General features: G+C 44.5%; 11 protein-coding genes across 12 annotated transcripts; 7 read left to right on the plus strand and 4 right to left on the minus strand.

The window, feature by feature from the left end:
* The first annotated feature begins 4,281 nt into the window (after positions 1-4,281).
* On the plus strand, positions 4,282-5,262 carry LOC148817769 (odorant receptor 131-2-like). Its single transcript, XM_088937102.1, has one exon. The coding sequence runs from the start codon at positions 4,282-4,284 to the stop codon at positions 5,260-5,262; it is 981 nt and encodes a 326-aa protein (XP_088793228.1).
* A 3,976-nt stretch (positions 5,263-9,238) lies between these two features.
* Positions 9,239-10,219, plus strand: LOC148817770 (odorant receptor 131-2-like). Its single transcript, XM_088937772.1, has one exon. It carries the CDS (start codon positions 9,239-9,241, stop codon positions 10,217-10,219), a length of 981 nt encoding a protein of 326 aa, XP_088793898.1.
* Positions 10,220-15,383: 5,164 nt separating this feature from the next.
* Positions 15,384-16,232, plus strand: LOC148817771 (odorant receptor 131-2-like). Its single transcript, XM_088937148.1, has one exon. It carries the CDS (start codon positions 15,405-15,407, stop codon positions 16,230-16,232), a length of 828 nt encoding a protein of 275 aa, XP_088793274.1. The 5' UTR covers positions 15,384-15,404.
* A 2,572-nt stretch (positions 16,233-18,804) lies between these two features.
* LOC148817772 (odorant receptor 131-2-like) lies at positions 18,805-19,653 on the plus strand. Its single transcript, XM_088937150.1, has one exon. The coding sequence runs from the start codon at positions 18,817-18,819 to the stop codon at positions 19,651-19,653; it is 837 nt and encodes a 278-aa protein (XP_088793276.1). The 5' UTR covers positions 18,805-18,816.
* A 3,374-nt stretch (positions 19,654-23,027) lies between these two features.
* LOC148817773 (odorant receptor 131-2-like) lies at positions 23,028-32,314 on the plus strand. The gene is made up of 3 exons (XM_088937790.1): positions 23,028-23,973; positions 31,035-31,173; positions 32,233-32,314. The coding sequence occupies exons 1-3, from the start codon at positions 23,028-23,030 to the stop codon at positions 32,312-32,314; spliced, it is 1,167 nt and encodes a 388-aa protein (XP_088793916.1).
* A 10,339-nt stretch (positions 32,315-42,653) lies between these two features.
* LOC148817774 (delayed-rectifier potassium channel regulatory subunit KCNS2) lies at positions 42,654-46,194 on the plus strand. The gene is made up of 2 exons (XM_088937570.1): positions 42,654-43,619; positions 45,664-46,194. Exons 1-2 carry the CDS (start codon positions 42,654-42,656, stop codon positions 46,192-46,194), a joined length of 1,497 nt encoding a protein of 498 aa, XP_088793696.1.
* A 5,233-nt stretch (positions 46,195-51,427) lies between these two features.
* LOC148817775 (serine/threonine-protein kinase 4-like) lies at positions 51,428-80,131 on the minus strand. Its single transcript, XM_088937360.1, has 12 exons — positions 80,065-80,131; positions 79,747-79,936; positions 74,843-74,923; positions 73,241-73,369; positions 72,694-72,808; positions 72,395-72,559; positions 71,680-71,847; positions 70,957-71,094; positions 70,421-70,549; positions 69,803-69,992; positions 62,269-62,411; positions 51,428-53,473 (listed from the first exon to the last, which is right to left on the minus strand). Exons 2-12 carry the CDS (start codon positions 79,779-79,781, stop codon positions 53,315-53,317), a joined length of 1,452 nt encoding a protein of 483 aa, XP_088793486.1. The 5' UTR covers positions 79,782-79,936; positions 80,065-80,131; the 3' UTR covers positions 51,428-53,314.
* A 1,068-nt stretch (positions 80,132-81,199) lies between these two features.
* cox6c (cytochrome c oxidase subunit 6C) lies at positions 81,200-83,979 on the minus strand. Its single transcript, XM_088937319.1, has 4 exons — positions 83,883-83,979; positions 82,727-82,850; positions 81,558-81,689; positions 81,200-81,346 (listed from the first exon to the last, which is right to left on the minus strand). The coding sequence occupies exons 2-3, from the start codon at positions 82,838-82,840 to the stop codon at positions 81,564-81,566; spliced, it is 240 nt and encodes a 79-aa protein (XP_088793445.1). The 5' UTR covers positions 82,841-82,850; positions 83,883-83,979; the 3' UTR covers positions 81,200-81,346; positions 81,558-81,563.
* A 423-nt stretch (positions 83,980-84,402) lies between these two features.
* On the plus strand, positions 84,403-88,287 carry tomm34 (translocase of outer mitochondrial membrane 34). Its single transcript, XM_088937774.1, has 8 exons — positions 84,403-84,729; positions 84,814-84,978; positions 85,773-85,872; positions 86,310-86,462; positions 86,591-86,739; positions 87,011-87,152; positions 87,246-87,372; positions 87,717-88,287. Exons 2-8 carry the CDS (start codon positions 84,846-84,848, stop codon positions 87,816-87,818), a joined length of 906 nt encoding a protein of 301 aa, XP_088793900.1. The 5' UTR covers positions 84,403-84,729; positions 84,814-84,845; the 3' UTR covers positions 87,819-88,287.
* A 1,234-nt stretch (positions 88,288-89,521) lies between these two features.
* pabpc1l (poly(A) binding protein, cytoplasmic 1-like) lies at positions 89,522-98,816 on the minus strand. Its single transcript, XM_088937775.1, has 16 exons — positions 98,775-98,816; positions 97,847-98,049; positions 96,481-96,674; positions 96,103-96,218; positions 95,657-95,796; positions 95,074-95,168; positions 94,335-94,472; positions 93,942-94,037; positions 93,458-93,724; positions 93,078-93,165; positions 92,165-92,290; positions 91,143-91,285; positions 90,966-91,062; positions 90,749-90,879; positions 90,127-90,203; positions 89,522-89,651 (listed from the first exon to the last, which is right to left on the minus strand). Exons 2-15 carry the CDS (start codon positions 98,037-98,039, stop codon positions 90,141-90,143), a joined length of 1,887 nt encoding a protein of 628 aa, XP_088793901.1. The 5' UTR covers positions 98,040-98,049; positions 98,775-98,816; the 3' UTR covers positions 89,522-89,651; positions 90,127-90,140.
* A 2,740-nt stretch (positions 98,817-101,556) lies between these two features.
* Positions 101,557-109,853, minus strand: ywhaba (tyrosine 3-monooxygenase/tryptophan 5-monooxygenase activation protein, beta polypeptide a). 2 transcript variants are annotated; one of them, XM_088937778.1, is made up of 6 exons: positions 109,670-109,853; positions 106,509-106,812; positions 105,885-106,008; positions 105,286-105,449; positions 104,322-104,417; positions 101,557-103,441 (listed from the first exon to the last, which is right to left on the minus strand). In XM_088937778.1, exons 2-6 carry the CDS (start codon positions 106,800-106,802, stop codon positions 103,385-103,387), a joined length of 735 nt encoding a protein of 244 aa, XP_088793904.1. In that variant the 5' UTR covers positions 106,803-106,812; positions 109,670-109,853; the 3' UTR covers positions 101,557-103,384. The 2 variants fall into 2 exon arrangements, with proteins under 2 accessions (XP_088793904.1, XP_088793902.1); XM_088937776.1 differs by having other exon boundaries at positions 105,286-105,452; positions 109,670-109,825.
* Between the last annotated feature and the right edge of the window lie 28,591 nt (positions 109,854-138,444).

A 138,444-nucleotide genomic window follows, 5' to 3' on the forward strand; every position in this document is an offset into this window, starting at 1 on the left:
TGTCCGTAGGAAGTAAAAGTGGTCTGTTTTAGCATGTGCTCTCAGAATGGGATACAAACAAACCTCTTTTGCCCTTCAGGAGGTTTTCAATCAACAATGGAAACTGGAAACCCTCCTACATTTAACTAGTATTGCAGCTATTGAAGAAAACACATTTTTCTTCACATTTTTCAGAGGCACAGATTCCTGTACCTACAACCACATACTTTACAAAAGCAATTACTTTTTTTTTTCCTTCAGCAAGCGAGGATGTACTAAGCAGTTACCAGGTTCTGGGATTTGTGAATTTCACACCAGTGTCTTAAACAGACTGTGACAGAAAGCCAGTCAGTGGTCAGTGCAGATGTGCTGTTTGCAGTTCTTTAACGTTCTGTGTATCTTCTGTCACCTCCTGTTCCTCTTGCTTGCTTAGCGACCTGCCCTGTTCTGGCTGTTAATCCATAACTCATCATTCTCTGTTTTTCCTTCCATTTGTATTAATTAAAACATCAAAATAAAAAAGAAAGTAGGACATGACAGAAATGAACCAAAATTCAATGTAGTAATTCATTTTAAAAAATGGTTAATTGTAAATAGTATCACATGTCTGTAAAGCCTTTAAATAAAAAAACTGTAAATATAAGAAGTAATCCTTAGTAACATCTATCATTACATTTATTTTTTTCTATTTAATTTTATTATACAATATATTATATAATAGATACAAATAATATACTTTATTTATACTGAATATTAATGTAATATTGGAAAATATTTGTTTTTTTATTTATTTAAAATATTTTAATTTATTGGAAAATATATATTTTTCAGTACATTAGCATATCGCTACATCACTCAATCCTCCTGTCACCTCTCACCCTTAATCAACAAAACCAACTGATATTAACTGAATTTAAAACATTGGAAAAATACAGAACAGGGGCTCCCCAAAAACCCTACACTGCAACCATACTGTATTCACCACGTCTCCACACACAACAGAACCAGATAAACTCCAGCCTCTACTGGACCCGGAGCCTGGCAGGAGGACGTTCAGCTCTTCCAGTCCAATACCTTCATTCGTGTTATGCTTGTCATTTGTCATTTACCTCCTTTCACTCTCTTTCCCCGTTCCCTTTCTCTCTTCCTTTCCTCCCTTCTTCTTTTATTCTTACCCTCTCTCTCCCTCCTTTCCTACCCGTCTGTAGAGAAAACTGCAATTATAAACACATTCTTATTGAAGTGCTCCTTTTAAATGACAAAAGAGGAGCCAAATTTGACCAAATATTTCTTTTGTTGTCACAAAAAATAAAAGCGAGGGAAAACCAGAAGCCAGGGCAGCCAGAAAAACAAAAGCCAGGAAAGAAGGAAAGGGAGACAAGGACCAGAAGTCAGGGTGGCCAGGAGACCGCTCACGGGATCCAGTACAGACTCGTCATTCTGTCACGGAAGCTGGGGGCTAGCCGGGGAGAGAGATAAGCGAGACGGGAGGACCCTATGTGTAGCGGCAGGAACGGAGCAAACGAGAGGGTTCAGTCAGGGCTGATGGTATCGGGTGGAGTCGGGGATGAGACACAAGCCCTCAGGTAGAAGACATGGGGCGACCTGGTGAGGCGAGCCCCTCGACAACCGATCCCAATGCCGAGCGAGGAGGAGAGGGAGACCCGGAAATATAAAGCCCCAGACAACAAGACACATCGGAAGAACAAGTAAAGCACAGGGAAACTAGGAACAGGGCAGAGCAGGAGCGCCCTCTAGATGTGGAGGGCGTGACAGAACCCCTCCCACCCCCCCCCCCTTCAAGGGCGGCTTCTGACATCCAAAAAATAAATGAGCTGCACAGCACTAGGGGGAGGAAAAACCTCATTTAACTGAAAGGAAACCTCTGGGAGTCCACAGCTGAGAGCTACCCCCTCCTCCGGGGTAAAAACCTTTACTGAGTAGAGGAAGGGGGGGCTGGGTAGGGCTCTGGGGGAGCGAGACAAAAAAACAGACAAAACACGTAAAAAAGCATGCACAACAAAAAATAAGCCCTGACGGAACAGGAGAACAAACAACATAAAAATGACTCACAAAAAATAGGGAGATCAGGGGGCATGGAAGCCCAGACCAAAGAGACCAGCGGGGGTGGGAGCCCGGGACGGGGAGACAGTGGGCATGGGAGCCTGGGACAGGGAGACAGTGGACGTGGGAGCCTGGGACAGGGAGACAGTGGACGTGGGAGCCTGGGACAGGGAGACAGTGGACGTGGGAGCCTGGGACGGGGAGACAGTGGGCGTGGGAGCCTGGGACAGGGAGACAGTGGACGTGGGAGCCTGGGACAGGGAGACAGTGGGTGTGGGAGCCCCGGACGACAAAACACATAAAATAAAAAATCACAGTCAAAAATAAACCCTGCCGGAACAGGGGGACAAGCAACAAGAACAAAACCAGGGAGACCAGGAACCAGAAGACGGGTAGGCCAGGGAACCAAAAGCCAGAAAGGCGGGAAAACCAGAAACCAGGAAAAAGGAAAGAAGGAAAGGGAGACAAGGAACAGAAGCCAGGGTGGCCAGGATCACCGATCCCAATGCTGAGCGAGGAGGAGAGGGAGACCCGGAAATATAAAGCCCCAGACAACAAGACACACCGGAAGAACAAGGAAAGCACAGAGAAACTAGGAACAGGACCGAGCAGATATGGAGGGTGTGACAGTTATTAAGAACGACAACAGAAATGGCCAAATCTCCTATAGCCCTAAAATTATTTATATAATTAATAGTAAACAAGTGCGAATGGTAATAAATAAAGCCTCCGTTTTCATCCACCAGGATTCCTGTGTATCCTGGGTATCCAAAGTCAGCAGTTTATAAAATTGAATAGACTAGTAATATAAGTGGAAGTTAGGGGGAACCACACTCCAATTCTCCTGGTTTCAGCAAGATTGAATTTTTAATTATTTGTTTCTTTACACCACTTGGAACTTAGAAATCAATCTATCTAAAATTCAGAAGATGAAGAACAATAGAAAGGAAGCTGCTGATAAAGATAAATCAGTTTTAGAAGGACATTCATAGGAAAGATGGTGAAGTGGACAGTGGTGAAGAGTTCAATTCCTCAAGATTAGCTTTGATTTTATTAATCATTCATAAATAAATATCTTTAAAAAGTGAACATTTAAATCCAGCTGGAGTATTTGTCAAGGATGATTTTACGAAAGAAGCATTTGATTTATCAGAATTAATAGTGATTTCAGTGTTGTTGTGTTTCTCCAACTGGTGGTGTGGAGAGGAGCGCTGATCCTGAGCAGCTGTTCCTGTCAGGTCAGCTCTCTCCTCTTTAAACAGTACCATCACTCTCCTAACGTGCAGCTTTGGAAATCTGAATAACAGGATTCCAGTCCTGAAAAGTATTTTTGGACATAAGAAAGGAAAATCAACCATTAGACATTTATTTAGGTTAAGCAGAGAGGCGTGTGTAACAACAAAACTGTCAATGACAGTTCACCAGCTTGTCTCCACAGACGTGTAGAAAATGTCATAGTGCCTGGTCTCTGTGTGCCCATCTGATTGTGCAACTAATTATTAGCGACAACCACATTCACTGGTACCAAAATCTGTTTGAAAGTCTTAAGGGCGCCGAATACTCAGATTGCCATTCCAGCCTGATCAATTATCTGTCTCATGATCCGCTCTGGCCTCATTAACCTTTTGCTCATCCCAGAGCTCCCCTGTGACCTTCTGGTCATAGATGACATCACAGCGCAAGGGAGCAGCAGCAGAGAAACCCTTGATATAATCCGGCTCCCCTGCCCGTCTGTCAGAGCAGCCTGCGGAAGGTAAGGACCAGGAGTGAGTGTGAGTCTGGCAATGGCTGGGAAATGGGCTTAAGACAGGCAGCAGCGCTGTAAGAGCATGATTTGTGCAATTTCTCAAATGTTCTGATTATATACAATGACACTGTCTCCTGTCCTCTGTAGCTTGTCAGGGAAAATCGTAGTCTTTTCACACACTAAAGTAGTCTTCCTTCAGACAGGAGACATGAAAAGCAAAGTTTCACAACTCTGCTTTCTAAGTTCACACCACATGAATTGTGTGCTGTGTGTGGTTTTATGTCTGTGCAGTAATTGTAGTTACACATGAATAGTATTTGGTGAATAATCTTGTTGCTCCTCTGGCCTTTCAGTGTTGTGTCAGGAACTCCAAGGCAAAAGTAAAAAGACATTTTTTGTACATTGCAACTCAATAAAGCTTTTATGACATGAATCATTCAATATTACACTAATTCTTTTTATTTTTGTACAGATCCAGCAAAGCTGACAAAATGAATACTTCTGGAGACGTTGGGGGCATTGATGTAGCTTATTTTAAAAATTACATTCCTATGCAGCCAAGTGCCATTGCTAAAGCTACTGTCACTATTGCAATGTATATAGTCACAAACATCATGAATGGAATGCTGATATTTACATATTTTAGGCATTCTATATTTTATGAGAATTCCCGTTATGTGCTCTTTGTTCATTTGGTTATTAACGATGTGTTTGAGCTGAGCGTAGCATTGACTTTGCACATTTGGAATGAGGTGAAGACCTTCATGCTTGTTCCTGTTTGCTATGCCTTGGTCATTTTCGCATGCAACACCACTCTGAACACTCCTTTAAACCTGGCTGTGATGTGTCTGGAGCGATACATCGCTATCTGCTACCCCCTGCGCCACTCCCAGATCTGCAGTCTGCAGAGGACCTACATCGCCATTGGAGTTATTTGGTTTGTGGGCATCATCCCTTCAATCACAGACCTCTTTATAGTCCTGGCAGTAGAGCAGACCAGTTTCTTCAGCACATCTATTTACTGCCTCCGTGAGACTTTATTTAGGGTTTCCTATCAATTTGACAAAAGACTGTATCTAAAGATCTTGTATTTTTCAGTGGTGTGGCTGGTCATAGTGTGCACCTATCTGCGGATCATGTTCGCAGCCAGGTCGGCCAGCTCCTCTGAGAAGACCTCCGCTAAAAAGGCCCGAAACACCATCCTGCTCCACGGTCTCCAGGTCCTGCTGGCCATGCTGACCTTCATCGCTCCCTTCACTGATAATTTCTTCTTAAGTCTGCCTCCAGAAATGCTCCTGGATCTTCACTATACTCGATATTTCTTAGTTTACATCATTCCCAGAACATTAAGCCCTGTTATCTATGGGCTGAGAGATGAGAACTTCAGGAAGTACCTGAAAGGCCATTTACCTTGCTTTCAAAACCCAGTAGCACCCAGTAAAGAGTCACGTAATCACAGCTCGGGAAAATGAACATTTTTTTGAGGCTTTGGGTCTTCGAGTTGCTGGTTGTAGGTAGATAATCCAAAACAAATGAGAACTGAAATTAGTAACATTAGTTGATTTTTTAAAATTTCTCAGAATGAATTTGAACTTGAACTTGAACTTTATTGCCATATGTAACCGGTACTGGTACAATGGAATTCTTACTTACAGAAAGTCTCTCGATTGTAAAACAAGTGTAAAAAACAAGACAAAGTGCAAACAGTGCATCAAGACAATGTACAAACAAACAATAGACAATGTGCAAGTAAACATGTAGACAGTTTGAATGTAAACAATACAGACGTGTAAACAATGACTGGAGATGTGCAATAGATAAGAAATCATAAAGAGGTAGATGGTGATGGTGTAGGTGTGGTCCGAGGGGGATGGCTAAATGTGTTCGACAGTCTCACTGCTTGTGGATAGAAGCTATTGAAGAATCTAGTGGTAAGTGTCCGTATGCTCTTATATCTCTAACCTGAGGGCAGTGGGGTGAAGAGCTCATGCCCAGGGTGGTGACTGTCCTCTGTGATGGCCAGAACTCTACCACGGCAGCGGTCCTCATAGAGCTGTTTAATCTCGGTTAGACCGCAGCCGATGATCTTCTGGGCCATATTGACCATTCTCTGCAGTGCCTTTCTTTCTCGCGAAGAGGTGTTGCCATGCCACACGGTGATCCCGTTGGTGAGGATGCTCTCAAAGGTGCAGCGGTAGAAGTTCACCAACACATGTATTGGCATCCCCCATCGCTTGAGGCACCTCAAGAAATAAAGGCGCTGCTGAGCCTTCTTCATGTTTGAGTCAGTGTTCACAGTCCAGGTTAGATCTTTAGAGATGTGAATTCCCAAAAACCTAAAGCTGGTGACTGTTTCCACTTCCGTTCCATCAATACTGAGTGGGCTGTGAGTGTGTGGCCTGTGTCTCCGAAAGTCCACTATTAGCTCTTTCGTTTTCTTTACGTTCAAGTTCAAGTCAATCCAGAATATGAATTAATATAATTAATAAACATTGATTTCCAACACTTGGTTTATTTACAGTAAAAATGAAAAGGGAATTATTGTAATTTTGAATTCCAATATGTTTTGTAAAAAATAAATTCCAGTATGTATGTACTTATCTGACTTTATTGTGCCGAAAAGTGGACAGATTGGAATAAATGTAGTGCTTTCTGATCAGATTTAATTCCAGCAGACATTACCTCATAATTATGGGTACAGTATGTAGCCATTTGAAAATAAAATGTCACAGATATAAAATTGAGTTATTTGAATATGTTAGAGAACGGCTCTTTTATTTTTGACAGACTTTAATAAACTGGTATCACACTCTTTTGGTATGAGGTTTACGATTTTGGATTCCAAAAACATTTATACACAATTACATCAATACGTGATTGAATCATTAGTGATCATCTCCATCCTGGTAATTTCTAATATGCTATATTAAATATATATACTTTATATAGAAAGTTTATTTAATTAAGAATTTCCAAATTCATCATCATGTATTATTATCTAGAAATACTTTTATTTGCTAGAAAATTTTTCTGCTACTTCATGTGACATAAAAAGAAATGAAATGACACAAATAAAGGAATAATAAATAATAAGCTTTAGCCTTAAATGGCTAAATTAAGTGATATAAAATATTGTATGAAAAACCTTATTTTGTTCATGCACAGAGGATGCACAAATTTTGAAATAAAATGTACACTATTCGAGTAGAATATATAATTTATAATAATTTGTACACATAAAACCTTTATAAATCTTTATATGTTGTCATCATACACTCTCAGAGCTACCTAGCGCTAGGTTATTGGTTTATTAGCCAACATAGCAAAACAAATACATATATCTACGTTTTTCAAAAAGCCGCATGTAGCCCCGAAACAAATAAGACACATGAGATGCTACGGGCATCTTGGGTTTTAAGGAGTACAGCCTGGCTTCCAGAATACAAGGGTTTTTTGGAACGCAAGGGGCAGTGCACTCGTTTGCTTATAGCAACTAGAGCAAACTAGAGATCGTCTTTGTCTTGTCTGTTTATATGTTATTATTTCCAGCTAAGTTTAAAAACAAATCACATTCTGTCACAATTAATATGGTTGGTAAGAACTGTGGTACTGTTTTTGTGGTCGGGTCATTTTGTGGTCATTCTGCACACAGTGTTAAGTTTGTAGTTAAAAAGTTGTTGTGTAGTATTTTGGATACAGTGTTATGGCCTTATTACCATTTTTATGGAAGCTCTGTGAATAAACGGTTGACACGTGCCAAACATGTCCACTACCATCTCTGCCTTTTTGCCACAGAGCACAGGATTTAAATCCTAAAAAGACTGAAAAGTTGCAGGATTGAACAATTGACATTTTTTATTGTTAAAGAGAGAGGCCCGTGTAGCACAGACACAAAACTGTCAATAACAGTTCCTCTGTGCATCTCTGCTCTAACTCATTATGAAGAGCTCAGCGACACCTCTTGTCTTCCTATTTCTCAGGCTGCACTGCACCAGCTTGTCTTCACAGACATGTAGAAAATGTCATAGTGCCTGGTCTCTGTGTGCCCGTCTGATTGTGCAACTAATTATTAGCGACAACCACATTCACTGGTACCAAAATCTGTTTGAAAGTCTTAAGGGTGTCGAATACTCAGATTGCCATTCCAGCCTGATCAATTATCTGTCTCATGATCCACTCCGGCCTCATTAACCTTTTGCTCATCCCAGAGCTTCCTTGTGACCTTCTGGTCATAGATGACATCACAGCGCAGGGGAGCAGCAGCAGAGAAACCCTTGATATAATCCGGCTCCCCTGCCCCTCCGTCAGATCAGCCTGCGGAAGGTAAGGACCAGGAGTGAGTGTGAGTCTGGCAATGGCTGGGAAATGGGCTTAAGACAGGGAGCTGAACTATAATGCATGAGCAACAATACCTCACAGAAAACAGCAAGTACACGTTTCTAGTGTAGTGTAATAGTACAATTTGTGCAATTTATCAGTATGTCTCACCTGTTCTGATAATATACAGTGGGTCTGCTCCCTGTCCTCTGTAGTTTGTCATAAAAAATCATTGAAATTTCTTGTTTTAAAGTTTACTGCACAATGCATTTGGTATAGCAACTTTGTCTGTTAATTTCAGCACATTAATTGTACACAGTGTGTGTTTTTCATGTGTGTTCAGTAATTGTATCTTTGTTTAACACAGGTGTCCTGGGCTCCATTACAAATCCCTTTCTCTATATAAGGTACTGTATGTAGCAATGCTGGATACTGTGGGAAGATGAATAAGGTCCTTCAACCCTAAACCACCCTAATAAAACTGTTTTATATAATTTGGTATTAGAGGTACTATTATTAGAAATACAATCAGAATGAGAAAAAAATCATTTCTTTTGCTTTGCCATTCACTTTAATAATATTTAGTGAATAATTGCCTTAGGAGTAATGTAATGCCTATGACAGTGAAAAGGAAAGGAATGTGTGAGGAGGCTATAGCTGGGCCTGGAGTCTCACGCTGCTATGATATGTAAAGGAGAGCAATGAATCCAAAAATTAAAAGAATATAAGAAATTTCATTTTTTGTGTCTCATTGTATATTCTAATAAGAATATTTTTAACTGCATTTTCAGTGAGAATACTCACACCAAATCTGGGGAAAACTCCTCACTACTATCTTGTGCACGGAACAGCCAGGTTCTTTTCTCCTACAGAAGGTACAGAATTGTACCTGCTAGCAGGAAAGGCCTGAAGGCACAAGAACTGCAATGCTGCCCACCTACTAAACATGTACTGCATTTGCAAGCCTCTCTGTTTTCTAGTGATGTGTTCTGCGCTGGCTTTTCAGTGTTCTACCAGCTGCTGCAAAACAAAATATATTTTTACAGGAATCCAGTAAAAGTTTTACAAACTGTATGTTTCAATTTAACATTAATGTTTATGTTTTTGAGCAGATCCAGCAGACCTGACTAAATGAATACTTCTGAAGACATCTCAGGCAATGATGTCGCCTTTTTTAAGAATTACATTCCTATGCAGCCAAGTGCCATTGCTAAAGCTACTGTCACTATTGCTTTGTATATAGTCACAAACATCATGAATGGGATGCTGATATTTACATATTTTAAGCACCCTATATTTTATGAGAATTCCCGTTATGTGCTCTTTGTTCATTTGGTAATTAATGATGTGTTTGAGCTGAGTGTAGCATTGACTTTGCACATTTGGAGTGAGGTGAAGCCCTTCATCTTTGTGCCTGTCTGCTATTTCTACCTGATTCTTGCTGTCAACACCACTCTGAACACTCCTTTAAACCTGGCTGTGATGTGTCTGGAGCGATACATCGCTATCTGCTACCCCCTGCGCCACTCCCAGATCTGCAGTCTGCAGAGGACCTACATCGCCATCGGAGTTATCTGGTTCATCGGTTTCATTCCCCCGATCACAGACCTCTTTATAGTCCTGGCAGTAGAGCAGACCAGTTTCTTCAGCACATCTATTTACTGCCTCCGTGAGAATTTTTTTAGGGTTTCCTATCAATATGATAAAAGAGTCTTTATAAAGACCTTGTATTTTTCAGTGGTGTGGCTGGTCATAGTGTGCACCTATCTGCGGATCATGTTCGCAGCCAGGTCGGCCAGCTCCTCTGAGAAGACCTCCGCTAAAAAGGCCCGAAACACCATCCTGCTCCACGGGCTCCAGCTCCTGCTGGCCATGCTGACCTTCATCGCTCCCTTCACTGAAAATTTCTTCTGGAGTTTTCCTTCAGGAATGCTGCTGGATCTCCACTATGTCCGATATTTCTTAGTTTACATCATTCCCAGAACATTAAGCCCTGTTATCTATGGGCTGAGAGATGAGAACTTCAGGAAGCACCTGAAAGGCTACTTACCTTGCTTTCAAAACCCAGTAGCACCCAGTAAAGCGTCAGGTAATCACAGCTCGGGAAAATAAACGCTTAATGGGTGTCTAGGTATTCAAGGATCACTGATTGTAGGTACAGAATGTAAAATAAATGAGTATTGAAATTAGTAGCATTAGTTGCTTTTAAAGCTTCTCAGAATATAAATCAATATAATTAACACATGTTTCCACTGCTTGGTTTATTCCTATAATTTCCTATAATTTACAATCCCAATATGTTCTTTAAAACATTGAAAATAATATATTCATTTTCTGATATGGCTTTTTTTGCTGAAATGTTGACAGTCAGGAATAAATGATAATGGAGTCAAAAGTATGTACCTGATCTTTCTGATCAATACCTCATTAAGTATGCATGCGCAGCCTTCTTTTTTGAAAATAAAATATCACAGATATACAATTTAGTTATTTAAATATGTTCTATAAGGGTTCTATTAAAATAAGCGTTTTTATTTTTGACAGTGTTCTCTCATTCTCTCCGTATGAGGTTTAAGAAAACATATTGTTGCACAATTACATCAATAGACTGAATCATAAGTGATCATCTCAAGATATCCTGGTAATATTAACATGCTATCTTAAAAATATATCATTATTTCTAGATTTCAGAATTTAAAGTTCATTATCACATTTTCATTACCTAAAACTGATTGAAAATTGTGCTTATTTGCAGTAAAATGTTGCAGAAACATTGTGTGATAAAGAAACAAAAGAAAGGAGACAAATAAGAGGCCTGGAATGCTGAGTATTGTGTTTCTCACACTGGTTGTTGTATCTGTTAGTTACATGTTTTAGAAAGAAGCTTTAGCCTAAGTGATATAAAATATCATATGAAAAACAATTTTTCATGCACAGGGGTACACAAATATTGTACATAAAACATACACGATTCAAGTAGAGTATAAAACTAGTAACTAGTAATTTGTACTACTAAAAATGTGTTACATCTTTGATATTCATTCATGACTCATAAAAGTATTATATATATAATATATATATTATATATAAAGTATAAATATTTCTCAATTTAACCCATTTAAAAATAAGTATTTTGAATATTTCCTAGGAAATAAATTTAATACTATATAACAAAATCCAAAATCAATTATTGTTTCAAAAGCTAAGTATAAAATGATTAAATAAAAGTGTTATTTTTAAAACATTAAACCCGAGAATACTTTAATCAATTGTGCTCTAAAAATAAGAATACTGTATGTTCATTTATCTGCAAAGGAACAAGTAAAGGTTTATTCCGTGCTGAAAAGAGAAGAAAAGAAAGACAGAGTTTCGGCTGTGGAGCCTCCTTCGGGTCCAAAACGTTGTGTTTCTTTTCTTCTCTTTTTAGCAGGGAATAAACCTTTACTTGTTTCTTTACAGCCTGCGCATGCTGACGCAGCTCCTACTTGAACTACTTCCATGTATCTGGTTGTTTGTGTACCATGTTAACATGAATATTCCTGCATGCCTGTCATTTACAGCAAGTTTTCCAGAAACAACATAACCTGCTACTGCACTCTGTCTCCACCCCACCACACTGGGCACGCAGCCCACTTGCTCAAATAACACCATGCTGTGTGGAATCGGCGCAAGCCCGATTCTGCAGAGAGGGTGGCGACAGAGAGCAGGTGGGAGGCAGGTTTGCAGATTCCCATGCAGGGGGTTTCCTTTACAGAGGAAGGGACAGCAGGGAGAGATAAGAGGAGAGACAGCAGGTAGAGACAGAGGGGGGGTACAGTTTCCCAGAGCTCGCCGTGCAGTGCGAAGTGGGCGAGCGCTAAGGGGGACCCCCTTATACAGGGCGTAGTGGGGGAGGTGTGGTTCAAGGTCATGGGGCAGCAGCTCAGTCCATAACTCTGGGAGGGAGCAGTGCTCTACAATATCTACCATGCAGGATGAGCAGAACAGCAGAACATCATCTGAAAAAATAAAAGACAAACTGAACTCTGATACCAGTCTTTCAGCCTGTACTGTTGCAGTGAAATATGTGTATTTTGATCACAGTAGGGAGCGCTCTGTCCATGACACGTCTCGTCTGCAGCTGTAGGTTGAAATGACTTGCCAGAGCGGTCGGTGGCGTCTGGGCTCGGAGGCCTGCGCTGAGCCCCAGGGTTGGGGTCTCCACAGGCCCCAGCACGCTCGCTCATGCAGAGAGGAAGTGCTGGCAGTATTCCTATCAGGGTGTAATTGTTGTCACTCAGGCAACGGCAAAATTCACAGGTGCCTTAATCACTGGAGATAAATAAGAACAGAACAAATGTCAATCACTTATCATGATATCAAACCCACATTAATTAACTTGTAAGATAATTAGTACTCATGATCCCCTGTATCACAGAATGCACTTCACTCCCCTGTTTCTGCTCGTCCCTGGACTCCCTGACAACCTGTTCTGGACTCCAAGCTTATTTTCGAAGCCAATACTAAGGAAGCTTAAGTGGTTGATAATTCATTGTTGATTTTGTTCTACCAGTCCTTCCTTGAGTTTGTTCTTTTTCCCTGATCTGCAACCTGAATATGAGAAGCAAGAACAAACTGGGCACCCTTGTGACAACATGCCAGAAGGTCATTGGCACTGACCTTCCAGCCCTCCCCTCCATCTATCATTCACATGCTTTGCGTAAAGCAAAATCAATCTGCGATGATCCTTCACACCCCTTGTATATTAACTTCCAGTTACTCCCATCAGAACGCAGATATCGACTCCCCAACTCCAAAACCAACAGATTTAAGTTCTCATTCATGCTGTAGCCATATCGTTACTTAACACTTGACCTTCTATGTAAATATGTATGTGTATTGTTGTTCCTGTCATTTTTTTTTCTTTTGTCCATTTGTACACCAACACTGCTGCTGTAAAAGGACTTGCCCACCTCCGGGGACAATTCTCTCTCTCTCTAAAGGTCACAGGATACATCACAGCTCAGACGAGCAGCGGAACAGAAAGACTCAAGATAAACCAGCCCTCCTGCCCCACTGTGAGAGCGTCCTGCAGACAGTGGCTCCACAGGGCTGATCGAGACCTACTGCAGGTAAGCTCTGCTTAAAGAATTATTCAGGCATAACTTTAATGTCACGGGGGGTTAATGCAAAGCAGGAGTTCTCCACCATTAACCATTATCACACTACCACACGTACTAGAATAACAACAGACAGGTGCAACGAGGTCAGAGCTCTGTGTTTTGTGTAATAACGGCGGTTGTGTTTTCCATGGGTGTTCTAGATCGTACATGTGTAACAAAGTCAGTTTTGATTTGTCCTAATGAACTAAATTAGAAGCTTGCAGTAGTCCTTCTGCATGCCAACAGTCAGTAGTTCAAGTGATTCCTCACCGCAGGCCGAGCAGAGGTGTGTTTCATACTTTCACACTTATCGGCAAGACTCACCTGGCTGAGGGGACAACAGCCTCAAAGTCTGTGAGATCCAGGCTGGGTTAGAGGGTAGAGCCAGGGAGCTGCTGAAGTCATTAACGCATTTTAAATAATGTGCAATTAATTGAGGGATGACAAACAACAAAAGATATGATTCTATAGTCTACACAGCCAGATCAATTTACTTTTAACGTAATTAGTTCTCATGATGCCCTGTATCCCAGAACGCACCTCAATCCCATGTTTCTGCTCATCTCTGGACTCCCTGACTACCGAAAGGTCACAGGATACATCACAGCTCAGACGAGCAGCAGAACAGAAAGACTCCAGATAAACCAGCCCTCCTGCCCCACTGTGAGAGCATCCTGCAGACGGTAAGGACCTGCTGCCTGCGGCTCCACAGGGCTCAACACACACTGCAGTGCTTGACGCTGATCGGCCTGAAACAGGGAAGTGTTGTTAAAACTCCTGCCGTCTGATGTATAGACACATACAGCATTATATTGCTTTTGCCTACTGCAATGGAAGAATACTCTTCCATGACCAGCCTCAGTATAAACTGACAGGAGAAGATAGGCACATGCAGCACAGTGTAGCAGGAATATAAGAACACAATAACCTAAGAGCTCATTGGTTTTTTATAAGCAGTAAATTGATCTGAAGATCTCAGCCAGCTGTTCCCTGACAGCAGCCAGGCTATGGGCTCCAGCAGTGTGGCTGGGCAGCTTGTTCTGTACTTCCACATTCCATTGTGTAAAGAACTGCCTCCTGCTATCTCTTTTCAATTTGCCTTCTTGCAGGAAAGTTGCAACATAACATTTTTACTTACTATACTTAATATAACATACAACTTACTATAAATGCACTTGAGTACCATCTGTGTGATTTGGCTGAATCAGCAGTTTCTGTAAATAATGTAAATCTCTTAAGAAGTATTTAATTACAACACTATACAGTAACTATATTTATTGTAAATCCATAGTCATTTATGCTCTGTTGTTAAGCATTACTTTGTAACTGAATTTTCAGTTACTCTCTGTAGTCGTTTAGTTTAGATATCTTTTTAGCTTCTATCTTTTTAATTTTTGCTCTTTTTTATTTTGAAAGCCATATGACCAATGCAAGCTAATAATGAATTTATGATAGGTGTGCCATAAAACACAGCCACAGAGATCTAATGTACTTATTCTGGTCTGCGAGTGCTTCAGTTTATGCTAGTGAATTGCTTCCTGCTTAATGACTTTGAGGGAAAGTTTTAGTACTGTCTCAGCACCTGTAACACCCAGCCATATTACATGTCTGCAATGAAATCATTCTTGTGTAAACGAATACAAACTACTGTATGATCTAGCCACCCATTAAGCATGTTTAATACAGTTTAAAGCAGAGAAAAGTGAGGCAGTTTTCATACTTCTCAGAAACATTCCTTATGTCTACATAATATGTTTGTCAAAACACACAAGTCTTGCTAGTACTTTTGAGACGTATATTTAAGCTGTATAGCTGTATATTTAAGAATGTTAGGAAATTGGGACTCTACAGACAGCGAAGCTGTAATCTGCCTTCTTTTTCTATTTCTGTGACAGTATATAATTCCAGAAGACTGTAACATTTCTGTTTACTGGAGAAAATATAAGTATACCCTAAGCACCTCCATTGATGATGTGCATTACTCAACATGCTTTTTCTGTTGCAGGTGCTTCAACATTAATGATATGAATTCTTCAGGAGTTACATCAGGGAACATTCTCACTGTTAAGGACGACTATTTGCCTATTCTGCCTCTCACCATTGTTAAAATTTCTTTTATTGTTTTTACATATATAGGAACCAATTTCGTGAATGGGATGCTCATATTTACATATTTTCACCACCCTATATTTTATGAAAATTCCCGTTATGTGCTGTTTGTTCATTTGGTTATTAACGATGTGTTTGAGCTGAGTGTATCAATGACTATGCACATTTGGAATGTGGTGAAGTCCTTCATGCTTGTCCCAGTCTGCTATGCCATGTTCATTCTCGCATCCAACACCACCCTGAACACTCCTTTAAACCTGGCTCTGATGTCTCTGGAGAGATACATCGCTATCTGCTACCCCCTGCGCCACTCCCAGGTCTGCAGTCTTCAGAGGACCTACATCGCCATCGGTGTTATCTGGATTGTGGGGATCATCCCTTCAATCACAGACCTCTTTATAGTCCTGGCAGTGGAGCAGCTCAGTTTCTTCAGCACCTCTGTGTACTGTATTCGTGAGAGTTTTTACAGGACTTCCTATCAAACTAAAATAAAGACAGCAATCATGTCAGTGTATTTAACAGTGGTGTGGCTGGTCATAGTGTGCACCTATCTGCGGATCATGTTCGCAGCCAGGTCGGCCAGCTCCTCTGAGAAGACCTCCGCTAAAAAGGCCCGAAACACCATCCTGCTCCACGGGCTCCAGCTCCTGCTGGCCATGCTGACCTACATTCCTCCCTTCACAGATCTTTTCCTTGTGGGAATACCTAGAGAGATGTTCTTGGACCTGGACTTTGTCCGGTATTACTTAGTTTACATTGTACCCAGAGTGCTGAGCCCTGTGATCTATGGCTTGAGGGAAGAGAATTTCAGAAAGCACCTGAAGAGCCACATGCCTTGCTTTCAGAAGAGAGTCACGACAATGATTAAACTGTAAGTTTTACAACACAGATTCTGAAATGAGGTGGAATTGTTCAGGGGACAAATTCGTCTTGAAAACAAACTTCAATGCTTATATTTTTCCTTTTCCATTCGATTATAATGACGGACATACCTTGTCATGATCTTTACGAATCATTTTAAAATACAGCAACACTTCAATTTTTGTGTCTTTGACCCACAGCTGCAGAATGAAAACCACTGGACAGACTAATCAAAGTGTATTAACAGGGAATTAACAGACTTGATGCTCCAAATATTGTTCTATTTTAAATGTTGTTTAATAAGTAAAACTACGTTTATATTTACTGAATTTTTACTGTAATTATGTAATCATGATAATAATATTAAATTGTTGGTTTACTAATCTATCATTTGCAGTGATAAATTCCATGCAGTTTTACATGACATTTAATAAATATACCTCAAATTACATTTACATATTAGTCAGTCCATCATTATCAGCCAACCTGAACAAAGTTACATTATCTCCTTTTCCTGTGTTACATTACTTTGAAGAGGTTGTGGAAGTGACTATAGAGAATACAATGAATTGTACACAAACCCATTCATTATCTTGAGTCTCTTTAAAAATAGCCTTTGTGTCACAATAAAAATACTACGTCTTCGTCTTGCCCTCGTCTTGGATTTGTCACACTCTCTTCCTGCCTCTTGGATATGACCATGCCTGCTAACCCGGCTTCGTCTTCGTCCTACTGGACTCGTTCGCTGCCCGACCAGAGTAGGGCTCTTCACACCGCTTGTGACACTTTGAAGCCAATCATTAGCATGCTTCTCCTGTTTTCTTTTGTCTGTAAAATATATTTTCTGTTCTTTGAGTTTAAATGTGTCAGGCTGTGAAGCGCTGCAGAGAAGGATAAAATCCTTCATTTGACACACAGAGTGATTTTTCAAATTTGGACTCTTCTGTCCACCTTTGTCAAGAGTACAGTTTACTCTATAGAGTCTTGTATTACTCAAGGAAATAAACTGCATACATTTTACACAAATCTGTAAATGCAGACAGAAGTAATTTTACAGCCTCTGAATTAGACCCTGAACATTAGTGTATCTGGTTGTCAACGACTGATTGAGGGATGACAAACAACAAAAGAGATGATTCTATAGTCTACACAGCAGGATCAATTTACTTTTAACATAATTAGTTCTCATGATCCCCTGTATCCCAGAACGCACTTCAATCCCATGTCTCTGCTCGTCCCTGGACTCCCTGACTACCGAAATGTCACAGGATACATCACAGCTCAGACGAGCAGCAGAACAGAAAGACTCCAGATAAACCAGCCCTCCTGCCCCACTGTGAGAGCATCCTGCAGACGGTAAGGACCTGCTGCCTGCGGCTCCACAGGGCTCAACACACACTGCAGTGCTTGACGCTGATCGGCCTGAAACAGGGAAGTGTTGTTAAAACTCCTGCCGTCTGATGTATAGACACATACAGCATTATATTGCTTTTGCCTACTGCAATGGAAGAATACTCTTCCATGACCAGCCTCAGTATAAACTGACAGGAGAAGATAGGCACATGCAGCACAGTGTAGCAGGAATATAAGAACACAATAACCTAAGAGCTACAGTAGGTGCCTATTTAGCCTGTCTACTGTAGCTCATTGGTTTCCTCAGCAGTCAATTGATCTGAGGATCTCAGCCAGCTGCAGCAGTGTGGCTGAGCAGCTTGTTCCGTACTTCCACATCAAGTCCTGTAAAAACTGCCTCCTGCTGCCTCTTGCCTTCAAGCAGGAAATTTACAACAATAAAACAATGGAATTTCTCTATTTTTACAGGGTTTTTATTAAATGCAACAGTATCTCTGGCTTTAATAGTTAGCAGAAGATCTCCTCTCTTATTTTATTGATAGGTGATAGGTGTGCCATAAAACACAGCCACAGAAATCTTGTACTTATTCTGGCCTGTGAGTGCTTCAGTTTATGCTAGTGAATTGCTTCCTGCTTAATGACTTTGAGGGAAAGTTATAGTACTGTCTCAGCACCTGTAACACCCAGCCATATCACATGTCTGCAATGATATCATTCTTGTGTAGACGTGCACCAGCTTTGATCTCACCACCCATTAAGCATGTTTAACAGAGCTAAAAGCAGAGAAAAGTGAGGCAGTTTTTATATTGCTGAGAAAGGTTCCTTACTTCTACATAATGCATTTGTTAAACCCCACTCAAGTAATGTCTTGCTGTTACTTGTACTGTTAAAAGCTGTACAGTATATCTAGGAATGTCTTTTGGGTCTTTGGGTCTCTGCAGACAACGAAGATGTAATCTGACCTGGTCTTCTATTTCTATGACAGCTTCTAATGCCAGATGACTCCCAGTGCTCTCCCACACTGTTTACTGTACAAAATGTAAATATGTACAAAGTACCTCCATTGTTACTGTGCATTACTGAACATGCTTTTTCTGTTGCAGGTGCTACAAAACTAATTAAATGAATTCTTCAGGAGTTACATCAGGGAACATTCTCACTGTTAAGGACGACTATTTGCCTATTCTGCCTCTCACCATTGTCAAACTTTTTATTCTTGTTTTCACATATATAGGAACCAATTTCATGAACGGGTTGCTGATATTTACGTATTTTAGCCATCCAGTATTTTATGAGAATTCCCGTTATGTGCTGTTTGTTCATTTGGTTATTAATGATGTGTTTGAGCTGAGTGTAGCAATGACTTTGCACATTTGGCTTAGGGTGAAACCCTCTGTATTTGTCCCTGTCTGCTATGCCTTGGTCATTCTTGCATCCAACACCACTCTGAACACTCCTTTAAACCTGGCTCTGATGTCTCTGGAGAGATACATCGCTATCTGCTACCCCCTGCGCCACTCCCAGATCTGTAGTCTGCAGAGGACCTACATCGCCATCGGTGTTATCTGGATTGTGGGGATCATCCCTTCAATCACAGACCTCTTTATAGTCCTGGCAGTGGAGCAGCTCAGTTTCTTCAGCACCTCTGTGTACTGTATTCGTGAGAGTTTTTACAGGACTTCCTATCAAGATAAAATAAAGACAGCCTTCATGTCAGTGTATTTAACAGTGGTGTGGCTGGTCATAGTGTGCACCTATCTGCGGATCATGTTCGCAGCCAGGTCGGCCAGCTCCTCTGAGAAGACCTCCGCTAAAAAGGCCCGAAACACCATCCTGCTCCACGGGCTCCAGCTCCTGCTGGCCATGCTGACCTACATTCCTCCCTTCACTGACCCTTTCCTTGTGGGAATATCTACAGAAATGTTCCTGGACCTGAGCTTTTCCCGGTATTACTTAGTTTACATTGTACCCAGAGTGCTGAGCCCTGTGATCTATGGCTTGAGGGAAGAGAATTTCAGAAAGCACCTGAAGAGCCACATGCCTTGCTTTCAGAAGAGAGTCACGACAATGATTAAACTGTAAGATTTACAACAGATTCTGAAATGAGGTGGAATTGTTCAGGGGACAAAGGCAGTGATTACAGAAAAAAACTCCAATGCTTAAATTTTTCCTTTTCCATTAGATTATAATGACAGACATACCTTGTCATGATCTGTCCCAATCATTTTAAAATGCAGCAAAACCTCAATTTCTGCGTCCTTGACCAACATCTGCAGAATGAAAACCACTGGACAGACTAATCAAAGTGTATTAGAAGGGAATTAACAGAGATGAAATATGTTTATATATTTTTTTCTATGTTATCAATTTCATATGATTAAAATATTAAATTGTTCTCCCAATCTGTCATTTGCAGTGATAAATTCCTTGCGACCTTACATAATATACCTTTTACTGGCGAAGACCCTTTTAGCCAATGTCTGCCTGGAATTTCCTCCCTCCCCTTAAATATTTTGTTATATCTCTGCAGCAGAACATAGCAGGAGCCTGGTTCAGGTCTTAAATTGAAGCTAACCCCCTTGTATTTCTTAATGTGTCCACTCCGCAGACAAATGTGAAAAAAAAACCCCAAAAAACAGCATGCGGAAATTTGGTTTTGGTCTTCAGAGGTCAGAATTTTAAAGGAAAATTTTTCTAGGAAATGCTTTGAAAACCTTGTTGTAGGTGTCTACTAGCTTGGATAAAAATCTGGGTCAAATTGATCAATTTGAAAAAAATCGACATAATGTTTTGTGAAGACTGGACCTGGAATGAAATTTCTCGCATATAATAAATAAATCATAATAAATATTGAAAGCAATAACAATAAAAAAACATTGCAATTGCTATAAAAACCTTTAGACACTGCTAGAGAGCCTTTTTCTGCTGTTAGGCATTGAAAAAAAAACCTCAGAGTTGCCTTCTGGTGTGAAAAAAAGGAGCACTGATAAGAAACTGATGGCACCCTGAGGCTTCTAGAGGAAGTCTCACCCCTAAGGGCTCTGAATGGCTGAAAATACAATGAATGACAGCGTATTTTACCAATCAGATCACCTTATTTCTGGCGGTCATGCTTCAAATATCTATTCCTAAGTCAATAATGTTCAGTTTCCTCCAGGTCTGGAGGTGGGTTAGTCTAGCCTTTTGTGGATATATTTTGTGCTTCAGAATAAGGTAAAAGCATTGGATATACTGTATATATTTTTTGCTGGTTTTTGCTTTTGCGGTCTTGTTTTGCTGGCTTATTGATTACCGTATCGATGCATTTTGGAAGTTTTGAAGTGCATCATCAGATAAAAAGTGACTTTGTGATCAAATGTCTGTTTTAAAAAAAAACATTTTTTAAAGCTCAGGTTGTCTTTTTTCGATTGATAACATGTTTTTGTGGTTTTGTTGGTAAAAAATGATTAAATATGATGCAGGACTCAAAAGTAAATATTAATATACACCACGGACACTTGCGACTACGCCAAGCACGGGACACGTTTGATTAAATGAACGTTTTTTTTTCGGTTCTGAAAACAGTTTTGTGAAGCTCTAGTTGAACCTTTTTCAATTGATAAAAGGTTTTCTGTAAAGGTTTTGTGGTTTTGGTGATGTAAAACGATGAAGTGAGATGCTCTTTTTAAGTCGTTTCTTAGACAGTAGCCGCATGCGGCCACATTTGCACTAAAAGGTTAACCTTTTATGACATACAGTAATTTAAATACAGTTAGCGGCTGCTCCTGATGTGGGATTATGAATTGAGGTATAGGCTACTTACTATGTTTAAATTTTTAGTACTTAACTTTATACAGGCAGCAATGGATGTTTCATGGTTATCACATTATAGCAAAAGTACTTTTTGCAAAATTATTTTTATGAAAAGGGAGAGGGAAGTTACTGTCGATGATGAAATTGGACACTTTAACAAGCTTCTAAAATCATTGTTTTAAAATTCCCATCTGCAGACATGAGGCAAAGCATTAGAAATTTATGAAGAACTTGTTCCTTGCTGTCTTTGCGCACTAAGTCTATAATTATAAATTATACAATTATAAAGCTGCTCAGTTAAGACCTTACTTATTGATGTGTCATATATCCACAGTTCTGTGGCACATAACTCCTGTCCTCTGGAAATTGCACTGGAAAACTGAGATCTACGGAGGACTTTGAGGTTCTCCTGCTCATTTGTATGACCGTAAATAATGCAGCTCCAGATGATCGCATGCATGTATTTTATGAGTAGAGCCCAGACCTCTCTCTGTTGAAGACCAGGCAGCACACGGGGGACCAGCCACACTACTGCTAGACACAGAGCGAGCCAGCCTCCACCTAGTTCTGTCTGAGCCCATATTGGGCAGTCCCGCCTAGCTGGACTGAGCTGTACGGGAGGTGGGTGGGTGAATCTTGTTCCCATGTGGGCCCCAGGAGCTGCAGCAGGGACAGGAGTGTGTCTCATGTGTGCAGGATCCCTGAAGGCCACCGCAGGGGGAAAACCCTCTGTGCAGAATGAATCAGACAGGTGAGACGATGGAACCCCATTCTGGAAGCAGATCTGGCGACCTTATAGATCAAGACATTCAGCTCAGCTCTGGCCTTGCTAGGGCTCTTCGGTGAAGCGTATCCTCGCCCTGATTGCCCTCCAGGCGTTGTGTCCTTTAGTTCAACTGGCAGCTCCAATCTCTACCCCGGATGAAGACAGTCACTGGACATCAATCCAGACTGGATTTAAAGACTGTGCTTCACCCTAGCAGCAGACACACCAGATGCCGATCAGTTATGAGCTCAGAAACTTAATAGTGGATATTGTTAATTTCTGAAACAATCAAAATAAACAACCTTTATGATTTCAATATCCCATTTTTCAGCACTTTACCTTAAGAATTATACCATAATTAACAAGAAAATAATAGAGATCTATAACAGACAAAGGAGATAATGTAACTTTGTCCAAGTTGATTGATAATGTGGGTCTGACCAAAATAAATTTTAGGTATTTTTATTTCTGGGATTTTCCACATGCAGGATATGGGTGTATATTAAAAGTGTCTTCCCCAAGTGCAAACCAGTGGAACCTTCCATGAGCTCAGCTTCTAGACAGGCCCTGAGAGGAAAGAGCACCAGTGGGATCCTGCCTGATAGTTGCTCTTACGTGGTGCTGTACTCTGTGGGGAGGAAGGAACAGGTACACCGCATGGTGGAGGATGAGAGACAGCAGCGCTTTCGTGTGCGGCCTGGGCACTTTTAAAAGAGTGGGAATATTCAGGCTTTCCTCCTGCACTTGGCTCACTGGATTCCTACACTGAAGGTCATCAAGGTAACAGGACCAGAAAGCTTGAAGAGTGGTTAAGTGACATACGATTGAATTCACAAATGTAAATAACATGCACATTTATGTTTCACAGGTAGATGTGACTACATACTGTGTACCAGCTATGAATTCGACTACAGCTGCATTTCTGAACCAAGATGTTTTTTACTTTGCTTTCCTAAAAAACTTCACAGTGGTTCTCCTTGGTGTTGTCATCAACTACATGAACACAATCCTTGTCTTCACCTTCTTTAAGAACCAGGTTTTCTCAGATAACCCACGGTACATTCTGTACATTCACATGGTAATCAATGACATCCTCCTGCTTACTTTGTCTGTGAGCTTGCATGTTTTGTCTTACATATTACAGGCATTAAATGTTTCTCTCTGCTGCTTTATACTTCTAATCGCTGCCAGTGCCACTATGAACACCCCTCTGAACCTGGCAGGCATGGCCATCGAGCGCTACATCGCCATCTGCCACCCCCTGCGACACTCCCAGATCTGCACTGTGCGCCACACCTACATCCTCATTGCCTTCATCTGGTGCGCAGGAGCCATTCCCAGACTGACAGACCTCTTCATTGTGTTTGCAACAAAGCCTCTAAGCCTTTTCTCCTCGAATATTTTATGTTACAGTTATGACGTGTTCCAATTGCCCTATAAAGAAGAGAAGAACTTCGCCACCCATGCAGTGTACCTGTTCTCCGTGTGGCTGACACTGATAATCACTTACTTCATGGTCCTGTTTGCAGCAAAGGCCGCCTCTACAGACGCAGCTTCAGCTAAAGAGGCTCGAAACACCATCCTGCTGCACGGAGCCCAGCTGCTGCTCTGCATGCTGTCCTACATCACTCCTGTGATCGACACCATTCTGCTTTCAGACTTCCCTCAGTACCGCACACACATACTGTTCCTTACTTACCTGGTATCACACATTGTACCAAGGATTCTGAGTCCTCTGATCTACGGGATAAGAGATGAGCAACTTAAAAAACACATGAAAAGGTACATTTTGTGTAAGCAGATTGTAAAGATCAGACCTACTAAAGAGCCTTTTGCCAAGGCCTGTAACCCATAAAAATTAACTAAGTTTTTGTGCTACTTTTGCTGCAGGACCATGTGGTGGAACATGAATTTTAACTGCATGTGCTCTGTATATTACTAGTAAATATTATTGATAATTATAAATATTCAAAATCAAAGCATCACCTACTGCGCAAACTTGAATCATACTATTACAATTAAAGTAAAATCCACAAAAATATTTTGCATTCAATTATGTATTATATTGTACTCATCTAATAAGATGGAAAATGTCTGCAGTAGTGTGTGACACTGACAGAGGTGAGTTCAATTGTTAAACTGTGTTGATCTGACGCGGAAGCATTAACTGTATTGGAAGTGAGATCAGCACGTTATATTCAGTCACCCGGACTTGTCAGAAACGGAAATTAAGAGGAGGGGAAAAGAAATCAATTGATAAATACATAATAACGATCTGTTACGTTTAATTTTAATAGACCTAATAGAAATTCTGATTTATTTACTCACTCATGAATTAAATCACCTTTTAATCTCCAGTTCAACATAGTGCATTTTGTTAATGCCCGTGATTGACATAGTTGTGCATAATGTCAACAATGTTGTTCACGACTGATACATTCACTTTTCAAACGACCATTTTAGCTTGACCAACGGGAGGGTTGAGGTGCGAGACTGGACTCAAATCGCAGGCGGAACGTACTGTACCTGAGTGAAGGTACAGTATCTCACTCAAAGTGCATGAAATGTAAGTCTCTTTTGAATTAAAAGCATTTTAAAATTAAATTATTAAATATCTAAATATGTACTAAATAAATAGCTAAATACTTATTTAATGTACTTTATTAAATATGTTATTAAATAAGGAAATGGTTATGAATAACAATAGCAATACAGCTGCTGTTGAATCCAGCAATGATACAGCAGGAGCAGGGATAACAGAGCACTGCATGAGTAATTGCAGTCTGAGCTACACTCAGAGCTGTTTTTTTTTATTGAGTCAAAGCTTCTGTCGCTTTGAACAGAAATGTACTGCAGGTGCTCCAAAACCGCGGAGCTCGGAACCAGATGACAGGAAGAGGATTTTATAAATGAGACGAATACCGTGTGTCTTCATCATCAGGTTTAATTTTGTAACATCATATTTTTGTGAATAGTTTTTTTTAAAGCCATTTTAAAATGCCTCCCCCGGCTGTTTGTGTCGGTTTAAGCCGCTAGAGATCTGCAGGACAATTTGAGAGCAAGCAGATGAAGGCATTCAACGCAGCCCTGGTGCAGCCTGAGCCAATTAGGTTTGACTTTGAAAAGGGAGACGAGCTCTCTCTCGGTTACAAGGTCTCAATCAGAGAGCGTCTGCGCGAGTGTGGGTTCAGTGTCACCTTGTCGAAGATAATGACAACAAACAAACAAACAAACAAACAAACAACAAGGGTTTATTATAATGGTGTGCGAGAGATGGATTGATTGCAAGGAGAACCGCGATTCGCTCTCTGAGCGATTAAAATTATTTTCCGCTGGTTAGCGCACTCTCCGAGGAGCCAGTTTGCTCCGGTGGGGGGACACGAGTAAAGGTCCTGACCCAAAGGCGGAAGAAATTCGCCAAGGTGGGATAAAAGGTGATTAGAGTACGCAGGGCTGCGCGGTTCTCGTTATCGTGTGAGGTGCGGAGACCCGAGCACACCCTAGCCCAGACAGTATATCAAATTGATTTAAAGGTGGTTTGTGTGTTCAGTTACTATTAATCAAAGTTAGTGTTACCTTGTTTGGAATATCTACTCGCAAAATACTGTACCTAAACATATTCTAGAGCAAATCCTAAAGGTGGAGGTGAGAAGGACATTAGAATTATTTATTAGACCCTAATTAAAGCAGGTGCTGGGATCACAACTTTTTATTAACAAGGGGAGGCCTTTTGGCTTATCTAGCATGTTTGATTTTTAGTACGGGTAGCTATAATTTAATCCCTAGATCTCATCAAACACAACAGATCAACCATGAACACCCCCCTCCCTGCACTGGCCCACCCATCCAGTGCTGCGCTGTTTCCTCTTCTGCCTGTAGAACGGATCAGACATCAGACCAGCACAAAAAACAGAAGTGCAGGCAGGAAACTGCTCCTCCTTCTGGACTACAACTCCTTTAACACTACTCAACCATAGAACAAGCTGTCTGTATCGCATCACTTCTTGTTCTGATGTAGTATATTATCAATGACGTTGGCAGCTGTATTCAATAACTAAGTAGCGTCTGCGGTGTGTAGGTAACCCTAAAAATCCTCACTTTGTCCCTTGCAAGATAATTCTCCCACTCTTCTGTCTTCATAAGAACAAGTGTTCTGAAAAGTTATTCATTTAGAAAAGTAAATTAAAAGTAAAAAGTTTACTTAGAAGAGTAAATTAGAAATCTGTTTTCAAAAATTGCAGTAAAGTATTTACCGTTAGCTTTTTAGAGAATGTACTATTATGCATTTGTGAGAAGTATTTTACTGGGACCAGAGACCAGTAAAAACAAGGCATTAAATATCAGATTATTGATGTAGCATTTTTCCAGATCTTCACGCTGCATTTAACAGAATAGCAAGTTATTAAACAGAGCAGATGGTTCTTGTCCTGATAGTGTTGTATGTACATTCCGTTTATTAATTGCTGTATATCCTCCCTTCTTGTAATAAACTATTATAAATCATACACTTTCATCTCTGGGAGCACCTTGATAAACTGAAATGTAGCTGCTCCACTTCTAATTAAGTATATCAGCTTTCCTGTTTTACTGCTTAATCCTGTTATCCAGCTGCTGCACAGCGTAAACTCCGACATCTCTCAAAGGTGATGCAGACACGCATTCAAAGTATTAACTGAAATACACATGCTCACACAGCATACTCGAAGTTAATTGTTGTTCATTGCTAATGACCTCTTTGCTCTTCTGTCTCAGTTAGAGCTCATGAGTAAAGACTAAGAAGCGTCTCACAAATAAAATGTAGGATGCCTGCTAAAAAGACTGCTGGGGCTCTGTGGAGAATTTGGAAATTCAGGAATTCACACGTCACTCAAAAGCTACGCAGGAAGAGCGATAGGTTAAATATTACGTTTCTGTCGATGAGGGTGTCTGCTTAACGTGGAAATGTGGTACCTTGCTGATATCGCATTTGACCAATAATTTAGTCCTCTAAATGATCTATATGCTAAAAGATTTTTGTAGACTAACTCACCAGGCTTATTTTTTAATATTTTCAGTGACTTAGAGTATAGCTAGAATGAGTTAGAAAAAAAGCTTATAGGATTATTTTTTACTCTACACATGTGAATCTAAAATTTGCAAACGAGAGAATAACATTTACCATTATACTGACTTCTTTGTTTGGATTTGAGATACAGAGAACAATATCTTTAAAAGTGAGATGTACACGAATATTACTATTTTATAGCCAAGAACAAACCGAATGGTGAATGGGTTGAATGGTGACGTGAGAAAAAATGTGTTCAGTTGTTTCAATATCTGCTTTGCAGAAGGTGCAGGTGTAACAGTCAAAGTTGAACCGTTTTCTCAGAAATTCCTTAGAGGGATATATGTTATTCAGTATTTTAAAATGAATATCCTTGGTTTTTGGTGGCTTGGGGAGAGTAATGTTTTCAGTTCCTGCTGAGATGAGAGAATCCTTATCTATATCATTAAAAATTACTTTATCCTGATGGCTGGGAAGAATCTCATAATTTTTTTACCAAAGCTAGGAGAGCAGGTAGAATTGCCTCAGTAATTTCTTTGAATTGCTTAGGTTTGCATTCAATGTCATATTTTTTAACAAAGTCACCATATTCATAGACATTTCCATTAGCTTCTAAAAGAAGCGCCACTGACCAAATACCTTTATTAAACTAAGATTAGTAAAATATGCTTTTTCTTTTGCAGGATGTATCTGTTCCACATACTAGAATTATGAGAGGTTAAGTTATGGTTATATAATAGTTTCCAATATTGCAGTACTTGTTGATGAAAAGCAGGTAGTCTTATTGGGAGCTTGGTTATATCAAAATCACATCTCAACAGGAGGTCAATGCCTCCTAATTCTCCCATTAATCTCCTAGGAATAGCAACCCAAAAGCTGTCTGTATCCTCCATGAAGGAACACGACCATTTTATCTTTATGGTACCATTCATGATATCAAAATCTATCCTATTGGCACCACCCTCTTCATACGATTTAATCATTTGGCCTTTTCTTATATAATGTATTTTCTTGTTCCAGATATAGGAGAATTTTTTCAAAAAATATTTTTAATTATTGAGGTAGGAATGGAGATTGAAGCTGCTGGGTAGATAAATCATGAGATACTTTCTGTTTTAACCAAAAGAATTCTACCAAATAAGGAGATATCTCTTTGCAACTAGCCATTAAGCCTTGCCTGAGTTTTGGAGATGTTGTTAGCTAGAGAATGTTTAATCCCAGTTGGTTATCATGAATCGTCATTATTTCACATTTATTAATGTTTAAAGATAATCCTGAAGCATTTGAAAATGTCTTAATAGTTTCAATTGACAATGATGTCTGATCTTTATCTTTTAGAAATAATGTTGTATCATCTGTCATTTGGCTAATAATAATAGGAGTGCCCATGGCATTCAACGGCTTGATGTTACTGTTTTTGATTAGGATTGCTAATGTTTCTGCAGCCAATATAAATAATAACGGAGCAATGTGACAACCTTGTCTAACTTCCCTCTTGATGAGGAATCGTGGTGACATTCCATTACTAAGAGAAACTGAACTGTTAATGTTATTATATAGTAATTCAATTATTGTAATAAATTTAGAGCCAAAACCAAAATTTTGTAAGGTTTGAGCAATAAACATTGTTCCAGTTCTGTTCCAGATGTCCCAGTCTATTAAAAGCCTTGTAGAAATCTAAGAATAATATTAAACCATCATCCGATATTAAGTTTCGATAATCTAACAAGTCCAACACTAAACATATATTATTATGGCTGTTCCTTCCTTTTATAAATCCTGATTGAGTCTCATTTATTACTTGCGATAATCCATTGGATTATCCATAATCACGACGCACAGAGTAAAAACAGTCTCAAAGAATTAATCATAGATGGTGAAACTATATCTGACCAAAGACAAATATCTATGGAAGTATTTAAATTCTATTCAAAACTATATAAATCGGAGTTCTCAGAAAATGTATCTGTACTCTTTTTTTTTTACAAAATTGAGACAGAAGTACCAAAAATAACCACAGAATTCAGAGCTAGGTGTGATTCAGATTTAACAATTGAAGAAGTTGATCCGGAATTTAAGAGGCTAGCTAAGGGCAAGGCTTCAGGCATGGATGGATTAACTATCGAATTTTATGAATTATTTTGGAAAGACTTAGGAGACTTTCTACACCAGACCTTTTTGGGGTGCATATACAATAATACTTTGTCTACTACTATGAGACAAGGTTTCATTACATTAATCCCTAAAACAGGAAAAATTTAAAATATATCGACAACTGGAGGCCAATCTCATTATTAAATATAGATTACAAGATCTTCTCACATGTCTATGCAAATAGATTGAAAAAAATGGATTATCGCAAGTAATAAGTGAGACTCCTTTGAAGTTAGAAGTGCTTACCCTTCCAAGTGTCACAAAGTTATCTGAAATCTAAAAGACACTTCTCAGTTACCTAAAGCTGTAACAATATTGACACATTTTTTAATAAAAAGAAGTTATTGCAGGTATTTGAAATTTGGGATCCTTGCTGGTGATAAACTTTGCATGGCTCTTGTGTACAGTCTTATTTTGACAGAATTTAACTGTATAACATCAAATGATTTTTTTACATATCTGTACAAATGTCACCTATCTGTTTAGAAGAACCCATGCAAGAACCTAATTTTCACTAACATATGATATAAATATGTAAAACTACTTAACTGAAGAGATAAAACACTTCTTCAGAGACTATTAAAGTAAGTCCATTTTTTAGTTCTGCGTTTTCTCCATAGTTTATCATGACATACTTTGAGACCATTTCTGATGTTGATGAGTCCCCAACTGCGTGTTGAGAGCCTCTATGGGAAATACATTTTAACCGCCTGCTTCCAGACATAGTAAACTGTCTCATTCTGCTTGAACACCTGAGGGCAGCATTTACAAATCCAGGAACAATCATTTCTCTCATTGATGTGTCTCTCCATTTTAGATAAAGGGATTGGGTTCAATTCAGTGACCTGTGCACATTGCAGTATGGTATGTTCACTGGCTTTGTGTCCTACACATTTTATAGGTTTTAATCCCCCCAGTGAGCCCCATCAGGTCTGATCGTCAAGGAAATATGCAAAGCAGCCCTTAGTGTTTCTGAGATCAAAGCAGCTTACAAAATGTTCTGAACTTGGGGTGAAACCAGCAGTTTCCCACAGTCTTGTCATTCTCATGCCCTCCTGTTTGAATCACTGCTCAGTTCCTGTCCAGTTTCACCATTGATTTCAGTGCACCTGTGTCTGCTGAGTCATGTGCCTCTCCTGTTTCACTGCAGCATACAGACAGACAGGCATGGTTTTTATTACAATATCTGACTGGCACTCTTGCCCAAGTGCTTGTATTTGCACCTGTTCATGCTGCAGGGTTTTCATGGTGCAATCTGACTGACAGGTCACACACAGTCTTCTCTTCCCCTCCACACTGCTGCCTCTTCAGGCCTCTCTTTCTATTGTTTCTGCCACTCGTGGCTGCTAATTCCTTTAATCGACCAGTGCATTCGTTCTCCCTTTTGAAAACATATAACGAAGCCCACCACACACTTGCCTCTGCAGGTCCCCAGGTCTGTGCCTTTGCAAAAAGCATTTATAGGCTGCATTTCAACAAAGCAGCACAAACAAGAAGTTAAGAGACGTAACATAGCACATCTGTACTTTAAAGATGCTCTCACTGAGAAGATCTTCATCTATTTCTCATTGATGTGAGTTCTGGGATTTTGGAAATCTAAGCAACCACTATGTTAAAAATAGCTTAAAAACCACATCCTGCACAATGTGTACCTGTCCCCGGTGTGGCTGACGTTGATGTTCACTTACTTCATGGTCCTGTTTGCAGCAAAGGCCACCTCTACAGACGCAGCTTCAGCTAAAGAGGCTCGAAACACCATCCTGCTGCACGGAGCCCAGCTGCTGCTCTGCATGCTGTCCTACATCACTCCTGTGATCGACACCATTCTGCTTTCAGACTTCCCTCTGTACCACACACACATACTGTTCCTCACCTACCTGGTATCAAACATTGTACCAAGGATTCTGACTCAGTTGATTTATGGTATCAGGGATGAAAGGTGCAGGAGAAGTAGGAAAGAGTATTGCCAATGTGCACAAGTAATAACAAAGGTAAGAGCCAAATTTTATACCTCTGTAAACAGAAAGTAATAATGCACTGTCAAAGAAACTTCTGTTGATTTTTTTAATTGTTTGACCTCTTGCAGAGCATAAAAACGATGTCAAAAATAAAAAAATCTGGGATGAAAGGAATAAAGGATTGTTTCACAAAATGCAGGGAGTTGATTTGTTTTTAGTTATTTTGAGATGTAGAAAAACTGATAAATCAGAATGGAATTCTGAATAATACAGTAAATACCACATTTCTCGCTGCATGTTGCATATTGTATCTTGCAGTTCAACAGTGCAATTCACTTCATGTCTAATACAAAGAGTTCATCATTGCCAGACGACCAGGCCCTGCCTGAGAAGCCAGACTCTGGGCTAGTTGTCCGTCCTTCTGCTTACAAGAACACGAACAGTTTCCAGCTATGCGTATGGAATGTGAATTTTTTATTCACAGAGACAGACTCGCGATTGGTTTTCTGGGCTGTTACATCAGCGGCCAGCCTGGATCGCACACCTCCTTCAAGGAGCCAGGAGAGAGGACAGATGCTCACGAGCAGCTGACATGAAAACTGAATCACATCACTTACCCAAAACGAATAAAAACATACAAACACCGTTTCCTGGAATTGAAATAAATCTATTTTGGTAAAAGATTTCCAGTACTTAAGAAAATAAAATGTCTAAAAGTGTTGAGGAAAACATACCGTATGGCCGGTCTGTAACTGTGTGTCTAAGTGTCATCACAACATACAGTATTCGTAGATCCTGGTGCGGAGAGAGCAGGAGCTCTGATGAGGGGAGAGGGAGCGGGAGGTTGTGGGCAGGAAGGCCGGGTTAATCCACGCGAGGGGGCAGCCGGCGAGCCCTGGTCCTGGCTCTGCTGCGTCTGTGAGCTCCGAGGACCCTGGTCTTTTCAGTGTCCCCGTGGGTGGACCTGCCCAGCAACATGTTCAGGACACAGAGTGGCTCCGGTGCCAGGAGGATATTCAGTCCATCTAGCCTGTTGGGTAGATGGCCGCTAATTAATCTCAGGCTCTCATCCAACCATTCCTTGAAAAAAAATACAGGGTATCATCTGCAATAACATTGCTCGGTAGCTTGTTCCAGACACCCACAACATTTTGTGTAAAGATGTGCCTCCTGTTCTCCATTTTAAATGCACTTGCTCTAGTTCCTACTTCTTCCCTTTGTGCTTGTGCTTCACTGTTCATTCCATGTTGAGTCACAGACACACTTCCTCTTTAGTTTGTACATGTGACCCAGCCCTGCTACAGGCAGCAATGGCAGGCATGCACAGGGACAGCATCTACACTGGGCTGGAGAGACCCAGCGAAGACGTGTACAGCACCATGAGCCCCAGGGTGAAGGGTAAGGCCTGCCTGCTCCTCATGACCCTGCGGCTGACTCGGGTAGCAGGGCTCAGCGGTGAAGTGCAGAGTATCACCTGCTCACTGAGAGCCTCTGATGACTCCAGAGACACACTGACTTTGCAGTACAGCCGACAGCAGTGAGGCGCAGTCCTCTGTTGGATTAAATCTAACTCTGTTCTGTTTCTATGGATATGCTGAGTGCACCATCTCAGATTAAAGTGTGTGGCACAACTTCACAAGTACAGTGGTAATGAATTATTTTCAAAAGATTTAGTCAACATTAAAGATATTTTAAAGTGATTCACACGTATGTAGTATATTTACCTAAAACAAAGTAAAATGTGCTCACTGGGTCAAGGGGAAGTTCTGAAACGCAACACTGCCAGGAGCGCTTGTGTGCTGTCAGGGGTCACCATGATTGGTGTGGTGATTAATCACGGGAAACAATGAGAATGAGCTCTACCAAGCCTGCTCTGCACTACCACACAACTTCTTTCTGTCTTTCTCATGAGCTCTCATTTTAACTTTATTGCTATGTTGTAATTGCACACGATGTACATTTTGCACTGAACTTGAATTGCACACAACAGGAAAATAGAGACAATTTTGTACAGGAAAGTATAAAATGGAATAAGGCAGAACGCAGTTATTGCCGATGATTCCTTTACATGGAACTCTTTTTTTTTGTGAAGAAAGATAAAAACCAATTCTCTGCTTTGCTGTTCTGCAGGTGGCGTACAGCATTCATACTCATTAAAGGTTTCCCCATCATCCCATAAACCACAAGTATGTGTGGAAGTCAGGTGTATTTGTACATCACTGTGCCAGGCTGGCCATAACCATCAAGCCTGACTGGATTTAAAGGCTGTGCTTCATCTTAGCAGCAGACACACCAGATGTTGATCAGTTATGAGCTCAGAAATTTAATTGTGGATTTTTTTTTAAGCAATCAAAATAAATAACCTTTGTGATTTTAGCTCTCCTCTATTCAGCACAGTATCTCAATGATTCAACAATAATACAAATCATATATAATTCTATTCTACGCTACTTTTTGAGAAAAATATAAATTTTGAACTACAGTATGATACTGAGATGGTGCCTGGTTGCTCTGGTGTGCACTGAGGTGTTTTTCACACAGATGTATCATCATCAGTGCAGAGTCCACAAGCAGGAACCCCGTATAATAATCCTGCTGCTTCCATCCTCCCAGCAGGCAAAGGCCCTCCGTACAGACTGGCTGCAGTGCTGCTGGCCCTGCTGTGCTCTGGCTTGCTGGCTGCTGTTGCAGTGCTCGCTGTGCAATGTGAGTACACCGCACATTGCACACCGTGGAGGGTCACAAACAGAAGACGCTTCTCAAACCCAAAACATGAAAATCAATACTTTTTTTCCCACTCGGTAGAAAGGAGAAAAATCAAAAAGTAAAAACAAGCAAACAATTTCTGTTGTTTTAATTGTCTGTTAAATCCCATTTTGTACACTGTAGAAAGGAACCTGAAGTTTGCTGGAAGTTCCCAGTACCCTCTGTTCTCCAGACACTGTAGCCCTTTCAAAGTCATCAAAATGCACAGAAACCAGCTCTTCTGACTAATGATGAGTCTGTTAATGGACACAAATACTACAAAACACTAGGGCTGATGCTGAAGTAGGTTTTTTTTTGGGAACAAACACATTTACAGTGTAAGCATCAGTAAAAAAAACTGACATCTTATTCCTTGTCTAACAGAACCATATTATCCTAAGTGTTATCTGCCATGTGAAACTGTCGCACAGCCCCCTGTCAGAAGGTCGTGCAGCCCCACGGCACCGGAGAGGAGGAAGAGAGAGGCAGAATCCAGCCGGCACATTCGGCCCTGAACCGCAGCTACGCCGAGATCGCGGAGCACTACGCACAGCTCCTGCAAGCCTACAACGAGACCACTGAGAAATACAACGCGCTGTACCAGTACTGCGCCAGCACCTGGGCCCGGCAGAGTGAGTGACCGTCCGGCAGTGCACAAGCAGGCCTGCAGGGGCTGCACTCAGGGGGCTTTTAATTAGCAGCAGTGCAATTTGGGCAATCTGTATTACATCTTACGGAAGCGCATTGAATAAAGTCATTAAAACACAATAAGAACAGAAAATAGTGGGGAAAAAATGGGATAATTATGAGAAGATGTTTTTGGATGGCTGTAGAGGACAAGGCATAGTACAGGGTGTAGATTCGCTGACGTTACTCTGTCTCTGTCCAGAGCTTCCTGGTAAGAGAGACCAGCGAGGGAGCAAGAAGACTGAACTACTGGATTGGACTGGTGTGTGAGACGGAGGGAGGCTGGCTGGACAGCACACCGCTGAGCACAAGACAGTAAGCCCAAAGAGTGAGGGAGCAGAGCCTTACAGATCTCTGTATCATCACCTGCCTGGTACCTGCAGTAGACCCACACTTCTGGAGAAGCACCAGAAAATGAGGTCTTGAAGTCCAAAGTTTGTGTACTCAGCTCTCTTGTGACTCAGTATATTTACTGTGAAACATAGTGGTCTCCATCCAGTTTCAGAAATCTGAAAGTCCTGGCTAAGGGTCTGGGCACCCTGAGACTGATCCCGGAAGTAAGGGAAGCACACTCTGGGTGGGGTGCCAGTCCATCGCTGGGAGTGACCACATCCATGCCTAAGCAGGCAGGGACAGTTTGGAGACTCCTGCTACCCTGTTCTCAAAGACATGTGCCTCCTAACCTCTCTCCAAGCTGGGGCTGCTGTGGGCACACCAGGGCCAGGAGACGCTAATGTTTGTCTCCATTCTTGTAGGTTTTGGTGTGCTGGGCAGTCAGAGAATCAGGACGGAGAGCACTTCTCCACTGGACAGGACTTCAATTACCTGGATTCTGACCAGCGCTGCAGGAGCTATGGGTTTCAGATGAATCATCTTAGAATATATGAGAAATCTGCTTGGGCCTGAAATAGGTTTTGCTCATTGCAACTCTTGTGGTAGTGTCTAAATGTATTAAAGTTTCCATTTTTAGTGTTTATGCATTTTAATATATATATATAAATACTATATATATACATTTTAATTCTAAAGATGATTTATTATAAAGATCTTTCAATGTTTTGAACCACAATGGAGATGTACTTATTCTCAAGGTTTAGAAAAAAGTAAATGAATTACAGTAATTGTAATGGGGAAAAAAAATCAACAATTAAAATTAAGTAATAGCACAGTGTTAAATAAAAAATATTCCTTTATTTAGTATAATGTCAATAATGTCACAGTTGAAATAAATGAACTCTCTCAATAAAGAGATCATCCAAGTTGAGCTGTGTTGCTGGACTGTTTTCTCAAAACCAAGGCTTTTACTAAACCTTCTCCTCCTGCCAATACACCGGGGAGTCGGGTTCACCAGTAAAGTTGCAGACTCTGTGAGGACGTTTCTTTTGATTGCAGAGACACAAGACGCAGACAAACAAAGACCTCACTTCCACATTATAAAAATGTAAAATCATGCTCTCAACATCATCAACAAAAACTAAAACATATAGGACAACTTCCTCGTGTAGGAAGTTATTCAATGTGTGTGAAATTTAGAGATGCTTGTGCTGCATGTGTGTGTACTGTATGTTTTCACAGGACATGCTCAGGGCTGGTCAGTGACACTGGGGCTGTTTCATGTCACATTATGAGCCTTGTAGAATCCAGTTTCACAATGATTTTTTGTCTTTTAAAGATCCAGATGTATCAATCGACAAAACAATACCTTTATGATCGGCCAAAACTGCAGGGCTCATATAGACATCGGTAGTGAAATTCTCCAATTCTTTTTAAATAAACCACAGATCAGTTCTAGACTGTTTAGAAAAATCTTGATTACTCCATGAAAAGTGAATTAATCCTGAGTTCAAACATCTCCAGATATCAATTGAGCTCAAGCCAAAACACAGATTTTCCAAATGAACAGACTCACCTCTATGATTAACCCTTTGAGGCCAGCAATCCAAACTCTCATCAAACACTGTATTAAAATCTCCACCCAAGATTATTTTAGCTTCCAAAAATCTATTTAAAACCTGTTTTATACTATCTTCTAATTCCTGAAAAAGAAGTCTATTTTGTATTTTATTATTGGTGGCATAGACATTAACAAGTATAAACTGTTTCCCCTCAATGTCAACTGTTAAAATGATCCATCTCTCAGAATGACGCATACTACTGTGAAGAATTTTCTCCTTAAAGTTCCCCTTCAAGACAGCAACACCGGCTGAGTGATTAGTACCATTGGAAAGCCAAATATGATCCCCCCCAAAGTGCAAATCCGATTGACATGCATGTGTTTCCTTTATAAAATAAAAATCAGCACCCACTTTTTTACGAAACAAAAAATATGCTTTTCTTTTTACAACATTTCGAATACCTCTGGCATTAATAGAAAAAAAACAGAAAAAAGACATACACAAAAGCAGATAACTAACTCTAAGATAATCTATATTATTGAGTTTTTCAAGAACCAGAACTATAACAGTCCTTAAAACATGACTACAAAATTCCAAAACCAACACTAAATAAAAACTAGTATATGCTGCTATAATAAATATAATCCAACATAATCATTAACTGGAACAAGCAGAAGTTAATTCCGCAGTGAAAAGTAGAAGAAAGAAAGAAAAAAACGATGTTTCAGCTGTACAGCCTCTTTGCACGTCTCCCCAGCCAAATCTCTGAAAGTCTTGAAACTCTTTTCAGGATTGTCAGCATTGTAACAGCAGGGGGCAGCACCTAACCTATAACGAAAAAACATAATGGAGAAGGACTAAATAAAGCATGAATGTGGAATTTAAAGTTTTATATTTTGCACTGTGGTAGATGTCAGCTCTCTAATGAAAATGTTCAGTATCTTAAATGTAAGATTCTGACGCATAATGGAATTAAACAGGATGTTCTTCTGCGAGTGCTCCCTGCCATCGGACACTCCTACACCCCGGGGCAGCGCTTGGGCGGCGAGGCAGGCGAGACAGGAGACCGGTGCAGATTTCTGCGAACTCTGAGAGAAACAGAGATTAAGCTCAATATTGCATCTTTTGAAACCTGGTGCATAATAGCAATTGATTAAAACCCCTGGCATATCTGGGACGCATATCAATGAAGACGTATATTGGTTTCCGAAATATTAAATTAAGATATAGACGGAAAGTTTTTGGCCAACCCTTCACCGAGTTCAAAAGTGTATCGGCCCCCAGTGTCGAAAGAGTATGACCCTTACAGCCCTTTTCAATCCCATAATTGAAAATGTACAGTCGTTTGCTCATCATTCATCAGTTTTTTCAAGTACAATACGAAACGGAATGTAAATAATACCGTATCTACAATTTTCAGTTTGAACTTGCAGTTTGTTCCTCGCTAATAAGAATATTCCAAGACATTTTTCTCTTTTTATTATTAGCACTCTCTTGTCCTTAATAAACCTTTTCAAGCAGCAAGGAACAATCATTTTCAGCTTTTGGGAAAAACAATTTCTGCTGTGTGAAAAGGTGCAGCAGGAAAATACTGTACTTTTCATGTCATATTGTTGCATATATGAGGCTTCAGAAAACTCTGGCTTTCAAACTCCCTGCTAACACTTGACACACCCAGGCAGCTGCTTTTTTTCAGAGACAATAACACTTTCCGCATGTTTTACGACAATTAAACATTTTTATTGTGTAACTGTTGAATTTGACAAAAATGTGGTCCCTTTTTTCTCATTGTTTTGGACTGTTGTTTTTCTGCAAAAAAATGAAGTTGTCTATTTTTACAGTTAAATTTCAATATTTTAACATTCACAATTCACCGTGCGCTGACTGATTTGAGTCGCTTGCTATACAGATGCGCTTGGAAGGCAAAATCTACACGATCCCTTGTAGAGGACGCGGTAAAATATCGATGGACCCTAAACTGTTACCTTGTATAAGTGACTGAGTGTAGCGAGGATTCAAGGCTCGTGCCTCAGAAAGCGTTTGGTGCTTGGATTCAGGATTAGAGCGGTTCACGAGTGAACGGCGGCTTCACTTCATATTACTCCTAAAAAAGACAAAAACTCAGAATAATTTATTTTTTCATCTAAGTCTTAAGTGAAATTGCATTTTCAGGGTTCTAACTTAAGTTCGGGTTTAAAACCGCATGTGGACAAGTTTGGAAAGAGATGTTTGTTCCCAGAAGCTGACGCGGGACAGAGGATGTAACCCAGAGTGAGATCAGGAAAATTCCCAAAGAAACGATTCCCACCCGATCCCATCCAGGTGAGTAGTACTGGTAGCTCGCAATAAACCCGTGTCACTTAACGCACCGTGTGATCACAGGCGGTGAGTTAAAGATCATCTTGAAGATATCTTCGCTGCTTATTGTTTATTGAACTTCCAGGGTGGAGTTGCCGAAGGGCCATTAGACTACACAGAGATAGAGAGAGAACAGGGTTTGAGGTCGGATGCCCAATCCGTGAAGTAAACGATTCGTACTGATGCTAACGATAGCCTTCTTACATTGGTGTGTTAATAACCTACCACAATAACCGCGTTTCCCTATTGATATAATTGGTAGAAATACTTTATTCAGACCAAATTAGGCTATTAGGCTTTAGCACTCCTTCAGCTGTCCGGGTTTAGACCGTGGTAGTACAGTATTCTTCTCTTCCAGCACGCAGGTTCAGAGCCGAGCTCTTGCTCTGCTGAATTATTGACAAACTTTCTTTTTTTATGTCTGCAAGTGGGGCATCATCCTCCGCACAGCCCGGAGCGGAGAAGCGCTCGGCGCTGTGAGAGAGGATTGGTGTCCGCCGGCCGTATGTGACCGGTCAGCCAGGAGCCAGGACAGCACAGGCCCGTACAAGCTCTTTCTTAGTTCGCACCATATTTTGTATTGAAATAGTGCTGTTAGAATCTCCTCGTTTAGTCTGAGCCATAAAGCTGATCATTTTCCTACTTCTGTTACTGTTGCAACAGCAGCCACAAACCCTATACTACTTACTCTCTGAGACTGATCCAGTACTTAGTTTAGAACAAGAACTAATTAATCGCATTTTAATTGCTCCTAAATTGCATGCTAGCTCACACTCTGCTGCAAATGATAATTGCACACAAGGGTTTTTAATAAAACCAGTGGAGGTAATACAACGATACTGAAGTTATGAGGTGTTAATTTTGAATGCACATTCAATTATTTGGTAGCACAGCGCGTGCAATCGGCCTGCAATGAAATCAACCGGTAGCTGAACTGCTAGGAGCACATCTTTTGCTATCGTGTTTCTCAATGGCGCAGCGAAAAGGTTGACTGCGAGAATAGATATAACTACTTGCTTCAAGAAAAAACATGGGTGTAGTTAGTGGCTCTGTTTGTGGGTCCGAATTTTATTTATTCAGATCGCCACTGTATGAAAATCTGGGATACACATGGATAAATACATCCATGAAGCATTGTTTTTCTGCCGAAAGGTACTCGACAGGCTGCGTTTATTTAAATAATCTTACGTTAATACATTATAGTCTGCACGGCCGGGGCAGAGCGGTCCGGTCCCGTGGTGACCCAAACCTCTGAAGCATCAGTCTAAGGAGTATCAAATGTTTAATATTATTCGAAAAAGCCCAGGCGTGTTATATTTTAAGAGACATTCTGTGATTTATTTGTTTTTAAGTTCTGAAGTGTGCCGTTAGGATGAGATCTCCTCACCCTGCCGAAGAGGCGCTGTGTGTTGGGCCTTTGGAGAACAGAGCCGCGGCGCTCCCAGACTCTGGATCTCCATTACAGGCGGACGGGGCGCAGAGAGAGCGCGGCTGTGTTTAATGGGATATCAGGTGTCCCGGGCTTTACTTTCGCGCTGTCTCCCCGAGCAAATCCTATTATTATCAACAACTGCAAAGCCGAGAGACGTCCTAACAGTTTCTCTGCATCAGAGATCACCAGGGCTTCAAGCTAAATGTCAGTGCAAATTGCCAAGGCTCAGAATATTTAACCTGACTCACACCTCTTCTGTCAAGAGAGCAACTGCAGAACAGGTGGTTATTTTGCTGGTCACAAAGATCTCGGGTACACCAGTGTTTTGTAACCAAAACGCTTCCTTCTCTGCTCTGCATTTTAGTTTTTCTACCACTTTATAAAGTAGATGAAAGAAAAGCAAACTGTAAAAAGCTGTCTTGAGAACAGCCAAGTTCACTTGTACAGAATTTGCTCCGTCACTGTCCTTCTGTGTCCCCTCTTAACAAACCTCAGTAAAGCAACATCTTGCCGGTGTCTGAACGCCAATTTCCATACAAGTAAAGTTAATTAATATGGCTGTAAAGGAAACCCGTGTGGTTTTGAAAGTTGTTTGATGCTGGGAGAAAATTATTTTCTTTTAGTGGTGTTTATGAGGCAGACAGAGAGCATCTATTTTAAGGACCATCTGTTGCAATAAATCAAACTCCTATCAGCATGACTGTTGGAAAGAAGCAAATCCAGAAACAATACGAGTCTCGCACAGGGCTGTGAAGATAGTTAACAGTTATCTATCAGTTAGCAATAACAGTTTCATTCATTTCCACGCTCTGTACTCATTACCAAGAACAGAGTTTTCAAAATGTTTTGGAAGTGAGAGTTTTCTGGAGCTGCTGGCTTCTTTGTGTCTTCCCCATTTCATGAAACCGGATGAAAGGAGTTTCTGGACAATGGGACAGCGAAAGTGACACAAGAGTTAGAATAAAGCAGCCCATTAAGTTCTCTCTTCCTCTTGATGATGCAAGTGCAGTGCTTGTATTCACGGATGGAGTCTGCAGTGGTTCTTTCCTCTTCACAGGAGGCTCAGTCCCGCCGCCCTGTTTAAAGTGTCTCAGTTTGATTTGATTCATGCTCCTGGATGCCTGCGCCTCAGTCTGCCTGGCGATGCTCTGCAGCTTGCTCTCCCCATGTCTGTGTTTTTCTGAAAGACAGGCTGGCAGCCTGACTGGCTGTGCTGAGCATGCAGACTCCACACAGAAAGATTCAGGCCCAGGACTCTAGCGCCGTGAGGCAGGAGGGCTGACTGACGTGCCTCTTTCCCACTCAATAACAGTGCCAGTACCAGTAACGGTTTCTGCATTTCATGAATCTAGTCTGACTGGTTGTACATGGATCTTTTTGAAGATGGGACCCTGGGAAACTGTGCTTGGTGTCTTGTTGCTCTTGGTCTGTATGAATGTGACCCCATGAAGGACACAGTCCAGTGTCAGTCAGAGGTTTTGGTTCTGCATGAAATAAAATTGAATTACCTTGCGGTGATCCTGTGGTGGACAGCTGTCAGCTGTGAGCTGGAGTGTTTGTGTGGAGATGGCGGAGGGGTGATCTGCTGGTGGCTAGTGGACAAAAGCCACAACGCAAAACTCCAGCAGCTGCGCAGGAAGCTGAGGGAAGAACTGCAAAGCAGTGAAGTGTTTATTAAGTCTGTAGATCACAGAGAGATCTTAGCTTCGGGGAAACAATGAGACAGTCTGCACAGGAAATTAAATAGAAAGTTTTGTTGTTTTTAGATTAAAAAATAATAAAAGATCATGTCTGTAGCAAATTTAATCTGCATTTTGCATTTACATGTGCATCAGGTGATCATAGTAGTAATAATTATGTAAATTTGTTAGCAGACCCAACAATCTAATTTGAATTACATTTCGCCGTAATTGACATTAAAAATAGCCAAAAGCTCCAATCCATAACAGGAAAACTGGGTCCCTTGTTGTACGGTGGAGCTTGTGTTGAAATATCGGTTTGTTACGGCTGCAGCCCTGTAAAACGTGCGACTGATCCGGAATGACTTGTTACATCCTGATCCCTCAAACCTCTGATCAGTCGGCTGCCATGCAAGCAGGTTAAAGAGTAATTGTCGGACTTAAACCTGTGGCTGACTTACCCCTTAACTGCAAGCAGGATGTGTGGCAGCACAGAGACTGCAGGTGTTGGCGTGCTCTTGTCTGCAGGAGCTGGGTGGCCTGGCTGACGGCTGGAGCTGGATGAGGTGACCATGGTGAGCGAGACCCTGCCCGCCTGGGACCCCAACCCCGAGGACAGCCTGGTGCGCGTCAATGTGGGGGGCCTGAAGCAGAGCCTGTGCTCCAGCACCCTGCGCAGGTTCCCTGACACCCGGCTGGGGCGCCTGCTGGCCTGCGACTCCGAGGAGGCCATCCTGCAGGTGTGCGACGACTACGACGTCCAGGAGAAGGAGTTCTACTTTGACCGCAACCCGGGGCTCTTCCCCTACGTGCTGCACTTCTACCAGACAGGCAAGCTGCACGTCATGGAGGAGCTGTGCGTCTTCTCCTTCTGCCAGGAGATCGAGTACTGGGGCATCAACGAGTTCTTCCTGGACAGCTGCTGCAGCTATCGCTACCACGATCGCAAGCTGGAGGGCTGCCACAAGAGCTGGGACGAGGACAGCGACGTGAGCAGCGTGGACACCTCGGTGGACGAGATCTCCGACCTCAACAAGGACATGCAGCACTTTCAGGATGTGCGCTGGGGTGGCGCGCGCAAACGGCTGTGGCTGACGCTGGAGAACCCCGGCTACTCTATCCCCAGCAAGCTCTTCAGCTTCGTCTCCATCAGCGTGGTCCTCACCTCCATCGCCACCATGTGCATCCACAGCATCCCCGAGTACCAGCAGCTGGACCAGGATGGGCAGCCGCGCGAGGACGCCACGCTGCAGGCCCTGGAGTACTTCTGCATCTGCTGGTTCACCTTCGAGGTGCTGGCCCGCATGGCGCTGGCCCCCAACACCCGCAAGTTCTTCCTGCACCCCCTGAACATGATCGACATCGTGTCCGTCCTGCCCATCTATATCACGCTGGTCTTTGACCTGAGCGTGGGCAGCGACTCCGAGCTGGGCGACATCGGCAAGCTGGTGCAGGTGTTCCGCCTCATGCGGATCTTCCGCGTGCTGAAGCTGGCCAGGCACTCCACCGGCCTGCGGTCGCTTGGGGCCACGCTGAGGGTGAGGCCCTGCTCCCTGTCTCAAGCTCCACCAAGATGCATGTCTGCCCACGGTAGAGGACCTCATTTTCACACTGTTGAGGCACACTGGGGAGTCGGGGTCTTCCGCTCCTTTTGAAAGTGTGGGTTATCTCAGGCCAGAATGTTCTCCCGTCTCGCAGAGCCCCGCAGCACGCAAACTGATCGTCATGCTTTAACCAGCATTAATACTTGGGAATTAATTGTTTGAAAGATCATATGGTTGGCAAAAAAAACTGCTTTGTGTAGGGTTGGAAACACATATAAACCAGCTCTGTAGTGAATATTTAGGGAAGCCATTATATATTATTTAACAAGGAATCACTGTACAGATGGCCATAAATAGTTCGGTGTCTCTTGAATCTTCTAAGCTGCACAGAGATGGTTATCGTCCTACTGTCCAGTGAAGGTGTAGTGAGTATGGGGGAGGTCCTGTTTAGCTCTATATAGAGTAAACTTAAGTCACGAAAGAGGACAGCAGGCCTAGGCAGTATCTTTTATTGCTGTAGCATTAGTTCAATGTATTACCAATACAGAACAAAAGCAACGTGTGGTTCATCCTGCTTCACACAAGATGGTTTACTCTGCCTCCTGGTCAGCTCCTGAAGCACCAGTAGGCCAGATCATCCCTGCCCTGCAAGTGTGCTCTGACATCCTCTCTCCTCGAGGCTGAGGTGCCAGGCACGCGCAGAAGAAGGCAGTGTGTACCAGAGGAGAAGTGTCCTGCCTCACGATTCCAGAACACACTGTTCCGGAACTCTCCAGGAAGTCAAGCAATGCATAAGAGCCCAGATGTAACTTGAAGCGTTAGGCTGGCAGCAAATCAAATGACCACGGCCAGTGAAAGTGATCCTTCCTCATTCTGAACCTTCCTATGATCTCCATCTGATAGAGAAATATTGTTCATTAATGAATTTAAGAATTTTCTGTGCCCTTTCTAGTGTATCTCTAGGATTAGTGTACACCATACCGACCAGCCCCTGTCGTGGTATATGAGTGTTCATTGATGGACTAAAGTATCACCATGTATCTCTTCTACCTCTTACATTCCTGTTACAGTTACATTATACACAACAGTGCTTCCTGGTTCCTGGTGATTTCTGTGTCCACAGTTCTTAATAGGTGCTAATTTATTAACAGACAGGGGTCCAAATGACACTGTATCACATGTGCACTGTAAGCATTACTTTCCTTCTGCAGATATGTCCTGTTACATTTTAGACAGCACACCTGACTAAGGGGAGCTCTGAAAATCAGAAACTGCTTGTAAGGTGCTACCAATTATTAATCCCATTCAAAATATTAAGAGCTGAAAAATATAAAAAATATTTCAGTGACAAATCTGAAACCAATTAACTGGTGGTTAAGAATTCAGCTTGAACATAAAACAGGTGTTTGTGACTGAGTTAGAGAAATACTGATGTACAGCACATCATTTATATATTGTTAAACCTTATTTATATGTATTTTACACAACAATGATCATTATTCAATAATGGTAATTTTTTTAGAAGTCACCCATCCTGTCCAAAGTAATGGGAAGGTCCCAGCACAAAACATGAGCACTGTGAAGTAGTAGCAGACAAGGGTTTTCCAAGGCTCAGGCTATTGTCCTCACAAGAGGAAGTTCTCCTTTCTCACAGAAGGCAATAGCAGACCTGGCTAATGCATTTATTCAGACACCCTTGGGGGTTAGCAGGTAAAGGTTGGTGGATAAAAATGCAAACTGACACCAATAGGAAACAATTCAGACTGGCCGCTGAAAGAAGCCACGGAGCTCCTACCCCCATTTATCAGAGAGCTGCGTCAGCTGTGGTTGAGTGTGTGCTTCCACAGCTCCACAGGCTGGTGAGAGCGCTCATGGAACTCCTGCCTTCACGTGCAGCAGCTGTAACCCTCCCCCCCCACTAACAGAGAGGCGCTGCTGTGGTGTTTTGGTAGGGCGGTGTATGAAACAGGGGTCTGTGTCTCAGTGCTGTGCCGACTGAGGCCTTGTCCCGTCTCTCTCTCTGTCTCTCTGCCTGCAGCACAGTTACCGTGAGGTTGGCATCCTGCTGCTGTACCTGGCGGTGGGCGTGTCGGTGTTCTCAGGCATGGCGTACACGGCCGAGTACGAGGAGGACGTGGGGCTGGACACCATCCCTGCCTGCTGGTGGTGGGGCACCGTCAGCATGACCACAGTGGGCTATGGCGATGTGGTGCCCGTCACCATCGCCGGCAAGCTGGCCGCCTCCGGCTGCATCCTGGGGGGCATCCTGGTGGTGGCGCTCCCCATCACCATCATCTTCAACAAGTTCTCCCACTTCTACCGCAAGCAGAAGGCGCTGGAGGCCTCCGTGAGGAACAGCAACAGCAACAACCCCCCCAGCCCGACGGCAAAGAGGCACTTGGGGACGTCGGAGGGCTCGGAGGGGGACAGTCAGTGTCTAGAGGAACTGGAGGACGATGAGGACATGGGGGAGGAGAGATCGGGGAGCATCAGCAGTGCAGGTTTCCTCACTCCCTGGAAGAGCGGCAGCCCCGTGGTCAAGAGGAAAGAGCTGCCCAGCTTCCAGTAGGTTCCTCGTACAGCTCTGCCATATTAAAGTAAAAAGCCTTGCTTATTAGCATGAAGAAGAACTTCAAGGCTCAAAACCAGAGCAGCAAGGACAATCTGGTGGCATGGTCATGTGCATGTAAAGGGCCTGACATAGAGAGACTCTGCAGAATGCCTTTCTCCATTTTCTCTGGCTGTAGAAGCATTTATAGGTCGTGTAGACAATTGTATTGCACCGCCGAGCAGCAGGTCTCTGTGAGACAAGAGGTGGTCTAATGGACGACTAAGCTGTTGGAAATAGGACATAACAGGCTGAGAGACTGAGAGACTTCAAACACAATGCAGGGCTATTTACTCCATGGAGATTCATTCACAGAGCTTGCTTTTGTGTTTATTCTGTGACGGAGAGGAAGGGAAACAACTGGCGAGCAGCAGGAAAGCTCTGCTAAAACGAGGCATCCGAGAGCCTTCAACATCGAGGGCAGAACCACAAGTCCAGGGGCACAAGCGCTGTCTCGGCCTGCACCTGTGGCTGGGCGCTTAGGGGGACCCCAGCTCACCAGCCCCCTTTCTGCAGCCGTCAGACACCACGATTCCGCCTCTCCACTGCAGCCCAAGACATCTGCCAAACAGAAACCTCCGTCCTCAAACCCAAATTACATCACTTTGGTCTTCAGATTCGAACCCGGCGTTCGGTACTTCAATACGCACACAGAACACAAGCAGACTGAAGAGGTTGATTCTCTGCTGTTTGCAGTAGCTTTTAGTCTTAACAGCTTATATTAACCATGATGAAGGATCCACTCTTCCAGGATGACGTTTAAGTTTTTATTGCCTTCATAACCTGAGGGCTAAATAGACGCTCCTGAGAGATGATTTTATTAATGCATTGAACTGCGCAGTTCCTGAGAAAGATACATCTTTATTCGCTTAGTGCTTCCATCTGCTGCTATTCTGCTCTGTCTCTGCCTTTATTTGAGCTCAGGCTCAGGAACCTGAATCATCCTTCCCTGCACTCCTGCCTCAGGAGCTCTGTCTGGCTCCTCCCATTTATGCAATTTCTTCATCTTCACCCAGCTAATGAAAACAACAGAAATTGTTGTTGATGAATGTGAGTGTATTTGTGGTTCAAATCAATATTACAAAAAGCGTGCACTTGTTCACTTACAGTTTTGCTCAATTGCTTAAATGCAATTCCTGAAACTGGTGACAATGTCGGAGCAGTGAACCCATATCCCCAAACTCTATCACAGTTTGCAAAATAATGCAAAATGCCCTGACACTCAAAATATTTACCACAAAGCTCAAAATCAAATAAGTCTGCCAAACAGTACAACAGTGTGGGTAAATGGGAATCTCTCTCTCTCAATGTTTAAATAGCACCATACAAAATACTATGTATCAACACTATGTATGATCTTGAGTGCATGTTGGATCTTACAGTCCAGCTGCGACTGGACATCACTGCAAGTGTCTTTAATGTATCAACAGTTTTGCTGTAAATAAGGACATTCCCACACACAATATAACAAAAAACAATATATTCGGGAATATATCTTCATTCAGTAAACTGAAACCAATGCACATACATAAAGAGAAACAATGTAATATTGTAAACAATTTTCCATTCCATAAATCCAGTAAAACAAGAAAGATTAGTGGTCCAATTAAACAAAAACAAAAACAAAAGTGAAAGAGACAATAAAGATCAGTTGTACACACCTCACTGGCCATTCAGTCTCTCTTCACAGCTGGGACAGATGTTTATCCACATCACACCTCATGGATTCTCTCTTAATGCAAGTAAAACCATCCTGCAGCCTCCTGCAGTCCCTGTTCTGTCCCCACAGGCAGCCTTCATTACCTCCAGCAGAACCCATGTGATCTTTCATGTGTGTTGCAGGAGGGGTCACATGACCATTCGCACACATCGAGCAGCCATGTTGCGGCAGATAATATATTAGGTCACCAGTGAATCAGTGTCTGTTATATCCATAGAGTGTTAAACAATTTTAGCAGTTAAGATTTGTACCCAAACCCAAAGTTGACCACACTTGGAACTGGTTTCTCTGTGAGCTAATGAATACATTCTGTTGCTCAAGTCATAATCTATTGGTCTGTGTGTCAGTTGCAGAGATCTATAATCATTGATTTGCACAAATGTGCTTGACCTGTGCATCTTGTGTGAACACAATCATAAATGATATAGTGATTCACAAATCATGCTACTGTTGTGGGGACTGCATTAACGGTTTTGAAAAAGTAGATAATGTTTCAGGAATTATGTTTAAGCATTGGAGAAAAACTATAACACTTACCTAGTGACAATTTTTATTTTTGTTGAAAGATCAGCAGCACATGGTGCCTTACAGTTTACTGTAGAGTAACTTCTAACTTTTCATGAAGCTACAGTGGATATCAAAACTATTCACCTCCCTTGGACTTTGTCCTATTTCATTGTCTTACAATATGAAATCATAATGTACTGTATTTATTTAACTTTCCTGCTGTGGTTACTGTCCCTGTTGAAAGAGACACGTCTCGTATAGAAGCTGCATATTTTAAGCAGCTAGGGAGCAGAATTGTTATCATTATTAATAACCAAACTGTTAATGAGAAACTTTAATGTTTAAATATTTTTGTTGTCATGAGTGTCACATTTAAATACAATTTCCAAAATAGCTCTCCAAAACACCATTTTAAAGTAATGGCATCAGATTATTAGCCAGTGTGGATGGAATCAAAGTTTGACATCTAGTAATTTTTCCAATGACAGGTAGCTTTTTTCAAATCCCTTATATAAAATGAAAAAGCCAGAGGAGCTGCAGCAGCAGGCCTGGGTTACAGGATGGTGCAAGCCCACTGCACAAGAGGATACTTTCTCACAGTTGCCAAACGCTGCTTATGAGAAACTACGGATCCTAAATATTAACCCAAAGCAATAATGGAAGAGTCTAGGTGACGTTCTCAGGATCTGCTTTACTGAGCTATGTATCTTTAAAAGCATTTGGTGTTAATGCTTTTAAGAAGGTTAAGAGTCTGATACTAAGGCAGGCAAGACCTCCCAGAAACAACTGCCTCTGTTGTACTGGGAGTCCAGACTTGCAAATTAAATTAAACCGCTTCCACTCAGCTCCTCTAATTAGTTTGACTTGAGGCACTGCAAATTCCCAAGGCTGGCTTCAGGATGGCAAATCCCCATTGAGGTCTTGCACTGTGGCAACCAGGAACAGTAAGACAGAGTATTTCAGCACTGTCTGAATTTATCTCCCTGACATTCTACTGAACGTGCCAGTGCTTTCTTGGGTGCAGGATGCTGTTCCCTGTCTCAACGCGGTCCTTGTGCATTTGATAGAAACTGCCAAGCAGTAACACTGAGGAACATGTGCTTTAACACAGCAGCCTGCTGGTGCCACAGGTAGCACCTGACCTCACAAGACCTCGGCACTTTGACCCCGAGTCACCCAGCTCTTCCTCTCATGGCCCAGGAGAAAGCCCACTTCAACATGCCAGTCTTCCTTCGTGCACTTTGGCATCTCGTCAGTCTTCCAGCAGCTCCCCGAGACAGAGCAATGAACATACCGATCTGCAAACCACCTCCTCCTCTATAGGTAATACACTTTATTTCTTATTTCATGCTAGCACAAGGGTAGGGGGGACTTTAATATCTAAACATGCTAGTTACATTCGTTACCTCTCCAGAACACCAGGAGCTTCCGTCCAGGTGAAATTCAGATTTGAGGGATGACTGAGCTTGCAGATGAGCATGGCCCTGTAATCAAATGCAGTCTTCCTTGACCAGAGGGCTGTGAGGTGATACGGTCTGAGGATTGTATTCACAGTTCAGTTCCTTTTATTGGGAAAGAGAAGACATTTAAAAATAGCAAATGATTAATGGCAGGTCTCTTGCTTCCAAAGGCTTTATACAGATATTGTATAGTATTGCATCTCAGCTCTGAGATGCTGGCAGTGGCTGGGGAAAAACAATCCTGACCTTTCATTAAAGAGCACCTGCAACTGCACGACTTCGACCACATTGTCGTTATTGCCCTCAGGTGCTCATCAACTTTACACCTCACAAATAAAATGTCAAACTTGTGTTCTTCTCTGGGCCACTATCTCGAAATATGAAATCTCATTGCTCTACAGGCCTAAACAAATCCTTATTAACCTTAGAACCAATCTGTGTTCCTGACACTGTTCTGGGGGCTGCCCTATGACACTGTAAAGTCGATGTAGTTATTCTGGGCATGTCGTATGCATATAATCTTGGGTATGAGCTGGATATATATATATATAAATGTGTTTTATTCAATAAAGATTAAATTAGAACAAGCATGGCTTTTATTTTTAATGTGTAGCAGAAATAGAAAATAGCAAAAAATCAAACAGCAAAAAATATCTTGGCAGAAAAGACCATCTCCACCTCTGATAAAAGGCATTTTACCAGCAGCAGTCCGCAATATTTTCTGGAAAAGAATAAGAAAAAAGGGAATGCTCATGTTACAAATTGAGAATCGTGTAACAGGAAAAACTCATTGTTGAGCGGAATGCTTGTGGGAATTGAAGAAAGTCAGTCAGGAACACTGAAAAGGTGAAAACGCCTGAGCCAAGTGATGCTGAACCAACCACTGCTGCAAACATTGTACGGCAGGAAAATCTCTCTTCTCTCTCCACTTTCCTCCCTTTTGGTTTACGACTCACTCTCTCCTTCTTCTCTTTGCTACTTGATTACGCAAAAAGATCATGCAAAAGGCTTTCTTTCAATAGGTATCACAACAGTATGCATGCGATTTTTTTTTTTTTTAATCGGGACAAAGTGGAACAACTCTAAATACAAGAAATCGAGAAAGAACAGATATGTTTTACTGGATTTGCAAGGGAAATACTGTGAGCGCCTTTGTCCCCAGTATTACAGCGTGCTCTCCACTTCAGCTAAAGCACAATAGACACAAGCCCACCAGACAGCAGGTGACGAGAGTGTCTCCGTATCGGACACTCCTACTATTAAAAATTCATACCCTTAGCTATTTTAGCCAACGAGGACAAATCAAACAGGAACATAGGAAGAAGGGGATGGAAATGAGCTTGAGTTCTTTTACATTCAGGAGTTTTATACCACAGCACTTAAACTTTTAAAGGAGAAGTAGAGGACAGATTTGCAAAGGCATTCATACAAATTGCACTTCCACCTCATCAGTTATTCACCTATGGAACAGGAAAAAAATAATCTGAAAAAATATTACTACAAAGAGTGAATATTAAATTTTTTAATGTACAAACTCTACAAAACACTTTAAAAAATTTGTTATTCCACATTATTGCAAAATTAAGGACTATTTTTGCTACCGTCATTATGGAATAACAGATCCGTTCATTCCCATAAAGACACGCCCTGAAACATGATCCAGTGGACACTATACTTCTATTAAAAATATCATTTTTAAACAAAAGACCAAAAAAACAATTTAAATTCATCAACATAACATCACACATAGAGAATGCATTCTTTCTTTAACACAATGTGCCCCCACAGAGTTTGTCAGATAGACTATAAGGCCACTGTGGTAGTAAGGAAAATGTGGTTTAATGTTAACCCTTTTCAAAAATGTATTTGCAATTAAAACAACAGATAAAAGGAAAGATGCACATTCCTTCAAATCTAAGACACAGTTTTCATGATATAGTTGTAGCAGCCAGGAGGTCTGATAATGGATAGGAAGGTAAGAGACTCAGACTCTGCTCACACTATTACATCACTCCAAGCCGAAACACAGAACTCGAATTTTACCCTGTGCGCTAACATACTGACATTTCACTATTAAAATGTAAAACTTCCCTTTAAATCATTTATACACATAACTGAAATTATTTGTAACAGCAATTGACTGGCAGCATTTACAAGACTTGAGAAGAAAGAGTCCAGTTCTTCTGTGTGGTCACGTGGGCTTTATGACAATACTAAAATCACTCAAAAACCCTGAGCAAACCCTGACCCCGAGAAGCTGGTTATCGCATAATTAAAAACAAGAAAAGGCTTTACAGGCATTGCAACTGCATTGCTACTGTAAACAAAAACTGAACAATTAAAACACCTGAACTGAAATGTTAGCCGGAATTAAAGCCATGATCAAGCTGACAAAAGATCCACTGAACAGAAGAGGCCGACAGCGCGGGCTGGCTCACTCTGAGCAGCTGCCTGCTGGGCTCTGCATTTACTTGAAGCCCTGATTCAATTACACAGCAGTCTGCTGCTGAAACCAGCTCGGAGAGAGCACTTCAGGAAGCTGGGAAGCTGCATTTCTGGACCACTTCCCCTCTATGATCTCCCAGTGGAACCACGTTATCTCACGACTCCGCGACTGTAAGCTCGCCATCAGCAGTGCTCTAACCTCTCTGTGCAGAGAATCCCACAGATGTGGGCACTGGGAATGTTTTTCTTTGCGACCGACTAGTGACTCTTCCCATGAGTTGGAGTCATGGTTTAACTGCAGTGCAGTAATGAAGTGCATTGATCTAGGTCCTAACTTTTACTATACCAAAAACAACAGTGCTGCAAAAACACAGATCAGAGGATAGCAGACTATGTTACTGCTCTGAAGTGAAGAATTCACATCTATCTAAAGGAAAAACACATATGCATATACACTGTACCTATTAAACAGTCTCTGTATTGATATCTCGCTCAAACCACTCCCTAAGAGGTTTCCTTTTGTGGGTGGATACTGCAGCTAAAACAATGCTGCAGCTATTTTTTCAAACCAGCTTCTAGGAGCAATACTCCAGTACCACAGTAGTAAAAAAATATTCAGCTTGCTCATACAGTCAGACTTACCTGTGCTGTATAAAAACAATAATAGTAATAAGTTAAGACTTTTTCTGCACCTCAGCAGTCCAAATTTACAGCACATCACAGTCTTGTACCAAATATGTTTCGTATGAAAAATAAATTTTAAAAAAATCAACTTCAAAATCTGGAAAGGAATAGAAAAATCAATGGGATCAGCCCGTTTTTTCAGTTGCTCAGAACAGTGCAGAGACAGACTCGGAGAAGTCCTGTCTTCGGGACAGAGGTCAGGGAGCAGTGGCCACACCCCTTTTCCACCGTGCTCCTCCCACAGCTACCATGGTAACTCTGGGCCTCAGAAATTCTTCTGGCGCCGTTTCTTGGCCTCGATGGCATCCAGGATGGGCTGGCGCTTGGTCTGATACCGCTGGCGGATCTCCTCGATCTCCTGCTCCATCTGGGGCTCCAGCGAAGTCAGGCGGCTTTGCAGCTCCTCCACACTCCAGTTCTTCATCTGCAGAGACAGGAGTCCCTGTTAAACTAGCACCCCACAGACCCCAATATCCTTCTCACAGACCCCATCGTCACTTTTTCCAAGTGTCACCCCAGTGGTATCGTTTTCTACTGTAACCTCAAGGTAAAAGCAGTTCTCTCACTAACACTCTGGCTTGTCAGTCACTATGGAGGAGGCAAAGAAACTCAGCTTCATGTGGTTACATTTCATGATCAGGGAAAGCTACAGCATAACTGCCTCTTGAATGAGACGTACGCAAACTGAAATTCTGTACAAAACACTGACAGGGGTCAACCATAGGAAAGCTTATGCCAGAAAATGTGAAGTCAGTTTTTCAGCTTTCAATAACAGCTTTCTAACCTCAAGCAAGAAAAGAAAATCAGAATTCTGCTTTAAGACTGGGGCACTACTGTACAAGTACTTGTTCACATCACATGGACTCCTATTACAGAAGCGATCAGGCTATTTAATGCTCAGATCAATGAAGTAAAAATAACATCAGTATCCTGTCTCATGGAGCCACGGAGAGCATGACAGAGGCTGTTCTGTCAAACGGACATGACACCAGCGAGCACAGGGCCAGGCCTGTCAGCCAGGCCTCCAGGAAAGCAGGGCTGATGAAGGTCGCGCTGCTCTCCTGCTCCTCTCTGGAAATCATCTGCATTCCAGGCCACACGCGTCACGCCAGCGCTCACCTCGCATGGCGAGCAGAGAGCGAGAACACTGCTACTGGGCGCCTGGGTGACTTTGTGACTTCCAGGAGAGGAAACGAGATGCCAGGCTGCTGAAGCTCCTAATTGATCGCTTGCCTGAAACAGCTGAAAGGGAAGAATCCGGCCAGCAGAGCAGATTACAGAAATGCTCTGGCCTGGTCGTGAGTTCTGAGACCTTTTTGGTATCAGCTCTCAAAGTCCACCATTTCATATCCCTACACTTGGAAAATTAATTTCGGAATGAAACTGTTGAGTTATACTAAGACAGCATTTCTGAAAATATGTCTTAGCCAATGAGGATCCTCCATTTCAAATGAAGTGTCCTGTGAAGGGCACACTCCTCCTGCTGCTGCTCCTTCCTCTTCCTCACCCCACCCTGCAGTGTCCTGTGAAGGGCACACTTCTCCTCCTGATCCTTCCTCTTCCTCACCCCACCCTAAAGTGTCCTGTGAAGGGCACATTCCTCCTCCTGATCCTTCCTCTTCCTCACCCCACCCTGCAGTGTGCTGTGAAGGGCAGACTCCTCCTCCTGCTCCTTCTCTACAGTGGAAAACAGACCTGAAAGACCGGAGACTCGGGTATTGACTCCTCTCTCTCACCTTCCTTTGTAACAATTCTGCATGGGATTTAAACATTTACAAAATCTTCTAATGATGAGATGAGAGATGCTAGATGAGAGAATCTAAGATGCTTCCCTAATTTATGAGATGCACTGAATCATGCGAGCACACACAGTATACACAGACATAAACTGCTTTTTACAACTCCTCCCTGAGGAGCATTCATTAGGCATTAAGAGACAGACCAATTAAATGACAAACTGTTCTTTAATTCAGCTCCCTAATCCCAGTGTCCCTTCCAGGCTCACAGTTTCAATTAAAAGCTGATAAGTAGGCTTGTTGGCCTATTTCCCTCAAGGGAATGCTTCTCTAGAACTGTGACACGGCTCTCCAGACAGCTGCAACAAATATTGTTGCTTCCTTCAGGAAATGTTGGGGGTAAAATGCATATCAGAACAATGAGACAGAATTAGATTTTATCCTGTTATTGATCATGTACTATATCTTTAATTATAAATAGTTATGAATATTATTACAGGGCTTATTTCACTGTGGTCAATGACTTGAAAATCAAACAAAAAAAACATTTACTATAAATGAAGACACACAGAAATGACACACTGCCCCACACTGGCTTGCAAGGACTGAGCCAAGTGGTGTAACCGGTGCTGGCAGATGGAGTTAACAGGACCTGCACACAAGCAGTTCTTAAACTGCAGCCCTGAGCCAGAGACATGCCCCACACAGCAACCCACAGGCATCTCAGATTGAATCACCACCACACAGAGCGCGAGGAAGGGTGGGTATTCAATATGTCAATGCAAACCAGGTTTCAACTCTCCTCCTCAGACATCTGCGATCATTGAAGCTAATTGCCCTTTTCTTCTGTGATCAAACCTCCATCACTTTCTTCTGACCTTTACCAACTCACGGTCTGACTGTCAGGTACAGTGCGCAGAGCAAACACTCACTGTGATAAGACGCCTCCTTTCTGAAGGCAAATAAAAAGCACAAGATACATGCACTGTGTGCCACTGTGCATACTGAATACCACCTTGCCAGGCGAATAACAAGCTTGTTTGTCCTCTGCTTGCAACAGCTCATCTGCTCGCTTTCTGAATTTGGTTTTACACCTTAATGAGCATCATAGCGATAGCCTGGAGATATGAAAGGCACAATCACCTTGCATTCATTATTTTATACTGACTAATCATGTTTCACTATACCAGTATTGTGTTAAAAGTCATAAATCAGAACTACAGAATACATTAAAATAGAAAAAACAATGTATCTAACTTTTGTCCAATATACTTAGAACTAATGAAACAAATGTACTTTACGGCAGACTGTTATTTTCATGCTAGCCAACAGTAACAGGAGTGAAAAACTTTTGAAAATCAGCTTTGAGCTCTTTCTTATCTTATTTATTACTCAAATGAACTTCTCAGAAATCCCAAAGTCATTTCGGATACAGACTCCTTTTTCACAAGTTTAAGCTCTAATCCAGTTATAGTATTGTGGGGACCAAGGGGGTGCCCTGTCCTGCAACTCTGAAGAAACTAAAGCAGTATAATCCCTAACAGATAAATATGAAGGATGGGGTATGCAGACAAGAACTTAGAGTGACCTGCACTCCATTAATGAGAGATAACTGGCACCCTTTTAAATTCATCCTAGGAGCAGTTCTTTATTTTCCCAACTAAATGCAAGCGGCTGATACTGCTGTTCAGACCCTCGGCTTTCAGTAATGCTGCAGTTGCCGTGATTGTGCTTCTGAAGCAGAGGAGGGAAGCCGGCCCTGTGTGGAATTCTTCTGTGTTCCTGTTCCGCTGCTCAAGCTGAAAACAATGCCTGGAGCACATGAATAATGAAACGGCTTCCTTGTGGGAACAATCTTCCCTCTCAGGGTGCGAAAGCGCAGGCTGGAAAATGATGAATTGCTTCTCATCTCACGTGATTAACAAAACAATAAAAAGGATAAAACAGACAATTCAACTGAAGTTCCCACCCCGTTACAATTATACAACTCTATGCAAGATACATTTTTTTTAAATACACATGCTATTATATGCATATATATATATATGCTATTTAAAGGAGGCTACTCCCCAAGGAAGTCCACGAAAAGGACACTTGAATCCTCTTATCATTTTCAATGGGAATCGAAGGTGCAGGTATCTGTAAAAGCTTCTGTCAAGGGTGGTTATCATCATGAACGGCAGGTTGCCTTGCCTCAGGGTAGTGATGGCTTGCATCCACCAGTGCCCAAAGTTAATTCTTTACATATGGAGGGTTCCCTTCAATGTGGGTTTAATTTTTCATCTAAAGCATTCAATTACATCCACCGCTCAGGATCTTTCATTAAAAGACAATGCATTCTGGTATGTTTTTTTTTTTAATCACATTGCTCTCATTTTCCAGGTCTAATACACTGGTCCGAACAAACTAAGTATCTCACTGTCAGGTACATTTGGGTTAAAAGGTGGCATTTGGGGTCAAAAACTTTGATGAACCAGAGCGTTTGCGTTTCCCCCTGGAGGATTAAAACAGCTCTGACAGCAGCTGACAGCTGTAGAGATCATACTTAATGAGGTCACAATGCTGCCTTCCCATGCAGTAACTGCTGCCCCCGAGAGAGAGGCAGAGATAGAGACACAGAGACTCCGTCAGATAGAGAGTGAGAGGCAGAGAAAACACAAAAACAACCAGAGTAACACAGATCAACAGAGAAACGAGGATGGGGAGTGGGATACAGGACCCGTGTCTGAAACGCCAAGAGAGCAGAGAGTACTGTCGCTTGTCACATTCAGACCCCACAGTAGCTTGATGCAGTTCAGGTTTTCAGAGCTGACTACCTTTGTAAGGCTTCTATTAAAAGAAGTGGAAGAAAGTTTTTTTTAAAGGACACCTGTCACTTTTTGCAAATATATTTATATCGATAAGGTAACAGCCAAACTGTTGTGCTGGAGGTCTAGTTCCCTCTGGGCACTGTCTCTGAACAGATGTTGCTCAAAGCTGGAGAGGAGCCCGGTTTACCTGCTCCCCTCCTGCCTCTTAGCTCTTCTGAGGGCATCAGTCTGAACATCACACCTGCATCAATAAGTCTGATGACTAGAAATCCATAATGTAGCACATCCTGATGAAGCACTTTTGCATCATGGCCATGCAATGTATTCTAACATTTACCGTTATCATGTAACATTATTATTGAACGATTAGAGTCTAACAGCGATGCAGTAACAATTCTTGCACAAGCTACAGATTAATTAAGATAATAATATATTATACATAATATATGTTTGAAAGTCTTGGCACATCCCTGGTAGATCTAGTAAGTGAACACCAGAACAACCAGCTGTTTCTGAAAGAGAAACCCTGGTTAGATTTACCTGCGGAGATAAGTTTGGAAAGAGTGCAGAACTAGTATAACACAATTAAAAAGGACCAAATAAAAAAGATAAGACACATATGTTAGCTCAAAAAAGTGGAAACTATTTACAAAATGTAGAAAAGTGTCTGGTAATGGAATGTGAATATTTAAGACTCTGTTACCTCAAAGTTGTGCACAGCCCTGCAGGTCACATGGAGGAGGGAACTGAAGCCTGCGAGCTTGGTCAAGCTCTGGGTTTGGAATAGCCTGACAACCGAGCTACTTCTTTACAAAAGTCCATGTTTAAGGTTCTATATAGCCTTGTCTTCTGCCTCATGCCCTACATAGGTTGCCTGGACGGTGATGCACTTAGCCTGAAAGAACACTGGATGATGCAAATCAAATGAGTCACACGTTCTGGGCTGTCTCTGCTTCACATCTAGTTCCCTCAGCTGTTCTCTATAGTGACTGCATCTTAGCGGTATGCTTACTTATCGATTCAAAACGGGCGATTGATTTAATTGAGGTGGAAGAACAAATGTCAGTATAAGATTAATTACCAGGTTTGTTGATTATTTTCATGATCAGCTAAAATGGAAACCTGACTTTCTTCAGCACGTGCTAATTATCTCCCAAGAGAAAAAAAAAATCCAAAAAATGTTTATCATTATAAAAACCTTGAACATCAGAATGAATCTGCACTATGCTGCTTGGAAACCTGGAAGCCGTGAGGATCTGAAACAGCCACTTCAGCTCATCTCCACATCACAGGGGAGCCCAGAGTTCCTATCAGTCTCCAGACCTCCACTCCTAATGGAGGAATGTGCTGAAGGAACTGGAGGGCAATGATTATTTTTCTAGAATTAAATCCTTGGACAATTTCAAGCGTGCAGCACAGCTTAACCTGTAAGGGGGGGTGGGAATAGTCACTTACAAAATGACACAAAAGTTATTGATGCTATAATGCTCCCCACTCACAGCTCCAAGTCTTCCTCAGCAACTGTTGTAAATGAAGGATACTATGCCAGAGCATCCTCTTTCTGATTCTCGTCATGATGGAACCAGATGTCCTTACCAGCTGAATGAATATCTTGAAGAAACAAACGGTCATTACACATCTAATGGACCTGAAACACTATTAAATCTGAAACTGCTTTGGGACATCTGGAATGAGGATCACCAGAAAGCATCCAAAAAGTAGTCCAAAAACTGTGAAGACACGCAATAAAATCATCCTGCAAAGAGCAACGCCTCATCTCCACTGCGGACACAGCTGGGCTCAGGTTCCAAGGCCTTGCCCAGCCCATTTAAAAAACGTTCTTGTCCAGTGGCGTCATGATGCAGAAGTTAAGGGACAGTACTATGGCACTTTTTAAAGAAAGACATAGTAGAAATAAATGCAGAAAAAAAGCACCCTTGACAATAGGTGTTAAAAAAAATGTGGAATAAAAACATTGCTAGTAAGGCACTGCAGCGGGTTGTCAAAACTGCCCAACACATCATCAGCAGTGCCTTACCATTCATCCAGGAAATCTACAACACCAGGTGTCTGAAAAAAGCCACCAAAATTATGACCGACTCCACTCACCCCAGTCACAACTTGTTTGTCCCCCACCATCTGGTAGAAGGTTCCGGACACTCCAGTCCTACGCAACAAGACTCCAAAATAGCTTCTTCCCCAGAGCAAGCTGGTGACCCTCCCCACTCCCACCCTCCAAATTATGATCTCTCCTCACTTTTTCCTGCACCCACAACTACTGTACTCCTACACCACTACATACACCATACCTCCGCCAAACTTGAACTTAAAACTGTACTTGATTGTACTTGTACTAATTGATAATTGCCGTGTTATTTTGCTCTGTTTGTGTACTTTTGCACAGTTTTAACACATATGGGTACTGTTGCACTGGTACCATACTGTTGTTTAACCTGTTATTGTTATTGTATTTTCGATCTATTGTCTTGTCTGCTGCTCTATATATATACACTGAACCTGAGAGACTAATGAGAAACACTTTTCATTATACTATGCACCTGTATAAGTATAATGACAAATTAAGTTTAATTGAAATAAAGATGAATTGAATTGAGACATGATTTGACTCCACTGACAGTCCATTAAGGGGAAGAAATAAATGTACAAATTTAGCATTAACTCAGGTACTTGTATGTTTCAAACCTTTCAATATGGGTACACTTGACACTTACTGCCGAGTGTTCATCCTCTCAATGTTACAGATTTGATGGGGAGAGTACTTTCACAGTTTTTAATGCAAAATATAAAATTAAATCAAATGAATATGAACAGTGACTTTAATATAAATGCAACCAAAACACCAATCCCAGTGGCTACAGCACCAAAATGGCCTCCTTTCACAACACACACAGACCGTTTGATCTGTTTTTTATACCTACTTGCCTTTTAAAAACAGATTCACTAATCAAATCTGACTCTTTATATAACTGAAAAAGCATTCAGTGGAAGCAACAAGAACCTTCTTCCTCTGCCTTAAAAAGGATATCTGTTTTTTTCTGTGTGGTGGCTTCACATCTAGATCTTTGTGAAGCTCTTGGTACTAAAAAATGTGTGATACTGTTAGATCAAAAAACTGTTAAATCAATCAATTTTACCAGAGTGTGTGGTAAAACTGCACATCCAGCTTTGAATAACTTTATTGACAAGTGAATCAAATATGCTACTTCTGTGCATCATGACTAAAATGTCTAGAAGTAACTGAATCCGAGCATCAGTAATACATTCTGCCTGCATGCAGCTCTGTAGACAGAGTGCTTGTGGACGAAGCTATAAGAATAGAGCACACTGTTACACTGTTTATAGATGTCTGTATTAGATAATGTGCAACTCCTAATATTCACCAGTGCTGGTCTTAAAATGAGCACAAAATGTATTCTAAATGCATTTCAGAGTGACTCTATGACATTTGATTTAATATTGAATCACGCACGCTGTAAAATATTAGGCAATTTTAGATATGAAGTACAAAGAGTTGTAGTTAGACATGGATGTGAACAACATTTTCAAAAATCAATGTTCCAAATCAAAAACAAAACAGATTGAAAGGGAATCAACCCCATTTAGGAAGAAAACAATTATTTCCTTCTCCGCTTCGAAGTTTAGTTTAATTTAGTTTTTAAAAAGTGTGTTCGATTTAACATTTAAAAGCTGGAAGGTCCTTAACACAAGCAATGTGTTACAGTCTGACTGTGACACTTCTCCCTCATAAGCTGATATTAGAATTTCATAAAAATAAATAATGGATTTTCTTCTTGAGTCCAAGTTAAATATTCCACATAGACAGGCAAAAATAAACCCGTGCATACTGACTTATTGAAACCAAGATTAAAACTAATTTAGACATTAAAAGCTTTAGACAGGCCTTTAAGTGAGTTTGAGGACGTCTACGGCACCAGTCTCAACAGAGCTGGTGCTGATGGGCTCCAGCTCTGCCATCCTTGTCTGGTTACACCTGTCTCCCAGGCTCAGTGCTACTTTCCTCATGGCCAGAAGTGACAGACAGCTGCTCACTTCAAACCAGTCTTGGGGGAAGTTTCAGTTTTCTTGGAATCAGAAGAGGAGCTGGAGCCATTAATAAGGACTGGAAACTGGGACTGCTAATTGTAAGCTGTTTCAAACAAGGCTGTCTGGAGCACTTGTCCAGCACCAGGCTAAAATAAGAAACTGAGAGAGTAAGCGGAACTGGGATGTGCTGGCTGTTCGAGCACCAGGCAGGACTGACAGGCGGCATGACACACCTTTTCTGGCAGACAACTGTCAGAGCGCGTTAGCAGTGCTGAGCGAAGCAAACACAAAAACAAAGACAAGATGAAAAAGGAGCAAACACCCACAGCCAGATCAATCATCTGGCTGCTGAGCCATGACTTTGGAGACCCACTGTCCTCCCACAGCCCTTTACCTTCAAACCACGGCGTTCACTGGCTACTGAGCTGCTCTGGAGAAAGCCTGGACACCCTGAACACAGCTCTTACACCCTCTCTCTGCCCCCATATGAGATGCCCAGGTGTAGCAACCAGGCTAGCATCAGGTTACAGAAAAAACCCGAGACCCGAGCTGCCCCCTTGGCAACACAGAGTCACAGGTCCAAACAGCACGACCTCACGGGTACTCACCACCTCGAGGTCGCCCTCTGCTGGCAGCTTCCTGCTCTCCGAGGAGCCGCTGCCCATGCCACTCTGGCTGTTCGCCTCCTTCTCCTTCTGCTCGAAGTACTCCAGGAAGGACGGCTTGGCTGACTGCACGGTCTCATCTCTCCCTGCAGAAGGAACAGGAAAGGAAGATTTGTTTTACTCCCTGCGCCTGCCTGCGTCAATGATACCGCTTACATTACAAACGTGATGGCTGGAGGGTGCTTGATTGTTATAAATTTTGAAATGTTACAGGCTTTGCAACTGCAACTGGCAAACCATAAATAAGGAGTAAAAGAAGCCACAGGGAATATTGTCTGTGCTGTGGCTGCTTGAGGACACTCAATACAGTTATGAGTACTTTCAACACCAAGGGCCTCCAGGCCTTCCTTCTATTTTAGGTTCAGACGTTTCAGGACCAGTCTCTGCTTGGCGCTCATACAGCACAGATAAATTCCAAATTAAAATTTACCCGATGTTTTTGGCATCCATTTAAAATGCAAGTGTGGCACCTGTTGGCCTGGTGCAGTCTTATTTATTTGTCACCCTGCTTGAGCTCCCCATTCCCCTTCTATTCAATTTCGTTAAAAAGGTCTTCGATGAAGAAATGTGACTGCTGGGCAGGGTGAGGAGCAGGAGCAAAATGTGTTACATATTCCTCGGTATATTTGGATTCATGAATGTTGCGCCTAACGGGTAATAAATTGGTACAAGAAACTCAATGCCTGTGAAAAAAAGCACTGTAACACTAACTGTTCAATTTCACACTCCTGTGAGCAGAGGTCAGAAGTTAATAAATACTGCTCTCGAAATAGCAGGAAAGACACAACGCCAATCTATTGACTTCAGGCTGAGACTAAAATACACAGCAACAGAAGGGGTAGCTGCCAAACTCTTAGCAAAGGCTTTGTTTTTCCTCCCTTCACAGTTTAGAGCGATCCCCTTCACCTGTGACTGGCACTAATTCAAGGTTTTATAAAGATCTTGGAAGAGCCATGGTGTATCCTGAGTCACAGACTGGGGAAGAGATGAAAATTACAGAGCAGCAGACCCCCTAATGGGAGACGAACACCCTCTCGAACGGCACTGTTAATCTCCTGAGCACTTCTGCTCGATAGCTGCTCTCTGGGTCAGAGCAGTGAAGTGTAGCTTGTGTCGGAGGGAGCTGCTCAGTCCGGTCCGCCCAGCACAGGACAGTGGAGCGACTGAATTCCACTCCCTGCCATCCACACATCCCTCAGCCACTTGACCACTGGGTAGACTACGCTTACAAAGGCAGTGAACAGTGCACGGAGAGATTTCCAGTGATTATACCATGTACACGTCTTGACTTGCCAGGACAGTGAGAAAGCAGATGAACTAAAGCTATTTGTCTCTACTTCAGCAGAACTGCAATATCACTATTTTAACTGCATCGAATACAGACCATCTTCTGTGTCCAAAAGACTGCCACTTGCACAGCAAGTTTTACGTACATTTTGCAGTATACTTTTGACAGAGCAATTTCCCTGTACCAAACTTCACTATGCTCTGCTTGTATAACAGTACACCACATGTCTGCTGTAACAATAGCAGAGACTCAAGTGAAGATGAAACCGCACGCCCCGGACACAGCACTGCAGTGGGAGAGAGAGGACGCCTTGCCTGGGCATCACCAGGGACTGGGCCGCTGCACAGAGCAATACATAATTAAAACTGTTATGTTAAATGTTTCCTCCTCCTTCCCACTTAAAAAGGGCCAAATGTATCCCAAAGGGAAGTTTAAAGAGAAAAGGCCTCCAGAATAGTTGTACATAAAGCCACAGCTTTAGACAACGCCAGAGAGGTCATGTCCTCTAAATAACTACAGGCAGAGTTTCTCCAAGTTACAACCCCATCAGAGTCACCATCACAACCATTTGAGGGCTTTATAATTACTGCAAACACGAAACTTTACCCATTACAAATTGCATGTTTTTTTAATTCTTACAAAGCACTTTTTCTCTTAAGTTTTATAGATCACAGTGCAATCAGAAAAGAATAAAGTCTTACTTATTTATAATCTTTAGTTACAGAATCAACACATGCTCTCTTTCTTATCATTAATTCATAAGACTTTAAATTATTAAGCCATTTCAATCCAATTCAGATAAAAAAAACCAATTGCATGTTTCATACAGGGAAAAAAATAAATCACCACATTATGCAAATCTGTAACAAGGGGCTCAGTGCGCTCGGCAGGCTTTTATTCTGTGACAAAGGTAATCATTCTTAAGATTACAAAGACAGGAAGCTGTGATGAAATGATCCCCGTCTATATTAATAACGATCTGCCACCTGTCACTGCAGCCTGATAAACGAGACTGTGCACGTACTGTATATCAGTCGCAGCTCCCAGTTGCATACTTGTGAAAGGATTTCGGGAATAATCTCTGCAAAGCCCTGTCTTTCAGCAAGAGGCTGGCAAGAAGAAGAATCACTCCCTCTACACTGCCTTGTCCTCACAGGACACTCTTTACAGTCCGGGTCTATCTTCTATACAGCTCTGCCAGGCCAGGGAGGTGGACTGGCTTCCCACAGTACAGTATACGTATGTGAGGTGTTTCCCATACCAGGGCAGGGCAATTCCACTTCATATGTTACTCCATTTTTTCTGTTTCAACAGTCCAGTAGTCTATTGATCATTACATGATGACTATAAGCACCTTCCTGACTGCCGGGAGACTAAAATACATATTGATAGGTAACAACAAGATTAAAAACTCTGACACAACAAGGGACTCAGAGGCTGATCCTCAGACACACCCACACCCTGTCCAGGACAGACACAACACAGTTCGGTTAAAACAAAGGGCTTCCAAACTGGGAGCATGTTCATTCTTTTCAGTTTTCCCCTGGGAATGGACTCAGGTCCCTGCGCGAATCTAGCAGCAGCGTACGCCTGCGTGAAGATGCCAGATCTGTTGCTTGCAGCTGGCAGGGTAGCGCAGAATGAGATACCCAGCCAGCAGACCCTGTGTCACTGCAACCCATTGAAACACCACTATCGCAGTCCTGCCGTCTCAGTCATCAGCCGGAGGCCGGAGATACTGAAGCGCAAAGCAGGGAAGAAGAGAGCAGTGCCAACATTAATAATTCACTGCTCTGCAGTGCAGCCCAGGGCAAGGCCTCTGAAAACTTTCTTCCATGACTGGTTTTCATGGACAATTAAATGAACTAAAAGAACAGCAGTGGAGGGAGAGACATACTCTGGCGAGAGGTGCACTAAAGGAAACGCTATTTCAATTATTTAAAAACCCCAAACAAAATGTTTTAAAAGCAGTTGTGGAGTGATCCTGCGGAAATAAATCCGAGAAGTTAAATAAATTCTTCCCGAGGTCAGCAGAATAAAAAGCTACTGTATAGGTCTTTTAATAATCACGGGTAATCTCCACTGTGGCCAGTGAGCTGGGACTCTGTGCAATTGCTGTCCTTCCCTGGAGTGCCAGCATGACACTTAGAGGAGCATTTTCAAGACACAATCCTGTCCAAGCACCCTCCATCTCAAATTGTGCTCAGCTTCTTTGTTTACTCTATAAAATCTTTTTCCTCATCCTGGGAAGAAACGTTTTCTATTAAGTTTAAGCTTTTCTCTCTCTAATATGGATGAATGCGACAGATGTGTCTGGACTATCCTAGAAGTTCAGAGCTGTCTGGGCTTTATTCTGTCAAGACAGGCGGAGAGATATCTATTAATTGTCTGATTAGCTCAAGCAATAGATCATCACAGCTGTTATACAGCTGCTTGCAATATGAAGAAGGAAGATTTACACAATAGCCTGTACCAGGGGTAATTTACATTGATATAGCATCACAAAAATTAGCAGACAAATTTCTATAAACGGAGAGGACATTTTTGCAAGGGGTGTTGAGAAGAAAAGCCTTCTGGGCAGTGAGCAGTGCTGCGCAAGGCGAGGTAAACACCATCAGTAATGATGTGCCAGACAGGAGGCCAGGCACAGTGTGAAAATCACCTCTACACAGTTCTTACCAGCCAACACTGCTTATTTCCCAAATGCCACTGCCCTCACTTGTAGAGTTTTGTTTAAAGCTCAAGTCCCCTTCTCTTGCTGGTATGCACGCCAATCCTCTTGTGATCAATACAAGTACGTTAATATGTAAAAATCGCCTACACAGCAGGATTGAATATACATGGAGGTCTTCATCAAGGTGGAGAAGAGAATGCAGACCGCACATCCAAGCAGCGTCAGAGTTTTTTTTGTTATTTGCTTCAAGCAATAGAGACCAGCTTCTTCGCCTTGTGCTCAAGTGGGTTTTTGCAAAGCAACCTCCAGTCTCCCACAGGCAAGCAGATAAGGTCTGATGGGTAATTCTCACGTTCCACCAAGAGAGCCTGGTTCTCATCCTGACTGAAAGTTGCCACAACACGAATGGCCCATGATAGTGAGTCAAAGTCAACAGCATGATTTGGCAACTCATATCACCCTCAATTACAAAACAGGAAAGTTTCTTCTCGGACTGGTAAATGCGACCATTCAGAGCATGAATATGGCAGTGAGCGCTGTTCCTTGCTACATGCACATAGAAGACACGCAGACAAACACGCTACAGGCAACTAGGTGAAGAGACTCAACCTGCAGAGAGGCACTGCCACAAGACTCACATTCTGGATCAGTCTACCTTGTTGAAGTCAGTATGTGTTGTGTTGGGTCATCTCAGACAAATGTGTCTGTCAAAGAGGAGAAGACCATGCTGTAGTGCTGAGTGGCAGCATGTTTCTGCAGCACTGAAAAGCACAACATTACACACCCAAGGACAGACTCTACCTGGCAGCAGCACAGAGCTCCTGTCCTCTGGGGCTGAGAGGGCACTTGCTATGGGCTGCTGCAGTGATGTGCGAACTACCGAGCCCCACAGGTAACCGAGGCAGAACCGAAATCACACCCAGCAGAGATCTCCACTGCTGTCAGTCTGGACAGTGAAAAACTAAAGCAAAATCATCTGCTAATTTCACTGCTTAACGACATTACCACAGCTTCCTGGCAGCAAGATGACACAGACGTTTAATTCCAAGAGCACCATTAGCAAAAATCAATGATTTAAGATAGCGAGAGCCCCCACAGGAAGAATACTTAGTTAAAGGTAAATGCCGAAGATCAGAATTAGAATCTAATTTGCGGAACATTTTATTTTCCTCACGTCACTTGACCTATACAAATTAAATAAATGTTTTCCATTGAAGGCTCGACAGAAGCAGTGTGCTGTGAGCCTGTCGGACTGACCAGACTCCAGGGACTCACCTGGCAGTGGCTGCTCTTCTGTTCTTGATGTCCTATTTTACCAAGTGCAGTGCCCTCCAGAAGTACTGGGGCTCAGAAGTCAAAACGGCTAGTTTAGCTGTATACTCAAGCAATTTGGATTTGAGATGAAAGGATGAATGCAAGACAAAAGTACAGAATGTCAACTTTTATTTCTGGGTATTTCTGTTTATATATGTTGTATAGGTATTGGGGCAACTGACTGTCAGGTGTTTCCTGGTGCACTGATTGTGCACAAATAAAAGAGCTGTGAGTATTTGGTGCTGAATTTGGCTTTTTATGAGGTCTAAGCCACTATGAAGACTGGAGAACTGTCTAAGAAAGAAAAGCAAGCAATTTGGATTGTTGTGTGCAAAACATTTGCAAAGTAATATGAAACTTTAGTTTACTTTAAGTTAATTTGTCCCATGCTCTCCTAAAATGGGGGAATTAAACACAAAAAGTGGTTTTATTCTAAAATATTAAAGCATACATGTGCAGAAATACTCAGAAATAAAAGGTGACATTTCTATACTTTTGCCTTACATTCCTTTCATCTCAAATGAGACAGCAAGAATAGCCGTTTTGACTTCACTGTGCCAATGCACAATATAAGTCATATTACTATCAGTGGTTCACAATGAACTATATGAAACATCCTTCCTGTGTTGCTCTTACCTGGGTGTCTATAACATATATAAATTATTGTACATTATTATTGCTACTATATAAACGCATTGCCCTAAAAAGTGAAGTGTGTTCCCGGGAAGGCAGACAGTAAAAGCTTTGTTAATCCTTATCTGTACAAAATCCCAACCCATGTCCTGGCTCATGAAACCAATCCTGATGATTAATTAATAATTCTGGGGATGATGCCCCGGAGTAGACTGCTCTCTCTCTCCGCTCTGTCATCTTTATTTTCTAAAAAAATCTTTATTTTCTAAACCTGCCACGGCAGCACTTGTGAAATACAAATTCACCCAATATGTACTGCGCAAGTACAATGTATTAATATCCCTCTAGTATTTTATTCTTGTCCATTAGTATTTATTTTTAAAATTTTCATCTTAAAGTCTACATTGGGAAGAGGAGCAGAACAGAAACTTTGATGCTCAACTCAGAAATATAGACATTTATCAAAAAATAAAATCCTAAGAACTTGACTGTCTTATTGTGCTCTAGTTTTCACCTCAATAATTGACTTTGCATGTGCAGCTGAAACATCAAAACCTTTTCATCTTCTAATTAACTGCATGCCCGCAGTTGGTGCTTACAGCAGTGCTCTGGGCACTGGGGGTACTTTCAGTGTGCTGCTCTGAGGACACCTTGTGGACGACATTGGGATAGCGCCATCCTGGAGAACTGGAGGCAGTCAACCACCGCTTAAAACATAGTAAAGCAGATTTTAAATCACTTATTGATTCCATGTCAGACAAAACACTAAACTATTAAAGCTTTACAGGTGTTGGTCAATAGTAATTTCAAAACTCTGGGTGTATCCTCCTCATGGATCATCAATCAATTGATCGTTTTCCAAATCGTTTAAAATATCAGCAAGTTGCTTACTCCTCAAGTGTGAAAATAGCAAACAAAAAACCCAAACTTATCCCAGAAGCATAAGATATTTTTTAAATAAAATCACTGAAATTATAGCACTTAAAAGCTTCTAAAGAAGGACAAGCACAAACATGATCAAGGAGTCCCCACTCTCAGACCCAGAGCACTTCACCAGTACAAGGTGCTACAGGTGATTGACTGAGCTGGGCAGCTATACTTAAAATTTTGAAACTCTTTTTTAATCAAGAACCAGGAAACGAACAGACTTGGTGTTTAAAGTTGCCACTAAATCAGTACCAAACAGGTGATAATATTAAACAAGCAAGACCGATATCATTGCTTAACGGCCACAGCATGGAGAGAACAATTACTGACCACCTGTGAGTTGGCTGTATGTGAAACCTTCCTCTTAACGAAGGAGTACCTCTATCACAGCGTGCATGAGTAATGAAAGCATGAACATTTTTCACTGCTGTTACGCAGTTATCTCAAGCTGTTTCAATTAAGGAGAGCTTGAGAAAGAGGCTGCTTAATTAATTCCTAGTGCCGAGTCAGAGGTGGCTCAAACACAGCACCTGCTCCTCACTGCAGCCCTGTGCAGATCTGTGGCAGGTGGAAGCTGCTAAAAGCCCCGAGCCCTGCTGGGAAATCCCCAGTACAACCCGCATGCCAGAAGCTGCTCTTACGCTTCATGGTGCCGGCATCTTCCTCCTCGTCTTCGGTGTTGATGACCATGGTGCCGAGCTGCGACCCCAGCGTGCCGTCACACTCGACCATCGTGCGCGAGGCGTTGCCCAGCGCGCCGGCAGCACGGATCGTGCCCGAATCGGAAGCGTTGGCGCGCACCATGGTCCCCGAGTCCACATCCTCGTCGTCCTGCCGGCAGAGAAACGAGCACTGCTCACACAGCCTCCCTTCAACTCCCGCGCACCACCCTGTGCTTCTGTGTTTATTTTCTTAAAGTCAGCAAAGAGCGTCATTCATGAGGACGCGATTGATCTGAAGTTAAGCAATGAATCTTAAGCAAATCGAATAAAAAGTGTGTGAACAGCAGAAGAGGCTCATAGAGGAAAAAGAACAAACTCCCATTTGAACCGACTCAGCTCACTTTTATTTTGAAAAGCTTAATTAGTTCTTAGATGCATCTTAATGAGTGCTGTTTCTGTCTTGTTCTCTTCGCATAACTGTAATCTACTGCTCAAATAATTTTGCATTGCATGTCTAGCAAACTGATTTTAGCAGGGCACTCCGAGTCAAGTCTAGGCTTCGTGTGACATTGAGACACTGATGGTGACGATGCTCACCGAGTTCTCATCATCCTCCTGGTCCTGCTCCCTCTGCAGGGCTTCCTGCTTTTTCAGCTTGACATCCATGGCCTCGTTGATGAGGACGCGCAGGATGGAGTTGGGCTTGGCGTTTTTTATGAATGGGTGCTGGAGGAAACAGTGTTCAGGAAAACTATGAGCTCAAGGCTGGTAACTCGGAAACATAGATTTTTGTTAATGTGCTTTAAACCGAGTGATTTTTTTTTTCTTATTGCTATTGTTACTGCTTCCATTCAGGTTTGTCCTGAAGCAAACATCTGGAACCATTACCAAGGATAAACTACACACAGTACTGTGCAATAACAGTTTCCTGTAACAGCATTAGGGAATCTACTTCTGCCATGAATCAATAATGGGGCAGAACAGCTATTGCAACAATTCTCTCCAAATGGAGCACCAGCCACATAAAAATGGAAAATAAAAACATTCAGCTAAATGCAGAGGAGGGAGCTGCTGCCAGAGGTGGCCCCTGTGCTGTGACAGGTGGGCTGGTCGGAGGATCGGGCCCGGAGTACCTGCAGCAGCTGCGTTGCAGTGGTTCTCTGCTCGGGGTTCTTCACCAGACACTGCTTCACGAAGTCCTGGAAGAGCTCTGACCACGCCTCCGGACTGCGGAAGGTGGGAGGGGGATTCGTCGGAATCATGAAAATCGCCTGCGAGGAGAAAAGCAGACACATCGGTCTGATGAACACGTTAAGATTGCTGGTATTTATACGGTGATGAATGCTCTTTACTCCAAAGCATCGCAAGGCCTCTTCACTTATTGATCCTCCTGGGTGTCACACAGCTGCCAGTCTGCACCAGCAGCCACACTGTACAGTAGATGAGGAGCATCAGGAGGAGAAGCAATAAATTATTTCACCACATAAATTAAAGGGGAAACACTGGGGACATTAGCCAGGATGTTTTGGTTAACCCCCCTACTTTTACAGACTCTACTAAGGGACCTTCAATAACAAAGTATCCAGAAGCTTAACTTAAAATTTCATCTGATGGACGACACCTCCTTCAACTCCGTGTCTGCTGTCACCATACTGGGGCACTGCACTGGAAATACTGATCCAGACTAAACAGAACCAATCAGGAACACATCTATATTAAGACAATGTTTTAATGACCCCTTTAAGGTGAGCTCTGGTGTTATAAGAGATATTAGTTTCTAATTACAACATGGAACACCAGATGAATGCCAGTGCACATGGATGAACAGAACAGGGGCCAGATTAACGATGACCTACTCTCATAGGGTGGATGTCTGCATAGGGAGGCTTCCCTTCGGCCATCTCTATCGCGGTGATGCCCAAAGACCAGATGTCAGCCACACAGTTGTAGCCAATTTCCTGTATGACCTCAGGAGCCATCCAGAAGGGTGTCCCGATCACAGTGTTGCGCTTTGCCATGGTGTCCTAGCAGAGGAGAGGGGAGAGGGAGTCAGGGACTGTGCAGGGGGAGCTCACTGCCGTGTTCCACCAAGCTGCAGCCTCACAGTCCGCCTCCTGCAGAGCTAAAAGCTTTTCTGCGTTACAGCTGCCTTCAGGGAGTGTCCTCCGTACCAAATGCTTCTTCAAAAACACTCATGAGGGACAAATGTGTTTTCACACAAGCTTAGACAGCACAGCAGAAAAGGAACCCTGTTCAGCGAAAAACAAAACCTCTTTTACTTGTCAAATCCTGAACTGCACTCCCTCAGTTTCAGACTTATAGGAGCCAGGCTCTTTATTTCTCCAGGGTGCAAGAAAGTTGATTTGTGAAGAAGAAATGCTCTTCTCAAACCAATGTTTTCCCCACATTTTCTTTCTGCAAAGATAACTTTAAAGAAATGAAACTGCATTTTGGCCTGTCAGTGGGGTGTGAAGTGGGTGTTTAGGAATTTCAGCAGCATTAACCGAACACACAGGAGCCCTGGGTGTCAGTGTTCTCCTGGAACGACTCCGGAGGTGCGACAGGCCGTACCGTCAGTTGTCCTGCCACACCAAAGTCCGCGAGCTTGGCCTGTCCTTCCGAGTTCAGCAGGATGTTTCCAGCCTTGATGTCTCTGTGGATCTTCCTCATGAAGTGCAGGTACTCCAGCCCCTTCAGAGTGGACTGCAGGATGGTGGCAATCTCATCTTCCGTTAACTGAGAGAAGGACAAGATACAGGGCACGCATGAGAAAAGGGTAGTTTTTATATTCACATTCAGCACAAGGCTGGGGTCATAACTCATTTTTATCGGAAGGTATTAAAGGAATAAAGCAAAATAAAGCAACTAACCGTCTTATTTCTCAGACGAATGATGTCTGAGACAGAACCAGCTCCACAGTACTCCATCACTATCCACAGATCACTGTTCTTGAAGTAACTTCCATAGTATCTCACCACATGTGGACTGCAAATACAAGAGACTTCCTTTTAGGGGAATGAATTCTGACTTACAGGCTTTCAGTCATAATCCCACAGACAGCAACTTTGCACTGTTGCCAAGACATTGCCATTTAGACAAGAAAAACAATCACATCATATCTATCTAAAGAAATTCAAGAAGGAAGAGAATTAAAATAGGTGAAAAGAAAAACATTCTGGTATAAATTCACAAACCCCCTTACAATCCTCCACATACCATTGTAGGAGACACTGGGTGGTGATGGACAAAAAAAAAAGGTGAAATGGTACTTTTGTGCTAATAATAACCACAACAATTAATAACACGTTTTCAGCAACTGAGCTACAAAAAGCCACAAAAACAAAATCGACCTTGTGATTAGAATGCAACTGCTGAATGCGATTGCTGTGCTTTGGGGGGAAACTAGACATTGCTTACCTGTTGCACTGCTGCATTATAGAGATCTCCTTAATGATTTCCTGAAGGTCTGACTCCACAGGAACCTGCTTGATTGCCACAATCTCTCCGGTTTCTTTATAGTTAGCTTTGAACACGCTGCCATAGGACCTGGCCAACAGGAGAGAGAGAGGAAGTCGGACAGTCAGAACCCTGCTTTGCTCAGAAAGGCATCTACTTCCATTATTTAAAGGCTTATTTCTGGAATGATTTTCATAAGCAGCGTCTCACTGTGCTTTAATTTCCCATTCTTCCTTGGACCTATTTTCCTGTGGTGCAGCTGACACCAGTGAGGGTTTTTTTTAATCACTCAGCTATTTCTACAAGTGAATATGGGACATGTAGGGTTAATTCCATTATCTGTCCTAGAATAAGTGAGAATCTCTGCTGGTTCCCCATGGATTCATGTGTGCAGCTCACAGGAACTCCCACCTCACAGCCACTTCATACACAATACAAATATTTTTACACACCGACAAGGAGTCTTTTAAAAACTTTTAAAAACTCCTTTAATCCGAATCATCTCTGTAGACATCAAAGAGACTAAGACCTTTCACTCATTTCTAAGTAGGTCACAAATCTCCTTTAATTAGGAATGAACCGCATTTCCCTGTAACGGCAGGTCCTCAACCTTGATTTCTTTGTCTTGTTTCTTGTAAAGTGACAGCTGGCGGACAACCAGAGTGGCGTGAGGTGGGCGTTTCCGACTCACTGGGGAGATGCTGTCTGCCGGCAGCATGGTGCCGGAAGCCGAGAGCATGTTAAGAAACAGGAAGGACACAGCACTGCTGAACCTGAGCGGAAGAGATGGCGTGTGGCAGGCCCACGGCCTGGGGCCCCTCCTCTCTGTGTACAGAAATAGACAACTCTAAAAAGCAGAGTGAGGCAACTTCCACTGCACAGACAGCAGGTGGCCTCCACACTGAATACACTGCAGTGGAGCCTGAACCCTCAGTACAGCACAGAGTAGACCTCAAAACTCCCTGCACATTGCAGAGGCCCAGTTTGCAGACAGGCAGTGAGCAAGAGGCCTTCTGGGCAGTGGAAATCAGAGATGTGGAAAACAGAGATGGGATTATGTGTGTTTATAAAAAAAAATACAAATACACATTGTAGGAAAATACCTTAGTTTCCTAAACCAGGTTTCATTAGCAGAATTAACGACAGATTGGTCACAGTTGGAAGAGGCACCCAGTGTGGTAAACTTAGAATGCTAAATAAACTACACTCTATAGGCTGGACTGCTCTGCCTTACAACTGCTTTCTCTCACCTGTGGTCGCACCAGAAAAAGCGCAGTTTAAATAGGGCCTGTGATTAACTAGACGGGTTTTAGTGCAAAACAACACTTCACTGCAGACTGGATTGTGAATGCAAAGCATAAAATACCACCCTTTACTCTTTCCGACTCAATACAAATCAGAATCAAAGAAAACTGCACTCAGAACCTCAGTCTCGCACAGTCTGCAGGGCCTGACACAGACACTCAGCAGAAGGCCACCCTTTACGCCAAGGGGGTGGAGATCTTGTGTGAAAAGGGGGTAACAGGGCTGGATACCACGCTAAAACAGCCACATGGTGCTTACCCCTCTCCCAGCTTCTCCAGGATGTCAAACACTTCCTCTGGCTGTTTGGTTAAACTGTCTTCACTCAGCCTCTTGAACTGCCTGCAGAGGAAAGAGTCAGAGAGCTGTGGGGATGCCTTTTTTCAGGAATTCCCACATCTTACACACAAACTAATAGCATTAAATATAACTGGCATACACAAAAAAATCATTTAGCTGATGCCAGGCCCAAGGCAACATACAGTACAATGAACAAACAATGAAAAGACAATATGCTAAAAATACATCAGGCAGAGACATTTATACAGAATACTGGTTAATGCAGCAGAACTCAAGAAGATACAATAATCTCTACTACAGTATGTAGTGACACAAAAGCAATGCAGCACAAGGTACAGAAAAGACAGGGAAGAGCAATGGGCTCTGACATTGCTGGTGTGAGAGAAGGTCCCACCTTTTCAGTTTTCAAGGTTTCATAGTTTATGTAAAGATTATGGTAATCTCTTTTTTAAGTAGCGATTAAAAGGACCATTTGTCTTTTTCCCCTCATGGGCTTCCCTCACACGTAGTCCTTTGAAATCTTTCTATTCGTCTGCTATGGTGCACAGCTCTTTTTCCACCTGCATTTGCCTTGTCTCAATTGTTGGGTTGCTTCTGCTTTTGATGACAAAGTTTCCTTCAAAGTAATCAGTTATCTTTACAGCATTTCAGGCTGTGTTGCGTTTAAACATATGCTCGTCCTACCAACTCAAAGGGGTTACAAAGCTTAATATTAAGCAAGCAGAGCTGACCGAATACAGCACTGCAGATGGCAATCAATGAGTTTGGAAGACCAACAACAGCGATCTGAGATGAGTGTAATAATTTGCCTCCTCTACTGCAGGGTCAGTCAGGCCTTTAGCTGGGTGGCACCATCTTACCATCTCAAGAAACCAGGCTGCTCTGTTCTGTTCATGCCCTCTCTCCTTGCGTGCCAACACACAGGCAGATTACAGTGTCGCCTGCTACAGTGCGACTAGATCTCCAGCAGCTATCATGCGACTGTAAACTGTACTCTTACAAACATACTGGAGGCAGCCTGTTAAGAATTTCAAGAGAAAATGAGAAACCATTCCCTTCAGACCTTCAGCTGCCACACTCATTTCATTTTGTCACTCCTCGCGTTTTAGGGTGCTGATGACATAAAGGGATTTACAAAATCTACTGGATTGGAGAACCTAGATTACTGCATTTGGGGACCCCAGTACTAGAATTCATTGAACCCCTTGTTTGTGTCTTTTGTAGAATTGGAAATCCCCGGGGGGGGGGGGGAACAGACGATGTTGGCCTTTTTGTGGGTTCACCGGCGATGGGCATTTAAAAGAGCGACCGTGTTAACTCTTGCTGTTGCTGGATTTAAATGGAAAGTCTCATTTCAGGACAGCCCAAAGCAGCTTTATCCCTTGTCTGTGATTACCCAGGGCAGTAACTTACCCAGGTCTGTGAAACTTTCTGAGGCACAGCAGAGCATTCAACAGACACATTCAAGGCTCTACACTCTGTACGGAGCACCGCTGCCTGAGAACTCCCCAGGCACTGTTCTCGGAAAGCTGCGAGACAATCTCAATGGGAAGCCTTCATGGCAATCAAGGAAGCGGACGCTTCTGCTGGGGCTGGAGGGCCCCGATAGCACAAGGCCAACGGCTGCCCCTAGGATCCCTGCCACAGCACAGAGTGGGCAGGGCTGATAAGACCGGCTCATCCTCATTGCACAATGCGTGGAGGGGCCCAGCCCCTGGCGCACACCACACCCCTCCGTCACCGATAAGGCAGAAGATGAGGGGAGAAGACAAGGCCGTCTCCGGCAGGAAGGGGCTTAGCTCCTGCCCTGTCCTGCAGACTGGTGGGACTCCGACAGCTGCTTGTCTTTCCGGGGTATGATGCCTAGGGAGGGGCGGGAGCACAGGACAGCACTGCGCTCTCCCCCGGGGAGCTAGAGGACCACAAGCACCTCAATGTCTGTCTCAGAGAAAACAAACATTTTGAAGTGGTTTATAACATTTTCTCTTTCAGGTATTCAACAGCATTTAAAAACCCCGGTTATATACTTTTTATACTTTTTTAAATCCCCTTTATGTATTTTGATCACTTCCTATCTTTGATCTCCCTGTCGAACCCCAGACGTTGACTCAGCTCTGACAGCCTTGCTGCAACATGCAGAGAGGTTGGGGGGGGCGGGAGAGACGAGGGGAAGAGCGTCCAGGAGCAGGAGCCCGTCAGCGCATGCGGAGCATTCCAGTGCAGGCGTGCAAGCAGGGACTGGCCCGGGACAGCCAGCCACGCTCCCCGCCTCCCACAGGAGCCAGCAGCTCTCGGCACCCTAGTCAGAGCAGAGGCAGACAACGAGCATTTCCCAGTGCTGGTGATGGCAAGGGGCTGCTTTCAGTCTCCACTTCCTTAACCCTTTATCTGCCAGTGGGCCAAACAGAGCAGAGGTCTCCCAATTACTCTACTTCGCACGATTTATCCAAGGTGACCTATCGGAAATTAGATGACCTATACACAGTGCTTTTCACAGATCGGCAGCAACCTAAGGCACCTGGTGGTCCGACCCTCTTTAGTAACCAACTGAAGTCTCTGCAAAAGATTCCTGGGCAGCTCTTCAGCACAGACAGAGCTCCTTTTCCCTCTGTAATCAATATACTAATAACCATGCAAAGACACAAAGAGAGGCTTGTGCCACCAGCTTGTAACAGATGGGACTGGGGGGCCTTCAGTTTCTCTTTCCCTGAAGCAGAACTTAAGAGAAACCAATCGGTTCCTAAACACACCGGACACCCCACTAAGCAAAATGCGTCCCACATCATTTCCTAATTTCCCCTTCAAGCACAACGATGCCAACCTCGAGACCGATGTGTCTCAACCACCCAGGCGAGCAGAGAAGGTCTGGCATAAGCTGAAAGCCCTTCACATTAAAGAGGAAGCTACGAAAAATTCCTGCCCTGGTTTAAACCAGGAGTTTCAGAAACATTTCTCTCAAATCTGCGGCCAGTTCAATTTCACAACAGCGTAACACGCAGAGCTGGTCTGCACACCGACATCTTGAGTGAGATTACTGGTATTGCTGTCTAAGCCATTACAGTTTACTCAATTTACTCTGTTACTCATTCCTTACAGCCATTTTTCTGTTATAAAAAATGATAGAAAGACATACCCCAACTTTTACAGACAGAACAGCAGAAAACTGTTTAAACCATTCCTGACCCCTCTCTAGTAAGATCTGGACACAAAGACAGACATGTTCTGTAGCTCCATGCAACAGCAACAACAAAAGGTAATATTCCTTTTTTCTTCCTTTAAATTTGAAGTCTGACAGAGCACAAATGGTTAATTTACAGCAGGCACACGAACGGGAAGAACGTGTACAGCAATACATTTTCGCAGCAGAAGGGACTACTTCTGCAATTCTAACACCAGGCTACTGCGACATCCCTCGACAGCCTGTGTCCCAGGCTAAAGGGCACAACCAGAATCTGGGGGAAAATCTTCAGGTACAGTCAGAGCAGGGGGACCCTGGCTGCTTGTCGCTGTGCCAGTGTTCCCAGAACACTCCTGCTGACTCCTGACACGATGCCGGCCATTAAAACAGAAACGGAGACAATCACCCAGGTCACGTACCATACAGTGTGGAGCCAAAGACCTGCAGGGCTACAGCTTGTGAGCACAGAGAGCACAGCTTTGCTCCCATCAAAACTGTTTACGTAGAACTGATACTGAAAGAGTCCAAGCTAATGGGGCTTTATGTTATTTGAGATTGAGCCAGATGGAGCCAGTGTGCTTGTCCATGATTGCTGTTACAAACAGGTGGGTCTCTAGACTGTCTTACAGCAGGGGTCTCCAACCCTGGTTCTAGAGACCCCAGTCCAATCTGTATTCTGTAAATTTTACCTTGAAGGACAAAATTAAGAGAGTTTCCGCAATAGAACAAGTTCTCTTTCAACTTCTGATCACTCAGTTTTTGGAATCAATTACTATACTGTACAATACAGTACATGTCTAATATACGTCTTACAGACCACCTTAAATCTCTCTTCTTTTAAAGGAATACACACAGATCATTGATCAATTAAGCACGTAATGTGCTCAGCAAAGGGAATCGGAATCTGGCAGCATCTTTGGATGCTGACTGGTACTTAGATTTTTGTTTCCAATCATTTCTGAATTAATTTAACAATTCACTTGTTAAACTGATAAAAGCGGGACTGGTACAGATATGTAGAAGGTGATGGCTGTCTAGGACCAGGGTTAGAGACGAGCTGAACCGCCTTCAAGCGACACAGAGCTGCGAGACTCGAGGCTTCATCGGGTTTTCTTCTGACAGCTCCCTGCATTTCCTGCTTTCAAAAAAGTTTGTTGCGCCTCCGTCATACCGCTAACAACAGTTAAATTCAGTCACGTCTCCTGCGCGAACCTCGGACTGAAACCGCACAGTTTTCACACACGAGTTTACACTTCAACCCGCTCCATCGCACTCGGTCACAGACCGGTCCTGTAAGGTACAAAAACCAGAAGAAAACTCGAGCTGCTGCGTATGTCAGTTTCCGTATTTCTGCCGAGACAGAAGCGCAGCCGCTGTGACTAACGCACTCCCAGACAGGGGAGGCAAAGACGCCTCCGGCTGTTCTGAAACAAGACTTTTCGTTTAAATCCAGCAACAACACGAGTTAACACGGTCGCTCTTTCAAATGCCCATCGCCGGTGAACTAACGAAAAGGCCAACATCGTCCGTTCCCCCCCGGAGAGTCCCGGCGCAGCGGGAGTTCCCATTTCTAGAAGAGCAAGCACCTGGCCATCCTTTCAGGCAGGAACGGGCGCCGTGGGCAGCCCGACAGTGGGCAGTTCTGCCCCGACAGGGCCTGTGGCCCCCTGCGGGTGTGAGCGCCTACCTGCGCGGGTGGTGCCGGAGCTGCACCGTCTCCATGGTGGCCGGGCTCTGCGCTCCTTCCGCCCTCGTGCTGCTTCCCCCGCCGCGCACACGGAGCGCGGATGAGCCGAGCCCGTCAGGCGGCGCGCGCGGCTCGGGGCACCGGCTCGCTATTGTCTCGCACGCCGCGCGGCGCTTCCCTCCAGCCCCGGCTGCAAAAAACGCACAGTAAAGCCCCCTGACAGCTGCTTTTAAGCGCTTTTAAGCTCCATCTCCCAGCTGCAGCTCCGCTCTCGGCTTGTGTCACGGGCTGGCTCGACGTCCCCTGTCTCCCACTCACTTGCTCGCTCAGTCCCCCTGCAGCTTCTCGCCCGAGTCTGAACTCTTTCTTTCTCCGTCCTTCCGCCTGCCTGACAGCTGAGACAGGAAACCTGCCCACGGGTGCTCGGCAGGCGTGGGGCGGGCCGTCTGGGGACAGGACACAGCCGCACCGCCGCAGTGCGGCGGGTAGGGGGCGCTGGTCCTGGGGCTGAGGACTGCAACACCTGACTCGTGTGCCGCGCGCCCATTAGCAGATGGTCGCCAGTAATACCGCAAAGCCACGAGGTGTGGAAGAAATCTTAAATGACTTGACTGAAGATCCCATTGCTAAAAGTGAGATGCTCTGCTTGCCAGCTCGTACATTACAAGGTTACAGCTGTACTTAGTATCACGGAGAAGTGCACTGTCTTGAATTATTTTGCAGAAAACGTTATACAATGTATTTGTCAGGCTTTGCCCAAAAAAAAACAATACACAGACTGCACTACTGAAAAGCATCGCTTACTTCAGCCAATCATTTCAAGTGTCTTAATCTTTATTGTACATTAACAGTGCCAGCAGAACTCTGTAGCAAGTTGGAACCCAAGTCATGACGTACCACAAGGGGCTCCGAGAACTGAGCCCTTTCAGAAACAAGTTCCCCTGGTCCTACAGAGTCCTTCCATACAGCCCAACTGACACACCAGCACCAGGCTGAGCCGCAGAGTTAAACAGTAAAACCACTGAGGGGTTTCCATTCTGCTTGCCGGCAGCTACGGAGACCAGAAGACAGACTCTCGTGTGGCTCCAGCCAGGCCTGCAACACACCCTGTTTAATTGTTCTTGTGATCCAGCCAAACAGTCTGTGCTAAAGATAATCTCACTCCTGGGAGAAGGGGTATTCTGCAGCCTTCAGTCAGTGGACCTTAGAAACAGCTCTACTGTTATCGATGGGAACAGCACTGCTGTTGCAGTCAGATCTCCATCCTCCTTTAATGAGACTGGCTGTTAACAGCTCCATTATGGATATGGTGACTTTACTGGGAACATTCAATTTCTGGTTCGATCAGATAAATTAATGAGAAAATGTCTTTGTAAATTTGCCTGAAGTGGAGTCAGTCTGGTGTTGCATATGTCCAAAGTAAAATGTAAAACAAAATCCCAAACCTCACAACTGTGTTTAAAGAAACAGTTTATTATATTGTGTAAGGGCATACGCAGAACCCGAGCTCAGAGGTGACAGTACAGTCGACATCAACGAATCATCACAGGATCGCCAAGGTGCAGGAAATTCTGACCCAGAGGGGACAGCAGGGCTTGACCTGGAAGAGGAGGAGGAAGTGGTTAACTGGCCACACTGACCAGGTCCAGTCACAGCTCTGGTGCCAAAAGCACATCTTCCTAACTGCTAGGACCTCATGCAATAACTCACATTGCCAAGAAGCATGCCACTCCTGCAACAAGACCACACTCTGTGACAGCAAGGTAGGGCATCAGAGTGCTTCAGCAGGAACAATCACAGTAAAAACTCACTTCTGCTTATTTGCCTGAAGGCCTGACGCTCTCAAACACACCAGCTTCCCTCATCGCCTCGAACTCCTTCATAGCGTCATATCGCTTATAGAAATCTGCATACGCCTGTTTCCTGGGATCTGCTACTGTGAACTGGGGAGAGAGAAACTTGTCACTTTAAGGAGAATCAGTCATGTATCATGTATACATCCACAAGAGGAAAGAAAAAGAACAGTCCCCATAATTCAGGTGTGATTTCTTGGCTACACACTACACACTCTGTCTGGGTTTAAATCAACAGCATTGAATCAAAAGCACAAAAACACAAGAACAAAGTCTGCAAAATGGGGCGGACACCTAGTTCATTTTGTTCTCATTAGTCCCAGGGCCTCTGACAAAGTGTCTCTTGTTCTCTGTTTTGAATTAATATCCTTTGCCCTGGTTTGTTTTGCTGTTGATTCTGAAGAGGTCCCGTCTTTGAAGACTTTGAATATCTCCCTCAGTCCTCTGTTTGGGACTAAGAAGATTTAGCTCCTTTACCTTATCAGAGCACAAAAACAAAGTTTGCAAAATGGGGCAGACAGTTACAGGCATTTTTCTAGCCTTTAACTGCATCTCTACTTCTCTGGACTGACTGCAGCAAAGGTTTTATAACTTGGTGACCGCATTTATACACTAATCTAACTGGAAATCTAATAGTGGAAACTGTAGGGAAATGGATTGGAAAATTGAGAACAGGGCTCACTCTCACACACAAAGGGATGTGGGAGTCTGGACAAGCTGACCAGTCATATTGCTGTTCAATAACCCTGAATCTATGCAGGAATGACCAGACCTTTCTATTAATGAGCTACACGTGCCCAATTGAGATTGATGGGCTGAATGGCCTCTTCTCACTTGTAACTCGTGCTCTTTACTGCAGCCAAGAACATCACTTCAGGCCTTATTAGAGACACCATACAAGGCCCAGGCGAATAAAAAGAAGAGCTCATTCGCTACGGACATTGAATTCCTTCCTTTGACGCTGTTGCCGTATAGGCAGGACGGGCCACAGATACTTGAGAGAATAACCCTGTCTCCCATGCTACAGATTTCAATGACTGAGCACATAAAAGTGGAGCAGGCCCAGGTCCTCGAGGGGCCAGGGCCCCAAATCCCGCGGCAGGGCAGGCAGGCCGTCCCGCTCTCACCTTGAAGACTGCGGCAGTGGACAGGGCCAAGATGAAGGCGATGGGCAGGTGGAACCGCAGGCGCCTGGCGAGGAGGCCGCGCATGGCGGGCTTGGGCAGGGCTCCGACCGGCATTGTGGGATCTCTAGCAATCACAGACAATCACTGGCACAGCGTGTCATCACACACACACACGGAGAGCTCGGTCGATTAGCAACTGGCTTCTTTTACAGCTCATGTTGTCAAGAATAAGAAGAGCTACACGAAATGTGAAACTAAGAACCTCCCTCGCTCTCTAAACACTCGTATCTGCTTTAAGCAGGCTTATTCCGTACGCTGTATTTTCTCAAGAAATCAGTGAGGCTTTGGAGACTTTCGCAGCCGGCGCCCAGTGTTCAGATGCCCCAGGGCCCTGGCTCCTGCCCTCTCTAGATCACCTCCGACCTGGAGAGACGAGCCACAAGGTGGCCTGCTGGGCAGAGCTGGACACATTAGCACAGTTCATTGCTACACTAGTATTCTGAGTTTTACCTGCATCTCTTTCTGAACTTCATGCAACTTCTCATCGGTTTATGAACTCAGATACTATAGTTATTACTCTTCGGGTCTCGCTAAATCTTTCTTTTTTGACTTCCGAACGCACTTGCAGCAAGCGTCATTTCACACGGACACTTCAGGGATACAGTCACTTTCGCGCATTTAAAACTACGCATTTCTGTGTTTGTGGAGAAAAGCAGCTTCAGAAGAAGGTAAAAATCTATAAAGGAACCCGAGTGTTTTATGACGAAACTCCGTTTGTATTTATATTACAGAAGGCATAACGAGGAAGCAAGTCGTTTTAACTTCAGGAAGAAGGCAAAGAAAAAGCCTAGATTTCGACATAACTGCGTGTAAATAATCTTTCATTAGTTTAAGAAGAAAACATTAGACGGTGTTTTCAATAGGCATGCTTTCGTATTTCATTAAAACCCATGCTCCGAGATTACATTATCATTAATTATTCTACCGGTTTTTGCGGATGTTACGGTGACCTACCGGGCTCCTTCCGTAAAAACAGAAAGGCAAAAACAGGATTAACGACATGAAAAGCAGCTCAGTTTACATTTAAGGGGTTGAGTCTTTATAAACTGCATCATTTTATAAATTATTTCAACAAACGTTTTAATTCTGAACTCACCTGACGAAGACACGACCTTCACCGAACACGCAGAAGACTGGATGAAGCTACGGAGCCCGGCGACGGACAAACCGCACCCACAGGCGCTTGAGTACGGTGGCTGAAGAGCCACAAACAGCACCAGCGCCGGTCAGTCAGCAAGTTTATTTTACACCTAAGGGGAAACAGGGATACAGGAGACTGTGCGTTTACGATTCATCGTCAGCTCGTTCTTCCTAAAATGCACATGAGATTATTTTCCGGCATTCAAAGAGGAGTCGGGACGCAATAGCACAGCATGAGTTTGTAATTGGAATTTTAATATAGAACTGTAACTCGGAGCGATCTTATTGAGTAGCTTATAACATTAGAAAGTATATTCAAATGCTAAATGCTTGGACTGTGCATCCACTAATTGCAGTTTAGATTTTTTTTCCTTTTACAAAACAGATTTACGAAATAATCCGTAAAATACTTGATGCTTTTAGGAAGGGACATCATTGATAAACTTCATTTTTTTAAGAGACCACAGTGTGGCGGAAGAGAGCCGGTTGCTCACGCTGTGCGTGAAGTGGGAAACTTGGCCAGCGCTCCAAACTACGGAAGAAACGAAACTGAAATATTACACCGGCTGAAAGCAGGCCAGCTGTGCCGGGGTGTCAGCACACGGAGCAGGGCAGCGGCGTGGCCGGGCTGTGCTGCAGAGCTAAAGGCAGATATTGTGCGCTATCTCGGGTCCGTTTGGAGATGCCCGTTTTGCCCACCAGGGAAGGCAGGCCGACCCGCTGACCCCTCATCCCGCAGAGCAACACGCACAGAGCCTCAGACAAGCGGCTCGTCCCGGCTCGACATCAGCAGGCTGTTACCGGTAAGGCTCCCCCTTTGTCCTCCTTCGGCTTTACTGCCCGTCCGAGCCGGCGCGGCACTGACAGAACCGGGCGCTGTGTTGCAGCGGCGCAGGCGACCCGGCTCGGTTTGGACGCCATGCCCCAGAAGAGGCGCTCCTCGCCGTCCGTAGCGCAGCTGAAACAAGCCGGCAACGACTGCTTCAGGACCGGGCAGTACGGCGAGGCGGCCTCCCTTTACTCCCGGGCCATCCAGCTCCAGGAGAGCTCAGGTGAGGGTCCGGTCGCGCACCAGGTTTGAATCGGCGGCCCGTCTCTGCGCCCGTGGCGCTGGCCTTGCGGGGAGTCTTTCCGGGACCATTAACTGCTCCTCTGGCCTAGATGGAGGTTTCTAGAAGTGCAGAGGCTGCCTCCCTGCCGGTAACAGGGCCGCCCGATCATTTCCCGGCGTGAAAGCGAGGGTCCGGAGCTATATGACACCGGGAATATCCGATGAAAGCGCTCGATGTCGTTAGCACACGAGTGAATCCCTGAGCTGCTGACCTAGTTAAGTCTTGTCCCACTCTCATAATACAGAGCCGGAGCCCCAGTCCAGTTACTCTTACAGGCCAGGACAAATCGCCCCCTATTCAAAGATCAGGAGCACCTATTGGGCCGGCAGCGTTTCCAAGAAGGAAACACTGATCCTTGGGGGCTAAAGGATATTCTGATTTTTGTTGCGATTGGTATCTATTACCTAATTGACCACCCGTCCTGTTTACCTGTTTAACTGAGCTCAGATAAACCAGAGTTCAGTCGCCCCAGGTCTTTAGAAATTTAACAGTTACCTGTAAGACCTGTTTCTGGGGTTCCTGTGAGATGTAGTAGTTTATGTTATAACTATAGGTTTAGTATGTATGTACAGCCCCAGACACATGCTCCTGGCAGCCCAGCTGGTCTCAGTGGGACAGACTGCTGCAGGAGGCTTCGTCTCCAGTGGCCTGCAGTCAGGGAGGCCGTGGCTCCTGGGGAGGCAGGGTGCTCTGCACTGCGGTGAACTTGCTGTGTTTCGCATGCTGTGCTGCAGGCCAGCGCAGCGCGGAGGAGCTCAGCATCCTGTACTCCAACCGAGCCGCCAGCTACCTGAAGGATGGGAACTGCGCAGAGTGTGTGAAGGACTGCACCACGTGAGCACACCTGCGAATGTGCCTCCCATCACACACACACTCACACAGCGCGGCCTCCCATCACACACACACTCACACACACACACACACACAGCGCGGCCTTCAGTCTCTCACGCACACAACACAACACAGCACAGCACAGCATAGCCTCCCATCACACACACTCACAGCATAGCCTCCCATCACACACACTCACACACTCCCGTTACACACACACACTCACAGCATAGCCTCCCGTTACACACACACACTCACAGCATAGCCTCCCATTACACACACACACTCACAGCATAGCCTCCCATTACACACACTCACACACTCCCATTACACACACGCACTCACAGCATAGCCTCCCATCTCACACACTCACTCACACTCACACACACAGCCAGCTGCCTGCCGCCCAGCCCCTCACTCTCCCCTCTCCCGGCCCCCAGCTCTCTCAGCCTGGTCCCCTTCGCCATCAAGCCGCTGCTGAGACGTGCGTCCGCCTATGAGGCACTGGAGAGGTACCGGCTCGCCTACGTGGACTACAAGACCGTCCTGCAGGTGGACTGCAGCATCCCCGCGGCGCACGACGGCACCAACAGGTACTCCAGCACGGGGGCCACGCTGCAGGCGCCTGTCCCCAGATCCACAGGGGTTGTTCCGGACCGGATGCACCCTGAGTTCGCACGGATGCGTCTGTTCAGCTTTGTCCTCTTGCTCTTTGGCACAGAATGACAAAGGTGCTGCAAGAGCAGGATGGTCCCAGCTGGAGAGAGAAGCTGCCCCCGATCCCTGCCGTCCCCCTGTCGGTGCGCGAGAGTCTGGCGCAGGCCGCTGCCCCCGTGCCCCCGGGGCAGCAGAACGGCGTCAGCAGCCCAGGTAAGAGACTTGTCGTCCGGCTGCGCCGCACTGACGTGCTCAGTCAAGACACAAATGAGAGGCCATGAAGTATTAGCCTGCTCTGTGAAAGACACGAGGGGAGCTGGGGTGTGCAATATGCAAAAGCCGTTCAGCCTGTCTGCTCCGGCTGGCGGCCATGTGTTGGTCCCGAGCCCCTGTCCGTACGGGAGGAGAGCAGCGTGCCACAGGGCACCTGTGGGGTCCCGGGAGCAGAACCGGCACGCTGCCTGATTCGCTGTCCTGCCTGCAGGCGTCGCGGCCGAGAAGCTGGCGCTGGCGCTGAAGGAGGAGGGCAACGCGCTGGTGAAGAAGGGGGAGCACAGGAAAGCTGCGGAGAAATACTCCGAGAGCCTCAAGCTCAACCCCAGGGAAGCCACGACCTACACGAACAGGTAGGGGGGCCGCACTGTGCCAGCGAGGTGGGCAGTCGGAATAAGAGCCACTTCACGCCTGCCTGAACCCGTGTCTCTGTCTCCACTGCGCAGGGCGCTGTGCTACCTGTCTCTGAAAATGCACAAGGAGGCCGTGCAGGACTGCGGGGAGGCGCTGCGGCTGGACTCCAAGAACATCAAGGCGCTGTACAGAAGAGCTCAGGCCCACAAGCAGCTGAAAGTGAGAATCCCAGCGACCTCATGACTTTCATCACCAAAAAGCAATTTCAGAAAAAACATCGTTAGTCTTGCTGACACGTTCCGAGAGTGTGCGCTGATCCAAAAAAATCAGGCAGTTCTCGCAGGACAGTAAAGTCCTCAAAAATACTTTGATGTATTTTTAACATTCCTATACATCAAAGAAAAATAACATTTATTGGAATTCTGAGTTAATGCACTCGGAATGTACAGCAGAACTCCAAAGCAGTGTAACAGAAAGCAAAGCCTAAGCATGAAAGTTGAATTCCCTTGTCTACTCCAGAGTGATTTCTTCACACTGACAGACCTTTCTCTCCCCTCTCTCAGGACTACAAAGCCTGCACTCGAGACCTCAGCGCCTTACTGAAGATCGAGCCAGGCAACATGGCTGCTCAGAAGCTGCTGCAGGAGGTGCAGAAGACGAAGTGACCCGGCAGCAGGAGCACATCGCCGCCACAGCCTTGACGAGACGCGTCTGAGGCCGCAGTACGACTCCCACTCTAGTCAGGAATCAGTGTCTTGTACATAGGCTTCAAATCATTAGTTTATGAGGCTGGTTTATCAGGGACTTTTCACCAAAAGGGCAATAATGCACTTTATTTTGAAAAAAACTGAAAGCCATATGTAATCAGCTACAGTATGAAGTCTTTTTGTTTGCATAGAAAATATTTAAGAAACCTGAAAACTTCGGTGTAAAAAATCTTGATAAACCTTGATCTGTTATTACTTTATGGAAAGCTTGGGAATTAGGTTAGAAATACTTTAAGACTAAGGAGTGTGGTTTTCTACTGCAAATATCAACCACTGGTTGCAGCTCCTCTGAAAGTGTTAGTCCCACTGCATGCATGGCTCCCTTCTCATCTGGATATCTATGATTAAAAAGTCTGTTTGTACTAAACCGTTTCTGTTCCTGATGTTCTTAGACAGTGTTGCATGTTTTCTTTTACCAAAAGGTATGGCTGGATGGATGATATAATAAGGTGGTCTTGGAACATTTTAAATGCTTTTGTTGCTGGAAGCTATTCTGTCCAGTCTATGAACATTTACCAGTTAAACTGTTACAGAAGGGTATTGTCATTCCTCATGGATGTTTCACAACTTTTCTATTAACACTTTCTATTCTTTCTTGGTGTGCCATAGTAAATTCTTAAGACTATAAACATTTGCAAATCCCTTCTCTACAGTTAGCAGAGAAGACAGGTTTGAGGGTTTTTGTTTTCAAAGCAATACCAATCTCCCTTTTCTGGAAGTTGGGAGAATTTAAAGGCCAGAAGTCTAGCAGGTGATGGCACACGAGAGAGTTGAATATTAGTGCTTCACTGTTCAGAAAATTAACCAGTTACAAAAGCACTGTTCAGTGTTGGAAAAGGAGATATACAGGACCTGTGTGGGAAAGATATCCAGTCTATATGGGTACATTTAATCACAGAAATCCTGGGCACATACCACTGTAGTTAAAGATGGACAAAAATGTTAAGAAATGTTCTTTAAATGCAGTTTATGAGAAGTCTAATGCTATTTCTAGAGTTCAAGTTAAAAAAAGGAAATTGGACTGTGGAAATAAAATAGTCAAATAAGTGAAGAGTATTTTTACAAGACTGTTTGGGTTAACTCTTGGGTATTGCAACCAGAAATTTTACCTAAAGTCTTCACTGCACACAAGACACTGGTTAAACTAACAGTGGTGTTACAGAAACTACTTGAATGGCCTTTTGCACTCCTGCAATCCACATGGGTCACATCATTCTGCCCCTTCTCCTGTTTCTCAGAGCAGTACAGTGCAAGCAGATGTACACCAACCACAAGGAGCGCTACACTGCTCCAAAGATCTACCAACCCCCCAGCCCACCCCACAAATCCTCGCCGAGATTGAAGGGCAAAGAAAAAACATATCCGCCATCTCCGACTGCCAGGCTGTGTACCCAAGTGGGGGGTCCAGTGCAATCCAGGGGTCAAGTTAAGTCCAGCGTGAAGCTCGGGGAATCAAACATCACTCCAGATCCACTTAAGGTTTTTTTATTTCATGCACAAAGAAAACAAAATGTAGTACCAACTACAAAAATGTATATCTTTTTTTTTTTAAATAAAAGTTGAATAAACATAACCTTCCCTTGCAAACAGCCTACTGGCTCCTTCAACTTCTCTTTCCAACAGGTTATTTTGCCAGTCATCATTCACAATTTGCAAGACTAGTATTGTCATTTTACAATTCTTTCCTTTTTCCTTCTTCAACGAAGCACCTTCCTCCATGGTAGCAGCTGCCTGCGACACAAAAGAGTTTTATACACCTTTTATACAGCATCGTGGACAGCAGAGCACTCCAAACCCAAGGGGCTCTGCAGAACTCCTCAGGATGCAGCCCTGGGACAGGAGCAGAACAGAGAGACCCAGGAGCGTCTTCCGTTCCAGAAAGGGGGGGGGGAGGATGTACAGCAGGGAAACAGCGCATAAAAGGCACGTTCCCCCCCCCCCCCATAGCAATACAAATCTTAAAATCGGCAGATTGTCCGTCGACATGTTCAGGGTCACTTAATCCTACTTTCAACATAACTCGTTTCCAAACCACTGAAAAAGAATTAAGCCCTTTTCGGAGTCAGAAAACTGCCATTTTAACAGTTTTGATGATGCTGCATGACATTCTTATAGGTCAGAGGTACAATCCTCCAAGCTCCTTACAGGGTGCACACAGGGCTGTGATTTATTCTGGAGGAGCCTTTCCACAGCCCTGGAGTTATACCTGAGGAGTGCCAGTCACTTCTTGGGGGAGAGATCCTTGGCCTGGTGGGCCTGCAGCACGGCCACAGCCTCCTCCACCTGGCAGAGACAGGCGATTAGAGCCAAGTTCCACCTGACCAACCCAAGGTCTGCAGCTCACAAAGCACACGAAATATACAGATCCCCAGACACGAGGTACTGACCCAGGAAAGACACTAATTGCATTTGAATCTCTAGTCATCCTCCCAATACAAACACCCCAGGCCCCAGCCTTGCAGAAAGTTTAGTCAGCCGCCATGCAGGGCTTTGCGCAGGCATTCATCCGAGCCTCTTCTCCACGTGCCAGGAGCTTGCAACAGCATACCCTGCTAGCGGGCTCCAGGCAGAAGACAGAAGCTTCACTTTCCAACTGTGTAGACTGACTGAACAGACACTGAACTGCCCTCGACATCGGAAACCACCACCATCCGGCCATTTTATGGATTTTAAGTAAGCAGTACCATCATGAACATCTCATTCCTGAAAATGTTTTTTTTTTAATATATGGCATAGTACCCATGTGTCTGACAACTTCCCCTCCAAATTCCTTCTGCGCACACGCTGTCCTCGTACGAGAGGAGCGCCCGAGGTGCCCGCCGGCTCACCTTGGACTGCAGGGACTCCGGGGACTCCAGCATGTGCAGCAGCTCCGAGTTGTCGATCTCCAGCAGCATCCCGGTGATCTTGCCGGCCAGCGTGGGGTGCATGGCCTGGATCAGCGGGTACAGACGCTCCCCTGCCGCCGGCAAGAGGAGTGGTGACCCACGGAGCCCGCGCCGCCACGAGCCGCCGCGCCAGGGCAGAGCGGCCGCGCAGACTTACCCAGCAGCTGCTTCTGCTCCATGAGGGGGGCGGCAGCCAGCATGGAGGCAGTGAGGGGCTCCTGTCCTCTCACCACAACCGCTGGCTCCATCACCTGCTGCACAACACAGGTTCAGCCCCCCCGCCGGCCTGAGACCCCGGCACGCGTCACCTGCCCCCCGGCGCCCGCCAGTCTACCTGCTGCACTGGGACCTGACCCGGCATGGCGATGACGTGCTGCACGTTCCTCACCCCAGCGGAGTACTTGTACTGGCTCACCCCTCTGACGATGGCGCTGGACAGGGGCGCGCGACCGTTGGTCGTCTGGGTGCCGATGTTGGCTGGAGAAGGAAAGGTGTGCAGGAGTCACAGACCAGCCCAGTCTTCCTAAACTCCAATCACTGGTACTCCTCCCCCACCCCGCCCCAGCACTTCCCTGGTGTATAAAAAACATCCCCCCCCGATTTCAAATTAAATGACGCAGAGTTTCCAATCCACACTGCGGAGATTCCTGAAGAACTGCAGCAGAGACATTTATCTAAACACCTGAACAAAGCCCATTCAAAGGAGATCATTAACATGAGCCTTGATTAACAAAGCTAGAAACAAAAGGGAAGCCATTCGATTACAAGTCCTTACATTTGCATATACAACACTTTTCAGTCCATCTAGCTTGCTTGGCAGCTAGTAGCCGAAGGTCTACTGGATTGACTGGGTCAGTGCCTCTGAGGAGTCAGAACACTTGAATGGGGGCAGCCTCAGTCTTCCCTGTTCAAGACTAAAGAAGTCCAGCTCTTTAAGCCTGTTTGTGCTGCACATTCCTTAACTGGGGAATAAAGCTGGCTGCTCTGCTCCAGACCGCTCTCTGCTTCCAGGACAAGCTCTTTTTGGAACACTGGCAACAAACTTGTAAACGGTAATCCTAAATGGGGTCTTCCTACTGTATTGAATACTTTTAAAAATTATATCTGGCAACTATAAATTATATTTGCTTCTGCGACTTGTATACAATATTCCACAGATTACCCTTCTCACATCACACATCACCTGGCAGTACAGGAAGTGGCCAGAGCTCCCCCAGATACATCAAGACCTGTGCTGCAGCCCTCAAGGGAGTCTCGCTTTCAAGCTGCCTGGCACAGGGGCGCTCAGGCAGACGACTGCGACACGGACAGGGGCGGGGGGCAGCGTGTGGCCGCACCCCGCGGCGGTCTGCCTACCCATCCTCTGCGTGTTGCTCAGGACGCGCGGTGCCTGCGTGGAGGCCTGCCGCATAGTGCTGATGGGAGTGGAGGGGCGCCGGGGAGGGGCCGGCCTCAGCAGCTGGGTCGGGTAAGGCCCTGGGGCTGGCAGGGAGAGGCGGAGAAAAACATGACAGACATATACACACACACACACCTGCAGGAGTGTCTTACCAACTACAGTCCCCTGCTTTGTTAGAACATTTCTCTTTCCAACGGATTCCCCCCCCCCCCAAAGTGCTGCCCCCACTTGGGCGACACACAACAGCCCCACTGCACAGCAGACCGGGGGCAGGGGTGAGACACTGCGTCACCAGGTGAATGAGCCCAGACTGTTCAAACAGAGGGTTTTAGACAAGACACCAGGGCTAACACCCCTTTCGTGGGAGAGTAACCAGAATCAGATTAACCCGTCATCCAAAGGACAGCAACTCCTATAGCACAGCGTCCCCGGTCACCAAACTGGAGAGCTGGCTCGGAACTTGTAATGCAGAGTGGATGAGCTCCAGACACTGGTCTTCCTTACAGTAGTGGTAATTCCAGGAGTGACCAAGCTGACTGACTGGCTGGCTGGCTGGCTGGCTGGCTGGCCGGCTGTGCCAGATGAAGCTACAAGAAGCCAACCCTGCTGTATTGGGCATCACGTTTAAAGAACTAGAATCTAGATTCTTCTATGAAAACCCACGTCTAGAGAGCTTCACCCCACAAGTCCTGAATCAAAAGTCGCCTGTTAGATCAGGATCATGAAGCCTGCCCAAATGCAGCTCCGATTAGACTTACTGACCAGCTTAGTTGAAAACAAACAGCTCTAGTCTACCATGTTGAACGTTTCTTCCAATGTTGGACCATGAACGCGGCCAAGAATCCCACCCGAGATTCCTGGGGGACCTACCCTGTGGTCTGGGGGGCTGGGTGGTCCAGCGAGGAGCTGCACGGATTGAGGCCACTGTGTTGGGGGCATAGAAAGAGCGGCCCTGGGGCTGCAGGGAAGAAGAGAAAGATTTCCAGGGAAAGACCCAGCTGTTCCACTGAGGAAGGTTCAGACAATATGCTACGGCCCAGAATTAATATCATGTGGATTGATATGCATTGCTTAAAAACAAATCAGTGCTTAGGATGGTTAAAAAAAAGACATCCTACTTGCAATGTTGCAGACAAAATCCAGAGTCACCTAGGTGTACAATATGGTGCAGACAGCAGGATCCTTTTAACACACAGGCAGACATGACCTCCTCACATGAGTAACCTTTATGTTTTCAGTGGAGGGCTTACCTGTGGAACAGCAGGTACGAAGTACCCTGAAGACTGCTGGTAAGACCCTATGATCGGGCCTGGCATGGCCCGAACACTTGCCAGCCTCTGCATGTACTGGTTGGTCAAGATGGCCTTCCTCTCCTCCTTCCTCTGCGCCAGCGCCACGTACAGCGGCTTGGTGCTCACGATGCGGCCGTTCATCTCCGTCACGGCCTTCGTCGCCTCTTCGGGGGACGAGAAGCACACGAAGCCGAAGCCTTTACTCTTGCCCCCGTCCGTCATCACCTGGGGGGGGGACAGCATAGCGCCATGGTCACTGATAGAACCTGACTGGGCTTGCAATGCATCCTCTACAGACACAGGCTCTCATCCCACGTTCTCTGCATTCCAGCTCAGAGGTTCTGCAAGCTCCCCAGTCACTGGCTAGCTCAAGGAGGCTGCTTCAGCATCACGAAATCAGAGGCATGCAAGGAGAGAGCTTTGTAGAACGGACAGTTTCCACCTTGGCACTGGTGATGGTCCCGTAAGGCGCGAATTCTTTCCTCAGCCTCTCGTCGTCGATGCCATCGTCCAGGTTCTTGACATACAGGTTGACACCCTGCAAAAGACAAGGACGGAGCAGCAGCAGCAGCATGAAACACCTTTCAGTCCTGCTCTGCACCATTTTCAGTATCAACTGCCCCAAGCAAAGCGTGCAGGTACAGTACGGAGACAGGAGTTGGGAACAGAAAAAAGCACCTAGCTTTCAAGATCCCTACCCCTAGCTCAAGATCAAGCCACACATGATCTACTGCTCAGGTGACAGCCATGCCAAGTCTAACAAACGGAGGCGCTGTGCCTAAGGGGGCAGTTCTGGAAAACCGTGCAGCTCGTGCGCGTCCCTCCTGCACTGTACCTGGTACCGGTGGATTCGCTCTTGTTTAATTTGCTCAAACTTGCGTTTCAGCTCGCCCTGCCGCTCCAGCCTCTTCTGGGCCCTGCCGACGTAAATAACTCGCCCGTTCAGCTCCTTCCCATTCATCTCTTCCACGGCCTGAGGAGGAGGAGGAGGAGGAAGAAGACGAGTTCTTTAGACAGCAGAGCAGACCTCCAGTCAGCTAGCGATCTCCTACCACACGCCTGCAGATTCTCAACACTCTAACCTTAACCCTGCTGCTGCAGATAAACTCTACATCAACAATTAGTTCCTTTATGTTTTAAAAATATTATGGACTGCAACTGGACAAGTCACTTTGTTAAAAGGGCTTTTTAGTGGACTTGTTGGCACAATTTCACTTGGTTCCATGAGCCCAGCCTTCAGTGCTCAGATCTGTGACGGTTGCTTCCATGTCACAAAATGAAACCCTAACTCCAAATCAGTCTTACCATAGGAACAACACTACACATGAGGGCTTGGCTGATGAACTATGGCAGGATACTCTGTTTTCACTAGAATAACAGAATTGTCTCAATTACAGGCACACTATACTCATGGAGACATAGGCAGGATTTTTAAAACTACCAGCAGTTCTGTGCAATGTGTTTACTCAAAGCCATACAAGTTACAAGAAACTAGTTTATCACACAAGAGCTGTGTGGGATGACATCGTTCACCACACAAACAAGAGTGACCGGAAGCAGGGCCTGGCTCCGACCTTCTGCGCGTCCTCGTGGTTCTCGTAGTTCACGAACCCGAAGCCCCGGGACCGTCCCCGCTCGTCCACCATCACGCGCACGCTGAGCGTCTTGCCTGGAGGGGAGGGGAGGGGAGGTTGAGGACACACGCACAGACCCCCCCCCCCCCAAACCCGAGAGTCCCCAGACGGACCGCCTGACCCCGGCGCTCACACCACACTTCTGCTCACTCACACAAACCCTACTGAAGCTGGACCTTCTGCCAAGCCGAGAGAGCAGGCTCATGTTTTAGAAGACTGCCATCGAGTCCGTATGAGAATCCGTTTCAGGACTCCGGGAATTTCACAGATTATTTAAATTCAAAGGCCTAGTCGTGTAGGATAAGCACCTTTAAACAAGTCAAAAGAGTGTAGCCTGTTATAAACTACTAGATCTAGTAAATTGCTCCTGTAATAGGTTTCTCTCTGTCTTGCACCTGGAGAGCAATGTAAGCAGTGGTGTTCTGGGAAGCACAGAACCACACAGGGCTGCACAAGCTTTCAGGTCCCAGCGTCTCGCCTCACTCCAGCTGCCAACAGAAGACTCCATGAGCACTTGTCTCACCGTATTCCGAAAAGACCTCTCTCAGCTTGTTGTCGTCGAAGTCCTCTCCGAAGTTCTTGATGTACACGTTGGTGAATTCCATCGCCTTCGCACCAAACTCTGCCTCCCTCTCCTTTCGGGATTTGAAATGGCCAACAAAACTGCACAAACCCCCACCCATCCCCAGAACAGACAGTCACATTCTCTGCTGCAAGGCAAACATGCAGAACATAGGCGTCACCCATCACCAAGACATCAATGCTAGTAAAGAAATTCACAATAAATGGCTAGCTCCTTTTCAAACACATTTCTATCCAGCAACACCTATACAGAAACTCTGGTCCAGGTCTGGTGCCCAGCTCACACCATTGGCTGAAAGCCTAGAGATCAGGACAAAGGGAGTATCACTTACGAGGACACGAACCCCACAGCATCTCGAAGCAAGGCTGCCCTTTCCCAATACTCACACTTTGCGATCATTCAGCAGCATCCCGTTCATCGTTTCAATGGCCCGGTTTGCTGCCTCGTGCGTTTCAAAGTGAACAAAACCATAACCCTTGGAGCCATTCTCATCACATACGACCTGCGAAAACGAGAAAATTGGGGATTCAAGACGGCACCAGTCTCCAGCCACAAAGAAATGAATGGATATTAAAATACAGCTGCACATAAACAAGCACTTACAGGTACAGTTTAACTATTTGACTAGTTTTGCAGTCCCAGCAACTCAAGATGGAGGCACTAGAGAAAAAGATGCTCAGATACATTTCTGAGCTAATTTCCAGCCCACTTCCCTATGCAGCTGGTTCTGACCGAAATTAATCTGGGAGTCTCTGACACTGTACCTTGCAGGAGAGGATGTTGCCGAAAGCAGAGAAGGTGTCATACAAGGCCTTGTTGTCGATGGACTCGTCCATGTTCTTGATGAAGATGTTGCCCACTCCTGACTTGCGCAGCCCGGGGTCGCGCTGAGACCACATGATCCTGATTGGCCGGCCCTTGATGACCTCATAATTCATGGTGTCCAGCGCACACTCGGCTGAGAACGAGAGGACAGGACTTCAGCAAGGCCCTGAGCCACTTGGGTTCACAGAGGCTGAAAACTTCCCTGAGTGGAGAATTTTCTCATTGAGACATCTGCCCCTGGACTGCGCCTCCTCTGAAATTTGGGATAATCTGAAAGCGCCTGCACACATCGCAAGGGAACACCTTAGTGACGGCAAAAACTGCAGCTATATTGACTGGGTGCAGGAATGGAACAGCAGCTCCGACAACACTGCTTGGAGCTCAAGCATCTTGCCACATGGGTGCTGCAGGGTCCAAACACCACACTCATCAGACCAGTAACATTCAAGCTGAGGAGTACATTAAAGACCCCTCCAGGGGTCTGCTTGGACTCAAAATCCTTTGACAGGGTAACAGAGACTCAGGACCGGGAAGCTCCTGTAATATTATGCCCAACGCGCTGCGTCACTCTACTTTTCGCCAAGGGCAGTGGCCCAGCTCTCGCATACTGACCCAGCTGTGAGCACTAAAGCAGCTTAAGGCTGCAGGAGAGGAGCTAAGCAGGGATCAGAACCCTGGATCCCCAGCACTCCGTGGGACAGCCCTCAGCAGGGGCTTCCTCTTCCTCTGACAAGCCAGGCAAACACTTCGCTGCAGCAAGGGCTCTGCAAGAGGCGTTAACAGAAGGGGAAAAAAAACCTACCCATTACAAGTTTACTCTAAACGGCAACAACTGAAATTCTGAAAATTAGCCATTGAGCTTTGCTGCCAACACTTAATTCTCCCAGCATCTCTTGCAGAGCTGGTTTTATGGCAGAAACGCTCACAGATGCTTTCATTTGGCAACAGACCAACTCGCCGAGTGTTCAACAAGCCCACACCACAGATTCACAACTTCATTCACCATCCTTCACGATGATCCTCGTTCCCCTGCCCACAGCGCTGACCTTGCAGGGAGGCAGCAGAGCCTCAGCCCCAACACAGATCACCCCCCAGCCTCCAAACACCCCATCCCCTCTGTCTGCACCCCAGCCTCACAATACCCCCACACCCCCATCCCCCCTGTCTTCACCCCAGCCTCACAGCACCCTAAAACTCCAACACTCCTGCACCCCAACACCTCAGTCCCCTCTGTCTGTACCCCAGCCTCACAGCACCCCAACACTCCTACCCTCTCCGTCTGCACCCCAGCCTCCTGTCCCTCACCGTCGGCGGGCTGCTGGAAGTTGATGTACGCATATCCCAGGGACCTGCGGGTGATGATGTCTCGGCACACCCGGATGGACATGATGGGCCCAGCAGGGGAGAACTTCTGGTACAGCATGGCCTCCGTAACGTCGGGGTGCAGGTCCCCCACGTACAGAGAGGCCAGGGGGTATGCGGGCCCGCTGCTGTTCATCAGGAGCTCGCTGGGGAGGGACAGAGAGGGTACCACCACTGCACACACTCACCGGCCTGTGGGTTTCCATCGCTCACAAACATGATAGAAGAGCTCAGAGGACGATATTTAAATCTGCTATACGAGTCTGTCAAGTGCTAATACTGGACAAGCTATTGTCAACCACAAAACACTTTGCCCCAGATAAGCCACACCCACCGTAAACGCTGAGCAACAGGTGATTTTTTTTTTTTTAAATGAGATAGAAAGCTTTTTATTTTACTTTTAGATGATCCCAAATAGATTAATTAATCTGAGAATTTCCTTTACGCAAGCACATCAAAAAGCCCATTTTGTACATTTGTTCTGGCGACCGCTTACTCCAAAATATCGCCTGACCCTGCTCAAAACACCGCGAAAAATTTACGAAAACGAAAATTAAAAAAAAAAAACAGTTAGCACGGCCGACGAGACGGGAGCAAACGCGTAGAACTGGGTTTTAAACCGGATCCCTGTGGCGCCATTTCCCTCCAACAGCGTCGCGCGCGGCACCCATCAGCCGTGCTCATTCTGATCTGGCGGCCCGGCCCCCCAGAAGACCAACCCGGCCACAGCCGAGCAGAGCGACCTACAGGGCGGGCTTCGAGGCGAACCCTTTGCGTTTCTAAGTAATGGGCGGAAAACGAAGCCCTCAAAATCGTGAAGAAAAGAAAAGCTGCGTGAGCTGTTTAACAAATAAAACACAAAGGCTCTTACCTGAGTTAGCGGTGGGGGTGGGGTGTCTTAAAATGCTTGTTCACGCACAGACCTCTTTTTTTAAACGAATTTTAAAGCCCCGACTCGCCGTGGCTCGGCCAGGAATCGGCGAGCCGGAAGGTCAGGTGTTTTTAAAGGCTGTGCTCAGGCCGCACCCCCGGGCGGGCTATCGGACAGGGAACGAGTTAAAAATACCCGCACAGATAAATCAACACGGGTAACTATGTAGTGAGTTTAAGCGAGTTATTTGCATATATATGGGCCACCACTTTGCTGTGAGATGGTACCTTTGGGCAAGTCATGAAGTTTAAATACATTCTGGCCTTTAAATACCGAAATTAAATAAAGATGTATCTGTAAGAGTATGATCTTTATTTTTGTTACCAAGTTTTAATTCATACATCCTCCAAGCGTGTCATTGATCTCGACTGATAAAGCTGTACATTTTAGGCCGAACCAACAGAAGCATATTATATAGAATAGGACGAGATGCTCATTAATTATTGTTATAATGTTGCTGTATCGTGCCCTTTGTGAGGTGTGTACTGAGGAGATACAAAGGGTGTTAAGTATGTTCGAACCTACAATATTGAATATTCCTTAGTCTTGTTTGTCAAAAAAAGTTAAAATAAATCCCATAACGAAAAAAAAAACATTAAGTATCATATCTTCTTGATAAAGGATATGTAAAAAGAAATGGTTTGCACTTCTAATATGCCCAAAGAAGAATCCTTAAAGGCTAGAAAAGCACTTAAATTTCCTTTGTGAATTGGATGGAGAAATTAACTTCTGCATTGTAGTGTGATCTTTGTTTATCTGAACAGTGTTGGCTCTCAGCTCTTAACAAGAGCCTTGTTCTGCTTTGGTTGTTCTGTCAACAAGAGTAGAATTAAGCACTCTAGAAAGGACCCTGAACTTGGCACGATATTGGTGCAAAATGAAATTGTTAAATGTGGTTCAGTGACAGCCAGCTTACACTAACAGTACCAGTTTCTGTCAAAAGCTCAGCCATTTAATGCAGGGAATGTTTCATTAGTCTAGAGCGCGCGCAGATCGAACTCTTCAGTGAACAGAGACGTGAGGTATTGAGAGGGTCAGGCAGTGTGAGCGACTATATTCTGACACCGGCACGGACATGTTCCCCATCAGTACATTGTCTTTTACAATCGTATGAAGCAAATAAAACTTGTCCATCTAGGTCAAAAGCTAGGCAAGGCTAAGCCTGATTATTACCGGAACGCAAGGGGAAAAAAAGATTTGCTACTCTAGGTGGGCCAGAAAGCAGTGTTGCTGAAGTGCCTGCACAGTTCTCCAATGTGACCTGGGACTCACTTGGTCATCGAAGATCCTTTGAAATTGCTCATAAAAGGCAGGGGTGTTACCCTTAGCGTCCTGACTGAATTCCACTTTGGGTTTGCGCAATCGGACCTACTTAAAAAGTAAAGTCTCACTCCTCCCGTAAGTCCACTGTGCAGTGGGGCTGCTGGTGCAGAATGGTCTCCGTGTCTCACTCAGGTGGGGTTGTAAATATAATAATGGGATAATGCAGGTCCCCTCGTCTATTTGAAGTAACGAGTAATAGGTTTATTCCATGTTGTTGTTTTCTCTTCTCTTCTCAGCATGGAATAAACCTATTGTTCCATTGCAGCCTAAGCATGCCGACGCAGCTCCCCACCTGATCTATTTGAAGTATGCAAGTATCCTTTACGCTTTCACTCCTTTTAGGGTGAAAAGCATTATATGAATACAATGAATTATTAAAAACAAAAATCCCAAAAATGAGTTTATCACTTATTTCTACTGAAAATAACTCATTTACTACCTTGTCAGCTGAAGTCACAGTATAATTGTTCTTTTTAAAGGTCACTTCAAATGGCAAGTGATGCTTTGAACTTTTAAGTTTGTTACAAACAATACCTTCCTAACGTAGAACAAAAACCATTTCACCACACGTATGAATTACAATAGCCACCCCTGACATCCTGCTTACATCATTGAGTTCTACCTACATGTACCAACCAGGCTGCTTGACAGGTTCACAGCTTGCAAATGTTGATGAACAAATCTGGCCAATACTCACATTCTCACGGCCTAGACAGATTTCTGTTCTGCATTACCCGCTTCCAGGCTGCTCACGGTTAATACTGTTGCCTTCCAATCCCAGTGGTGTGCAAGATTTAAAATGTTTGGAAACCATTGACCTAGATTGCCAAGCAGCTACTGGTTCTTGTGTGGATATTAATTTTATAACCCAGTTTCCTCTGAGCTGCCTGAAGCTTGGTTGTGCTCACATTAAGTCAGTGACTTTGACATACTGTAGTCCTTTTCTCTCATTATGCTTACCAAGAAAGTACCACTACCATTTAAGTAGACAGTCAGGGTTGGGATAGTTGTAGATTCCATCCATGGCCTGTTTTTTCTTGTAGTCTCAACGACTGAAGGATACCACACCAGAGAATTTTTCATCTATTTAGCAAATGATGTTCTTATTGATTCTTAATTTGACAACTGTTTATTTTACACCCCAAAAAACAGTATTAGTCTTATCTGACATTCTACAGTAAACACTCAGTGCCAGTACTGTTATTGTGCAATTTCTCTTCATTACACAAATGAAATGGATTTTATTACCCTTCACATATTAGGTACAAACCTAAACAGGAAACAGGATATAGACATCTAAAGCCCTAGGCCAAAGTTTTTAAAACACCTAACCGGAGAAAGATATGGTTTTTATTTAAGTGTGGCAGTTTTTTTAAACAGAAAAGCAGGAAAATTCTGAACTGATAAAACTTTTATTTCACTTTAAATTGTCTTTTACACTTTTCCTGATTATTACATGTAAGGTGAAACTAGAACTGTTTTAAAAGACATACACAAATCTAGTATTACGTCAATAACCAGGTATAATTTTTTTTAGTTTTTCTTTTTTTAAGCTATACTAAATTTTCACAACCACGTGCGCGCTAGGCGATAAAACCGTCACAGAAGCAAACTTTAGGCAGAATACTGGTCAGTAAAAACAAAGCAAGTAGAGATACCAGATATACAGACAGGCTCGGTTCCACATTCACTACTGCATTTATCAAGCGTAGAATATTAACTGCCATTTGTTCAGCTAGAAGGGAGATTTTATTCAGTGCATGAAACATTGTCTTCAGCAAGACAGACTGACAGACAGATGAATTCTACACCTATATGGAATGTTATGGTAGTGGCTTTGTATTGTGACACTGAATTAATTCAGCTTAATCTTTCACTTCAATCACAGATCTTAAATCTACTTCAACCCCACAGTTCAGAGCTACCAGGTGCCTGTTGGGCAACACCTGTCCTCTGTCCCAGTGCTAACAGGTCAGCCCTCTCGGTACCAGACAGATATCAGCAGTGGTCAAACAATGGGTACCATTCCCAAGCCTCCAACAAAAACCTCCAAGCCACCAGGTTTCCGGAAACTTCAGGTCTACGGATTAGTTAGCACAGGTTATCATAACAGGCTTTTCTAGCATTTTTACGTACTACTGTTCAGAGCACAGAAAGTCATTTTAGTCAGTTTGAACTGTCAGCTTAAGGGCAGGCTTCAGAAACACCAACTGGAACAAATTAAAAGCAATGGCTTTAAGGTGGTTCAATGCAAGCACGTTCACAACATTATGATGTAACATCTTCTTTAAAATAAAATTAAATTTACATTTTAGGTTCCACTGAAAAATGCTATTGTTATGCAAAGAAAAAACGGAAAAGTCACAACATGAGGTTTGCTGTACTGATACCAAACAGCACCTTTATGTTCATTTTACCTGGACAGTGCATTAAGAGAATACTTTTGTTCAAATGCAGCCAATTTTCTTTAAACGACAAATGTTATGAAGGAATGTTTTTAAAAAACCCGAACATATCTGGAATGGAAACGTTGGATCCCTTTATGTTTTTATGCAAAATAAAATTGTGAACATGATTACATACCAATATGCACATTAGTCAGTGTCACAATACAGCCTATCAATCCATTCTGTATGAGCCGACAGCAGAATTGTACTGTTTCCCAAACACAGCACCACACGGCCTTCTGCATTTTACAGACCAGAATTACTAATTTACATATATATACAAACATATATATATGTGATGGGAAAAAACAAAACTAAGCGTCACAGTGTTTGGTGAAAATAAACTGCCAGTTTAATAACCTTAGAATAAAACCTGCAAATGCCATGACAGATTACACTATAAAAGTTAACAATAACAAAAAAATGATGTATACTATAATGCACAATTTGCTGGGTGAAAGAACATAAGATTAAAAATAAAAAATGGAACTGACGAAACTGGAGAGGGTGGGGAAGTGGGGTGGGCAAACAGAAAAAAACAGGAAAATATCCTCACTGCTAGACCTGGTGCTAATTCACAAAAACAAGAGACTGTGAGCCTGCTATTAACTGAATGTTACCCTGTCACCTCTGAGCTATTTGAGAAGGGCACAAATGCTAGGTCAGGTACAATTCTTGCTGCTTGTCATACAGAAGGGGGATCCTGATGGAGCAGGGTACGTATGGGCTGAATGTGTGTAAGATAGAGTGTGGGTGGATTAACAGTGAAGTGCAATGCCATTAGTTTTCCCCGTCTCCAGCATCTGCTTCGTCGCCCTGGTTTTCTGATGTCCACAGCTATAAAGAGAGAGGACAGGAATTTAAATATCCCAGATCAGTACAGAACTAAGCAAAATCACAGAGCCCCTTTGACTAAAATCCCGCAATTCACTCCAGTCTTGTGCATGATGTTTGAAACTTATAAAGACCAATATGAACGTCAGCAATGTATGTGCTATCATACACAGAAGACCAGCATTCATAATTCAATGCTCATTTCTCTGAGGTATAACCCAGACTTGCTAAACCCAGGATCAATTTGATCCATTTCAAAGTCAAAAGGGGCATCAATTCAGATCAGCAACCAACCCAAGTACATTCACAAAACCAAAAGAACCATTAGTGTAACAGTACATTCAGAAAACTATCCCCAAAACCGAACCCCAAATCACAATTGTGAAGCCAGTGATGGGAAATTTGTTTTGATTCAGAAAAGGGGAGGATCAGAACATTCGCAATCTGTGCTTAAAAAAAGAGAGCCCCACAATCACATTAGGCTGGGGATTCAGATTGCAGATATTATGGGTGAGCAATTTTAAAATGAAGAAACTAAGATCAATATCAGTGCAGAAAAGGTCTCACAGGAATCTGATAACAGGACGTCTGTATGAAGAACAAAGAGAATGAGAAGGCCTGCTGTCCGAGCTGTGAATGTCATTCAGGCAAAAATGGAAAGTTTCTCAGGAAACTTTCCCTCGGGTTTTTTTTTATAAAAGACTTACGTTCCTTATAAGCATGCAACCTTCAAAATATTAATTTCAAGGTTTAAGGACGAAGCACATCACAAGGAAGGCAGCTTGTGTGCTGCATGCCTTTAACCCTCTGCATCTTCTTTACATTCACAGCACTTGCACATCTTGTGCCCGTTTTTTTCCTGCAGACCTCATTGACAACTTACAGTGAGGTTGTCCCTTAGTAGCTGCATGATCAGCGTGCTGTCTTTGTAGGAGTCCTCGTTCAAGGTGTCGAGCTCAGCGATTGCTTCATCAAAAGCCTGGGATGAGAAAGGGATTAAAGAAAAGGACTGTTATACACCTGGAAACACTCACGAATGATCAGCACTTCTGCGACATCAAACACTGATCCACATTGTTGGTAAATCGATTTGGTGAGACCGGAGAACTAAAACTCAGCAAAATGGGAAAAAGGGCCTGGCGGCTGATAACCATTTGTCAATTCTCTCTGACCATGCCACACCATCACTGTCAGCTGAAATCCAAGCTTCATCACTGAGCTATTCTGCAACAAGGTTTTAATGGTTTTCAAATTAAACCATTTGTAGTCCTGCTACAATATTCACACTGATAAAACATGTTTTTCAAAGATGCACCTGCTGATTTTGAAACCACCAACAGGAATGTTTTAAAAGCTGTGAAATAAAAGGAGAGGAGAGCTGCAAACACAGAAACCAGACCCTTCTGGGATCCACGAGGCACCTATGTAGGTGAACTACCCTGTATGAAGCAATGGAAATCAGACCAATTTTTAACTGATAAGCACCAAGACCCATACCCTGCAAAAGGCATTTAAATTTTTCCACCATCTAAATGCAGAACAAGATCGCCCAAGTCTGTTCATACCAACGCATATTTAAAAAACAGATAGTTATTCAAATCAACACCCCACCCACACAAATGCTTTACGCATTCCTAGAAGCAGGACAAGTCAGATGCTAATATGTAGTTGAACCAAGACTAAAACAGTTAAAAAATGTGATCAAGCATACTAAAGGCACTCCAGCCTGTGCTGCAGGGGTGGAGAGTTACCAACAGCGACAATCCCAGCGTATTGATCGTCAGGAGCCTGCGCTGCAGCAGGGTGGCCTGGCCCCCTGTGTGAAAGCGCTGGCTAATGGAGCTCACCGTCTTTGCCAAGCTGCAGGCCTGCTCAGGGGAGTTGAGAATTTCGTAGTAGAAGACAGAGAAGTTGAGAGCCAGGCCCAGTCTGATGGGGTGCGTCGGCTGCATCTCCTTCTTGCTGATTTCAAAAGCCTCCTGGTAGGCCTGCTGGGAATGCTCAACTGTGGCTTCAGTGAAAGAGAGGGAGAATTTATACCACAACTTTTAACCTAACGCCACAGAAATCTTACACCCTAGATAACTTAATGCTTTCTTAAAAATCAGAATTTCTACCATTAAATCAAATATAAAAACTTAATTATTTTCAATTATTAAAAAAATACTGATAATGCTAAATTAATGTTAAAGAAAGAAAAGAACGATCTACGCACAACCAATTATTAAAATCAAAATAAACTTCAAAATAAAATACTGCAAACTAGAATATTTATTGTTAATTTAATCCAAAATATTATCAAGATTACCATTACAGCAAACTGCATAACAAAGAAATTAATTTTTTTACTATTACGTTATTCAACTCTAATGCCTGTTTGAGCCGCTCTCCTATGAAATAAGCATTTACACTCTTCTGCCTCTGAGGATACTTTAATATTACTAACTCTTCTTAGAGTCACCGGACGCCACTTCAGACAGGTATCTGTAATAGTCTCCTTTCATTTTCAGGTAGAAGACCTTGCTTTCTGCCTGAGTCGCATTGGCAATGAGGTACTTATCAAGAAGTCCCTGGAAAAAGAGAAAACCGAGTATTAAAAAAATGAATTACTTATAAAAATGAGCAATGAAGTATAAAAGTTAACGCTTTCATAACCTGATTAAGAGGAAAAAATAAAACCAAACAGCAATCCAGGGTATATGTAAGACAATAGGTTAGCTTGCTCAGACCGAGCCTCTCCCACGTGTTTTTTAAAACTTAGGCAGTGGGGGAGGCAGTCTAAAACACTTTCATACCCAGGAGATCTTTAACATTTATTCACTGCTTTAGGCGTGCACTTACTCAAACACATGGCAGAACTAAGGAGACCCATACCTCCTTCCATTTAAACACCCCATCTCTGCACAGCCTTTTCTGCACACCCCTGTCCGAGACAGGGCGAGACAGTGTGAGGGGAAGGAGGGATTTGAAACAGAGGTGGGACGCTGAGACCGAGACACTGCAAGCCCTTTGAAAGCGAGCTACCCCGTCCTCAAGGCAGCAGAACGGAGCCCGAAGTGCGGAAACTCACCAGCACGTCATTGCAAATGTCCTGCAGCTCAGCCTCGATCTTCTCGCGGTACTCGCGCGCCATCTGCTGCTTCTTCTCGTTGCCCTCAGTCTTCTGCTCGATACTGGAGATGACGCGCCAGGAGGAGCGGCGGGCGCCCACCACGTTCTTGTAGGCCACGGACAGCAGGTTGCGCTCTTCGTTGGAGAGCTCGTGGCCCTGCTCCGTCACCGCCTTCATCGCTGCCGCCATGTCGTCATAGCGCTCGGCCTGCTCGGCCAGCTTAGCCTTCTGTACCAGGTCGCTCTTATCCATTTTCAAGAGGCTGCAGAGAGACGGGGGACAGCTGAGGACCGGCTGCACGGCCCCGCCCGCCAGGCCCTGAACCCCCCCGCGAGCTGGCGCTGCTGCAGAGGCACCCAGCACTTCCCCACCCCTGGAACTCCGAGAGCGAACGAAAAACCCCTCATTTCTAAAGATGGCTTTAAGCAAAAATAAAAATAAAGGCAGAAGTACAGGCAACACAGAAGGGAGGGGGAAGGTGATGATAATGGTAAATACTTGGTATTAGAGATCCAAGGAAACACTTAGAAAAGGAATACAAGACCCGAATTTCAAAATTAACAAAAATTATATTACTAAAGAGATCTATACGAATAAGCTTGAATAAAAACCTATTTTCACTGTCCAGAGCTACCCGCTTTCACCCCCCAAAACCTACTGAGGAGGTCCTATCAGACTGCAATCCCCGAGGAAGGAACTGAACACAGGCAGCCTCTGCCCAGCCTTGAGTGGTGCCAACAATACTGCAATCACTACCCTAAAGCGACACCATCAGTGACGCTTTAGCCATTGGGTTCTATACAACAGCACACATTATAAAAAGCACTCAAGGATTTCTCTACTTTGCCAGTTCAGTGAGGACTACACCGTTCAAATACCGGTAGGATAAACATTCCCATTTGGGCCTCCTTTGATAAAGATCTATGAGGGCCTCATGAGATAACTGACCCACAATGTAATTTGCCCTGCCCATCCACTTTCAGCCCACTTGTCCTTGCAAGGCTTGTGGTACAACTCATTAACCTAAGGTCTCATGTTCTATAAAATCATATTCCTCCTGAACCCTGATTTGATCTATTAAATTTTTTACCACATCTGACATAAACCTTAAGAGGGAAAAACCTGCAATAGTCTCTTCTTTTGAACACCAATCACCAGACCCCGTGCAGTAAGATGAACACAAAGGCCAGGTCTGAAGGGCCAATTTCAGCCAGGTTCTGGCCAGGACAGCCCAGCCCTCCGGGCACCTGCTCCAGTGAGCTCGGCTCAGGCCCATACCGCCTGGAGCGCAGTCACTCCCTGCAGCGCCACCTCTCCAAGCTCTGGCCGTTCAAATGACAGACAGGGGCGTCTCTTGGACGGTTTCCGATACTCACCCCCCAGCTGGCAGTGAGATTTCCATACTGCCCTTTTCCATACCTACCTTATCCCATTCCACAGCAGAGAACAACTTCTCTATGACCTGAGCGAGTTTAGCCCTCACCTAAACACAGAGCCTTCTGGTCTGTGCTCCTACTTATTCGATCTTTTAAAGACATCAAGGTACATCAGGGGCATAATGTGGTCATTTAAAAAGCATAAGCATGTACTGATATCTCCATGCTGGTAGCTCACAGCTGGGGGATTTGCATTAGGCCTTAAAGTCATAGGCTTTCATAGCCAAAAGTTAGAAAAGGATATGCATTCCAGCACTGTGTGAAACTTGAGAACTTCACCTCCCCAGGTATCATCACCTATTTTGTGTTGGTTACTTGCTGAATTTTGAAATCAGTCTATCAGTTGAAACTGTTTTTTCCTCCGACTAAACAAACAGAGGCAACATATTTCTGACTCCCCAAACCCAACAGAGGTTTGTGTGTCCCTACGTGAAAACGGCATGTTTTGAGATATGTTGGCAATCTTGAGGACAATCCTATCAGGGCGATTCCGTGCTCATAACCAGCACGAAATCAGATACGCGTTACGATATTTATGCGATGACAGGCTATTGTCAAGGAACCGCACTGCCGGGCACCAGGAAGCACTCGGCGGCTCTCGTCACGCTGTCTCTGTCGTGAGCAGCCCGGCTACGGCAGCGACCCACCACTCCCTGCCCGACTCCACCCGGTCCACTAGGTGTGACGACTGCTGCTCACAGCCCGGGCCGATCCACCGCAGGTCTCACTCAAGAATAATGACTAGAACACAAAAACACGCGAACCGAAATCGGCGAGAAGCTCCGAGTCTGAAATGAAAAGCCCGCATCGCGCTACAGATGTACAACGAAACCTGACGTAAAGACACCATCATACGTTTAGGAATAAACGGCACACTAGGCGCAGAAAAAACCTGCCTTGTATTATTTAAATTTGTCAATATCGCTGCTGCAGCAACTTAACAACTCCTCCATTTTATATACCTGCAAAATCAACAGCTCGTATTTCATTTGCCTACAAAATCATTCAGAATCGGGGTGCTTACACCATACTTACAAATTCAGGTCAAATAAAAGAACGGCTAGCTATCGTGCTACCAGGAAACAGCCGTCCAAAAAGCCCGTTGTTCAATACCGACTCGATTTCCCCAGCCCCGTCGTGTCATCCTAATCCGTACCGGCGCTCAAAAACACACCTACACCATCTCTACACCGTCGCTCTGCGGTATCGCGCCGCAATCGAGAGATATTGAGGCTGGGAAGCAGCCCCTGGGCGGCGTGGAGGCCAGGCGGTGCGGGACGGTGGCCGGTTTATAGATATCAATGGCATTTTTATTGTTGTTCATCAGCCGCACAGGCCTGGCCTTTCCTGTACTGCTCCGATAAATACCCCAGGCGGCGAGAAAGACCCAAGCCAGGACACTCGTCTGCTAGGGGAAAGCGCATGATAAGACGATTCCCGGCCTGACCTGGTTATCTATGCGATAACACCCGTCTCTTCCATTTAAAAAATCATTTTTTCTCAACCCTTGAATCTGGGCGCTATTCATCACACGGCCTAGGTCCTTGCTCAGAGCCCAAACCACAATAGGCACCTTCCGCTAGAGACCGTCATTCCACCCATCATTTATGGTTTGTGAATCCCAATACCTCGCCCTCGACACATAAAAGCGTCCTAAATTCGCTCCTGAGCTGATAAACTCACATTATTAATGTAATTTTAGTCCTGCTTTTATCTCTAGGCGACGAGAGTCTCTCTCTCCGTCCTCCGTCTCGCTGTTCGGGATCTTCAGGGCAGTACCACTTCCGCTTGCACCGGCACTTCCGCTTCCTCTAAACCCCGCCCCTCCCCCCACCAGTAACCTTGGTTACCGCAGTACGGGGTCTCTCTGGCACTTTTTCAGGGTCATTTCGTCACAAGAACCATGGCAACCTCAGGAGTGACGTAAGTTATCACCATGGCTACCGTTACTAGGAGGAGCATCGGCCCAGTGCGAGTGGCGGTCATTGAAACATCGCCGCTCTCTTAACTGTATATAGACAATGTTTGATGTTTTCTGCTGTTGCTACAGTATTGGCCTCAATACTATGGAAGTCGTAACTGATCTCCGTATTCTTTTCCAGTATGGAAAAGCAGCTTTGTGTGGGTGTCCAAAATTGTTCCAAAATCAATGAAAAAGCTGCAAGACAGAAGTGTGAACTATTGACTTGCATGCACCAGCCTGATTCTGATATAGTTCCATCCACTGTTTGGTGTTTTCAATTAGGAGGCAATTAGAATTTACTATAGCTACTGCGTGCTAGCGCAGAACTAGCGTCGCGATCAGATGAAATGGCGGCACCCGAGGTGGAAAAACTCTGCCGCAGGAGCAGCGCAGCCTGTGAGGAGCCGAGTGAGCCCACAGCCGCGGCCCTGCAGAGCCCAGAGCTCCGTGCTAGCAGCAGGACTGCGCCCCCCGCAGGCGGCCGAGAGGCTGCTGTTGCGGAGAGAGCCGTGAGCCGGGCTCGGTGAGAGTGTCGGAGCCCGACGAGCCCTTCAGCAGCACTGAAGAATAACACACAAAGGACCGATGAGTGTGCGAGCAACACGGATACAGAAACATTTCATTAGTGGTGCCAGCTGTTTATCAAAGCAAAATAGAAACAGTAAATAGAATTGTATTGTATGATACACGCATGAACATGTTTGATCAATTTAGGAGAAAATAAACTTTAAAACAAATGCCAGGCATTGTTATATTCCCTTAGTTGTAACAGTTGAACAAGCAAAGTTCAGCACAGCTGAACAGCGACCAGAGAAGATCACAGCACTAACTAGTGAAGAGCGAAGAAGGGTTTTCCTGCCCTGGCAGGGAGATGCGACACGGGCTCAGAGGTGCCGGAGTCCTGAAACAATGACGTCACAGCGAAGGCAGGAGCAGCTCTGCACCAGGGAGAGAGCGCTCATCCCTGCACAGCATACTGCCGTAAAACAGTTCTGTAACATATTGCAACACGAATCACACCGTATACAGTGAGAGCAAAGACCAGCGACTCTGCCCTCTCTGATTTCAAACAGGACTGATTTTCGTTCCTCCTTTCGCAACACTAATTATCACAATATATCACCTCGGGCCCGAGAGTGAAGCAGCGAAATCCAACCGGCTTGCAGTTCTCCCTAGTGACCACCAGGTGGGGTACAGAAACAGTACACATGCTCTCGCAAGATGTTTGGTGGATATATGCATTTCCTTTGAATTGTCGCTTAATTCTGCAAATTCCAAAATAAAACTCTAATTTGATTTTGCTTTGAAACTGGATTACAGGGATGGGGTGACTTTCTTGTGGCCGGTAGCCTATACTGCGCCTGGCTGTTGTGGAGGGCTTTGCTCTGCAGTTTCAGGTTGGGGGCACAGAGGTTGCTGAGGTAGGCCCTGCTCGGTATCCTGGTCTCCTGGTCTCCTGGCCAGCTGTCAACACACAGTCTGTGTTCTCGAACTGTGAGCAATCTAAGCCCAGTGCATCTCCTGCATGGAAGATGTGACAGGAGAGAGTGTATGGCCACAGAAGATCTCTCAAATACAGTAAAAGCAATGTTTTTTCAGCCTTCATAAGATAACAGTTTAGTCTATAGCAATATTATGCAAATGAGAACAGGATTTTGATGGTACTCATAATATGTGGTTCAAAGTTTCAAGTATAATTTAAAGTCTCACCAAATGATAAAACTAGATTATTTGGAGTAAAGTCAAGATTATGAAGTGATGATCTTAAAAATTTTAAAATTAGCACCCTGATGCAAACTAATGAAACGTCTGATACACCTATATTTTATTATCCTCATAGCATTTATATAAGCCAAAGCACTATTGTTTGAGTATCTGAGTTACATGTAAGGTAAGATTGATTGTCATCAGCATAGAAATGTTATCCATTGCCGTAATTTATAGATTTTTTTCCCTAAAGTACATATTGTAACGCTTACGGCCGACAGGTACTGTGTAAGAGCCGGCGTACCAGAGCAGGTGACGTCACCGCCCTTCCCTGTGATAGCAGGACCACAGCTACTGGGCTGTGGGGAGATCTCTCTTTAGCTCACGGGGCTGGGTCGCTGCAGAGAGACGCGGAAGTCCCGGGTTCGAGCCCCGGACGGTGTGGGGCCAACCTGATGCGGCAAGGGCGCCCGCCTGAGCCCCCGTTGCGTTACAATATAAATGACAAACAAGACAGGCCCCAGTATAGACCCATGTGGTACACCAGGACCAACAACTGTTTTGCCAGACATACAATGACCAAGTGATGAAAAGGAATTCTACTGCAGAGACCAGACTCAAAGCACCATTGCGCAACTTTGGCAACAGAAGGCAAATCCTTGAGGCATTTAGGAAGGATGTTGTGTTTAACAGCATCAAAGGCATGGATCTGATGAAGGAGCACAAGAGTGGCCAAGCTACATCAACAAGTCATTCACAAACCTAACTAAAGACGTTCTTGTAGCGTGCTGAGGAGGAAAGGTTTGGAATGACTGATATAGGCCAGTTCTTGCTAGATGTCTTTGTAACCAAGTAACTACAACAGGTTGTTCTTCTAATAAAGATAAGAAATAGAAAAGCAGATACTGTGCATAAAGGTACGGTTCTATGTTAATGTCCTTCATCACTCAGTCTCTGAGGCCCAGAGGCTGTGAGGCTGGGACATGGCCAGTAGGTGGCACGCGAGAGTTAGAGAGGAGCAGGGTTGTGCTCACTACTCTCCCAGAGGCCTGGGTGTCCAGCCCTCCTCCTTAATTCGATCTTTAAAACAGCCTCCAGCCTGGGATACAGTGAGCCTCCACAAACCCACTGCATCTACTGCTCTGAAAATCAGTGCTGCTCTGACAGCACACAGGCATGTACTGGATGTTATTTAAGTCAAGAAAAAGCACTAGGAAATAGAGCAACACAATGCCTGTACGCAGTGTACGCAGAACCAGGTTCTTTTTAAGCCTTGCTTTTACAGCAAGGTACTGCGTGAACACATCTAAGAAATTAGTCTGGCATCAGAGATACAGTCACTTTCCGTTTGTCTCAGCCTGTGTCCTGTGGTACTTCTGTCTCGAAACACTTAAGCTCTTGATGAGACACGGCGTCCCTTTGTCAAGCACTGTCAGGAGATGCCATTCTCACTGTTCCCGCCTCATTAAGACCACAGGATAGGAAAACTGGGACGGGATAACACTGTCAGTGGAAGATAAATTAGTGCCGTGATTCTGTCAGCTCCTTCCTTATTAACAAGTGACCTTGTGAGTTTGGCAATGTAGGTCAGGGTTCCTGAAGTGCGCATATAGCCCAGCTCACTCCTGGAGCTTCCCGCAGTTCTGGCCTCTGGGCTGACTGGCATCTGGAGGGAGAATCAGGTAGGATTCAGCCTTGGCAGCACACAGCATCCTGCCTGCAGGGGGCAGCAGAGAGAAGAGGGCAGCGGAGTGGGAAAGGCTGCTATGCTTCACCTGCTGTTTGTTTGTGTGCTCTCCTGAGCTGTGTAGTATAGTATAGTGCAGTCCTGTGATGTACAGTGTAGTGTAGTCCTGTGTTGTAGAGTGTAGTGTAGTCCTGTGTTGTACTGTGAAGTGTAGAAAAAGTGTTTATCATAAAAAGGTTTTGTTTTTGTCATAGTCTATGACATTTTCATGCCATGAAAATACAGTGACAGAATGGAAATCGTTGTTACCTGTTAGCACAGAACCTCATGGATGTCCCACAGCTCTTCCAGTTCCTTAGGGATTGAGCATGTCTTGAAATCCCTCCCTGAGTTTGTAGGAATCTCTTCCCCAGATGGGCACCTGCCTGCTTTTGTAAAAAATGCCCCCATCTGCTGAAGCCATGAGGCGCCAGATATTTGTTCATATTCGGGAGAGAACATGACAGCACATACTGTAGGAAGCCAGTCCAGACGCCGGTGACTGGTCCAGGAAAAGGAGCCTCGTCTGAGACCAGCAGAGAGCAGGCCCCAATATCCAAGGGAAGCCCAATGGGGGTCTAGAGAGTTTCTAGGGAACCCCTTGAGCTTCTGCCTGAGGACTGTGGCTGGGGCCACCTCTTCAGGGGCCCTTACACAGTTTGATTTGGCGTGACGTGGGAAGAGCAGAGCCAAGCAGGAAGAGCTGTGTGATAAAGCATTAGGCAAATCACAGTGAACTATGGTGAAGCCCTGGGAAAACTGCACACAATACCACAGCTAACATTTACACAGCTGATCAATGTTCCTTTCTAATTCTGAAGGTGGTCTCTCCCTCCTCTGTCAGGGGGTTTCTTGCTCGGACAGATCCCTCGTTCTCCCTGTCACATGCTGGCTATGTGCAGATGTGAGACAGCTGCTGTGAGAGTGTCTCTCAGCTTCTGATCTTCGCCAGGGGTCACTGCTGCCCTGCTTGTGACTGACCGACTTCACACCTATTCTGTCAGCCTCAGTGGCGACTCCCTCAGTCAGACCTGTTTGCAGCATTTAATGCAACCAGGTGTTTAGGCCTTAGCTTCACAGCTGCCCATCTCTGCCACCTTTCAGAGCACCAGCTACCAGTTACTGGGGCAGTGAGAGTGTCTTGCTGGGAAACCGCAGGCACCCAGCCTCAGTGCCACTCTTCCGCTGGTCTCAGCTAATCACATGGCCTAGGCTCGAACCCACAACAGCAGGACAACAGCACTCAATATGAATGGATCTGAGCTCCTCAGGAGCCCATAATGAACCTTTAACTGCATGACTAACTCTGAAGATCAGTAAATAATTAAGAGACCTTTGAAAGAAAGATTTGCAGTGGAAAACAATGGGGTGACAAAGCAGCGAATGGATCAGTTGTGCACTATAAAAGAGACCTGGAGTCCTGATTTCATTCTTCTGTCTGCTTCTGTGTACATTTTCTGTCTTCTATATGGGTCATTGCCTAAGACGTTGACACAAATTAGGCTGACCCACATTATGTAAGTTAAGGAAATCTGAGGCATGTTTAGAAGATAAGTGTTCAAAGGCTGTGAGTTCTGTGTCTGATCTGTTGTCCAAATACCATCGCTGGACCTCTGTGCTTAAATCAATCAACTCCTTCACAAAGAACCAGACATAGAAGGCAAAGGTCTTGTCAAGTGCTTAAAGAATTCTCCCTTCTGCCTGTGTGGGACTACCCACTGACACATGATCCACACTGATAGACTGAGAAGACTTTTTTTTAAAAAGAAGATGGGGTTAAAAGGTAGGAATGTCACTGATAAGACGAAGGGCTTTCTAAATAAATCCTCCACACAAGGAATCAATGAATGTCATGGCACTGCTCAATTAACCTCTATTGACTTTGAAAGAAGGAGATGAAAGCCAGTCTGCTCCTGGGCCTGTAGGTTTACACTGGGGCAGGGGGCTGGACTCCTTTAGCACAGTGCTGCTTTCTTATTCCACATCTTTCTGTTAAATCCAAAGACTGCACACCGAGCAGCAGTACAGCTCCTGTGAAAATCACTGAGCTGCACGGTTATGCACAACTGCATAAGTGCAAAAGTGCAAAACCCAGGTTACACAGCATGATAGGAGTCAAAGGTGTTTTAATGGGTAAAGCATCAATGTAGGCTATGAGTAAGTCAATGATGCTGATAGCGTAAGGATATTTCATCTAAATGCCAATTACAAATTACAATTACTCATCAGTATATATATTTCTCTCTCTGTTTACGTATATAAAGTATAAAAGATTAATAGATTAAACGTTTTCTGTTTAATCTCTCAGAATCAATAAAAGCCCAACTAAATGACTGCCGTGAAAAGTGTTTTTTTGAAAGGGCGACATTGGTAATCCATTCTCCTTGTTATACGGCTCTGTAATGGTGACCTGGGTAATCCCCCTGAGCTCCAGCCTGTGTCAGTGGCTGCAGTGCGAGCTGGTGTCATCTCAGGGCTCCAACATGACTGGCGCACTCAGAGGGCAGAGAGCGTCTCAGTGGCTCTCCTTTCCCAGATCAAAACCTCAAGGCAGCTGCATCCTGCATCCGAGGGCCGGCCAGGATCACGCTCAAGAGGACGTCCTGCACCAGCCGGTACAGGTAGTTAGTCTTGCACAGGTGGGCACTGCAGTGGCAGTTTTTCGGGGATGTTTAAAAAGTCGAGCTAGATATCAAAATATCATCGGTATTAGACACCTGAATATCCTTCTCCCACTGCACATGTTTCTGGCGCTGCAGGGTACTCTGACTCCTTGAAAACACACATCCAGGGTAGATGTGCTCTCCAGACCTCCCTCCTCCTGCCTTCCTACAGGCTGCAAAGACAGAGAGAGGAGCATCTGGACCCACAAGGCTGCCTGACTAGAGAAGCACAGCAACAATGGCTAAATATACAGTGTGGGAAATGCAGTGGAATGTGGAGGAGGAACGGTGACAGGAATATAAATTATGATTCCTGGTGTTTCAAATACATCTGACAGCAGCTACAACTGGGATTCTTCTTGGTCTTATTTTTAAATCTCACTTTAATTTCCGAGGTGCAGAAATATTTCAATGTACGTCACAAACCTGCAGAGACAATGGATGTTCTGCAACACGATAACACCCCACCATTCACTGGAAAGGCTGTGACCAATCACTGTTTTTTTTCTTTCCTCAACAATGGGTTTAGAATCAGATTTAAATGTTCAAAGCACCCAGATACACAGACAAGTGCATTTCTATGATTTGAATTAGAAATACTTGCAAAGCAGCTTACATGGGTTGTGTACTATATGCTGCTTAGGCAGTTGCACAACAGGAGGTAGTTAAAACTTTTTTTATCGCTGCCAGTTAAAACAAGGTTAACCCTGTGCAAACCCTGGTACGACTCATTTAAAGATGTGTGGAGCCTGGGTATTTAAATCCTGGCCCTGTCTCCATTAAGCATGGCTTAATTGGAAAGCAAAACTGTGGGCAATAATCTGTCATCCTTCCAAGATAATGAAACCCCTGCTTGAGGGAGCGTGGACAGTGTTTATTTGAAAATGGTAGAGGTCTGTCTTGTGAACTTTTTAAAAACACGGGCCTTTGGGAATTAAACTTTGGACAGGGGGAGGGCTGCGCCCCTCATGGCAAACACACACATTGACCGTGTGCTGTTAGCGAGGGTCCAGCTTGAGACGTGGAGACGTGGTCCTGACCACACAGGCGTCAAGAGCCCGCAGGCGAGCAGCCTGCACAGGTGTACACGGGTGTGCACAGGTGTGCACGGGTGTGCACCAGTGTTCAGCCTCCTCTCTGGGAAGTGGATTCTTCTGCAGATCTCGTCTTGTGAGTTTTCCTGACCTGATAAGGCCCAACAGTTAATAACATAATAACCTTGATGCTTCTGGATTCTTCCTCTTTCAGGATCAGCGGCTCGGGGAATTCATGTGGTTTTGCTGGCTGCTGCCGCCCTGCTTAGAAGGTGAGGTAGTGCAGTTGTAGGACTGATCTCAGAATGAGTCAATTACTCTGGTCCACTCAGGGGCTGTGAAAGCCTTATTGTGCATTTTTCTTTCCTTTTATTAATAAATCAAGTTTTTGGCGAAGGACAGAGGATGCATAATGAACCTGGCGACGGTTCATTCTGCATTGTGCCACAAAAGCTCTGGGCAGGAGATCCTGTCTCCTCACAGGCTCTTCCTTGCACTGCTTATCCTGCTTTTCCCTGAATCAGAGACTCGGCCAACCGCTGCTTCAGTGAAGAAGTGTGTGACGTGTCACAGGTGTCGTAACAGCTAAGCTGCTGATTCATTGGGAGGCTGCAGAATTTCCGCACCAGACTTTGTGTCTGTGTTTGTGACTTTCTTGTGAGAACTTTAGCCTTAAAGATCAGACATTACAGGAAAAAAATCTATAACAGTGAACAATGAGCCATCTCTTTCTTAGATGACTGTTGAGCTCGGCTCATGAAAATCTGTTTAATATGATTGCAGACGAGCACCTCTGGATGTGCTGCTGTATGTAACAAACACGTTCCAGTTTCATGGCAATTCTGTTTCCTGCTGGAGCCCCAGCTTGAAAAGGGCCGTTTTAAAAAATGTCACCCCCTTCCCTGCTCCCAACCTCTGCCTCCCAACATGGAGGCTTGTGAAAAGCGTGGAAATAAAGGCTGTCAGGCCCCATTACAGGGAACGAGCTCTGTTCGCACAGATTCCGGCCTGTCGGGTCTGGTTAAACAGAGCCCAGCTCTTGCAAGCCTCAGCCCCCCCAGCCTCTCGTGCTGTCTCCTCCAAAGTCTCCGGCGGTGGGCTTCTCTGGGGCCGTCTGTCTGGTATCCTGGACTGCAGCAGCGTGGAGACGAACGCTGGTCTCTCCTCAGCGTTTCCCCTGTCCTGCATCTGTTTCTCCGGGGAAATTTCAGAGAGACGCATTATAAAGAAGACAAGATACCTTGTTTTCTTAGTGAAAAAAAACATGGAAAAGATGAAAAAAACGAATTAACACATCAGAAGCACTTTGAAGGCGTGAGCAGCTGATGTGAGGTACAGAAGACAGGTGGCTGTTTCACTCTTTACCAACTGCAGCATGAACACGTCTTTCTCCTCCTTCTTTTTCTTTCTTTGTTTAGCTGAAGCCTTTTTTTCTAAGATGACTTACAATTAAACATTTAAACATTTACTGATCGATAATTTAGAACAAGCTACAGTAACCAGATTGGTAATGCAGAAGTAAAGAAGTGGCCAGACCGAGGCAGCTGGATAAAGATTCTGACTTTAAGTAGAGAAGGAATTTCAGCCAAGCCCACTATTGCTTCTTCATTGCAAGCAGAAGTTTGACCTTCAGAGTTATCCTCCAAATTATCAATCATGTATTTAAGGAGGTGGTCTCAAGATTCTGCAGTGCAGCATAAAATGAAAAACCCTGCTCTGGCGTTTTAAAGACGTCAAGTATAACGACAGACCAGGCTTTAGCAGTGCACTGTTGGCAGACTGGCAAATCCTATTTCCTAGTTTAGCAATCAAAATCCTTTGTAAAAAATGTTACCTGTTTGATAATCCTCCCTACAGATCTCTCTAAGACAATATTAAAGGTCCGTGAATACTCTTAGGATCCTGGGAGGGCCGTGCAGTGGTTATCCTGGTTTTCCTACACACGGCTGCAGGATAAGGATGAGGATGAGAGGGTCTCATGCTCCTATTCAGCTGAGCTGGCCAGCGCCAGAGAGCTCTGGTGACATCACAGGCATTACTGTCTGGCTCAGAGTTTCTGTCCAGTCCCCTCCTTCCCAGAGAAAACACTGCAGAGTCAGTAAAGACCTTCGTTCCTGCCTGTGTTTTCTGCCAGTCTCACTTTTTGTAAATTAATTCCATGTGCAACATATTAAGATTATTAATACAATTAGACAACCAGCAATTTACCAATACTGAGGAGCATCCAGGAGATCCTGTTATTTCCTAAGCCAACACACTGAAACAGGATAAGCAATGTGGAGCCTAATAATATTTCAACAAACCCCACAGTGCTGTACAGATAGGAGGATGTGCTTCATCCCACACTGGGCCACCTGTCCTGGCAGTGGGAGCTCATGTCATGTGAGATGAAAGAGTGGAGAATTGTGCACAGCTAAGATTATTAGCTACTGTAGAGCCCTGAGCTGGCACTCCTGCCTTTTGATCATTGATCTATAAGGAACACGAAGTCCTACCTGAAGATTTATGTCTGCAACTCCACAGACATCCACAAGTGTTAAATGAAATCAATGGACATCAATACGTATTCAATCAACAGACACCAATATATGTGCAGTCCTTTTGCGTGTGGGCTCATGGGATAAGAGAAAAAATAGGGAATCAGTAAAATGCATTTCTTCTTGATGGAGTAGCTGTGAGTTGTGGGTTTTCAACAGCAATCATACAATATCAGTCAAGGGCAAATCAGGTCGAATCTTATGAAACAAAACCACAGCAGGTCTGACCTACTTCAGCAGAGGAGAAGGACAGGCACTCTGCCAGGTGTTGCCATGGAAAACTGCTCTGGGAAGATGCTGTCCGCCAGCTTCATTTCTCTCCGGACTGTGCTTGAACAATGCTGAGCCGCTGGAACTTGTTAACACATTTTCTGAAGGCTCACGTTAGGCGCTGATCCCTCCTCCTCCCTCCCAGATGCTCAAGCTGCAGGGCCCCCACAGCTGTGACCCCAGGGAGTCGCTCCCTCCGCCTCTCCGAAGCCGATCAGACGTGTGGTAAAACAAGAGCCCTTTGCACCAGACCCACTCCTCTTGTCTTCACTGAGCTGATACCCGAGTAAAGACTAGAGCACCGAATGGTGTAGAAATCAATTCGCAGACAGAACAACCCCAGATTCTAAAGACTCTAGACCCCCAAACAGCAGCAGCCAAATATCCCACATGATGCCTTCAGTTTCCCTATTAAAGGCAGTTGACCTATAGCATGTAGGCAGGTGGCTTTGGTCAGTACTGGACACAGCACTGTACTGTGTTGTACTGGAGGCCAACACACAGGCGTACTCAGCAAGGCTCTCAAAGGACTGTTAGGAGGGGTTCATGGTCATTTATCTCGGAGGCCCTGACTCTCCTGAACTGTGCATTCAGTAAAGGTAAAGAGGTGATGAGGTAAGGGCAGGATCACACTGGCCATGGCTGGAGAAAGGTTTCTGTCTCTTTTCCTCAAAGAGATGCAAGCTTCCATTCCATTAACACTACATCTCTAAAATAAAACTCATATTTCATCAAGACCTTGAACTTAAAATGAAAAACAATTTAACACTCTTTGCATTAGAAAATATTCTTCATTCCTCTGTGTGTGCTTTACAAAAGATGCAGGAATATAGGCTTTTATTTTGTATCCTTGTTACTGTATGTCTGGGGTGAGCCAGTGTTAGCCCTGCTCCCTGCGCTGGCTGCTGTGACACCCAGGGGGCGCTCTCCACTTCAGCCTGGGTCCTGGAGTAGCGCAGCTCTGTTAGCCCTGACCAGCACCTGGGTCCTCTTTGTGCCTCGGGATCAAGCTACAGGTCCCGTCTCTGGAGCGCAACATTACAGCCTTAGCCTGCTGTAATTTCAAATGTGGAACCTTAAAACACACTTAGAAATAATAAAAAAAACTTTAAATAAAAAAAACATAATTTGTTCAGTCTCATTTTGGATTTTGGCGCTTCTGTTTCTATGCAACACCTGTGGCAATAGGATCCATACATGGTAACAACATGGCATAATGACACATTTCTTATATTACTCCTTCACTTTGACTCCCACTGAATTACCCCACAGTGGAGAGCAAGCACACCCAGCAGGGGCTGCTATAAATGGCCTGTTTGTGCCCTCATATACTGACATAGACCGGCCCTGCATTCAGACGCTGCCTCGCGGTGAGCTCTAAATACACCGTGCAGATACTGCAAGCAATTAGTGAAGTCTGGTTCCAAGTTATAATTAGGGTACTCTTAATTAACCTAGTTTTCACACAGAAAGAGCAGTAATTAGATTAATTAATTGGCATGAGTTGCTCGATTAAGGCGTTTGTGTTTTAGGTCTTCTTTGTTAGGAGCTGTGTTTGCAGTCTCTCTCTTTCCCTGACGCCTCACTGCTCTGTACCCTGTGGGTGGGGAGGCGAGAGTGTGCAGTGTTTTAGACAAACATGGGAGGAAGAAAAGTTGCTGCAGATCCGACACCAAAATGTATTCCAGTACAACTGCCCTCTGGTTACATCTGGCACCAAACCTTCAAAGGTTTTAATTAGAATTTTAAATAGAAAAACCTTAATATAGATCAATATACAAAGAATAATTACCTCTAGTTTCATCATGACAGCAAGGAACCTTTATGATTAAAGTGAATGGCTGCTTATTGATGATGAAGTGATACAAACATTGTTAATTAACCATGAGCAGTGGTCACCTACTGGGCTGTGCATTTATGTTTTCTGCTTGTTTTACAAATAGAATGATCAGAAGAAACTGACAGAAAAAGCCCTTTACATTCAGGGCTGAGTGCTGCGTTGCTGCAGATCACAGACATGTTTTGGAGGTCGTCAAACTACTGGATCTCCTTTAGCATTGCGCTCCTTCTGCAGTTGCAATGCTGCCATGACCACAGCAGAGGGCGCACTGAAGCAGGTAGGTCAGGGGACAGGACCCTTTCTTACTGCATCACATCATCTGACAAAGGCCCACACGTCATTGGGAGCCTGTGGGTGTGTGTGCTGAGTTACTTAGAGATCCAGAAGAGTGTTGGTTTGATTTCCCTGTGTCTCTCGCTCTGCGTTCCAAAACGAATTTCCTGGTTCTGATCCTTGCCTCTCCATTCCACCTCCATTCTATAAATCCTGAAATACAGTGCACCTTCACCCCCCACCCTAAAAACAACGCCGCTGAAGTGATGTTCACTCCTTGAACTTCGGAGTTCATGAGACAGTATCATAAGATTTCGGTGCCGGGCTCAGAGGGGCCTCCATAAGACAAGCCGTGGCACTGTCTTCATAGATTACGGACTTGCATCCGAGCTGCATGCGCTTTTCTGACAACATCGACACTCCAGAATTCTCGGGCCTTGTAGCCATTTGCTCTTGTCAATAATAATTCAATACTTGCGACTGACCGGGAAAAGCCAGACAAGCCACCGACTTGGGGCTGAGGACTCTCTGCTTTCAGCCCAGGAAGAAAACAGTCACTGGAAGCAATCCTTTTCTTTTCACAACAACGCAGCTTTGAAAGCCTCTTGACATTTTACCTCACAACGCTGTCCCTGAGCAACTTTCCTTGAGCACCAAGACAAAACTTTCATCTTGGCAGCTGCGTTAATATCACTGGCAGTCAGGTCTCGTCATCCTGCCGGTCCCGCTGCCCTCTGTGCTGCACACAGCTGCCCAAGAGGTCAGCAGGCCTGCGCTCAGTGCCCTCCTGGGGTTTTCTGCCTGTTCTGGAGCACGCAGGAATGGTCCCACAGTATTGTGCACTCTACAGGAATATGGTGCCAGCCCCCCAGTCCTGTATACAAAGATTTTGTTTTCCCAGAAATGAACAGTATTGCAGTGCTGCGTAGAGTGTAGCTGGGATGTGAAAAATACAGTCTAACATTAGAGTAAGGAAGGCTGGGTAGGTTGACTCCCATAATAGCTCGTTTTAAAAATATCCCAAATTCAGGATTCCTGCTCAAAGCCCTCCCGCACCCCCATTCTGAACACTGTACATGATTGATGTGATTAAGATGGAATGTTCCACTTACAACAGAGGAAGTGAGAAAACTGACATATCACTTGGAAATATCCCTGTCCTGTGACTCCATATCCGTCAGACACCCGGGGCTATTTATAGGTTTTTGAGGTTCATCTTGAAATATTTAGAAGAGCCAGTGAATGAAATTCCGCAGTCAGATGAGTTGGCTGAGATCCTTCTGTTTCTTCTGTCTGTGGGAGAGCTGGGTTCAAATGTCAAATGTCCCTGCTGCCCAACAGTGGAGAATAGCAGGGATTTAGCTAAAACATCTTGTTATTTTTACACACAACTTCAAACAGCATCTCCTTCAAATAGTCTCACATTTCACACTAATCTTCACCCCTGCATGGGCAGCACTCCCCCCTTGAAAACTGTTCTCAATGTAGATAGTCTCTGAAAAATATTTTATGTTTTATTGATTCCTTATTATTTAAAGAAATTAAGTCTGAGGAAGACCTGAGAAGGGGTAATCGCTTTCCCTGTTCCTGTTCTGCGAAACTGCTCCTGATCCATTTGAAATTTTAAAAGAAATGAGCGAAGACTTTAACCTTTACAGAACTGACCATGATGACTTGTTCAAGACAGAGTAAGCCTATATAATGACCAGCCTATAAAAACGTAAGAAAGGGAGGAAACGAAAGAGGGGAAGCAATTTGTGTTTCTTCAAGCACATCACTAATCTCACAGGCTGTCGCATGGAATTTCTTTCCCTAGGTTGTTTTCTACCTCTGTTTTGACCTCTACCTTCATATCAACTTATTATTCCACTGAACTCTTCTCGACTGAGACACAGACTGCAAATCCCCTCAGTGACGCTCCCTGTGAAGACTGGAGCCCGCAGGGAAGATTAATGACCAGAGAAAGGATGCTGGGTAGGTCTTGGGGACTGAGCAACTCCATCGACACACTGTCCAGTGTAGCTGCTGACCGTGTATGGGCAAAGGCCACCTGAACAGCTTGTTCAGCATCCCACTGTAGAGCTCCTGTACAGCCAGAAACAGCACAGATGGCAAGACGATGGTAAAAGAAGAAATCTGACATCAACAAGAAAAGTGATGATTTACTCAGCTTTTTTGTGCTGAACATCTGTTTCTGAAAAGTTCTTTTTTATTGCACCGCCAGCTTTTACAGAGCTGAAGAATTGTTTCTCAGGCAATTTCCTAGAGCAAAGGCCGACGCCAAAGTATGCAGTGTTGGAATGGGGCCACCCACCAGTCTGCCGGGTCAGAACAGAATCGGCCCACTGTATCAGGACACGACCAGCGCCTGACCAGCTGGGTCAGGACAGGATCAGCCCACAGGGTCAGGACAGGACCAGCGCCTGACCAGCTGGGTCAGGACACGATCGGCCCACAGGGTCAGGACAGGACCAGCGCCTGACCAGCTGGGTCAGGACAGGATCGGCCCACAGGGTCAGGACAGGACCAGCGCCTGACCAGCTGGGTCAGGACAGGATCGGCCCACAGGGTCAGGACAGGACCAGCGCCTGACCAGCTGGGTCAGGACAGGATCGGCCCACAGGGTCAGGACAGGACCAGCCCACAGGGTCAGGACAGTACTAGCCCTGACCAGCTGGGTCAGGACACGATTAGCCCACAGGGTCAGGACAGTACTAGCCCTGACCAGCTGGGTCAGGACACGATTAGCCCACAAGGTCAAGACAGGACCAGCGCCTGACCAGCTGGATTAGTACTGGAGCAGCCCACAGGATGAGAACAGGACCAGTGCCTGACCAGCTGGGTCAGGACAGGATCAGCCCACAGGATGAGAACAGGACCAGTGCCTGACCAGCTGGGTCAGGACACGATCAGCCCACAGGGTCAGGACAGGACCAGCACCTGACCAGCTGGGTCAGGACACGATCGGCCCACAGGGTCAGGACAGGACCAGCGCCTGACCAGCTGGATTAGTACTGGAGCAGCCCACAGGATGAGAACAGGACCAGTGCCTGACCAGCTGGGTCAGGACACGATCAGCCCACAGGGTCAGGACAGGACCAGCACCTGACCAGCTGGGTCAGGACACGATCGGCCCACAGGGTCAGGACAGGACCAGCACCTGACCAGCTGGGTCAGGACAGGATCGGCCCACAGGGTCAGGACAGGACCAGCGCCTGACCAGCTGGATTAGTACTGGAGCAGCCCACAGGATGAGAACAGGACCAGTGCCTGACCAGCTGGGTCAGGACAGGGCCAGCACCTAAATGAAGGGGCACCAAAACCTGCAAAGGGCTGGGTTAGTTTCTCAGTGGCAGGCCAAGGCCACTCAGCTATCATACTCATATTTGCAGTGCCGTTGTGTTTGGCCTCAGCCTTCTCCTCCATACCTGTGCTACAGGTCCACAGTCAATGTGCTGCTGCCCTCCTGACTCACCCTGCAGCTGTAACTGGAATTTCATGTCCCGTGGACTCGGTCTTGTAAAATATAGCAGCAACATAAAAGGGAAATCAAGTCCTCCTTGATCTGGGGCTTTTATTTGGCAGATGGTAATCCTCAGAGAATTCACTTGCAGGCCCAAAAGCAAGCTGCAGGGAAGAGCAAATCACAAGATAATGGCAGCCTGCTGCTCAGGAAGAATTCAAGAAAGCCTGTGACTCCCAGTGGATTTCTTCCGATTCAAGAGTAAAACTCAAACCAGAGGACACAAATGGAAACTACAGGAAAGAGCTTTTAGAACTGAGGACAGGGGGCATGTCTCTGCACAGAGCGGTGGGAGTCTGGGACAGACCGCCTCAGCTTCATTGTCAAAGCTGAGGCAGATGAGGCTAAATGGCCTCCTGTAGCCTTTCTTTGGGTCTATCAATTCTTTCATCCAGAGTAATGGAGATTTAAATGTATCACATTTTCCAAAGATAATATAAAGTCCTAGATTTCTTTAAGATCACAATAGATACATTGGCTTTATTTTGAGCAAGAATTTGTACATGCATTCAGGCAAAAGAGTGATACCTTATGAGAAATATAAGATATCTTGCATATCTCAGAGAAAGGGTGAGATTGAGAGAGACAGAGATTTGACAGAGTGACAGCTGTCTGAACCTGTGCTGTGCAAAAGTCCAAAGTGATTTCTCCCACAATGCAGAGCCTGCTGCCAGCTGCAGGTGGCTCTGAACACCCAGGGTGTGGGCACACTGGCTCGTGACCCTGCCCTCTGCTGGCATTCCAGGCACACAAGGGTCACACAGCAGCTCTGCAGCACTCTGCTGTGATTAGTGCGTCAGTTCACTACTTTCACGGATTTTGACCGAAATCACAGTATTTAGGCACAAGTTTCTTGTGAGCGTAGGTAACAATACATTCTTCTGTGCTACTGAATTTGATATTGTGCACTAACCAATCTTCAGGCATGCAGATAAGATCATAATAGAACTGTCTATGTACAGCCTCAGTAAACTACAAGATGGTGCACAAGTTTCACAGATGACATTGTACAGAAAGACAAGCATTTGGTTGTTAATTCTGGTCTTATGAATCTCCCTAAACCGTTGTGCAATGAAATCTATTAAATAAAGGAGGATTTAATTACGTGGAAAACAAGACTAGCACCTATGCAAAATCACAGCAAACCAACATTTTTTGCTCTGATGGTTTTGTAAGTTCTTGATATAAAGGTAAGCGGGTGCATAAATCAATGTTATTGTGTCTGCAAGCACAGACTGTGTACCAAGATGAAGACATCACAAAAACAGATAAATCAATACAGCAGCCTTAATGATGGAGCAGGTACAATCTCTTCATGTTTATCGATTTGATCACCAGTCAAATTAAAAATTACTATGCAACATATGTAAGGGATTTTACTCTACAGCTTGAATTAGCTGTAGAGTAACAAATGAGAATCTTTGAGATTAAATGCCGTTGTTTCACCTTTGCAATGCGTTCATGTGTGATCCTTGCTGTGGTGTGACCTGCTCAGTTCAGTGGAGCACTGTGGTGCGAGAGGGTTTCAGCTCAGTGTCTCTGCACTCAGAGCTGGACCTGGGCTGTGGCTCTGGAGGACTGGGAGCACTTGCACAGGGCTGGGTGCCTTCAGCCTGCTGGGTACACTGGGTTCACAGCTCGCTGCAGCGTCTGCTAATGGTGCCACTTAGAGCAACAGAGATCCTGCCTTTGCTGCTGAGTCTGCCAGGGCTGTGGGGCTCCTGGTGTGCAAAGCTCACTGCAGCCAGAGGACTAAACCCACTGTTAGCAAATCAGAATTTTGCTTGTAATGTGAGAAGTAACTACGAGATCCAGATTTTAAAAATAAAAAGCTGAGCATAAAAGTGAGTCCCACTGGACACATCAGTCTCCTTATGCATCCTTCTAATTCTGACGTCAGCTGCAAAGAAATTCTCCTGAAACACTGGCTCTCAAAGTGTTACTCAAAGGTAAGGCTCTGGCTAAAAATAAAAGTTATGCAGGTTTTGGAAAGTTGTAGAATTAACTGATTAATTTTTAACAAGTATCTGAATCAGTATTCAAGTAAAAATATCATTCCTCCCATTGCATAATTTATTAGAATGAAACCTATATTTGGATACCAAGAATCTCTCGGACTCTTTCAGGAAATGGAACAGTTTGGTGTTCACTTGTCACATCCAGCAGATCAGGAAAGAGAAAGCTGACAGATCATTTGCACATCTCGGAGTGGCTTGGCCACCTCATTGGACAGGAATCCTCCTTCGTTATTCCGATCACATTCCCTCATTCATCACACGAGGGGCTGCTGCAGAGCAGGGTCACACTCGGAGCTGTGGGGGAGAAAATGTGGCTCCTTGTGTCCTTCTGTCTCCTCTGTGTGCAGCTGTGAGAGCCCCTGGATAACGAGGTAACAGAATCCGTGTCTTAACTCTGGTTGTTTGTTGGCTGGCAGGGTTTGCTCTACATTCTCCTGAAACTAGGCTGAGATGTACCAGAAGAAAAATATCACAGTACCAGCTGGCTCACAAACACAGCACCAGTGCAGTTTAACTCTTAAACTCACCATTCTTCACTGTTGGACTAGAATGGTAAATATGTGTCTCAATATGGTGGTACTGAAGAAGAGTATTTTAAAAAAGATTTCAGATTCCTGAAGCTGGAAGCAGTTTAAACTGGTGGTTATCTGTACTGGCTGTCAGGCTGGTTCAGGCTTGACAACCTGAGGAAAACATAATCGGACCTGTGGAGACGATCAGCGCTGTGGTCTAACAGGTCTCATGGCTTGCGGTGTGGCTCTCTGCAGCACTGGTGCAGCAGTGAAGCACCAAATCTAAAGCTCTGGTTTCTAGTAGCATGAGCACATATGAGCAAGCCCATAGTGCTGGCATGGCATAGTGTAGCCTGTACAAGCAGAAGTTTGCAATTGCTTTGGTGTTTCTATAAGAAAGTGTAATCGAGTCCCGTCTCTGGAGCTCCACAGCACTCCCTTTTCCACACGCAGCAGCCCTCTGCCTCACCTCCATAAAATGATCAGAATCCCTTTAACAATGCTGCACGCTGGTGCATCAGAGAGACCATCATTAAAGAGTGATCAGATATTTCTGAGCAAGTCTTACTGATGGGAATGTGTGCTACTGGAACTGACACAGCGTTAACAATCCTGTTAAGAGGCAGCGCGGTTCCAGGAAGGATTAACCTGCCTGAATGCCTCTGGAGGCTCTGGAAACACAGATCAGTGTCAAAACTGGAACGCAGACACCCATTAAGATTTAAAATAATATTAATAATTATAATAACACAGTAATTTAGAAACATCAGCATTGATCTAAAATTACTCTAGATTGCATTTCATTCTCGGTCGCCTTCTTTAGACCTTGACCTATGTATCCCAGCCAAAGCCTGCAACATAGTGAAGGACGGACGCAGGTCAGTGTGCCTGGGGCTTCACAGGCGGTCTTTGAGTCTGACTGCCCTCGCACCCTTGCTGCAGTGACAATCCCCGGTGGCTAGCGAGTGTCGCTGTGACCCACCGGGGTTCCGGCAGGCGAGACGTCTCCCACCTGCAACTCTGGCGCCTGCAGGCGTGGCCACAGCTCCAGGCCGGGCCGGGCCTGCTGTCCTGCTGGGCCTGGGGTCACCAGGAGCTGGGGCAGCTGTGTTGGAAAAAGCATTACTACACACAGCTCGGGCTGGAGAGGAGCGATAACGTACGAGACACAATCACGGATTTTTAATGAAGGGCCGTGTACGACAGAATAGTAGAAACAATGACAGAATATTGTGGAAGGAAGATGCACTCACGTTCTGAGACTGAGCGGTGTTCTATAGGACAGGAAATATATAATTACACTGATGCTGACCTTATGGTGAAATGTGTATCTTGTTTTGTAGCCAGTTAACAGCCACATAAGCCCCTGTAATAGAACTGTAATTCTAACTCCAAGGTTTTGAATAGCTGAGCATTGCTGTTACAAGATTTAGGAGAAAACCCTTCCTATATTTCATGTTCTGTCGGGCGATGATGTAGCTCCCATGAAGCTCCACCACACAGCTAATACTCCAGCAAACTGTGTAGCATTATGGGAACATCACCGGTGATGTCACACTTTCACAGTGTGCACTCAAGAACTCAATTTTATCTGCTGTCCTATCTAATTATAAAACTGAACCTCTGTTCCTGCTTCAGGTTGTGTCTGGGGTGGCAACACAGTCCTTCATAGTCACAGCCTATGATATAAAAACAAATCAAACAACAATCCAGTCTCAGAGGCAGAGAAAAAATGATAAAGAAAGAGAAAGAGTGAAAGTCCTTCCTCCTTTGATTCTCCAAGGAGGCCACCTTCCTCTGACTCAGCGTGGAGTGAGGCAGGTGCTCTGTAACGCGAATCTCAGGCAAAATTCATTCTCCCTCCAGGTACCAGGGATGGAACGAGAGAGCAGAGGGGGGAGGGCAGGGAACAGCAGGAAAACAGCTGCAGCTTGCAGACATCTCTTCCGACTAAAAAATACCATATATTTGGTCAATTCTAGCTCACGTTGCGATTTTCCTGGTGTCATGGGACGAGGCCCCTGTGTAAGCACGTGTCCTCTGAGAGAAAAGAAATGTGTCATCCCTGCGCTGAGCACCGCTGGGAAGACAATGACGCTCAGACAGGGGTCACAACAGCAGCTGGTAATATCACCCCTTTCTGAGCAAGACTCAGTTCTGCAGTTTTTATTAAAAAAAGCATCCTTAATACCCCAGTCTCTTCTCTCGCGCTGTTGTTCTGCTTCAGGCTCTCACCTCTCTCTGGGAGAATCCCACTCTTCCGCCTCTACAGACTTTAAGCTCCTTGATTTAAAGGTGAAGCAATAATCAAAGCCATCACAGCGGCGGGCCTGGAGTCGGAAGCAGTGATGTGGCAGGAGCGGAGAGACCCGGCTGAGCAGCCCAGTCCTCATGACCTGCAGGAAGCTGTGAGAGCCGCGGCCTGAGATGACCATTCGTCATGACTCCCAGCCCAGACCTTCAGCTCTGATTCATCTTCCTCCTGGGCATCTTCTGGTTCAAGATTTCCACCGCAGAAACACAGCTGAGCATTTCAAAAGCCTGCAGTTTTTAAAATATAATTTTTCAGTGTTTATGGAATCCTGCTGGGGGGAGTCTCACACAATCGCAGGAAGACTCTATCAGCTCTGCTGGCACCAGGACAAGAGCCAGCACAAGATTAGCTCTAGAGAAACTGCTGCACACTTAGACTTCAGGCTTTTGCCATGGATAAAAGGTCAGGCTAGCAAAAAAGGTAACACAAATGTGTAATTACAGTGATACTACAATGAAATCTTCTGTGCACCTTAGGCTTTCTCACAGACATATGGGATGGACAATTGCTGTTGAGTGTATTACTTTAGACCCAGATCAGTTGTATTTGTCCTGGGCTGAAGGAGCAGGATCCAGTCTGTTTTGGGGGCCCCTCTTATTCTGACCTTTCCACTGACATTCTTTCCCTGTGCCTTATCATGACCCCACTGAGCTTCATCACTCTCGACTGGGCCTCTGTAACAGGGGACAGCTGTTGAAGTTCTGGCAGCCCAGTAAGCCCATCCAGCCCAGCGTGAGCGCCCCGTTCTGACTGCGCAGGCTGGCTGCCAGGGCACGATGAGGAGCGGCCATCTTCTCCCGCCTCTGTCTCGGTTTCACTCAGCTTGTTTGCAGTGAGGAGCCAGTTAAAGTTTCTTTCACAATTGATGGAAAAGTCTGTTACGTCAAACTGCGGCAGGGAAGCATCACAAAAGAAAGGGAGAGAACTGTTTGTACCGAAACTTCCCAAAAGGGTTACACAGACTTTCACAACAGAAAATAAATGTATGTGGTGAGAATGCAAGAACATTTATCACACAGGACATTTTATGAATACAGATAACTGCAGTGTATAAGGAAACCTGATATTTTTATTTTTTGATTAATGTTGTTTTACAGAAAAGAAAAAAAAAGTTGGTAGCAATTCTGTAGGATGAATGCTACCAGAAGATGAAAAAAGATGCCCATGTCTCCATAGGTGTGTAAAATTATTATTAAATAGTAAATCTGGAAAATAATTATTGTCTTTAAACAACACTAGTTGTTTGTGCAGCACAGAAACACAACAATCCATAATTTTCCTCTTTAACCTTAGTAGTTGTGGACATAACTGTGCCTCTATTCTCCTCTAAACAGCCAGTGTCACTGGTCACCCATTTGAAACCCTGTCATTTTCCTGTGGATCTTGGGTTCGAATGGTGGGTGCTGCTTGAAGGACGGGGCTGGAGAGCCCAGGGGCCTCAGGAATGGTGCAGGTGTGAATATGTAGCTGCCCAGCTCCCAGGGGTCTCTTCAGACCTCAGCTCTGCTCTGGCTCTGTGCTGCTCCTTCTAACAGGACGACATCTCTCTGCACTTTTCCCTTCTCAAGAACAGATTCACTTCCTGCAGTTTCCCTCATGATCGCAGTGGTTCATCTATTACATTAAAAAAGCATCTGGAAATGAGATTTTCAAAGAGAGGCTAAGCAATCTTAGGGACATTTATATAAACTATTTACTGCCACATTTAGTTACAAGCACTTTTTATCTAACACTGAATGCAGAGAGCATCCCAATAAGCATACTCTTAATTAGCATGCTAATTCAGAGTCCCAGCAGACTGACTTTTACTTTTAAAATGTGTAATTTTGTTCCAAGCAATATGGAGATGCTCATTGTGAATGGTAGGGTTGAGCATGATTCACTGAAGCTCCCCTCATTCTTGTGTTGGTGCTGTCACAGCAGGAGCGTCTCTTCCTTCCCCTAACTTGTCCTTTCCTCTTGCTTCTGTTTTATTCATTTACGGTTTCACCTGGTAGACATCGGTGTCGTCTTATCTACTAGTGGTGTTTCATGAATACTGAAGTGCCCATTGCACATGAGTCTCATGTGTCAGGCTCTCTGATGCTGGGCTAGGATGGGTTAAAGAGCAATATTCTCAGGCAGCAACTTTAATCAGTACCTGGAACGTCACAGGTCAGACGTCCGCTTTCTTATTTTGGATAATCTCTGTTCCATGGATTCTTACCTATTGCCAGCTCGTTCATATTCCATTGTTTATAAATTCTCACTTTAATTTATATTAATTTGTCCATTCTGCAAGGGGAGCTGAATCCATTGTATCTGTTTTAAGAAGAAGAAAACGAGTCTGGGGTGACGGTTCTGCCCATAAATCTGAAACCGTGTTAGAGGATTCAGGAGTCACGGCCAGAATCCAAACTCTCCATGACATACCAGCCACTTAGGTGATTAAAAAAGGAGAGCCTCAGCCTAGAAAAAGGAATGTACTATTGTGCTGAGTTAGATTTATAGATCCCACTGAATGGACATTGTTTCCACTGTGCTCTGTGAAGCACAGACATTGTCCTGCCTCGCTGCTCTTCTGCTCGGTGGCTTTGCTTATGTACTTACTACTGTATATGAATCTTTTTCTATTTACTTTATGTGTTATTTTCTCCTGCAAATACATAAAGACAGCTGTGAGAGTCAGAATGCTGGAGCTACGATACAGTTAGTGCTTATGTGCAGACATAATGGGAGATTCCCAAATGTTAATAGGCTGGAAAGATGCTTTTTACTTCTTAAAAAAAGATTGAGTCAACAGAGGACTTGTCTTTCTTCAATGTGCTGTACGGTGTTCTTGGTTTGAGAGTGACCGTGATGGGGATCTCACCCAGTCAGCAGCGCAGGAGAGAGGAGGGAGCTGGGAGCAGGAGTGACCGAGGGAGAGAAGAGCGAGCCCATCAGGGAACGCTGTAACAATGTGCTCCGCCAGCAACATCGCTCCGCCTGCGCTCTGAGGAGACCGCACTGCAATAAATCTTCATAAAGCCTGTGCACACAGCAGAAGGTTTGCTTTGTTTCTAGGTCAGGCTGAGGTGTGTAGAAGAGAAGGGAGAGAGGAAGATGCTAATTTTTCACCATCGGACTGGGAGAAGAGGAGACACCTGCTGTCCGGTCCTCTGGAGACAGTGAGAGACAGGGATCAGGGGACACCAGGCAGGCCAGTGTCTCACTCACAGCTGGCATGCAGTCACGGCAACAGCTTGTCAGCCAAGTTAGACCCTACCACTGTACACACATACAGACACACAGCTGGAGGGGGATTCGGGTTTTAAAGCAGCGCAGGAATTAACCAGTAATGGCTGCTGTATAAATCTGATCATTTAAGGTTGGGGGGGGGGTTGGAAGTGGACACCCCCATTCCTCAGTTCCAGTGTTCAGGTAAGTCTGTGTCTGTGGAGTTGGGCTGTATTCCAATTCAATGATGCCCTTAGGCCAGTTATTGAAGATTGGAAATCAGCCTGCAGATTTGCTACAGCCAGAACATTTAATGTCTGCACGGGGCAGCCAAAGACAGGTTTTCCCATTTTGAATTTTATTTTGATGTGATATATGGTATCTTTTGGTATCTTATCAGACAGTACACATGGTAGTTTTCAGCCCCTGTCCAGTCTCTAGTCCTGGCCATGTTCTGACTCCCCACGGAAGACAGGCGAAACAGCTCTGGAAGTGGGGTCGGGGAGGAGCTCTGCCTGCGCGTGTCCTGTGAGCAGCCCCTCCCGAAGCCCTGACTGGCCCTGACAGCCCGCTCAGCTGTGGCTGCAGACGCCACTTTTCGGCAGGTGGCTTTGAACCCAGAGGCTGATTTATGATGATGTGGTTATGTAATGTTCATTCTTCTACCTGACCTGTGGCACAAGAGACAGGATTTATGTTTCATGAACATCCATCATGGTTTTGCCATAACCAGATACTACCAGGGGAAGGAGACATTAGCACAGCTATGACTGTACACACACAGTTGTACACACACACTCACATACACAGCTGCACACGCACACAGCTGCACACACACTCACACGCACACAGCTGCACACACTCACGTACACACTGCTGTACACACACTAACACACAGCTGTACACACACCAGCTGTACACACACTCACATACACAGCTGCACACACACTCACACACACAGCTGCACACACACTCACACACAGCTGTACACACAGCTGCACACACACTCACACACTCAGCTGAATACACACTCACACACACACATTCACACGTACACACACAGCTGTAAACACACTCACACACACTGTTACACTCACACATTCACACACTTGGGCACTCATAGACACACTCACACAGACAGTTACACTCACACGTACACACACTTACACATTCACACATAGGTTGAGCAAGCAGAGGCATGTCGCTGGAGTTCATAGAATGTGCAATGAATCAGTGGAATTTGATTTCCAGTCCACTGTGTCCGAGCACAGGAAAGCAATGGGAGAGAGGAGCTTGGAGGCATGACTGTCACTCTGGGAAAAATCACTGGGAACAGCATCCCCACAGTGTTAACAACTGCCTAGTAGAGCCTGAGTTCACTGCAGTTTCGTAACCCTTCAAAATCAGGCCCTGATGCTTTAAACAAAGAGTTACCCTGTTGAAAACAAATAGGCAACAGGATGGAAATACACTGCAGAGGAACTTGTTCTCCTGTGGATGTGCTTCAGGAATCCATCCAAGGATTGCTTACTCTACACATAGCATGACAAAAACATAGAAAAAAGCATGATAACCTTCAGAAAAGATGAGATTTTGTGGAGTTTAATTCAGCTGGATCTGCTTTCATGATCTGCATATGATCTAGTTTTAGCAAATCCTTAGCAGATCCTAAACCAGATCATTAAAAACCTGTAAACTGTCAAGCACAGGGCACACACAGCATTTAAAATTGTGAAGCTGGCACCCTGGAGTAGCTGTGCGAATTGCAGTTACCCATTGACATAAATTATGACTCACTTCATAACTCTGCATTCCACGTTCACTTTTTAAAATACACATGCCATAACAAAGTCTGTAGTAAAATATTTATGTATTACATACAGGAATGAAGTATTGTCAGGTTGTTACTCTCTCCTCTGTCTTTTTCTGTACATACTTTTGTCTTGAGTAGAAGCATTGGTATTTGAAAAATGGCGAGTTAACACTCATCAGCAGCCGCCCGGATGGCTGCCTGATCAGTCCGATCTCCCCGCGGCAGGGCATACTGTAAAAGGAAGATCTGGCTCTGGGATTCAGGGGCCCCCAGATCTCTGGCTGCTGTTTGGAATTCTTGGGAGCACCAGCGCTGCATGGCTTTCGTCAGGCTGCAGGACCATCTTGCTGGCAAACTCTGACATACGAGATGGGGGGTCGTAGCTCGTCCTGCTCGTCCCACTGGGGTGTGCTGACGCAGCTGTGTGCACTGAGCACTTGCGCAATCTGCCACGCTGGGAGAGATCAGTGCTGCACAGATCTGCCCTGGGAGGGATCTCTTATCTACTGGTCTCGTCTGGGTTTGCTCAAGGTAATCCATTTTCATTAACTGTATTATTATAGAAGCCCTGCTGTCATTCTACAGTGCAGGCACATAAACTGTATGGAGAGCACCAGTATACTTAAGTATAGTAAAATTCAATTATTAGTTGTAATTACAGCAAAATCTACTGATGTATGGGGCAATAAATTATGAATGCGTAAGTACTATATATATGTATTATATTATACCTGTGTGTACTCTATAATGACTTTTTAGCAAAGGCACTGTTGTGGTTTCTGCTTTTCAATATAACCAATATTTTTACCTACAGACAAACTCCACATGTCTACAACAAATGAAACTTATTATAATGCATCTTCTTTTGAGTTTATTCCACATTTATACCCCAGTGCAAACCAGACCAACAAGCCCTCATGTCTGCACTCTTGATCTTGTTGGTCATTCGACTTTTTGCTTACCTGTTTCTTTGCTCTTCCTTGATTCCAAAACTACCCAACTTCAAGCAGATTGTGTCCAACAGCTTCAGCACACAGATCTTCCTGCAGTCTCTCCTCAACAGCTCCTCATAGCTGCTAATGTGTGACCAGACACAGGTGGTAAAGTATATCAATTTAATTAAGATACATAGAAGTGTCTCCCTCGTTCTCCAGTTTCTCACAGGCCACTGAGTGTCTCTGGATTTCAGGATAGCACAGTAGCTGTTGATTAATGTCCATTTTCTTGCTGAAATCACCTCTTTCCCTCAGTGAAAGCAGTTTTTTTAACAGCAAGTTAATCAGTGCACCTGACCCTGTCTCTCCTGGCTGATTACGTGTCCTGGTTCAGTAGTGTTTTGTGTGCATTCCTGCAATAACACAGACCTGCAGGACAGAGAAGACAACTTATCAGATCTCTTCACAACATGCACTGTTGGGCCTGTTCTTTTACAGTGATCTTGTCAACTGTCATTCTGACACAGAGCTCTAAAAGGAGTTTTACATGAAAGCTTGTGGGGGGAGGTCAAACCCTAACCTTCCCCACTTCCACTTACACATGTAGGTATCACAATACGACTGTACTTCCACCAATGTTCAGACCTCACAGCCTCAGACAACTCCTTCAGCCGTCGTCTTCATCCACACACATCAGATTGTCTACTCTGCTCCGACTATATGATCACAGACCAATCAGGACAAGGCCCAACATTCATTACTAGACTCTGTCATTAGCCCTCTACTCCTCCTGCCAGCTCCACTCATCGCACTCAGCCATGAACTCACCACGCCTCTGAGTGACAGACGTCAGCTTCTGCACCAGATGCTTTGCTGGCCACTTGCTGTGGACGAGCACAGTATCCTCCACTGCTCATTCAGGAATCCTGGTCCCTCTTAATCCCATTGTCTTGATGCTGGACATCTGAAGCCCATTGAGAACACATTAGATTGGATCTGAGCTGTCTGAGATCACCTCAAACCCCACACCACACACAAGACTTCCACAAGCGCGTTATGGGGTCCCACTTGTGTCTTTTGGGGGGGGGTTTCAGTTATTGTTCCATCAATTATTCAAATTTTAACTTAATTAGGGTTTGTTTACTAAATGAACCCTGAATGGAAGACATCTATTTCTTATTGGTCCATTAAGTTATTGGTGGATATTTTTTTATCATTCATGTTTTAATATAACTTCTGCTGATATGCAGAAGGCCTGAACAGAATGGTGCACGGAAATAGAAATCTTCTATGACATCTAAATTTGCATCTGATTCAATTGCCCTCGTACTGTATCTAATTAAAGAAACTCTGCTATCGTTATGTTATAGAGATGGAATTGTGAAGCTGTGCCAAATTAAAGTCTCAGTGAGGAGTCATGCATGAGATACTGCCAGATCACACAGATCCTCGGACCAGGAAAATAGATGCTGTTCTTATTTTCTAACAACCCATTATCATGAAATGTGCACAGAAGGGGAGTACTTCAAAGGCACCAACACACTTTAAACAGAAAAGTCACAGGGAGCAGGTGAGTCTACTGGAGCACTGGAATGTTACAAGCTTAGCTCTGCTCAGATGCACATACTGTACTGTACATGCCTGATGACGGGGTGGCTGGGATATCAAGTGGCTTCAAAGACAGTAGTTTCTTAGGAATAGAATACACTGTTCATGCTGAAATGCATACTTTGTGCAATATTTTACATATTGTTTCTCTTTTATAACTTCACCTGTGCGTGCCTGCTGCACTGGATTCTGGTGTTCAAGAGAGAGTGATTCAATTTGAGACGGCACGTTAGTGCAGAAGAGAACAACACTCAGTGTCAAAATATTAGCAGCAGCCCCCTCATGTTCTGACAGGTGCATCTTGTACAGGACTTGATTTACTCATCTAATCTCGCCAGTGCCAGCTCATGTGCAAGCTCCTGCGTTTATTCTAGTTTTCTGAATGCCAGAAGAGAAGCACAAGAGAAAGATGTGTCTCTGGGCACATGCAGAGAGAGAGTGAACTGACTCCAGGTGGCCTGAGGTGGGTGGAATAGCATCATGGGACTCATCGCGCCCCAAAAGCTCAGTCTGGTGGGCTTTTG

The sequence above is a fragment of the Atractosteus spatula genome, chromosome 19 (genome assembly GCF_055471065.1).
Source record: "Atractosteus spatula isolate fAtrSpa1 chromosome 19, fAtrSpa1.hap1, whole genome shotgun sequence".
NCBI classification, from domain to species: Eukaryota; Metazoa; Chordata; class Actinopteri; order Semionotiformes; family Lepisosteidae; genus Atractosteus; species Atractosteus spatula.

Coding starts and splice junctions, on each gene's coding strand:
- LOC148817773 (XM_088937790.1), top strand. CDS start 23,028: ATGAATTCGACTACAGCTGCATTTCTGAACCAAGATGTTTTTTACTTT. Junction 23,974..31,034: donor AGAGCCTTTTGCCAAGGCCT/GTAACCCATAAA, acceptor TCCTGTTTGCAG/CAAAGGCCACCTCTACAGAC. Junction 31,174..32,232: donor CTGCTTTCAGACTTCCCTCT/GTACCACACACA, acceptor TGGTCTTTTCAG/TGTCCCCGTGGGTGGACCTG.
- LOC148817769 (XM_088937102.1), top strand. CDS start 4,282: ATGAATACTTCTGGAGACGTTGGGGGCATTGATGTAGCTTATTTTAAA.
- tomm34 (XM_088937774.1), top strand. CDS start 84,846: ATGCCCCAGAAGAGGCGCTCCTCGCCGTCCGTAGCGCAGCTGAAACAA. Junction 84,979..85,772: donor CCAGCTCCAGGAGAGCTCAG/GTGAGGGTCCGG, acceptor GCTGTGCTGCAG/GCCAGCGCAGCGCGGAGGAG. Junction 87,153..87,245: donor GCCACGACCTACACGAACAG/GTAGGGGGGCCG, acceptor TCCACTGCGCAG/GGCGCTGTGCTACCTGTCTC.
- LOC148817774 (XM_088937570.1), top strand. CDS start 42,654: ATGGTGAGCGAGACCCTGCCCGCCTGGGACCCCAACCCCGAGGACAGC. Junction 43,620..45,663: donor CGCTTGGGGCCACGCTGAGG/GTGAGGCCCTGC, acceptor CTCTGCCTGCAG/CACAGTTACCGTGAGGTTGG.
- pabpc1l (XM_088937775.1), bottom strand. CDS start 98,039: ATGAACAGCAGCGGGCCCGCATACCCCCTGGCCTCTCTGTACGTGGGG. Junction 94,473..95,073: donor ACCACGAGGACGCGCAGAAG/GTCGGAGCCAGG, acceptor CCTCCTCCTCAG/GCCGTGGAAGAGATGAATGG. Junction 91,063..91,142: donor GTCAGGTCCCAGTGCAGCAG/GTAGACTGGCGG, acceptor TGTGTTGTGCAG/CAGGTGATGGAGCCAGCGGT.
- ywhaba (XM_088937776.1), bottom strand. CDS start 106,802: ATGGATAAGAGCGACCTGGTACAGAAGGCTAAGCTGGCCGAGCAGGCC. Junction 106,009..106,508: donor ACATTTGCAATGACGTGCTG/GTGAGTTTCCGC, acceptor CTCTTTTTCCAG/GGACTTCTTGATAAGTACCT. Junction 105,453..105,884: donor GTCCGGTGACTCTAAGAAGA/GTTAGTAATATT, acceptor TCTCTTTCACTG/AAGCCACAGTTGAGCATTCC.
- LOC148817770 (XM_088937772.1), top strand. CDS start 9,239: ATGAATACTTCTGAAGACATCTCAGGCAATGATGTCGCCTTTTTTAAG.
- LOC148817772 (XM_088937150.1), top strand. CDS start 18,817: ATGAACGGGTTGCTGATATTTACGTATTTTAGCCATCCAGTATTTTAT.
- LOC148817771 (XM_088937148.1), top strand. CDS start 15,405: ATGCTCATATTTACATATTTTCACCACCCTATATTTTATGAAAATTCC.
- cox6c (XM_088937319.1), bottom strand. CDS start 82,840: ATGCCGGTCGGAGCCCTGCCCAAGCCCGCCATGCGCGGCCTCCTCGCC. Junction 81,690..82,726: donor CCACTGCCGCAGTCTTCAAG/GTGAGAGCGGGA, acceptor CTCTCTCCCCAG/TTCACAGTAGCAGATCCCAG.
- LOC148817775 (XM_088937360.1), bottom strand. CDS start 79,781: ATGGAGACGGTGCAGCTCCGGCACCACCCGCGCAG. Junction 74,924..79,746: donor CTCCGGCACCACCCGCGCAG/GTAGGCGCTCAC, acceptor TTTCCTCTGCAG/GCAGTTCAAGAGGCTGAGTG. Junction 70,550..70,956: donor CTGCAACGCAGCTGCTGCAG/GTACTCCGGGCC, acceptor TGTTTCCTCCAG/CACCCATTCATAAAAAACGC.